Source organism: Nerophis ophidion, linkage group LG24 (genome assembly GCF_033978795.1).
Source record: "Nerophis ophidion isolate RoL-2023_Sa linkage group LG24, RoL_Noph_v1.0, whole genome shotgun sequence".
Classification (NCBI taxonomy): domain Eukaryota; kingdom Metazoa; phylum Chordata; class Actinopteri; order Syngnathiformes; family Syngnathidae; genus Nerophis; species Nerophis ophidion.
Window position 1 is genome coordinate 32,536,075 of NC_084634.1, and position 144,179 is coordinate 32,680,253.

The 144,179-nt window shown below is 39.2% G+C and overlaps 3 protein-coding genes across 4 annotated transcripts; all 3 read left to right on the plus strand.

Annotated features, from left to right (window-relative positions):
- Nucleotides 1-23,226: 23,226 nt before the first annotated feature.
- LOC133541911 (papilin-like) lies at nucleotides 23,227-47,315 on the plus strand. The gene is made up of 13 exons (XM_061885634.1): nucleotides 23,227-23,480; nucleotides 25,165-25,245; nucleotides 25,426-25,535; nucleotides 30,343-30,403; nucleotides 32,952-33,054; nucleotides 33,133-33,260; nucleotides 38,900-39,217; nucleotides 39,296-39,472; nucleotides 44,021-44,171; nucleotides 44,252-44,332; nucleotides 46,509-46,659; nucleotides 46,734-46,812; nucleotides 46,928-47,315. Exons 1-13 carry the CDS (start codon nucleotides 23,337-23,339, stop codon nucleotides 47,120-47,122), a joined length of 1,779 nt encoding a protein of 592 aa, XP_061741618.1. The 5' UTR covers nucleotides 23,227-23,336; the 3' UTR covers nucleotides 47,123-47,315.
- A 4,826-nt stretch (nucleotides 47,316-52,141) lies between these two features.
- Nucleotides 52,142-61,911, plus strand: LOC133541913 (enhancer of rudimentary homolog). The gene is made up of 4 exons (XM_061885636.1): nucleotides 52,142-52,297; nucleotides 52,560-52,647; nucleotides 56,345-56,465; nucleotides 60,247-61,911. The coding sequence occupies exons 1-4, from the start codon at nucleotides 52,295-52,297 to the stop codon at nucleotides 60,347-60,349; spliced, it is 315 nt and encodes a 104-aa protein (XP_061741620.1). The 5' UTR covers nucleotides 52,142-52,294; the 3' UTR covers nucleotides 60,350-61,911.
- Nucleotides 61,912-69,118: 7,207 nt separating this feature from the next.
- Nucleotides 69,119-119,400, plus strand: LOC133542404 (serine/threonine-protein phosphatase 4 regulatory subunit 3). Of its 2 annotated transcripts, none has more exons than XM_061886487.1 (15): nucleotides 69,119-70,105; nucleotides 70,196-70,251; nucleotides 83,364-83,462; nucleotides 90,314-90,931; nucleotides 95,925-96,002; nucleotides 96,084-96,200; nucleotides 99,497-99,613; nucleotides 106,955-107,086; nucleotides 107,259-107,361; nucleotides 107,450-107,608; nucleotides 107,690-107,859; nucleotides 109,070-109,212; nucleotides 111,094-111,278; nucleotides 111,575-111,786; nucleotides 118,251-119,400. In XM_061886487.1, exons 1-15 carry the CDS (start codon nucleotides 69,964-69,966, stop codon nucleotides 118,374-118,376), a joined length of 2,457 nt encoding a protein of 818 aa, XP_061742471.1. In that variant the 5' UTR covers nucleotides 69,119-69,963; the 3' UTR covers nucleotides 118,377-119,400. The 2 variants fall into 2 exon arrangements, with proteins under 2 accessions (XP_061742471.1, XP_061742472.1); XM_061886488.1 differs by having other exon boundaries at nucleotides 69,120-70,105; nucleotides 109,073-109,212.
- Nucleotides 119,401-144,179: the final 24,779 nt, after the last annotated feature.

Sequence of the window (144,179 nt, forward strand, 5' to 3'; positions counted from 1 at the left end):
GTAACACAGTGGTAAAAATGACACTGTACTAACTTTTTTGCAATGTGTTGCTTACATTAAAGGGGAACATTATCACCAGACCTATGTAAGCGTCAATATATACCTTGTTGGTGCAGAAAAAAAGACCATATATTTTTTTAACCGATTTCCGAACTCTAAATGGGTGAATTTTGCCGAATTAAACGCCTTTGTGTTTATCGCTCTGGAGGCGATGACGTCATAACGTGACATCGCCGAGGTAACACAGCCGCCGTTTTCATTTTCAACACATTGTAAACACCGGGTCTCAGCTCTGTTATTTTCCGTTTTTTCGACTATTTTTTGGAACCTTGGAGACATCATGCCTCGACGGTGTGTTGTCGGAGGGAGTAACAACACTAACAGGGAGGGATTCAAGTTGCACCACTGGCCCGAAGATGCGAAAGTGTCTGCCGCCAGACCCCCATTGAATGTACCAGAGTGTCTCCACATTTTACCGGCGATAACAGACATGGCACAGAGATGTATGGATAACCTGCAGATGCATTTGCAACGATAAAGTCAACGAAATCACAAAGGTGAGTTTTGTTGATGTTGACTTATGTGCTAATCAGACATATTTGGTCGCGGCGTGACTGCCAGCTAATCGATGCTAACATGCTACGCTAATCGATGCTAACATGCTATTTACCGGCGGTGCTAAAGCAGACATGGCACAGAGATGTATGGATAACCTGCAGATGCATTTGCAACTATATTACGTTTCCTTCCACCCACATTTAATGCGAAAAAAAAAACACTTACCAATCGACGGATTTAAGTTGCTCCAGTGTCACAAGATGCGAAAATCCTGATCGTTTGGTCCGCACATTTTACCGGCGATGCTAACGCAGCTATTCGGCCATGCTATGCCTATGAATAGCGTCAATAGCTTCAGTTTCTTCTTCAATACTTTCATACTCCAACCATCCGTTTCAATACATGCGTAATCCGTTGAATCGCTTAAGCCGCTGAAATCCGAGTCTGAATCCGAGCTAATGTCGCTATATCTTGTTGTGCTATTCGGCGTTGTTTGTTTACATTGGCAGCCCTGTATGACGTCACAGGGAAATGGATAGTCGCATCGCAAAAAGCGAAAATCTAGCACTTTAAAGCTTAATTTAGGGATATTCCAAGACCGGTAAAATTTTGAAAAAAACTTAAAATAATACAACAATCCACTGGGAACTGATTTTTACTGTTTTTAACCCTTTTGAAATTGTGATAATGTTCCCCTTTAAATTCTAAGTGAATGATTATTTGCAGAAAAAAAAATTAAATTTCTAAGTTCAAACATTAAATATCTTGCTGTCTATTAAATTGAATATAAGTTGAAAAGGATTTGCAAATCATTGTTTTCTGTTTTGTATTTACCAACTTCACTGGTTTTGGTGTTTTGTATTTAAACATTTTCAAGTCCAGCAATAAGTGCATTTAAACAACAATGTGTCCAAAATACCAGATGGAGTGTCCTAAATCTTGCAAGCACACTCAGTAGAGCTCTTGGTTCCTCCCCCCTCTGGAGGGACCTTCCTATTGAGGGCGCACAGGAGCAAACCGCCAGCTCATAACTCGCCCATTCTTCCCCTGACAGGGAGCTTCTCATACGCTCTCATTTGCTTGAGTAAATCACACTCTTTCTTGTTTTTTTTTTCCTCCCAGCTTAACTGGCAGTGATGACTGGATGTGCGACAGCCTTCAGTAGATATGAAGCAGATGTTTCTCCAGTGACATAAACAAATAGAAACGACGAGTTCAAAAGTGTCAGAAATCCGAACGTTTCATTTATTTCACTCTTCGAAAAGAGCTTCTTTCAAGACCGAGGGGCGCTTGTTGCAAGTTTGTTTTTGTTCAAGGCCCCACGAGTGAAACTGTTCTCCAACGCACCTCTGACACTCATCTGGACCACAACAATAGCCCCTTTTCTCCCTCCCCGCATCACGCTCGGCTGGGTGCCCTGAATACGAGTCCATGCCCTCTAAAACCCCACACGTTGATCTCACATGCACATGGTTGGACGTTAATGATGTCACCTTAGGCCTTCACTCAAATACTAAACCAAAATGATGTGAAACTAAACATTTTTGTAGATTAGGAACATTCTAACCTTGGAGACAGCTGCCTGCAATACAATACTGCATTATTAAAAGAGTACCATTATTATTAGGAGCAACACTGCCCTCGTGTGGACATTTTCTGGAAGTCAAACTCATTTTAGCTCATAATACCATTGGTTTCTTTTTTGTGTTACTTTGGCCAAAAATGGAACAAACACATTCCGAAAAATGTTACAATAAAAATATAGGAAAAAAAAAAACTACCGGTGAGCGGTAAGGTTTCGATCCATGAAGGAAAGAAGAAAGTAAATTAATGTTTAGAACTGATAACTGAAGTAATAGAAATACTTACATCATGTGTTTCATGGGCTTCACGGTGGCAGAGGGGTTAGTGCGTCTGCCTCACAATACGAAGGTCCTGCAGTCCTGGGTTCAAATCCAGGCTCGGGATCTTTCTGTGTGGAGTTTGCATGTTCTCCCCGTGAATGCGTGGGTTCCCTCCGGGTACTCCGGCTTCCTCCCACTTCCAAAGACATGCACCTGGGGATAGGTTGATTGGCAACACTAAATTGGCCCTAGTGTGTGAATGTGAGTGTGAATGTTGTCTGTCTATCTGTGTTGGCCCTGCGATGAGGTGGCGACTTGTCCAGGGTGTACCCCGCCTTCCGCCCGATTGTAGCTGAGATAGGCGCCAGCGCCCCCCGCGACCCCGAAAGGGAATAAGCGGTAGAAAATGGATGGATGGATGTGTTGCCTTCATTTTAACACTTATATAACACTTTTAATGTCATTTTGATAGTAAGGCTAATATAGACACTTACATCCTGTGTTGCTTTCATTATTAGACTTTTAAAGTAATTTTGATAGTAGGCTAATATAGCTAATATAGACACATCAAGTGTTGCCTTCATTGCAACACTTATATAAGACTTTTATAGTTATTTTGATAGTAAGGCTAATATAAACACTTACATCATGTGCTGCCTTCATTATAAGACTTTTTAAGTAATTTTGATAGTAGGCTGATATAGCTAATATAGACACTTACATCATGTGTTGCCTTCATTTTAACACTTATATAAGACGTTTAATGTCATTTTGATAGTAGGCTAATATAGCTAATATAGACACATCAAGTGTTGCCTTCATTGCAACACTTATATAAGACTTTTATAGTTATTTTGATAGTAAGGCTAATATAAACACTTACATCATGTGTTGCCTTCATTATTAGACTATTTAAGTAATTTTGATAGTAGGCTAATATAGCTAATATGGACACTTACATCATGTGCTGCCTTCATTATAAGACTTTTTAAGTAATTTTGATAGTAGGCTAATATAGCTAATATAAACACTTACATCATGTGTTGCCTTCATTATTAGACTTTTTAAGTAATTTTGATAGTAGGCTAATATAGCTACTATAGACACTTACATCATGTGTTGCCTTCATTTTAACACTTATATAAGACGTTTAATGTCATTTTGATAGTAGGCTAATATAGCTAATATAGACACATCAAGTGTTGCCTTCATTGCAACACTTATATAAGACTTTTATAGTTATTTTGATAGTAAGGCTAATATAAACACTTACATCATGTGTTGCCTTCATTATTAGACTATTTAAGTAATTTTGATAGTAGGCTAATATAGCTAATATGGACACTTACATCATGTGCTGCCTTCATTATAAGACTTTTTAAGTAATTTTGATAGTAGGCTAATATAGCTAATATAAACACTTACATCATGTGTTGCCTTCATTATTAGACTTTTTAAGTAATTTTGATAGTAGGCTAATATAACTACTATAGACACTTACATCATGTGTTGCCTTCATTATTAGACTTTTTAAGTAATTTTGATAGTAGGCTAATATAGCTACTATAGACACTTACATCATGTGTTGCCTTCATTATTAGACTTTTTAAGTAATTTTGATAGTAGGCTAATATAGCTAATATAGACACTTACATCATGTGTTGCCTTCATTATTAGACTTTTTAAGTAATTTTGATGGTAGGCTAATATAGCTACTATAGACACTTACATCTTGTGTTGCTTTCATTATTAGACTTTTAAAGTAATTTTGATAGTAGGCTAATATAGCTACTATAGACACTTACATCATGTGTTGCCTTCGTTATAACACTTATATAAGACTTTCAAAGTAATTTTGATAGTAGGCTTATATAACTAATATAGACACTTACAGCATGTGTTGCCTTCATTGCAACACTTATATAAGACTTTTATAGTTATTTTGATAGTAAGGCTAATATAAACACTTACATCATGTGTTGCCTTCATTATTAGACTATTTAAGTAATTTTGATAGTAGGCTAATATAGCTAATATGGACACTTACATCATGTGCTGCCTTCATTATAAGACTTTTTAAGTAATTTTGATAGTAGGCTAATATAGCTAATATAAACACTTACATCATGTGTTGCCTTCATTATTAGACTTTTTAAGTAATTTTGATAGTAGGCTAATATAGCTACTATAGACACTTACATCATGTGTTGCCTTCATTATTAGACTTTTTAAGTAATTTTGATAGTAGGCTAATATTGCTAATATAGACACTTACATCATGTGTTGCCTTCATTATTAGACTTTTTAAGTAATTTTGATGGTAGGCTAATATAGCTACTATAGACACTTACATCTTGTGTTGCTTTCATTATTAGACTTTCAAAGTAATTTTGATAGTAGGCTAATATAGCTAATATAGACACTTACATCATGTGTTGCCTTCGTTATAACACTTATATAAGACTTTCAAAGTCATTTTAATAGTAGGCTAATATAGCTAATATAGACACTTACATCATGGGCTGCCTTCATTATAAGACTTTTTAAGTAATTTTGATAGTAGGCTAATATAGCTACTATAGACACTTACATCATGTGTTGCCTTCATTATTAGACTTTTTAAGTAATTTTGATAGTAGGCTAATATAGCTACTATAGACACTTACATCATGTGTTGCCTTCATTATTAGACTTTTTAAGTAATTTTGATAGTAGGCTAATATAGCTAATATAGACACTTACATCATGTGTTGCCTTCATTATTAGACTTTTTAAGTAATTTTGATGGTAGGCTAATATAGCTACTATAGACACTTACATCTTGTGTTGCTTTCATTATTAGACTTTTAAAGTAATTTTGATAGTAGGCTAATATAGCTAATATAGACACTTACATCATGTGTTGCCTTCGTTATAACACTTATATAAGACTTTCAAAGTAATTTTGATAGTAGGCTTATATAACTAATATAGACACTTACAGCATGTGTTGCCTTCATTATAACACGTATATAAGACTTTCAAAGTCATTTTAATAGTAGGCTAATATAGCTAATATAGACACTTACATCATGGGCTGCCTTCATTATAAGACTTTTTAAGTAATTTTGATAGTAGGCTAATATAGCTAATATAGACATTTACATCATGTGTTGCCTTCATTATTAGACTTTTTAAGTAATTTTGATAGTAGGCTAATATAGCTACTATAGACACTTACATCCTGTGTTGCTTTCATTATTAGACTTTTAAAGTAATTTTGATAGTAGGCTAATTTAGCTAATATAGACACTAACATCATGTGTTGCCTTCATTATAACACTTATATAAGACTTTTAATGTCATTTTGATAGTAGGCTGATATAGCTAATATAGACACATCAAGTGTTGCCTTCATTGAAACACTTATATAAGACTTTTATAGTTATTTTGATAGTAAGGCTAATATAAACACTTACACCATGTGTTGCCTTCATTATTAGATTATTTAAGTAATTTTGATAGTAAGCTAATATAGCTAATATAGACACTTACATCATGTGCTGCATTCATTATAAGACTTTTTAAGTAATTTTGATAGTAGGCTAATATGGCTAATATAGACACTTACATCATGTGTTGCCTTCATTATTAGACTTTTTAAGTAATTTTGATAGTAGGCTAATATAGCTAATATAGACACTTACATCATGTGTTGCTTTCATTATAACACTTAGATAAGACTTTTAATGTCATTTTGATAGTAAGGCTAATATAGACACTTACATCATGTGTTGCCTTCATTATTAGACTATTTAAGTAATTTTGATAGTAGGCTAATATAGCTAATATAGACACTTACATCATGTGTTGCCCTCATTATAACACTTATATAAGACTTTTAATGTCATTTTGATAGTAGGCTAATATAGCTAATATAGACACTTACATCATGTGCTGCATTCATTATAAGACTTTTTAAGTAATTTTGATAGTAGGCTAATATGGCTAATATAGACACTTACAACCTGTGTTGCTTTCATTATTAGACTTTTGAAGTAATTTTGATAGTAGGCTAATTTAGCTAATATAGACACTTACATCATGTCTTGCCTTCATTATAACACTTATATAAGACTTTTATAGTTATTTTGATAGTAAGGCTAATATAGACACTTACATCATGTGCTGCATTCATTATAAGACTTTTTAAGTAATTTTGATAGTAGGCTAATATAGCTAATATAGACACTTACATCATGTGTTGCCTTCATTATTAGACTTTTTAAGTAATTTTGATGGTAGGCTAATATAGCTACTATAGACACTTACATCTTGTGTTGCTTTCATTATTAGACTTTTAAAGTAATTTTGATAGTAGGCTAATATAGCTAATATAGACACTTACATCATGTGTTGCCTTCGTTATAACACTTATATAAGACTTTCAAAGTAATTTTGATAGTAGGCTTATATAACTAATATAGACACTTACAGCATGTGTTGCCTTCATTATAACACGTATATAAGACTTTCAAAGTCATTTTAATAGTAGGCTAATATAGCTAATATAGACACTTACATCATGGGCTGCCTTCATTATAAGACTTTTTAAGTAATTTTGATAGTAGGCTAATATAGCTAATATAGACATTTACATCATGTGTTGCCTTCATTATTAGACTTTTTAAGTAATTTTGATAGTAGGCTAATATAGCTACTATAGACACTTACATCCTGTGTTGCTTTCATTATTAGACTTTTAAAGTAATTTTGATAGTAGGCTAATTTAGCTAATATAGACACTAACATCATGTGTTGCCTTCATTATAACACTTATATAAGACTTTTAATGTCATTTTGATAGTAGGCTGATATAGCTAATATAGACACATCAAGTGTTGCCTTCATTGAAACACTTATATAAGACTTTTATAGTTATTTTGATAGTAAGGCTAATATAAACACTTACACCATGTGTTGCCTTCATTATTAGATTATTTAAGTAATTTTGATAGTAAGCTAATATAGCTAATATAGACACTTACATCATGTGCTGCATTCATTATAAGACTTTTTAAGTAATTTTGATAGTAGGCTAATATGGCTAATATAGACACTTACATCATGTGTTGCCTTCATTATTAGACTTTTTAAGTAATTTTGATAGTAGGCTAATATAGCTAATATAGACACTTACATCATGTGTTGCTTTCATTATAACACTTAGATAAGACTTTTAATGTCATTTTGATAGTAAGGCTAATATAGACACTTACATCATGTGTTGCCTTCATTATTAGACTATTTAAGTAATTTTGATAGTAGGCTAATATAGCTAATATAGACACTTACATCATGTGTTGCCCTCATTATAACACTTATATAAGACTTTTAATGTCATTTTGATAGTAGGCTAATATAGCTAATATAGACACTTACATCATGTGCTGCATTCATTATAAGACTTTTTAAGTAATTTTGATAGTAGGCTAATATGGCTAATATAGACACTTACAACCTGTGTTGCTTTCATTATTAGACTTTTGAAGTAATTTTGATAGTAGGCTAATTTAGCTAATATAGACACTTACATCATGTCTTGCCTTCATTATAACACTTATATAAGACTTTTATAGTTATTTTGATAGTAAGGCTAATATAGACACTTACATCATGTGTTGCCGGGGGGGGGGGGGGGGGGGGGGGGTAACACATGATGTAAGTGTCTATATTAGCCTTACTATCAAAATAACTATAAAAGTCTTATATAAGTGTTATAATGAAGGCAAGACATGATGTAAGTGTCTATATTAGCTATATTAGCCTACTATCAAAATTACTTCAAAAGTCTAATAATGAAAGCAACACAGGTTGTAAGTGTCTATATTAGCCATATTAGCCTACTATCAAAATTACTCAAAAAGTCTTATAATGAATGCAGCACATGATGTAAGTGTCTATATTAGCTATATTAGCCTACTATCAAAATGACATCATGTGTTTGCGGGGGGGTGGGGGGGGTAGCACATGATGTAAGTGTCGCCTTCCGGCCGATTGCAGCTGAGATAGGCGCCAGCGCCCCCCGCGACCCCAAAAGGGAATAAGCGGTAGAAAATGGATGGATGGATCATGTGTTGCCTTCATTATTAGACTATTTAAGTAATTTTGATAGTAGGCTAATATAGCTAATATAGACACTTACATCATGTGCTGCCTTCATTATTAGACTATTTAAGTAATTTTGATAGTAGGCTAATATAGCTAATATAGACACTTACATCATGTGCTGCCTTCATTATAAGACTTTTTAAGTAATTTTGATAGTAGGCTAATACAGCTAATATAGACACTTACATCATGTGTTGCCTTCATTATTAGACTTTTTAAGTAATTTTGATAGTAGGCCAATATAGCTAATATAGACACTTACATCATGTGTTGCCTTCATTATTAGACTATTTAAGTAATTTTGATAGTAGGCTAATATAGCTAATATAGACACTTACATCATGTGCTGCCTTCATTATAAGACTTTTTAAGTAATTTTGATAGTAGGCTAATATAGCTAATATAGACACTTACATCATGTGTTGCCTTCATTATAACACTTATATAAGACTTTTAATGTCATTTTGATAGTAGGCTAATATAGCTAATATAGACACTTACATCATGTGCTGCCTTCATTATAAGACTTTTTAAGTAATTTTGATAGTAGGCTAATACAGCTAATATAGACACTTACATCATGTGTTGCCTTCATTATTAGACTTTTTAAGTAATTTTGATAGTAGGCCAATATAGCTAATATAGACACTTACATCATGTGTTGCCTTCATTATTAGACTATTTAAGTAATTTTGATAGTAGGCTAATATAGCTAATATAGACACTTACATCATGTGCTGCCTTCATTATAAGACTTTTTTAAGTAATTTTGATAGTAGGCTAATATAGCTAATATAGACACTTACATCATGTGTTGCCTTCATTATAACACTTATATAAGACTTTTAATGTCATTTTGATAGTAGGCTGATATAGCTAATATAGACACATCAAGTGTTGCCTTCATTGCAACACTTATATAAGACTTTTATAGTTATTTTGATAGTAAGGCTAATATAGACACTTACATCATGTGTTGCCTTCATTATTAGACTATTTAAGTAATTTTGATAGTAGGCTAATATAGCTAATATAGACACTTACATCATGTGCTGCCTTCATTATTAGACTTTTTAAGTAATTTTGATAGTAGGCTAATATAGCTAATATAGACACTTACATCATGTGTTGCCTTCATTATTAGACTTTTTAAGTAATTTTGATGGTAGGCTAATATAGCTAATATAGACACTTACATCATGTGTTGCCTTCATTATAACACTTATATAAGACTTTTAATGTCATTTTGATAGTAGGCTGATATAGTTAATATAGACACATCAAGTGTTGCCTTCATTTTAACACTTATATAAGACTTTTATAGTTATTTTGATAGTAAGGCTAATATAGAAACTTACATCATGTGTTGCCTTCATTATTAGACTATTTAGACGCTCGATATCTATTGCTTTCCTCCTCTCCAAGGTTCTTATAGTCATCATTGTCACCGACGTCCCACTGGGTGTGAGTTTTCCTTGCCCTTATGTGGGCCTACCGAGGATGTCGTAGTGGTTTGTGCAGCCCTTTGAGACACTAGTGATTTAGGGCTATATAAGTAAACATTGATTGATTGATTGATTGATTGATTGATTTAAGTAATTTTGATAGTAGGCTAATATAGCTAATATAGACACTTACATCATGTGTTGCCTTCATTATTAGACTTTTTAAGTAATTTTGATAGTAGGCTAATATAGCTACTATGGACACATCTTGTGTTGCTTTCATTATTAGACTTTTAAAGTAATTTTGATAGTAGGCTAATATAGCTAATATAGACACTTACATCATGTGTTGCCTTCATTATAACACTTATATAAGACTTTTAATGTCATTTTGATAGTAGGCTGATATAGCTAATATAGACACATCAAGTGTTGCCTTCATTGCAACACTTATATAAGACTTTTATAGTTATTTTGATAGTAAGGCTAATATAGACACTTACATCATGTGTTGCCTTCATTATTAGACTATTTAAGTAATTTTGATAGTAGGCTAATATAGCTACTATAGACACTTACACCCTGTGTTGCTTTCATTATTAGACTTTTAAAGTAATTTTGATAGTAGGCTAATATAGCTACTATAGTCACTTACATCATGTGTTGCCTTCATTACAACACTTATATAAGACTTTCAAAGTAATTTTGATAGTAGGCTTATATAACTAACATAGACACTTACAGTATGTGATGCCTTCATTATAGCACTTATACAGGACTTTTAAAGTAATTTTAATAGTAGGCTAATATAGATAATATAGACACTAACATCATGTGTTGACTTCATTGTAACACTTATATAAGAATTTTAAAGTAATTTTGATAGTAGGCTAATATAACTAACACAAACACTTATGTCATGTGTTGACTTCATTATAGCACATATTAGACTTTTAAAGTAATTTTGATAGTAGGCTAATATAACTAATATAAACACTTACATCATGTGTTGCCTTCATTATAACACTTATATTAGACTTTTTTAAAGTAATTTTGATAGTAGGCTAATATAGCTAATATAGACACTTACTTCATGTGTTGCCTTCATTATAACACTTATATTAGACTTTTAAAGTAATTTTGATAGTAGGGTAATATAACTAATATAAACACTTATGTCATGTGTTGACTTCATTATAACACTTATATAAGACTTTTAGAGTCATTTTGATAGTAGGTTAATATAGACACTTACATCATGTATTGACTTCATTACAGCACTTATATAAGAATTTTAAAGTAATTTTAATAGTAGGCTAATAGAGCTAACATAGACACTTAAATCGTTATTTCACTTCATTATAACACTTATATTAGACTTTTAAAGTAATTTTGATAGTAGGCTAATATAGCTAATATAGACACTTACATCTTGTGTTGCCTTCATTTTAACACTTAAATAAGACTTTTGAAGTAATTTTGATAGTAGGCTAATATAGACATTTACATCATGTGTTAACTTCATTATGACACTTATATAAGACTTTCAAAGTCATTTTGATAGTAGGCAAAGTTGTGATTCAAATTTGAAGGTAATAGTGCTCAATAAAATAGTCATAACAATAACAACTAGGGTGTAGCTGTCACAACACATTGCCTGCTTTAGAGCAGGGGTGTCAAACTCATTTTAGCTCAGGGGCCGCATGGAGGAAAATCCGTGCACATGCGGGCCAGACTATTAAAACTTTGGCCAAAAATAGAATAAAGACATTCTGAAAATATTACAGAAAAAATTACCAGCAGCGGGTAGAGTTTGGATCCATGAAGGAAAGAAGAAAGTGAATAAATGTTTATAACCGAATACATTAACATTAGCATAAAACATTGTTTTCTTTTTATGAATTAAGTAACATTTATGACAACATTTTTCCCCAAACACAATATAAAATGTTGAGATGAAACAGGATATGTTTGTTTTGTTTTTTAAACCGGTTACAAAAAAGTGGGACCCCCAAAAATTGACTGTGGGACCCCATTTTTATGACTTGATGGGGTCCCTGGGACCCCATTTTGAACATTCCTAGCGCCAACAATGATGGAGTCTTGAGTGTGCCATGAGTTGAACTATAATATCTAAGACTTGTTACTATATACACTACAAGACCTATTCCTCTCACATATTGTTCACAAATCCGTCTAAATCTGTGTTAGTGAGCATTTCTTCATCTCCACGATAATCCATCCCTCCTCACAGGTGTGACAAATCGAGATGCTGATTAAGCAGCATGATTATTGCACAGGTGTGCCTGAGGCTGACCACGTATAAGGCCGCCCTGAAATGTGCAGTTTGGAATGGAACATGCTGTCGTACACGCCGATCCACAGCATCCCATCCATGCTCCGTGGGAGACATGTCCGGTGAGTATGCTGGTCATCCAGCTTTCAGGAATTGTGTACTGATCCTTGCAACATGGGGCCGTGCATTGTCATGCTGTATGTAACATGAGGCGATGGTCTCGGGGGGATGGCACAACAGTGGGCCCCTGGATCTCGTCACGGTATCTCTGTCCGTTCAAAATGCCATCGATAAAATGTGTGTGTGTGTGCATGGTTTCTGCATTGCTGTTGTAATTACATGAAAATCCAAGTATTTGTATAAAACTATAAGTCAATAAAATATTCACTAATCAGTGTGTAAAGGATATCACCACATGGGCTCGGGAACACTTCAGAAAACCACTGTCAGTAACTACAGTTGGCCGCTACATCTGTAACTCAAGTTAAAACTCTACTATGCACAGCCTAAGCCATTTATCAACAACACCCAGAAACGCTGCCCGGCTTCGCTGGGCCTGATGCTGGATTGATGCAAAGTGGAAAAGTGTTCTGTGGTCTGACAAGTCCACATTTCAAATGTTTTTTTAGAAACTGGACGTCGTGTCCTCTGGGAAAGAACCATCCGGACAGTTCTCGGCACAAAGGTCAAAAGCCAGCATCTATGATGGTTTGGGGGTGGGTAATTCATCTACACATCTGTGAAGGCACCATTAATGCTGAAAGGTACATACAGGTTTTGGAGCGACATTTGTTGCCATCCAAGCAACGTTATCATGGACGCCCCTGCTTATTTCAGCAAAACAATGCCAAGCCGTGTGTTACAACAGCGTGGCTTCATAGTAAAAGAGTGCTGGTACTAGACTGGCCTCTCTGTAGTTCAGACCTGTCTCCCATTGAAAATGTGTGGCGCATTATGAAGCCTAAAATACCACAACAGAGACCCCGGACTGTTGAACAACTTAAGAATGGGAAATAATTCCACCTGAAAAGCTTCAAAAATTGGTCTCCTCAGTTCCCAAACGTTTACTGAGTGTTGTTAAAAGGAAAGGCCATGTAACATAGTGGTAAAAATACCCATGTGCCAACTTTTTTTGCAATGTGCTGCCATTAAATTCTAAGTTAATGATTATTTGCAACAACAAAAAAATGAAGTTTCTCAGTTGGAATTTTGTTCTTTGCAGTCTATTCAATTGAAAATAAGTTGAAAAGGATTTTCAAATCTTTGTAGTCTGTTTTTATTTACCATTTACACAAAGTGCCAACTTCACTGGTTTTGGGTTTTGTACATTTATTAAACCTCTTCGATAGTCACTAAATCATGTGTTTGTCTAAATATTGCAATTATCCTGTAAAATGAGTGTGAATGTTGTCTGTCTATCTGTGTTGGCCCTGCGATGAGGTGGCGACTTGTCCAGGGTGTACCCCGCCTTCCGCCCGATTGTAGCTGAGAAAGGCGCCAGCGCCCCCCGCGACCCCGAAAGGGAATAAGCGGTAGAAAATGGATGGATGGATGGATGATTTATATAAAACAACATATTTCAAAAAATATATATAGCTGGTTAACCAGAAGTTACTAAGAAAAGTTATTATCTTAATTATTATAAATGTAGTTATTATTATTACCATTATTATTGTTATTATTAGTTATAGGGTTTCTGCATTGCTAATTATATAAAAATACACTAAGTTAGTTTGTATGTTGGCATTGTTGGTCTGGACTCCAGGACGCAGGGACGGCAAGCAAAGTGCAGGTGGTGAAAAAAATATATAAATGAAGGTTATCATTTTGTTGTCGTTTATTTAAATGTTTAGGTTGTTGTTCAATTTATTTTTTTGTCTGTGTGCAGAATAGAATTGGGCGAGCTCCTGCAAGGTTCTGCACTTATCTCTAGTGTGCATGCTGCAACATCCTCACACTGACTGGAGAACTACAGAAACAAGTACGTATTTTGTTGCATCTTCGCCACGCTGTCTTTTCTGATAATAATAATAATAATAATGATAATAATTTGTGTACTTCTTTCATACTAGAACAGGTTAGTTTAGTTGTTTTGTTTTGTTTCCTCTAATTTGTAAAATGGTGTCAAACAAGTTAACAAAAAATGTATGTTTATAATAGAGTCATTGCTGCTTTAAATAAATATAATATTATTTTTTGTTTAAAAAAAAAGTTGTAAATGCTGTCTAAACAGCATTTGTGACTTTTTTATATTTTGAGATTATTGGCCTCCCTTCCAAAACAAGTTGGCCAGCGTTGATAAGAGGTTTGAAGTGGTGGAGTCCTTATCTTTGAAGCCATTTAAAGGGTAGGTGCGCGCATGCACAGGCTTTTTTTTCACATTTTCTATTCAGTTACTTTAAAAGGAGGCGATGGTAGCGGAGAAGACAATGAAAATTTGTGAGAGAATATTTTCACAAATTAAAGTGTATTCATGTCAACTTTAAAGTTGATTGATCTATTGCATTATTAATAAGTCAGTTGTTTTTCTTAAACATTTTTCATTGCATCTATTCCACATGTAAATATTTTCTAACCCGTAGGTCATTTTGGACACTTTTTTTGTTCGTTCTTGCTCTAAACACAAAACCAGTAAAGTTGTCAGGTTGTGTAAATGGTAAATAAAAACTGAATACAAACATGTGCAAATCCTTTTAAACTTATATTCAATTGAGTAGACTGCAAAGACAAGATATTTAATGTTTCAACTGAGAAATGTCATTGTTTTTTTTGCAAATAATCATCAACTTAGAATTTAATGGCAGCAACACATTAGCACAGGGGCATTTTTACCACTGTGTTACATAGCCTTTCCTTTTAACAACACTATTTCTGAAGCTTTTCATGTGTAATTCTTTCCCATTCTTTCTTGATGTACAGCTAACAGTCCGGGGTCTCTGTTGTGGTATTTTAGGCTTCATATTGTGCCACAAATTTTCAATGGGAGACAGGTCTAGACTACAGGCAGGCCAGTCTAGTACCCGCACTCTTTTACTACAAAGCTACGCTGTTGAAACACGTGCAGAATGTGGCTTGGCATCGTCTTGCTGAAATAAGCAGGGGCGTCCATGAAAAAGACGTTGCTTTGATGGCAACATATGTTGCTCCAAAACCTGTATGCACCTTTCAGCATTAATGGTCCCTTCACAGATGTGTAAGTTACCCATGCCTTGGGCACTAATGCACCCCCATACCATCACAGATGCTGCCTTTTGAGCTTTGCGCCCATAACAATCTGGATGGTTCTTTTTCCTCTTTGTTCCGGAGGACACCACATCCACATTTTCCAAAAACAATTCTGAAACGTGGACTCGTCAGAGCACAGAACACTTTTCCACTTTGCGTCAGTCTACCTTAGATGAGCTCGGGCCCAGCGAAGCCAGCGGCATTTGTGGGTGTTGTTGATAAATGGCTTTCGCTTTGCATAGTAGAGTTTTAACTAGCACTTAAAGGTGTAGCGACGAACTGCAGTTACTGACAGTAGGTTCCTGAAGTGTTCCTCAACCCATGTGGTGATATCCTTTACACACTGATTTTGTTTTTGGGATTAAGTACCGCCTGAGCCATCGAAAGTCACAGGCATTTAATGTTGTTTTTTAGCCTTGCTGCTTTTGTGCAGTGATTTCTCCAGATTCTTGGAAACTTTTGATGATATTACGGACCGTAGATGGTGAAATCCCTCAATTCCTTGCAATAGCTGGTTGGGAAATGTTGTTCTTAAACTGTTCGACAATTGGCTCATGTATTCGTTTACAAAGTGGTGACCGTTGCCCCATCCTTCTTTGTGCTGCTTTTATACCCAATCATGGCCCCCCACCTGTTCCCGATTAGCTTGTTCACCTGTGGGATCTTCCGAATAAGTGTTTGATGAGCATTCTTCAACTCTCTCAGTCTTTTTTGCCACTTGACACATGTTGCAGGCATCCATCTGCAAATGAGCTAACATTTGCAAAAAATAACAAAGCTTTCCAGTTTGAACGTTAACTATCTTGTCTTTGCGGTCTATTCAATTGAATATAAGTTGAAAAGGATTCGCAAATCATTGTGTTCTGTTTTTATTTACCGTTTACACAAAGTGCCAACTTCACTGGTTTTGGGTTTTGTACAAGGGGCCCCTAGGTTGGCACAAGGTTTAAATAACAATTGAGGGGCCGATGACTGGATAAAGTTCAAGTTAAAGTACCACTGATATATCCTCTGCATTTGACTCATCCCCTTGTTCCACCCCCTGGGAGGTGAGGGGAGCAGTGAGCAGCAGCTGTAGCCCCGCTCGGGAATCATTTCGGTGATCTAACCCCCCAATTCCAACCCTTGATGCTGAGTGCCAAGCAGAGAGGTAATGAGTCCCATTTTTACAGTCTTTGATATGATCTCAGAACTGGACAGTTGTGTTTTTCGGAAATGTCTAACTCAGATAAAAGTAGCAGAGCAAAAAAAAAATGAGGATACACAAGTCTGTTGTAGTGCACCCGAGTTTTAACTCGGCGTCACAGGGGTGGTTGCTAATCCGTCTGCGGTCATGGTTGTGGCGATCATGAGGAGGAGGGAAGGATCACATAATCTGACGTCCCGCCTGCTGCTCGCCTGAGCCGGCCACGGTCTGGGCAGGGGAGGGTGTCGCCAGGGATAGCGTCCCTAAACGGATTAGAGGAGCAGTGAGAGGGCACCTGGACGCACACCACACAAATTCTAGGGGATTAGTGAATTCTCTTCACCCTGTGCAAAGAGCCGGAGAATGACCCTCTTGTCTTGCAGAGCCTGAACCCAGGTATCAGTGCGCCATGGAGGAAGACTCGAAGCCAGAGCCAGAAGCGGGGCCCTCGGAGCCCAACCCCAGCCTGGAGGAGGCCGAGGCGGACGCTTTCGACGAAACGTTTGAGGGGACGAGCGGGAGTCTGAACGAGCTGATGAAGAGCATGGAGCTGCTGCTGTCGGACGTGGAGCAGCTGAGGAGTCAGTGCAGCAGCCAGGCCGGCGACCTGCTGAGCGCCGCCACGGAGCTGAAGGAGCAGCAGGACGAGCTGAAGGAAAGCTACATGGAGCTCTCCCGGGATATGCAGGAGATCATGGACGCCATGGAGGGCTTGTTCAGCACCAAGAGCGCCTTTGAAGCCAAAGAGCAGGAAGCGCAGAAACTCAGCAAGCAGTTCTGACGGGACACCAAGTCGGACTTTAGTAGGGTCTGGTCACACGTATATTCGGACCTCCGTGGCTTTGAAGTAGCAACAGGGACATTTTGGTTTTTGCTCAATTCTCCCTGAAATTGTATTTACTTTGCATGCCAAGCTATTAAAGAAGCTGATTAATGTCTGCCTGAACAAAAATAAGCTTGTAAAACTAACGATTCCACTAATATTATAGGCCTCTAAAGCAGGGGTGTCAAAGTCAAGGCCAAGGAATGATCTACAACCCCCGCCGAGGATGATATTTGTGAAGTGAATTATATTTATGTAGCGCTTATCTCTAGGATAGGATAGGATAGGTCTTTATTGTCATTGCACAAGTACAACGAAACTTTGTTTTCAGCACAAACCTGTTCAAGATTAGACAAACAGTGTACAGGGTTACAGAACAAGAACGCTGATGGGTCACCATAAAAGATGGGAAAAAGGTAAACGCTGGGGAAGGATAAGTAAAAAAATACAATCTAGACTGGAGCGGGGGAAAAAAACTCCATAGCAAAGCACATATAAATATTACAACATACATCTCGAGATATCTAGCAACAGAGGGAAGGTAGTTCAAAGTCATGGTGGTAGGCCGCAGCTCTCAGGCATCACCCCTATGGGATTTGCGTCGAGGGTGTTGGGTTGGGGTGGTGGGGGTGCGTATGTGTGGCGTATATTTTTTTGTGTGGATGTGTGTGTGAGCCCATGGTGTGTCTCTGTTCCGCGGCCTTGATGTATTGTCGGGTCGCTAGTCCAAAGTCAACAACAACAGGTGTGTGTCCATGAGAGACAAGAAGGGAGTTTGTTGTGTCTTCGCTGCAGTGTTCTTCAGGAGAGTCTCGAAGACAGGGACACAATCCAACTTAGAATGATTTGTATGCGAGTAAAAATAAAATTAGCTTTTCACTCTAAATTGTCTATGACTGGTCCTCAAACCTGCGGGGTAGACAGTCCGATGTAATCCACAGTTCTTCCCGCATCCTCCAATCATTTGTGGCAGCTTTGGGGTACTTTGAAGACCGCCAGCAACTTCCAATTTGTCGACAAACCAGAGCAACGCTTACTCCAATCAGCAGATGTCCTGTTGTCATAATTCCGAATAGGTGGATATCTTCACGTCCTCGACAGAAAAAGGTCGCCCAAGAGTCCGTCGTGTGTCCAGCAACAATCGCTTCGTCACGACAGCAGGTTCCCCGAAATCCAAGATCTCGTCAATTTTGTTGAAGCCAGTTAAATAGTTCCAATGTTTAGATTTGGAGAGCAGTGCAAAAAGAGGCAACAAGAAAGTTAAGACAAGACAAAGCAAAGAAGCAAGCAGGAGAGATAAGGGAGAGGAAAGGGGAGCGTTCGCCCTCCATGAGTGCCAGAGAGAAAGAAGTGAAACCCAATATCTAAGTTACATTTAAACCAGTGTGGGTGGCACTGGGAGCAGGTGGGTAAGATGTCTTGCCCAAGGACACAACGGCAGTGACTAGGAACGAACTCAGAACCCTCAAGTTGCTGGCACGGCCACTCCACCAACCAACCTATACCGCCCCATTTGATCAGTGTTGGCCCATGGAGTCATTAGAAATGGGGTCCCACAGTCAATTGTTGGGGTCCCACTTTTTTCTAAGCGCTTTCGAAACAAATGATAAATGTATGCATTATCCTGTTGTACCTCACATTCTATATTCTGTTTGGGAAAAAGGTTGTCATAAATGTTACTTGATTCATAAAAATACAAAAAAATACAAATAAAAAAACATTTTTATGCATATGTCAATTTATTCAGTTATAAACATTCATTCACTTTCTTCTTTCCTTCATGGATATTTTTTTGTAATATTTCCAAAATGGGTTTGTTCTATTTTTGGCCAAAGTAAGACAAAGAAAACAATCTGTTGCTGTGATTAAATGTAACATGTTTATGTTTAGGGACGGCGTGGCGCAGTGGCAGAGTGGCCGTGCGCAACCCGAGGGTCCCTGGTTCAATTCCCACCTAGTACCAACCTTGTCACGTCCGTTGTGTCCTTGAGCAAGACACTTCACCCTTGCTCCTGATGGGTGCTGGTTGGCGCCTTGCATGGCAGCTCCCTCCATCAGTGTGTGAATGTGTGTGTGAATGGGTAAATGTGGAAGTAGTGTCAAAGCGCTTTGAGTACCTTGAAGGTAGAAAAGCGCTATACAAGTACAACCCATTTATTTATGTGTGTATGGCATGGAGTTTTTTTCCCCACACCAGACTAGGCCCCCTTAGGATCCAGTCTAGATTGTATATTTTTATTCATCTTCTTCCCCAGCGTTTTACATTTTTCCCCACGTTTTATGCGGTGCCTCGTGGCGACCCATCAGAGTTCCTCTTCCGCAACCCTGTACACTGTTTGTTTGTCTAATCTTGAACGGGTTTGTGCTGAAAACATAGTTTCATTGTACTTGTTGCTGTTATGGTTACTGAGGGGAGATGACGACTCAGACACCAGAGAGTGGTAATACACAATGATTTATTTTATATATATATATACGTATATATAGATATATATATATATATATATATATATATATATATATATATATATATATATATATATATATATATATATATATATATATATTTATATATATATATATATATATATATATATATATATATATATATATATATATATTATATATATATATATATATATATATATTATATATATATATATATATTTATATATATATATATATATATTTATATATATATATATATATATATTTATATATATATATATATTTATATATATATATATATATATATTATACATATATATATTTATATATATATATATATATATATATATATATTTATATATATATATATATTTATATATATATATATATATATATATATATATATATATATATATATATATATATATATATATATATATATATATATATATATATATATGGCTTCATGGTGGCAGAGGGGTTAGTGCGTCTGCCTCACAATACGAAGGTCCTGCAGTCCTGGGTTCAAATCCAGGCTCGGGATCTTTCTGTGTGGAGTTTGCATGTTCTCCCCGTGAATGCGTGGGTTCCCTCCGGGTACTCCGGCTTCCTCCCACTTCCAAAGACATGCACCTGGGGATAGGTTGATTGGCAACACTAAAAATTGGCCCTAGTGTGTGAATGTGAGTGTGAATGTTGTCTGTATATGTGTTGGCCCTGTGATGAGGTGGCGACTTGTCCAGGGTGTACCCCGCCTTCCACCCGATTGTAGCTGAGATAGGCGCCAGCGCCCCCCGCGACCCCAAAAGGGAATAAGCGGTAGAAAATGGATGGATGGATGGATATATAATAAACAACACTCCTAAACCATAGAATGGTGTGTGTCAAAAAGCCAAGAGTGTGTATGGTGTAAGACTATGTGTATTTAACAGGAACGTTTTACTGTAAATGTTGGGGGTGGTGTTGGGAGTCGCAGTGATGTCCGACAAGGGCAAGGCAGGCAGAGTTGTCCAGGGGCGGAAGCGGGGTCGAGAGGCAGGAGAGAGTCGTCATAGTCCGGGGCAAGCGAGGAGTCGAGAACCAGGGAGCGCGAGGAAGACAGGGAAGATCCAGGAGCACACGACACACAGCGTGACTCGGAGATGCACACAGGGAAATGCGAAGTGAGAGAGGACACGGCCATCAAACACAGAGATCAGGACAGAGAGAAAACATAAAGGTGGGTATCGGTTTACGGTACAGAAGACTATATTCCGGCCCGTGATGGCAGGTTGAGCAGGCAGATCCCTCATTTAAGGCTGGTGCGCCGATTTCCGGTGAATGATTGCAGCTGGCGGCTGCTGCAGGGACGTGGGCATGTGCCGAAGTGCGGCAAGCAGAGCGCAAGGATGAGGGCGCCCCGACCGTGACAGTCGCAAAGACAATAAAGACCTATCCTATCCTAACCTAATCCAAAGTTGTCTTTATTTTTAAGTTATCATGCCACGATTTTACCATCACGGCCCACTTGGGAGTAGATTTTCCTCCACACGGCCCCCTAAGCTGAAATAAGATTGATGCTTTTTGTTGCTTAAAGAGCCTTCATTTACATTTGAGATCCTAATACTATACTTGATTAATTGCAAAAGGACACGCAGAACAATGCACGAATGAGTGCTCTACAGTCTGACACATGGGTGTCAAAGTCAAGGCCCGCCGGCCAGATTCGGAACTCGTGAATGAATGATCTACGGCCCCCGGGACGATATTTGATCAGTATTAGAGCCGGCCCGCTGCTGTTTTGAACGCACCAATACTCCAGATATTAGATGGATTAGATTAGATAGTACTTTATTTATTCCGTCAGGAGAGTTCCTTCAGGAAAATTACAATTTTCAGCATAATCCCATTCAAGATCAGACAAACATTAAAGGGGGACAGAACAGGATCGCTGACGGGTCTGCCGGCTTCCAGCGCCCCTTACAAAAAGAGATGAGATACAGGTAAACAAGGGGGGGAGAAAAAAATAGAAGATTAAAATAAAATAAAAAATAAAAAAAAATCGGTCTTAGCCTGGGCCCTGGAGAGGGGGTGCAGACTGAGGCCAAGGGAAAAAAATATAAAAATATAATATATTTTATAAAAATATAAAATATAAAAAAAAAAATAAAAAAAAAAATATATATATATATAGATATATATATATAATAAATAAAAAAAAATATATATATATATATATATATATATATATACATATATATATATGTATACCTCAAATATTCAACTCTGCTCTTTATTTATTTTTAAATATTGCTTGTTTTTTTTTTCCCCATTAAGTAATATATTTCCGACAAAAATTGAAGAAAAATTAAAGGATAAGTTAACCATTATATCAGTAGATAGATCTGAAGTTGTTCAAAGATTTTAAGTATTGAAAGGAAATATTATTTTTTTGCTGACTTACAACAATTTTATGAGTGAATCCCTCTTGGATTCTAGGAGTGAAATGAAGTGAATTATATTTATATAGCGCTTTTTCTCTAGTGACTCAAAGCGCTTTACATAGTGAAACCCAATATCTAAGTTACATTTAAACCCGTGTGGGTGGCACTGGGAGCAGGTGGGTAAAGTGTCTTGCCCAAGGACACAACGGCAGTGTCTAGGATGGCGGGAGCGGGGATCGAACCCGCAACCCTCAAGTTGCTGGCACGGCCGCTCTACCAACCGAGCTATACCGCCCCAGGAGTAAGTGTATATAGTCCATCTTAAGGTTGCAAAACAGTGGAATGGACTATATCCTGCTTATAACCAGCATCATATGCATTGGACATTTTGTGCTGTTTTCTTTCCGAAAAATGTGTAACCCTGCAAAAAAAACAAAAGACAAATGTCCACCGCAGAGGACGTTGGTTCTCAGGAATATAGAAAGACCTATGGCACAGAGTGTGTGTAGAGAACACTGGATATCAAAGTGCAGCATTGCTGTCAGTAACTACATATGGTCGCTACATCTGTAAGTTAAAACTCTACTATGCAAAGCCATAGCCATTTATCAACAACACCCAGAAACGCCGCCGGCTTCGCTGGGTTTGAGCTCATCTAAAATGGACTTATGCAAAGTGGAAAAGTGTTCTGCGGTCTGACGAGTCCACATTTCAAATTGTGTTTGGAAACTGTAGACGTCGTGTCCTTCCGGAACAAAGAGAAAAAGAACCATACCATATTGAACCATATTCTCATAGGCGCAAAGTTGAAAAGCCGGCTTCTGTGATGGTATGGGGCTGTGTTTCTTTCCAGAAATGTCTAACTCTGCAAAAAAAAAAAAAAAAGTCCACCGCAGAGGACGTCGGTTCTCAGGAATATAGAAAGAGGCGGTGTTCTAATGTATGGCTGGACTCTGACGCCTCATTGGCTGTGCTGTGCTGACAGAGTGTGTGCAGAGAGAACACTGCATGTCAGTGTGCGGCAGTACTCCTTCCACCAACACCGGGACTCAACATATTTCCTCGGCATTCTCATTGAAAAGGTAAGACTTATATCACACAGTATCGGCATACTTCTAGAAAATGAAAATGAACAAACGACTGAGAGAGTAGGTCAAGGCTTTCAACTTCACACTCTTTTAACTGTGTTACTATTAACCTAAAGGTCCCGTATAGATCTAAATTGTACTCCTATTGTTGTCCTATAGTTACTTTTTTCAATTAAAATGACTGAACCTGGGGATACTTTAGAAATGTGACACGTTAATAAAAGATTGTAATGTTTGCAGAAGTACAAACCCTGTTTCCGTATGAGTTGGGAAATTGTGTTAGATGTAAATATAAACGGAATACAATGATTTGCAAATCACTTTCAACCCATATTCAGTTAAATATGCTACAAAGACAACATATTTGATGTTCAAACTGGTAAAAAAAAATGTTTTTTGCAAATAATCATTAACTTTAGAATTTGATGCCAGCAACACGTGACAAAGAAGTTGGGAAAGGTGGCAATAATTACTGATAAAGTTGAGGAATGCTCATTAAAAACACTTATTTGGAACATCCCACAGGTGTGAAGACTAATTGGGAACAGGTGGGTGCCATGATTGGGTATGAAAACAGCTTTCCAGAAAATGCTCAGTCTTTCACAGGAAAGGATGGGGCGAGGTACACCCCTTTGTCCACAACTGCATGAGCAAATAGTCAAACAGTTTAAGAACAACGTTTCTCAAAGTGCAATTGCAAGACATTTAGGACTTTCAACATCTACGGTCCATTATATCATCAAAAGGTTCAGAGAATCTGGAGAAATGACTCCACGTAAGCGGCATGGCCAGAAACCAACATTGAATGACCGTGACCTTCGATCCCTCAGACGGCACTGTATCAAAAACCGACATCAATCTCTAAAGGATATCACCACATGGGCTCAGGAACACTCCAGAAAACCACTCTCACTAAATACAGTTTGTCGCTACATCTGCAAGTGCAAGTTAAAACTCTACTATAAAAAGCGAAATCCATTTATCAACAACATCCAGAAACGCCGCCAGCTTCTCTGTGCCGGAGATCATCTAAGATGGACTGATGCAAAGTGAAAAAGTGTTCTGTGGTCTGACGAGTCCACATTTCAAATTGTTTTTGGAACTATTGGACATGGTGTCATCCGGACCAAAGGGGAAGCAAACCATCCAGACTGTTATCGACCCAAAGTTCAAAAGCCAGCATCTGTGAGGGTATGGGGGTGCATTAGTGCCCGAGGCATGAGTAACTTACACATCTGTGAAGGCACCATTAATGCTGAAAGGTTCATACAGGTTTTGGAACAACATATGCTGCCCGACTGTTTAATGACTGAAGCTCTACATAAAACAAGAATGGGAAAAAATTCCACTTTCAAAGCTTCAACAATTAGTTTCCTCAGTTCCCAAACGTTTATTGAGTGTTGTTAAAAGAAAAGGTGATGTAACACAGTGGTGAACATGCCCTTTCCCAACTACTTTGGCACGTGTTGCAGCCATGAAATTCCAACTTAATTATTATTTGCAAAAAAAAAAGTTTATGAGTTTAAACATCAAATATCTTGTCTTTGTAGTGCATTCAATTGAATATGGGTTGAAAAAGGATTTGCAAATCATTGTATTCTGTTTTTATTTACCTCTAACACAATTTCCCCACTCATATGGAAACGGGGTTTGTATTTAATTCCTCTCCTTCCCATAGTTTCTGCAGTTGGCGATAGAAATGGACAAGCTGAAAGTCCTGGCGCTCCTACAGTTTCTGGCAATACCCACCGTCTGGACTGTGAGTCTCACATCTGGCAATGTTTCCTTAGGGTGCTCTCAACTTTCAGTACAGTATGTTCTATAATACTGATTTATGTGCAGCATATGGGGACTATCTTGTGGCAGAAGAATGCCGCACGCTAGTGTGAACATTACTGTGTAGGCTGACCAACTGACTTTGATGCCCTTGCACTTGCAGCAGACACAGCCCTCGTACGACCACTGGGGGGAGTTTGGCCCCTTTGGCCCCTGTAGCCGCTCTTGTGGCACTGGTGTGGCAATGAGAACCAGGAAATGCCTTACATCAAGGTAAGAACAGACTTTGTATTGTTCTTTGTATGAAATAAAAATCAAATGCAGGTACACCAGGAGTTTGGACGGGTGATCTTCAAAACTATTTTCACATTTTTAAGACCAGGGATCTCGGCAATTGTCTGAGACGTTATTTTGCAGCCCCCACCTTAATATGAAAGTCTAATGTTAGTGCGCCCCCTGAGTTTTATATGAATGGCGCCTGACAGCGTTGTGTTATTTGGCTCCAAAATGGCTCCTTCAACGTTCTGGGTTGCCTACCCCTGCATTAGTGGAAAAGTAGCAAATGAGTGGAAGCGACAGAGATGTTGCCACACATACAGGGGTTCTCTTACCTGCCTGGCTGCAGTTACACCGCGACACCAAATCGTTATTTGTAGAGTAGTTCGAACGAGTGAACGTACTGAACCGAATCACTTCATGAACTGATTTGTTCCTTTCTCAGTTCAGTTGCGCTCCATGCCGGTATGAGTGGAACCGGCGCATTCTGTGACTCACTGGACCCTCGACGTCGGCGAACGACGCAGCCAGCTATTCATCATGGGGGCGGGGGGAGGGACTGAGCAAACGATTCGTTCACCGCGGATTAACGACAGGAATCACTCAGTGAACGACAAGGCTCTCGCTCTCCGCTCTGCTTGCCCCAATGCCGCGAGTGATTTTAGTAGGCTATTACTATTTTTTTTTTATTTCCCACTTTTATTTATTTCTTATTTTCATTTCAGTGCAATAAAACATACTTAACAACCAAGTGAAGTGAAGTGAATTATATTTATATAGCGCTTTTTCTCTAGTCACTCAAAGCGCTTTACATAGTGAAACCCAATATCTAAGTTACATTCAAACCAGTGTGGGTGGCACTGGAAGCAGGTGGGTAAAGTGTCTTGCCCAAGGACACAACCTCAGTGATTAGGATGGCGGAAGCGGGAATCGAACCTGCAACCCTCAAGTTGCTGGCACGGCCACTTTATCAACCGAGCTAAACCACCCCAACCAAGACACAGAGTAACACTTTGTTCATTGGACAGGCCGGAAACGCACACACAGTGTTTTTAAAAGTAACAGAATCTCTACTACAGCTGCAATGTCTGTTTGCGAACGTCAAAGGGAGTCTGTCAGGGCAGAGAGCGATTCACGTCTGTCGCCCTCTGGCCCACAGAACTGTAGCTGAGTGATTCAGGTTCCCTTCACGAACCTACAAGAACTGACTGGTTGTCGCTGAGGACGTGATTCAGGTTTGCGCTGCACTCACTCACTCATTCAGAATCAGGACTCGCGAACCTACTGACACAGAGAACTTACTGTGTCGCGGAGGAGGACGTCACATTGAGGCTCTCGTTCAGTCACGGTGCATTGGGCATTCGCGAACCGACACACACCGAGATCTGCCGCTGGGGAAGCTGTTACTGACTGACTCATGATCAGAGGTGGGTAGTAACACGCTACATTTACTCCGTTACATTTACTTGAGTAACTTTTGGGATCAATTGTACTTCTACGAGTAGTTTTTAAGCAATTTACTTTTACTTTTACTTGAGTATATTTATAGAGAAGAAAGGCTACTTTTACTCCGTTCCATTTATCTACATTAAGCTTGCTAATCGCTACTTTTTTTTATCGATCTATTAATGTTTGTTTTGGTTAATGACAGTGCTTCAAAGTAGGGTATACGCATGCCTGCGTTTCACCAATCACATGCAGTCACTGGTGACCTTGGACCAATCAAACAGAGCCAGGCGGTCACATGACCGTGATACATAAAACCCGACTTAAACATGTTGACAAACTTATTCGGGTGTTACCATTTAGTGGTCAATTGTACGGAATATGTACTGTACTGTGCAATCTAATAATAAAAGTTTCAATCAATCAATCAAAAGTGTAAAGGAAAAAACACACTTTTTATTTCCACCGTACTTCCCGTCAAAAGCCTAAAGACTGATCGCACAGTTCCGGTCTTCACAATAAAAGCGCCGCTCCATCGCGCCTGCGCTAACAAAATAAGAGTCTCCGAAAGCCAGCGCAAACAAGCTAGCAAGCTACGGTGTTTGCCGCCAATGTATTTCTTGTAAAGTGTATGAAAACAAATATGGAAGCTGGACAGATAAGATGCCAAAAAACAACGACTTTCATGTGGTATTAGACAGAAAAGAGGAACTTTTTTTCTCCTCCGTTTGAAAACGTGGACGTCTGATTCCAATCAATGCAAGTCATCAGGATCAGGTAATACACCAACTTATATTCTTGTGTTCATGAAAGATAGGAATCTATATGTTAAACATGCATGTATATTCATTAAAACACCTTCAACATGTGAACAAAAACGGCAAAATAAATAAATATAAATTATATACTGTATATATAAATGTATGTATGTATATATATATATATATATGTATATGTCTTGATTGGATTATCCAGAGAATAGTGCTTGATACCGTGGTAGAGCGCAATATGTAGGTGTGGGAAAAATCACAAGACTACTTCATCTCTACAGAACTGTTTCATGAGGGGTTCCCTCAATCATCAGGAGATTTTAATGGAAGCATTCACATACAATGGTTCATATAGGGCACAGAGTGGGTGGGTACAGGCAGGCGTAGGGTGTGGTGATTGGCTCATGTGTTACCTAGGAGGTGTTTCCGTCTGTGGCGGCATGTTGAAATGATTTCACTGCGCTTGTTGAGGGATGATAGATCTGGATGATATATAATAAACAGTTTCTCTTTTAAGCATAGGTTGCATCTTTTATTACCACTGTTGTAAGGTGTGCTGGAGGCATCAGTCGTTTACCAAGCAAAGGTAACACGCAAGGACATTAACACATCCGACACGTACGTAGGATTAACCGAAGGAGCGTTCAAAACAAGATGGAATAATCACAACGCCTCCTTTAGAAACCAGACTTTGCGGAATTCTACAGAACTCAGCAAACACATTTGGAACCTCAAAGACAATAATGTTGAATATTCAATAACATGGCAAATTCTTGCATCCAGCACACCTTACGGTGAACACATTTTTTGAACGACTCAATTTAAGGAACTTATTGTAGTGATTCAATACAGTCAAAAGAACTGCCGATCCCATCACTATTGTAGAGATGTCCGATAATATTGGACTGCCGATATTATCGGCCAATAAATGCTTTAGAATGTATTATCAAAAATGATAGGTATCAGTTTCAAAAATTAAAATGTATGAATTTTGAAAACGCCGCTGTACGGAGTGGTACACGGACGTAGGGAGAAGAACAGAGCGCCAATAAACCTTAAAGGCACTGCCTGTGCGTGCCGGCACAGTCACGTAATATGAAAGTGAATGCAAGTCATACTTGGTCAACAGCCATACAGGTCACACAGAGGGTGGCCGTATAAACAACTTTAACACTGTTACAAATATGCGCCACACTGTGAACCCGCACGAAACAAGAATGACAAACACAATTCGGGAGAACATCCGCACCGTAACACAACATAAAAATGACAGAACAAATACCCAGAACCCTTTGCAGCACTAACTCTTCCGGGACGCTACAATATTTTATTTTCTTGCGGCCCAGCCTCACCCAGGCTCTGCATCCAGTGGCCCCCAGGTGAATTGAATTTGAGACTTAAGACCCTATTGTTGACCAAATGCTATTTTGTGTATATTAGTCTTAATATTGTACTTTACTTTATACTGAGTTCTACAAACCCTGTTCCCATATGAGTTGGGAAATTGTGTTAGATGTAAATATAAACGGAATACAATTATTTGCAAATCATTTTCAACCCATACTCAGTTGAATATGCTACAAAGACAACATATTTGATGTTCAAACTGATAAACGTTTTTTTTTTTTTTGCAAATAATCATTAACTTTAGAATTTGATGCCCGCAAAACGTGACAAAGAAGTTGGGAAAGGTGGCAATAAATACTGATAAAGTTGAGGAATGCTCATCAAACACTTATTTGGAACATCCCACAGGTGTGCAGGATAATTGGGAACAGGTGGGTGCCTTGATTGGGTATAAAAACAGCTTCCCAAAAAATGCTCAGTCTTCCACAAGAAAGGATGGGGTGAGGTACACCCCTTTGTCCACAACTGTGTGAGCAAATAGTCAAACAGTTTAGGAACAACGTTTCTCAAAGTGCAATTGCTAGAAATTTATGGATTTCAACATCTATGGTCCATTATATCATCAAAAGGTTCAGAGAATCTGGAGAAATGACTCCATGTAAGCGCCATGGCCGGAAACCAACATTGAGTGACCGTGACGTACGGTCCCTCAGACGGCATTGTTTCAAAAACCGACATCAATCTCTAAAGGATATCACCAGATGGGCTCAGGAACAATTCAGAAAACCGCTGTCACTAAATACAGTTCGTTGCTACATCTGTAAGTGTAAGTTAAAGCTCTACTATGCAAAGCGAAAGCCATTTATCAACAACACCCAGAAATGCCGCCGGCTTCTCTGGGCCCGAGATCATCTAAGATGGACTGATCCAAAGTGGAAAAGTGTTCTGTGGTCTGACGAGTCCACATTTCAAATTATTTTTGGAAATATTCGACATCTTTGCTGGCATGAAATTCTGAGTTAAATATTATTTGCAAAAAAAAAATAAAGTTTTTGAGTTTGAACATCAAATATCGTGTCTTTGTAGTGCATTCAACTGAATTTGGGTTGAAAAGGATTTGCAAATCATTGTATTCCGTTTATATTTACATCTAACACAATTTCCCGACTCATATGGAAAAAGGGTTTGTATATTTGCGCCTAACTTCAATAATGTTTGCTTGCTTTGTCTCTCTTTTTTAGGACAGATGGGGGTCATGACTGTGTTGGATCGTCCAAGTCCTTTCAGATCTGTAATACAAATGTAAATATGATATATTATATATATGTATGTATAACTATTTATGCCCTGGACGTTTGGCCGGGGGGTCATAAATAGTGCCTAGGGTCAGAATTTGTGAGTTTTAGGTGTAACTGTACAAAATGAGGTCCAGAGCCAGCCTAAAATGTTAGCATGCGCACAATAAAATGCTAACACTTCGATGGCATGCTAACTGTTAGCATGACTCACATTTCAAGTAACACATTTCATGTTGAAAAACTTATTGGGGTGTTACCATTTAGTGGTCAATTGTACGGAATATGTACTGTACTGTGCAATGTACTAAAAGTCTCAATCAATCAAACACGGCTGTAAGAGTTAGGAAATATATAAATATTAACATGCAAAATTATATGAAAAAGTTAGCATGCTTAAGTTGGCATGCTAACAGTTAACAAGTGTCACGTAAAAAAATATATGACTCTGGGGTAAATGTTTGCAAAACCAGCTCAAAAAGTTAGTATGCTGATTTTAGCATGTTAGCAAGCTAATGTTAGCATGCTATCAGTTAGCATGTGTCACATACCAAGTAATATGAATCAGGGGTAAATGGTTGCAAAACAAGGTAAAAAATTTAGCATGCTAGACAGCTAATGTTAGCATGCTATCAGCTAGCATGTGTCACACACTAAGTTATATGACTGTGTAAATAGAGGAAAAAAGTTAGCATGTTAATGTTAGTATGCAAGCATGCTAACATTGGCATACGAGCAGCTAAGAAATGTCACATACCAAGTTATATAACAATATATAACAATAACAAAAGCTCAATTACAGCTCATTGTAATACCTATTCTGTGTTATGTGTTTTATGTTGCACGATTGCACCAAGAAAAATTCCTAGTTTGTGAACTCGTTCTCAAACAATGGCAGTAAAAAACTATTCTAATTCTGATATGACTCTAAGGGAAACGCATGCATACAGTTAGCATGTTTCAAACACCAAGCTAGATGTCTATAAGGTGTATGGCTGCGAAATTAGACAAAAAAAGTGTAAAATTTGCTCAAAAAAAGTTAGCACTTAGATGTTAGCACGCTAACATTAGCACGCTGACAGTTAACATGTGTTTCATTCCAAGTTATATGGCTCTAAGGTGTATGGCTGCGGAATTACACAAAGAGAGTGTAATATTAGCTGGAAACGTTGTAATGCTAATGTTAGCATGCTAGCATGCAAGCTTTTTACCTTTTGAATTCCTTCCTCTTCTTTCCTGAAAATTTAAATCAATGTTCAAGTATTTTTTTTCTTTATTGTAAAGAATAATAAATACATTTTAATTTAATTTTTCATTATAGCTGCTGTTGTGAAATATTTCTTCAAACTTATTATGATTAAAATTCCCCAAAATTATTCTGGCAAATCTAGAAAATATGTAGAATCAAATTTAAATTTTATTTCAAAGTATTTTGGATTTCTTTTAATATTTTTTTTCTGGAAAATCTAGAACAAATTATAATTTGTCTTTGTTAGAAATATAGCTTGGTCCAATTTGTTATATATTCTAACAAAGTGCAGATTGGATTTTAACCTATTTAAAACATGTCATCAAAATTCTAAAATTAATCTTAATCAGGAAAAATTACTAATGATGTTCCATAAATTATTTTTTTTAGTTTTTCAAAAAGATTCGAATTAGCTAGTTTTTGTCTTCATATTTTTTGGTTGAATTTTGAATTTTAAAGAGTCGAAATTGAAGATAAACTATGTTTCAAAATTTTATTTTCATTTTTTTTCCTGTTTTCTCCTCTTTTAAACCGTTCAATTAAGTGTTTTTTTTAATCATTTATTCTCTACAAAAAACCTTCCGTAAAAGGAAAAAAAAAATGACAGACAGAAATACCCATTGTTTTATATATAGATGTATTTATTAAAGGTAAATTGAGCAAATTGGCTATTTCTAGCGATTTGGTTAGTGCGTCTGCCTCACAATACGAAGTTCCTGCAGTCCTGGGTTCAAATCCAGGCTCGGGATCTTTTTGTGTGGAGTTTACATGTTCTCCCCGTGAATGCGTGGGTTCCCTCCGGGTACTCCGGCTTCCTCCCACTTCCAAAGACATGCACCTGGGGATAGGTTGATTGGCAACACTAAAATGGTCCCTAGTGTGTGAATGTGAGTGTGAATGTTGTCTGTCTATCTGTGTTGGCCCTGCGATGAGGTGGCGACTTGTCCAGGGTGTACCCCGCCTTCCGCCCGATTGTAGCTGAGATAGGCGCCAGCGCCCCCCGCGACCCCAAAAGGGAATAAGCGGTAGAAAAATGGATGGATGGATGGATATTTAAGTGTGTATCAAACTGGTTGGTAGCCCCTTTGCATTAATCAGTACCCAAAAAGTATCTCTTGGTTTCAAAAATGTTGATGATTGCTAACATGGCATTCATTGCTGTAGCAGTCAATGGGCGCTTGCATTGCAGCAAAAATACGATTTTAAAATGACCTACCTCAAATAAACAAACTGATATAAACAACTGTTTTCTGTTATAGGAATGTCAAAAATTGACTAAATGAATCCTTTTTTTTCCACATGACAGGAATGTCCAGTGGGTTCCAGGGACTTTAGAGAGGAGCAATGCTCCCAATTTGACCGAATGGACTTCCAAGGCAGACATCACACATGGGTGTCATATTACGCAGGTATGATACCTAATACTGCAAACTCTGTGACTACTGGACACAGGCGGCTTTAGGTGGGTTCTGCTCTGTTCTGTCCAGCCAACCCTTGTGAACTGACCTGTGTCACTCGAGAAGAGAACATTGTTTACCGTCACTGGCCCAAAGTACAGGATGGAACCCTGTGCCATCTGGGACGCAGTGACATCTGTGTGGACGGCGTCTGTAGGGTAAGGCAATTGTGTCAATCTAATGTCAACTTTATGAATTCGGGGTTGTTTTCTCTGGTTTACAAAACCCAAAACCAGGGAAGTTGGCACGTTGTGTAAATGGGAAATCAATCAATCAATCAATCAATCGATGATTATTTACATAGCCCTAAATCACTAGTGTCTCAAAGGGCTGCACAAACCACAACGACATCCTCGGGAGAGCCCACATAAGGGCAAGGAAAACTCACACCTAGTGGGTCGCCGGTGACAATGATGACTGTGAGAAAACCTTGGAGAGGACCGCACATGTTGGCAACCCCCTCCCCTCTAGGGGAACCGAAAGCAATGGATGTCGAGCGTGTCTAACATGATGCTGTGAAAGTTCAATCCATAGTGGGTCCAACACAACCGTGAGAGTCCAGTCCAAAGTGTATCCAACCCAGCAGAGAGAGTCCCGTCCACAGTGGAGCCAGCAGGAAACCACCCCAAGCGGAGGCGGATCAGCAGCGCAGGGATGTCCCCAGCCGATACACAGGCGAGCGGTCCATCCTGGGTCCAGGCTCTGGATTAGCGTTCCATCCTGGGTCCCGACTCAGGACAGACAGCACCTCATCCATTGCCACTGGACCGGACCCCTCCAGTGGGACAGAGGAGAAAAAGAAAAGAAACGGCAGATCAACTGGTCTAAAAAGGGAGTCTATTTAAAGGCTAGAGTATACAAATGAGTTTTAAGGTGAGACTTAAATGCTTCTACTGAGGTAGCATCTCAAACTGTTACCGGGAGGGCATTCCAGAGTACTGGAGCCCGAACGGAAAACGCTCTATAGCCCGCATACTTTTTTGGGCTTTGGGAATCACTAATAAGCCGGAGTCCTTTGAACGCAGATTTCTTGCCGGGACATATGGTACAATACAATCGGCAAGATAGGATGGAGCTAGACCGTGTAGTATTTTATACGTAAGTAGTAAAACCTTAAAGTCACATCTTAAGTGCACAGGAAGCCAGTGCAGGTGAGCCAGTACAGGCGTAATGTGATCAAACTTTCTTGTTCTTGTCAAAAGTCTAGCAGCCGCATTTTGTACCAACTGTAATCTTTTAATGCTAGACATGGGGAGACCCGAAAAATAAATAAATAAAAACAGAATACAATGACTTGCAAATCCTTTTCAACTTAAGACAAGATACGTTCGAAATGGTAAACGTTGTTATTTTTTGCAAATATGAGCTTATTTGGAATTTGATGCCTGCAGCATGTTTAAAACTAAGACTGAGATAGTTGAGCAATGCTCATCAAACACTTATTTGGAGCATCCCAAGGGCTAATTAGGAGCAGGTGGGTGCCAAAATTAGGTATAAAAGCCTCTTCCATGAAATGCTCAGTCATTAACAAACAAGGATGGGGCTAGGTCACCAATTTGTGAATAAATGCGCTAGCAAATTGTTTAAGAACAACATTTCTCAACCAGCTATTGCAAGGAATTTAGGGATTTCACCATCTACGGTCCGTAATATCATCAAGAGGTCAGAGAATCTGGAGAAATCCCTGCACATTGGCAGCAAGACTGAAAACCAACATTGAACGCCTGTGACCTTCGATTCCTCAGGCGGTACTGCATCAAAAAGTGAAAATCAGTGTGTATAGGATATCACCACATGGGCTAAAGAACACTTTCCGAAAACCACTGTCAGTAACTACAGTTCGTCGCTAAGTCTGTAAGTCAGGGTTGTCAAACTAATTTTAGATCCGGGGCCACATGGACAAAAATTTACTCCTAATTGGGCCAAACTAGTAAAATCCCGGCACAATAACTTACAAATAAAGACAACTTCAGATTTGTTTCTTTGTTTGAAAATACAGCAGGCAAAAATGTACTAATCATAATGTTGTTTGATTTTTTTACACCCACATGTTGCGGTTAATCATTTATTTGTCGTTTATATTTTCTTAATAATTTATGTGATGATGTTCATCAGTCAACTCATTGGTGTCAATCAAAATAAAAATATATATAGTATATATCAAAATCAAATTACAGGTTGTTATTTATGTAGTTTGATCATTTTCCTCGACTGATGTACTAACATCATGTGGTTTATTTTGTACACATGTAGCATAATTTACAAAGATACCAAGAATTGCTATTGTGACATCTAGTGGACACATTTAGAACAGCTGTTTCTTTCATTCAAAAATTTCAGGTTAATTTTTATACTTCGCAAACTTATCCCGCGGGCCGGATAAAACCTGTTGGCAGGCCTGATCCGGCCCTCGGGCCGTACGTGGGACACCCCTGCTGTAAGTGCAAGTTAAAACTCTACTATTCAAAGCCAAAGCCATTTATCAACAACACCCAGAAACACCGCCGGCTTTGCTCGGCTCAAGCTCATCTAAGATGGACTGGTGAAAAGTGGAAAAGTGTTCTGTGGTCTGAAAAGACCACATTTCACTTTGTTTTTGGAAACTGTGGACATCGTGTCCTCCGGACCAAAGAGGAAAAGAACCATCCGGACTGTTTTAGGCGCAAAGATGTTCTGGGTATGACATTAAAGTGCATCCGGCAGTGGAGGCTCCTCTATGGGGTCTTGGGGCACAAGGAAGTTAACCCCTTTACTACTGTTACCCCAGGTGGCCCTTGGCAAAGGCTTAGTACCTGACTGCCCCCTAGCCAGGGATACGGTAAAGACCTTAACGACGGAGCAGGCAGAAGACGGTAGATGTAAGAACTACCACAACGGTCGCAATGGTGGAAGAAGGCACCCCCACATTTATGTGGGCCCAGTTATAGGGAAATAGCAACCCAAGACCTCAACGGTGGAAAAGGCGGAGGATGATTGGTAACCCTGTGGAGCCTCACAACGGCCTGGATGGCGGATGAAGGCTGCAGCAGAAAAAGGTCTCCAGTCGTTTTGAACTCCATGCCACTGGACCCTTGCCCGGATTTGCCAAGAATCGTGTGGTGACTGTCTGTGCACCATTCTCCTCACGTTAAACAAAGTCACGCACATGCATCCTCCACAAGGGGGACACACCCCTACCAGGAGGATCGTCATACTCGCTTCGAGTGACCGCCGTAGTTCAAAAGCCAGCATCTGTGATGGTATGGGGGTGTATTAGTGCCCAAGGCATGGGTAACTTACACATCTGTGAAGGCACCATTAATGCTGAACGGTACATACAGGTTTTGGAACAACATATGTTGTCATCCAAGTAAAATCTTTTTCATGGAAGCCCCTGCTTATTTCCGCAAGACAATGCCAAGCCACGTGAGTGTGTGTACTAGACTGGCCTGCCTGTAGTCCAGACTTGTCTCCCATTGAAAATGTGTGGCACAATATCCATCCATCCATCCATTTTATACGGCTTATTCCCTTTGGGGTGGCGGGTGGGGGGGGGGGGGGGGGGGCATGGGGCTGGTGCCTTTCTCAGCTACAATCGGGCGGAAGGCGGTGTACACCCTAGACAAGTCGCCACCTCATCGCAGGGCTAATGTGGCGCGATATGAAGCCTGAAATACCACAACGGAGACCTTGGACTGTTGAACAACTTAAGCTGTTGGGACAGTATAGCTCGGTTGGTAGAGCGGCGGTGCCAGCAACTTGAGGATTGCAGGTTCGATCCCCGCTTCTGCCATCCTAGTCACTGCCGTTGTGTCCTTGGGCAAGACACTTTACCCACCTGCTCCCAGTGCCCCCCACACTGGTTTAAATGTAACTTAGATATTGGGTTTCATTATGTAAAAGCGCTTTGAGTCCCTAGAGAAAAAGCCCTATATAAATGTAATTCACTTCACTGCACTTCACTGTGCATCAAGCAAGAACGGGAAAGGAATTCCACCTGAAAAGCTTCAAAAATTGGTCTCCTTAGTTCCCAAACGTTTATTAAGTGTTGTTAAAAGGAAAGGCCATGTAACTCAGTGGTCAAAATGCCCCCATGCCAATTTGTTTGCAACTTTTTCTAAGTCAATGATTATTTGACTATTAATTATTTAATTATTATTATTATTATTATTTAATTATTATTTATTTGTCAATTATTATTTTCAATCATAAGAAGAAGTGCCTATTTTTTAACTAACACATCTATGAAGCAAGTTATACAATCCCTTGTATTGTCACATATGGACTACTGCCCAGCAATCTGGTCTAATGCATCTAAACAAGATCTAAATAAAATCCAGCTTACCCAAAACAGAGCTGCCAGACTAGCTCTCCATTGCTCATTTAGGACCGGCATTGAGATCATGCATCATGAATTGTCATGGATGAAAGTTGATGAAAGACTGGCTTGTGGTTTGATTCTATTTTTTAAAAAACATCTATACATACCATAAACCCTCATATCTTTATTCTCAGCTCTTGCTTGCCAGTGACAGTCACAACTACGGTACCAGGCTAGCCCAAAGAGGTGCTCTCACCCGTCTTGAACCCAAAAGTGATGTTTTGAAAAACACTGTAGTGTATCGGGCAATCACTTACTGGAATAGACTTCCACAATATCTGCTATCAATCACCAGCATAGTGGGCTTTAAGAATAAACTAAAAGGAGAAGTATTGCGTAAAGAGATTATTTTAGATTGTACCTAATGTCATGACTGTTTTTATTGACTATTGAGTATTTTTATTGATTATGGGATAAGCAGCAGGGGCTTCACGGTGGCAGAGGGGTTAGTGCGTCTGCCTCACAATACGAAGTTCCTGCAGTCCTGGGTTCAAATCCAGGCTCGGGATCTTTCTGTGTGGAGTTTGCATGTTCTCCCCGTGAATGCGTGGGTTCCCTCCGGGTACTCCGGCTTCCTCCCACTTCCAAATACATGCACCTGGGGATAGGTTGATTGGCAACACTAAATTGGCCCTAGTGTGTGAATGTGAGTGTGAATGTTGTCTGTCTATCTGTGTTGGCCCTGCGATGAGGTGGTAACTTGTCCAGGGTGTTCCCCGCCTTCCGCCCGATTGTAGCTGAGATAGGCGCCAGCGCGCCCCGCGACCCCGAAAGGGAATAAGCGGTAGAAAATGGATGGATGATACTTTTTCGTCACTTATTGTTTGTCTTTGGTACACTAATGTGTATATTTTAGGCCATTGGTTCTTTGTTTTATTTTTGCAGAAATGTATACTGTATATCTATTTTTATATTGCTATTTTTATCTTTGGTATGAAAATTATTATGTAACAACATGTATTAGTATTTTTTGGTTCTTTGTTGTTGCTATTTTTGTATTATGACAATTTATTATTGGATCATGTTGTACTGCATTTTAATCGTTTGTTCTGTGGTTGTGTGATGTTTTTTGCCTGGATCCCAGGAAGAATAGGCTCCACTGCGGTGTAGACTAATGGGGATCCTTAATAAACTAATTTGCAAACAAAAATGAAGTTTCTCAGTTCGAACATTAAATGTATTGTCTTTGCAGTCTCTTCAATTAAGTGGAATAAGTTGAAAAGGATTTGCAAATCATTGTATTCTGTTTTTATTTACAATTTACACAAAGTGCCAACTTCACTGGTTTTGGGTTTTGTATTTTTTTTTTTTACAGCAACAGAAATATATTTAGAACATGGTTTGATAGGAAAGGATTTTCTTTTATTATTATTTCTTTTAGCAGAGATTTCCTGTGATTTAAAGAGACAGTAGCACTTTGACTATTATTTGTTGCAGGTAGTAAGCCAAGGAGTGATTTTGGGCATGGAAGACGACACTCATCCCGATCATTCCCCTGCCACTGATGCCGTCGCCCCCCAGCCGAGGGAGACCCAATCATACGTTTACAAAACCGGCGCCTACGCTGAGTGCTCCGCCACCTGCGGCGGAGGAATGCAGTATCGCAAGGTGGAATGCTGGCTTCAGGACCCGGCGAGCCCCCGTATGGTAGACGAAACCCAGTGTATCACGCAGGGCCTGCTGAGGCCCCAGTGCCAGCAGGTGTGCAACATGCACCCGTGTGATGCCAAGTACACCGTCTCCAGCTTTGGTCCGGTGTGTATCTTTCAAATGCAATACATTGGTGAACTGTACTTGAAGCAAAGAATCATGATGGACTGTATCGTGATTTAGTGCTCAGTGACTTGTGGAGAGGGCCAGCAGACAAGAGAAGTGATATGCGAGGGTCTAGGAGGGGAACGCTTGGTTGACGAGGCCTGCATCAACCTCCAAAGACCTCCCTCGGTCCAGACCTGCAGGAGAAGAGTCTGCCACACACACATCACCTGGCATGTTTCCACCTACGGACTGGTAATTACAGCATTTCAATACTATGGAAATCCTTTAAAAAACAGAGGGGTGACTAGGTTTAAAACACAGGGAAATATTTAACTCCCTAATAATAATATTAATATAATCATAAGAATAGTGAGGTTATATTATGATTTGTATTATTTGTATTGTATCTATTTTTTGAAACACTAATACAAAACCTCACAATAATGTCTGAATACTAAAAATGTTATGACAGACCGCCTTAAAAAACGAAATAGAATTTAACTTTTTTTTTTTATTGAATGAGAGACCCAGAATGTACATGAAAATAAAGAATGTGGGATTTACAATATTATCTATGAACAATAAAACACTAAATATTGAGAACATATCAACGTCACACCCCTTCTCCATCGACATATTTTACATTTAAGCGAAATGCAACAAAAATGCAACAAACACAGCAAAATATGAAGGCGAAGGGTAAAAAAAACCCATCTACTATCTGATATATGTGATATATCACTAAGCTTTAGAACTTTGTTGTAAAAATCTCCTTCCGCGTCTGTCCCTGACACCCTCATTTCAGGCTGACACTCTGTGGAAACGCTTGCCACCCACACTCGTCTGAGCTGCTGTGACCTAGATTACCATAGTAACTAGTATATCAGGCCTGGGTGATTATTTTGCCTCGGGAGGGCCAAATTTAGAGAAAAAAATTTGTCTGGGGGCCGGTATACCTATTTTTAGGAACACTAATACAAAACCTCAAAATAATGTCTGAATACTAAAAACGTTATGACAGACCGCCTTAAAAAACAGAATGGAATTCTAATTTTTTTTTTATTGAATGAGACACCCAGAATGTACATGAAAATAAAGAAATTGGGATTTACAATATTATCTAAGAACGATAAAACACTGAATATTGACAATATATAAATATGTAAACCTATGTAAAAGCGCTTTGAGTCACTAGAGAAATGCAACAATAATGCAACAAACACAGCAAAATATGAACGCGAAGGGTAAAAAAAACCCCATCTACTATCTGATACATCTGATATATCACTAAACTTTAGAACTTTGTTGTAAAAATCTCCTTCCACGTCTGTCCCTGACACCCACATTTCAGGCTGACACTCTGTGGAAACGCTCCCCACCCCACACTCGTCTGAGCTGCTGTGACCTAGATTACCATAGTAACTAGTATATCAGGCCTGGGCAATTATTTTGCCTCGGGTGCCAAATTTTGAGAAAAAACTGTGTCTGGGGGTCGGTATACCTATTTTTAGGAACACTAATACAAAAACTCACAATAATGTCTGAATGCTAAAAACGTTATCACAGACCGCCTTAAAAAAACGGAATGGAATTTTTAATTTTTTTTATTGAATGAGACACCCAGAATGTACATGAAAATAAAGAATGTGGGATTTACAATATTATCTATGAACAATAAAACACTAAATATTGACAACATATCAACGTCACACCCCTTCTCCATCGACATATTTTACATTTAAGGGAAATGCAACAAAAATGCAACAAACACAGCAAAATATGAAGGCGAAGGGTAAAAAAAACCCATCTACTATCTGATACATCTGATATATCACTAAGCTTTAGAACTTTGTTGTAAAAATCTCCTTCCGCATCTGTCCCTGACACCCACATTTCAGGCTGACACTCTGTGGAAACGTTCCCCACCCACACTCGTCTGAGCTGCTGTGACCTAGATTACCATAGTAACTAGTATATCAGGCCTGGGTGATTATTTTGCCTTGGGAGGGCCAAATTTAGAGAAGCAACTGTGTCTGGGGGTCGGTATATCTATTTTTCGGAACACTAAAAAAAACCTCACAATAATGTCTGAATACAAAAAACGTTATGACAGACCGCCTTAAAAAACGGAATGGAAATGTACATTTTTTTTTATTGAATGACACACCCAGAATGTCGATGAAAATAAAGAATGTGGGATTTACAATATTATCTATGAACGATAAAACACTGAATATTGACAATATATGAATATATAAACCTCTCCGTCCACATATTTTACATTTAAGCGAAATGCAACAAAAATGCAACAAACACAGCAAAATATGAACGCGAAGGGTAAAAAAAACCCTTCTACTATCTGATATATCTGATATATCACAAAGCTTTACAACTTTGTTGTAAAAATCTCCTTCCACGTCTGTCCCTGACACCCACATTTCAGGCTGACACTCTGTGGAAACGCTCCCCACCCACACTCGTCTGAGCTGCTGTGACCTAGATTACCATAGTAACTAGTATATCAGGCCTGGGTAATTATTTTGCCTCGTTGTGCCAAATTTTGAAAAAAAAAATGTGTTTGGGGGTCGGAACCCCTCACGATAATGTCTGATTGAGAGGAAAAAAAGTTAGGACCGACCACCTTAAAAAAAGCAATGGAATTTTACATTTTTTTTACTGAATGAGATACCCAAAATGTACATGAAAATAAAGAATGTGGGATTTACAATATTAACTATGAACGATAAAACACTGAATATTAACAACATATGAACTTCGCTCCTCTTTTACTTCTCAAATCAACTCCTCCATAGACAATTTTTAGAATTAAGCAAAACACAGCAACGATTTTATATATATACAGGTATATATATAGGGAAGCACGGTGGAGAGGGGTTAGAGTGTCTGTCTCACAATACGAAGGTCCTGAGTAGTCCAGGGTTCAATCCCGGGGTCGGGATCTTTCTTTGTGGGGTTTGCATGTCCTCCCCAGGACTGCTTGGGTTCCCTCCGGGTACTCCGGCTTCCTCCCACTTCCAAAGACATGCACCTGGGGATAGCTTGATTGGCAACACTAAATTGGCCCTAGTGTGTAAATGTGAGTGTGAATGTTGTCTGTCTATCTGTGTTGGCCCTGTGATGAGGTGGCGACTTGTCCAGGGTGTACCCCGCCTTCCGCCCGATTGTAGCTGAGATAGGCACCAGCACTCCCCAAGACCCCAAAGGGAATATATATATATATATATATATATATATATATATATATATATATATATATATATATATATATATATATATATATATATTAGGGCTGGGCAACGATTAAAAATTTTAATCGAAGTTAATCGCACTATTTCTCCGATTAATCGCGATTAACTGCATTGTATACGCAAAGCCCAATAATGAATTCAAAAGTAGTGTGTAGCGCACCTTTATTGGAATATTCTCCCACATGAAAAAAAGTGCCAAAACATTTGTTGTGCAAACACAATTTAAATCAGTCCTTGTCAAACAGTTGCAGTTAAATAGCATATTTTATGAAAATCAACTCAAAAAATGTAAATACAAACATTTAAGCTTATTACTACCACTGCCAGGGTATTTAAGTTATCCTGTTTGTTATGGAAAATAAATATAATCTACATACAAATCTCTGAGCCACAATCATAACATCTGAACAAGCAATTTCTGAGGTAATAGCAGAATTTTTTTTTTTTATCAGGGTCTTATATTTAAAAAACCTATATTATAGGTAGTGGGCTGTTTTAGGGAATTTTTGATCAAATTATCCGTAGTAGCAATATTAATAATGTTGTGTTTATTCTGCGTAGTGCACTTAAAATAATTATGACCATATCTAGGAATTGATATGATGGGAATTTCCCGATTGTTTGCTTGGTGCTTTGATAAACTGAACGCATATACATGGTACTATATTGTGATGTTATGAGCCTGGGAATAAAAGAACTACCCTACCCAGCATGCAACAGGAGTGACGAGCATGCGCGGTAGCCCGGTATAGGTTGTGTGTCGCCATGACGGCATCTTGTATGTTGTGATATGCACGCTCTGAAAGCAAACGTTAAGAACTCAGCCAACACGCCTCGTCTGCATTATTCATAAATAGACAAACAACACATACACTCCGCTGCTGGATGTAGCCGGCAAAGTATTCCCATGCTAGCTAGCCGGTCTAGCAAGAACGCATCATTCAGCCCAAAACGGCCCGATCTATCCACATCCAGAATTGTCTGGCGGTCGTAAGTGATCCCGGAGTGACCACGCTGTAAGCCAGCCGTGAATTTTGCAGAATTGTCCGGTATTTTTGCCAACTGTTCCGTCTTTACCAAGAGCCCATCGACGCCGGGCGACGCCATCTTGTTAAGAAAAGGCGTTAACAAAATAAAAGCATGTAAACAACATACGCAAATGTGCGATAAAATAATTTTCGGCGTTAATAGATTGATGAGTTAACGCGTAATTAACGCATTAATTTGCCCACCCCTAATATATATATATATATACATATACACACACATATATATATATATATATATATATATATACAGTAAAGTATATACCTACAAGATGTTTACATAGTTTTAGTGCATGTAAACATACCAAGTGTTTGGGGTGGCAACGTTGGTTTTAGGGCGGGATGGGGAGGCCTTTAGGAGTCCCAGGATGTGGTGCTACGCCTCTGGACACTGATTCAATATAACAAAGAAAAAAAAAACACTTGACATGACATGATAACAAATGACAATGCATCTTGCCGTTCATGAACGTGTCATTTTGCAGTGCACTCGCAGTTGCGGCGGCGGTGTGAGGGAGAGGCAGCTGGGCTGCTTTGACGCCAATCTGAAGCCACAACCGGTGGTCAGGTGCGGGATCATGAGGAAACCCGCAACTGTGGAGCGATGCAACACGCAGCCCTGCTATGAAGCTCAGGGTGAGGCAACTCCACATCTGTGGCGTACTTCTTCAATGTGATTGTATTAAAAGCACTCAGCGGATATTTCCCCTCTGTAGGAGTACCGAGTCTGCAGGATCCGGGGGCGCATGAAAGCACCATGACCGGATTTGTACCGTATGTTCATGAGGAGCCTTCAGGTTTGTAGATTATACAGAACCAGTGAAGTTGGCACGTTGTGTAAATAGTACATAAAAACAGAATATAATGATTTGCAAATTATTTTCAACCTATATTCAATTGAATTCAAAGCAAAGACAAGACACTAATAAACTATGTTATTATTTCCTAATATTAGCTCATTAGGAATGTGATGCCTGCAACATGTTTTAAAAAAGCTGGGACAAGTGGCAAAAGAGACTGAGAAAGTTGAGGAATGCTCAACAAACACTTATTTGGAACAGGTTAATTGAGAACAGGTGGGTGCCATGATTGGGTGTAAAAGCACCTTCCATGAAATGCTCAGCCATTCACAAACAAAGATGGGATGAAGGTCACCACTTTGTGAACAAATGCGTGAGAAAATTGTTTGAGAACAACATTTCTCAACGAGCTATTGCAAGGAATTTAGGGATTTCGCCATCTATGGTCCGTGATATGATCTGGGGAATTCACTGCACATAGGTAGTAAGGCTGAAAACCAACATTGAATGCCCGTGACCTTGGAACCGTCAGGAGGTACTGCATCAAAAAGCGAGTGTGTAAAGGATATCACCACATGGGCTCAGAAACACTTCAGCAAACCACTGTCAGTAATTACAGTTTGTTGCTACATCTGTAAGTGCAAGTTAAAACTCTACTATGCAAAGCGAAATCCATTTATCAACAACATCCAGAAACGCCCCCGGCTTCTCTGTGACGGAGATCATCTGAGATGGACTGATGCAAAGTTGTTTTTGGAAACTGTGGACGTGGTGTCCCCTGGACCAAAGAGGAAAATAACCATCCGGACTGTTATAGGCACAATGATCAAAAGCCAGCATCTGTGATGGTATGGGGGTGTATTAGTGCCCAGGGCATGGGTAACGTACACATCTGTGAAGGCACCATTATTGCTGAAAGGTCCATACTGGTTTTGGAGCAACGCATGTTGCCATCCAAGCGACGTCTTTTTCATTGACGCCCCTGCTTATTTCAGCAATTAAATTCTAAGTTATTGATTATTTGCAGAACAAAATTGCTTGTCTTTACAGTGTATCAAATTGAATATATTTAAAAAAGGATTTGCAAATCATTGATTTCTGTTTTTATTCCCGATTTACACAACGTGCCAACGTCACTGGTTTTGGGTTTTGTATAACTGAAGGATTAAAATGAAAGAAAAACATATTCAAACCTTTACAAACACCTTGAAATGGTCGACCACAGAGCTGTTTATAAACCTGATTCAACTTATTCAATGATGTTAATGCGCATACTTGCCAACCCTCCCGGATTTTCCGGGAGACTCCCAAAATTCAGCGCCTCTCCCGAAAACCTCCCGGAAGAAATTTTCTCCTGAAAATCTCCTGAAATCCAGCGGAGCTGGAGGCCACGCCCCCTCCAGCTCCATGCGGACTTGAGTAGGGACAGCCTGTTTTCACGTCCGCTTTCCCACTATATAAACAGCTTGCCTTCCCAATCACGTTACAACATCTACGGATTTTAATAAAAAACTGCACACACAAGGAGACGAAGCAGAAGAATGAGGAAGTTACAGCCATGGCGACGCCGTCTGTAATAGAGTGATTCTATGTTGTCTGTTGCCATCTCCTGGTGAATGTTGGCTATAGCGTTATGGGGTGGCTTTTTGATTGGCCAACGATTTATGTGGTGTTGCGCACCTGACGGCAAGTGACTCTCGCCAGTACGCAAATGGCACTACAAAGGTTACTCAAATAGTGAAAGGTAAGTGTTGTTGTTGTTTTTTTAGTAACCAGCAAGCACAGTACAGTTAGTAGAACAACTGTGTTTTTATTACTCTGTATTTGATTGGTGCCGTCTGAAATTTAACTATTTATTTTATTTATATATATAATAATATAAATATATATAGCTAGAATTCACTGAAAGTCTAGTATTTCATACATATATATATATACATACATTTATATATATATATATGAACATATATACATATGAAATATATATGAAATCCTCGAGTTGGTGAATTGTAGATGTACAGTATATATATTCCTCCCCTCTTAACCACGCGCTGCCCCAACCATGCCTCGACCACGACCCCCACCCCCTACCTCCCGAAATCGGAGGTCTCAAGGTTGGCAAGTATGTTGATGCGTCATTATTTGTATATGTCTCTGCATGTTGATGTTCTAGCTTCCAGACCAAGCCCTGACAGTGATGCCAACCCAGGAGTAGTTACTCCTGACTGTCACCAGTCTACTTTTGGCTGCTGCCCTGATGGCCATACCTCTGCCACTGGACCCAGAAACGGGGGTTGTTCCCGAGCTGACTGTGTTAACACCAGGTAACAATTGTTTGTTTCTTTTTAAAAACTGTTGAAAGATGTATTGGCTAAGTTAAAGTACCTTCCAATCGTAGATACGGATGTTGTTTGGATGAGGTTACACCTGCTCAAGGATTTGGAAGAGCCGGATGTCCCGAATACCAGACTATTGTGGTAGGAAATGGCCTATTTAAATTGCAATGTTCCAAGTGCTGCTGAAAAACAGGAAATCACCATCATCTCTTGCAAAAGTTGAATCGGATCTTCTTCATTTACCTTTGCACTCCAGATCCCGGCAGATCCAACCCCTCCACCTGCACGGACTGTGTGCTCCCTACCCCGCGACCCGGGGCCATGTGACACCTGGAAGAGACGGTTTTATTACAACACAAGCAGCGGCAAATGTACAGAGTTTTGGTTCGGAGGCTGCCAAGGCAACGCTAATAACTTTTTTTCTCTTGCAGCCTGTCAAAGTCAGTGTTAGGTCTGCGGGCTACACCCCTAAAACGCCCCCAAACATAAATGACAATTAGGCAATATAATATGTAGGTGTCTATGACTTTTTCATTTTGTAACTGGCATATTCACAGCTCCTGGTTGTGTTTATGTTCATTGTTTACAATTTTGGCATGTCGGTCACTGTCATTTGTGTAGTGTTGTTTGTGCAATTCAATAAAAACAATGTGATTACCCATTTTTAAATGGTAATGTCCCTCTGTAATGTGACACTGGTTTAAGTCCAGTAAAAATATTGAAACTGACATTCTTCATCCCTATGCGGATTAATTATACTGCACATATTGCAAAGTCAACACTTCAATATTTAACTACTCATGTGTATGTCTGGTCTTGTCACCCCCTCCCGAGCAGAAGGGCGACACGGAAGTGCGGCTGGATCAAAAGAGGCGTCGGAGAACAAAAAGTTGCTTTATTACAAGCGAGCGTCATTATACAGGACTGCAGTACCTAGAGGAGGTCAAGTCAAAAATATTAGGCACTCCTAACTTGAAGAAACCAAACCAACAGTTTTATATTCATCCCTCCTGTCTCAGTGTGTGTGTGCTAAGTCAGGAAAGCACATCCTGACTGGCTTATTAGTGATTCCTAAAGCCCCAAAAAAGTCTGCGGGCTATAGAGCGTTTTCCGTTCGGGCTCCAGTACTCTGGAATGCCCTCCCGGTAACAGTTCGAGATGCTACCTCAGTAGAAGCATTTAAGTCTCACCTTGAAACTCATTTGTATACTCTAGCCTTTAAATAGAACTCCTTTATAGACCAGTTGATCTGCCGCTTCTTTTCTTTTTCTCCTATGTCTGCCCCCTCCCTTGTGGAGGGGGTCCAGTCCGATGACCATGGATGAAGTACTGGCTGTCCAGAGTCGAGACCCAGGATGGACCGCTCGTCGGGACCCAGGATGGACCGCTGGTCTGTGTATCGGTTGGGGACATCTCTACGCTGCTGATCCGTCTCCGCTTGGGATGGTCTCCTGTGGACGGGACTCTCGCTGCTGTCTTGGATCCGCTTTGAACTGAACTCTCGCAGCTGTGTTGGAGCCACTATGGATTGAACTTTCACAGTATCATGTTAGACCCGCTCGACATCCATTGCTTTCGGTCCCCTAGAGGGAGGGGGGGGGGGTTGCACACATTTGAGGTCCTCTCCAAGGTTTCTCATAGTCATCATTGTCACTGGCATCCCACTGGGTGTGAATTCTCCCTCCCCACTGGGTGTGAGTTTTCCTTGCCCTTTTGTGGGTTCTTCCGAGGATGTCGTAGTCGTAATGGTTTGTACAGTCCTTCGAGACATTTGTGATTTAAGGCTATATAAATAAACATTGATTGATTGATTGAAAAGGAAATCTTAGTGTGTAAGTGTCTGAAAAACAAAGGCTTGAAGTCATAACTTAAATGTTGACGTTGAGCCAGACAGGTAGTCTCTTCTCAAGGATAGGGCTACCACTTTTGCATTCCGAAGTCCCAACTAGGGCCTCTTTCCTACAAGAAGTGATCCAATCCACCTGCGAAAATCGAAACTAAGGGGCCTTATCTTATTATGTGTTCAAACTGAATTACCACTGTTTACTTAAACTTGGTAGCGCATGTGTCATGATGAATAAGCCAAACGTTTTGAAAGTAGAAATGTTTGAATAGGATAAAAAATGCAATGTCAGAAGAAATTGCTTGTGAATGCTGAAAAGCCACAGCCCACCCAATATTCTAACAGTTAGCATGCTACCCCGGTAGGGACAAGTAACAAGAAATTTGACTAAATATGGCTAACATGCTAACAGTAAGCATGCGTCAAGTACCAACATATGTGACTCTGAGGTGTATACCTGCAAAATTATCCATGAAGCTAGCGTGCTAACGGTTAGCATATGTCAAGCATCAAAACATATGATTGTGAGGTGTATATCAGCAAAATAATTCAAAAATCTAATATGCTAATATTGGCATGCTAACAAATTACAGGTGACAAGTATTTAACATTTCAGGGGGGTCACCCACATCTGCGGTCCTCTCCAATGTTTTTCATAGTCATTCACATTGACATCCCACTGGGTTGTGAGTTTTTCCTTGCCCTATGTGGGCTCTGAACCGAAGATGTCATGGTGGCTTGTGCAGCCCTTTGAGACACTTGAGATTTAGGGCTATATAAATCAACATTGATTGATTGATTGATTGATTGATTGATTGATTGATTGATTGATTGATTGATTGATTGATTGATTGATTGAAATACCAACATTTTTACTCTTGAGTGTATATCTGAAAACATAGTTTTTGTTATTGTGCTAGCAATTATCTAACATTAGCAAGGAACACGTTGGCTTTTGAACTGTTTGAATCGGTTGAGAAATGTGGAAAATTTAGAAATTACAAACACCAAAACCACTGAAGTTGGCACCTTATGTCAACTGTAAATAAAACACAATACAATGATTTGCTAATCCTTTTCAACTTATATTAGAATTGAATAGACAGCAAAAACCAGATACTTAACGTTCAAATTGGAAAACTTTGTTTGTTTGTTTTTTTGCAAATATTAGCTCATTTGGAATTTAATGCCTGAATCATGTTTCAAAAAAAGCTGGCAAAAGTGGCAAACAAGACTGAGAAAGTTGAGCAATGTTCATCAAACACCTTTTTGGAACATCCCACAGGTGAACAGGCTAATTGGGAACAGGTGGGTGCCATGATTGGGTATAAAAGCAGTCTCCATGAAATGCTCAGTCATTCACAAACAAGGATGGGGTGAGGGTCACCACTTTGTGAACAAGTGCGTGAGCAAATCGTTTAAGAAAAACATTTATCAACCAGCTATTACAAGGAATTTAGGGATTCGGTCCGCAATATTATCAAAAGGTTCAGAGAATATGGAGAACTTACTGCACGTAAGCAGCAAGGCTGAAAACCAACATTGAATGCTCTTGACCTTCGATCCCTCAGACGGTATTGCATCAAAAACTGACATTAGGGTGTAAAGGATATCACCACATGGGCTCAGTAACACTTGAAAAAAACACTGTCAGTAACGACAGTTCATCGCTACATCTGTAAGTACAAGTTAAAACTCTACTATGCAAAGCCAAAGCCATTTATCAACAACACCCAGAAACGCCGCCGGTTTCGCTAGGCCTGAGCTCATCTAAAATGGACTGATGCAAAGTGTAAAAAACTGTGGATGTTGTGTCCTCCGGAACAAAGAGGAAAAGACCCATTCGGATTTTTATAGGCGCAAAATTGAAAATCCAACATCTGTGATGGTATGGGGGTGTATTAATGCCCAAGGCATGGGTAACTTACACATCTGTGAAGGCACCATTATTAAATTAAATTCTGAGTTAATGATTATTTGCAAAAAAAAGACATACCATTAAATATCTTGTCTTTGCAGTCAATTCAATTGAATATAAGTTGAAAATGATTTGCAAATTATTGTATTCTGTTTTTATTTATGAATTACACAATGTGCCAACTTCACTGGTTTTGGGTTTTGTAGAAAAATTGACAACGCATTTTAAATGGGATGAAATGTCTCGAGAGATGTGGAATTCCTAGACCAGGGGTCACCCACCTTTTTGAAACCAAGAGCTACTTCTTGGGTACTGATTAATGCGAAGGGCTACCAGTTTGATACACATGTAATAAATTGCCAGAAATAGCCACTTTGCTAAATTTACCTTTAAAAAATAAATCGATATATATATAAAAATGAGTATTTCTGTCTGTCATTCCGTCGTACATTTTTTTTTCCTTTTACGGAAGGTTTTTTGGTAGAGAATAAATGATTTAAAAAAAACACTTCATTGAACGGTTTAAAAGTGGAGAAAACACGAAAAAATAAAAATTTAATTTTGAAACATAATTTATTTTCAATTTCGACTCTTTAAAATGTTAAGTTAAACCGAAAAAAAGAAAAGAAAAACTATTTAATTCGAATCTTTTTAGAAAAATTACAAAAATAATTTATGGAACTTTATTAGTAATTTTTCCTGTTTAGGATTCATTTTAGAATTTTGATGACATGTTTTAAAAATAGGTTAAAATCCAATCTGCACTTTTTTTGAAAATATAACAAATTGGACCAAGCCATATTTCTAACAAAGACAAATCATTATTTCTTCTAGATTTTCCAGAACAAAAATTGTAAAAAAAAATTCAAAAGACTTTGAAATAGGATTTAAATTTGATTCTACAGATTTTCTTGATTTGCCAGAATAATTTTTTTGAATTTTAATCATAAATTTGAAGAAATATTTCTCAAATATTCTTAGTCGAAAAAACAGAAGCTAAAATGAAGAATTAAATTAAGATTTATTTGTTATTCTTTACAATAAAAAAAATGTATTTACTTGAACATTGATTTAAATTGTCAGGAAAGAAGAGGAAATAATTTAAAAGGTAAAAAGGTATATGTGTTTAAAAATCCTAAAATCATTTTTAAGGTTGAATTTTTTCTCAAAATTTGTTTTTCTGAAAGTTATAAGAAGCAAAGTAAAAAAAATAATGAATTTATTTAAACAAGTGAAGACCAAGTCTTTAAAATATTTTCTTGGATTTTCAAATTCTATTTGATTTTTGTCTCTCTTAGAATCAAAAATAACAAGCAAAGCGAGACCAGCTTGCGAGTAAATAAATAACATTTTAAAAATAGAGGCAGCTCACTGGTAAGTGCTGCTATTTGAGCTATTTTTAGAACAGGTCAGCGGGCGACTCGTCTGGTCCTTACGGGCTACCTGGTGCCCGCGGGCACCGCGTTGGTGACCCCTGTTCTAGATGTTTTTGGAAATTTCGGGGTACAATGGTAGCGCATGTGTCATGAAAAAGCCGAACGTTTTGAAAGTCGAATGGTTTGAATTGGATGAAAAATGTGTGAGAAGGAATTAATAATTAGAATACTATTTAGCATTCACACAACGAATTATTTTTACATTCACTCAATTAACTGAATGCCGGTTTCAATTTTCTTTGTTTTGAAATAAACCTTTATTTTGAAGCACTTTAATCTCACTACCGGAAATGTACACATTTCACTTCCGTTGGCTATTTTAGCGTAGCTAGTTGCTACGACGCAAGGGGAATTGTTCAACTTCGAGTTGTGTTTCCGCCGACTTCTTCTAGCCGAATAAACCACCGCGTCAGGATTCGCACAAATATGGTGAGCGGGTCTGTTATTTTTGACGTGAAGACGTAAATCTGCGGCTACTGTTGACGAGCCACTGTTGCTAGGTTAAGAAGCTAGCAGGCTAACTCGGTCCAACGAGCTGTGCTTAATTGAAATGTGTCCTCTATATACATTTAATATATTGAATTATAAATGTGTCTTATATATATACTTTTAGTATATTGAATATTAAAAATGCTATGTATCTCTTTAAAATTTACATGTCTCGCCCATTGACATTTTATCGTTCCTGCAGTCGCACACTATCCTTTTGGTTCAGCCGACCAAGAGACCCGAAGGCCGGACGTATGCAGACTACGAGTCGGTGAATGAATGCATGGAAGGTAGTAGCCCAAATCACTGCTTAAAGGCCTCCTGAAATGAGATTTTCTTATTCAAAAGGGGATAGCAGGTCCAATCTATGTGTCATACTTGATCATTTCGCGATATTGGCATATTTTTGCTGAAAGGATTTAGTAGAGAACATCGACGATAAAGTTCGCAACTTTTGGTCGCTAATAAAAAAGCCTTGCCTGTACCGGAAGTAGCAGACGATGTGCGCTTGACGTCATGGCATGGGTGTCAAACTCTGGCCCGTGCGCTGTGTGATTTAAGTTGGCCCTTGAGGCAATAATGAATTAAAAATAGAGCTGGCCCGCCGGTATTATACAGTGGCGGTGCCGCTGTATCACCGTATTCAACGCTAATTTTCATACTTGCCAACCCTCCCGATTTTTCCAGGAGAATCCCGAATTTCAGTGCCCCCACCGGAAATCTCCCGGGGCAACCATTCTCCCGAATTTCCACCCGGACAACAATATTGGGGGCGTGCCTTAAAGGTACTAATTTTAGCATCCTCTACAACCTGTCGTCACGTCCGCTTTTCCTTCATACAAACAGCGTGCCGGCCCAGTCATGTAATAAATGCGGCTTCTACACACACACAAGTGAATGCAAACGCGTACTTGGTCAACAGCCATACAGGTCACACTGAGGGTGGCCATATAAACAACTTTAACACTGTTACACCACACTGTGAACCCACACCAAACAAGAATGACGAACACATTTCGGGAGAACATCCGCACCGTAACACAACATAAACACAACAGAACAAATACCCAGAACCTCTTGCAGCATTAACTCCTCCGGGACGCTATAATATACACCCCCGCTACCAACAAAACTCGATTTTGCATGTCACTATAAAGTTATATAAGCCTTGCTTGTTCAATATTCAATGCAAAACTTGTTTGGGTCCCTACTAAAATGTTAAGTTGTTCAACTTTGGCCCGCGGTTTTGTTCAGTTTAGCATTTTGGCCCACTCTGTATTTGAGTTTGACACCACTGCGCCACGGGTTGTAGGGCTCCTCACATCTGAACATTGTTTATAATCATGGCCACCAGCAGCAAGAGCGATTTGGACCGAGAAAGCCACGATTTCCCCATTAATTTGAGCGAGGATGAAAGATTTGTGGATGAGGATAGTCAGAGTGAAGGACTTGAAGAAAAAGAAAAAAAAAGACGAGGGCAGTGGGAGCGATTCAGATGTTATTAGACACATTTACTAGGATAATTCTGGAAAATCCCTTATCCTAAATCCTGTTATCAAGATGAATGGTGTCACTTTAGAAGTAGTAGACAATTTTATATACCTAGGCTCGACAATCGGCAATAAACTCTCGCTTGATGTTGAACTTGACAGGAGGCTTGGAAAGGCAAATACTATCATGGCTAAACTAGCAAAACGAGTATGGGAAAACAACGCTCTTACTCAACATACAAAGATCCGAGTTTATCAGGATTGCGTTCTCAGCACTGTACTCTACGGAAGCGAGACCTGGACTACTTACATGAGACAAGAGCGTCGACTTAACGCTTTCCAAATGCGGTGCATCAAACATATCCTCAGTATTAGTTGGCAGCTCTATATTCCACACAGTGTCATTCTTCAGCGGGCTAATATCCATAGATCGAACTCTCTTCTTAGCCAGCGCCGTCTTCGATGGCTGGAACATGTTCGACGGATGGAGGACGGACGGACAACTAGCTGCTGGTTCCAGACGTGTTGGTCGTCCCTCCCTCCGGTTCAAGGACGCATGCAATAGAGATCGGAAGGCGTGTAATATTCCTCTAGACAGCTGGGAGACACAGGCGGAGAACCGAAATGTCTGGCGTCATGCGGTTGGACGGGGTATTGCAGAGGCTGATTTGAGGAGAGGCCAGCTCGCAGAGCAGAAGAGAGACAGGAGGAAACGTACTGCAAATACCATTGCACAGCAACAGCGGGACGAAGTCTCTACACATGTTTGTCCAAAGTGCAACAGGGACTGTCACTCATGAATTGGGTTGTACAGCCATGCTAGGTGTTGTCAACAAACCTGAATGTACTGTATCAACAAAACATCAAGTTAAAATGTGAAAATTATAATTATATAAGGGTGTTGTATAATTACAACACTCATTAAAATTGAAAAGATAATACAAATATCCATCCATCCATCCATCCATCTTCCGCTTATCCGAGGTAGGGTCGCGGGGGCAGCAGCCTAAGCAGGGAAGCCCAGACTTCCCTCTCCCCAGCCACTTCGTCTAGCTCTTCCCGGGGGATCCCGAGGCGTTCCCAGGCCAGCCGGGAGACATAGTCTTCCCAACGTTTCCTGGGTCTTCCCCGTGGCCTCTTACCGGTTGGACGTGCCCTAAACAGCTCACTCGGGAAGCGTTCGGGTGGCATCCTGACCAGATGCCCGAACCACCTCATCTGGCTCCTCTCGATGTGGAGGAGCAGCGGCTTTACTTTGAGTTCCTCCCGGATGACAGAGCTTCTCACCCTGTCTCTAAGGGAGAACCCCGCCACACGGCGGAGGAAACTAATTTCGGCCGCTTGTACCCGTGATCTTATCCTTTCGGTCATGACCCAAAGCTCATGACCATAGGTGAGGATGGGAACGTAGATCGACCAGTAAATTGAGAGCTTTGTCTTCAGGCTCAGCTCCTTCTTCACCACAACGGATGATACAAATAATTTACTAAAATAGGATGACAAAACTATTTAAATAAAAAAACAATAAACTGTTAATAATAATTAAAGACACAACTATTTACATAAAAAAAACAATAAACTGTTAATAATAATTAAACTACCATTACAAAATAAAAAAATTAAATAATTAAATTAAACATCAAATCGAAATAAGTGTCTGACACAAGCGTAAATTAGCATGGTCATCTGTGACTAAGCTGCCAAAGAAGATACCAGGGTAATTCTGGAAAATCCCTTATCTGCTTATTGTGTTTCTAGTGTTTTAGTGAGATTATAAAGTCATACCTGAAAGTCAGTGTCTCTCCCATGGAGGAGCCAAGAAAGTCGCAGCTGCCTCTTTGACAGCTGCAGGAAGAACGACACAAGCTCCGCTCATGTTTACGGTAAGAGCCGACTTATTACCACAATTTTCTCACCGAAACCTTCCGGTTGACATGTGGTAGAGAAACATGTTCGCTTGACCGCTCTGTTCCATATTAAAGCTTCACAACAAACAAAGAAACACCGGCTGTGTTTGTGTTGCTACAGCCGGCCAAAATACACCGCTTTCCACCAACAGCATTTTTCTTTGTAGTATCCATTATTAATTAAACAAACTGCAAAATATTCAGCAACACAGATGTCCAGAATACTGTGTAATTATGTGATTAAATCGGACGACTTTTAGCCGTGCGTGGTGCTGGGATAAAATGTCTGCTACAACCAATAACGTCAAAAGCACGCGTCATCATTCTGCGACGTTTTCAACAGGACACTTCGCAGGAAATTTAAAATTGCAATTTAGTAAACTAAAAAGGCCGTATTGGCATGTTTTGCAATGTTAAGATTTCATTATTGATGTATAAACTATCAGACTACGTGGTCTGTAGTAGTGGGTTTCAGTAGGCCTTTAAGCTCTCCAACATTACTAAGATATCCTTTTATTTTGCTTGCATCCTGTGTGATTTTGATGGCATTGTCAGTTGACATAAGTTTTCAATTATTCTACCTCATCCAGGTGTGTGCAAAATGTATGAAGAACATTTGAAGAGGATGAATCCAAACAGCCCGTCCATCACATACGATATTAGTCAGTTGTTTGACTTTATTGACGACCTGGCAGATCTCAGCTGTCTTGTGTAAGTGCCACACGACTAAAGTAGGTATGTGACAAAAAAAAAAGAAATGAAACCGTTGCAAAAACTGGGGGCTAAGCTTTCTAATGGTACTTATACAAATCAATCGCTTCTTTTTACTGGATTATCCAGTAAGACGATACAGAAATGTATGACCTACATTTTGGAACGCTAACCTCAAAACATCATGGCACCCTTATTTGTCAAAAATGCATTAGATTAAAAGTACCGTATTTTTCCGACCATAAGGCGCACTCTCGATGAACTGCTTTATTCAGGTCTATTTTCATACACAAGGCCAGTGGTGGGTAGTAACGCGCTACATTTACTCCGTTACATCTACTTGAGTAACTTGGGATAAATTGTACTTCTAATGCAACATACTTTTACTTTTACTTGAGTATATTTATAGAGAAGAAACGCTACTTTTACTCCGCTCCATTTATCTACATTCAACTCGCTCAGGATTTTTATCGATCTGTTAATGCACGGTTTTGTTTGTTTGTTTGTCAAATAGACCTTCAAAGTAGGATCTAACACATGCCTGTGTTTCACCAATCAAATATAGTCACTGGTGACGTTTGACTCCGTTTCACCAATCAAACAGAGCCAGGCGGTCACATGAATAAGTGCACACTTTTTTTTTATAAACCTTTATTCATAAACATTTGAAAATAATAATCAAAGTCAGTACAAAAACAGTATAAAAACCGTACAAAACAGCGCCAGGGGGTTGTAAATTCAGAATAACTAAAATAGAAAAAAAATATATAAAATAAACAAAGTGCTAAGCCATAGGCTCACTCAATCTCAGTAAAAAACTTAAATTTGGATCACAGCATCATCGTTTTCACAGCTTTTTGGTTGTTAGAAGTAGAGTGTTTTAATGTAGAGTTCTAAATCTTTTTTAAAGGCACAAAAAACAGGTCGGGTATTGAAAAACTGACATTTATGAATTTAAAACTAAGCCAATAGTATAATGAGGTTGCAAAGGTAAATTTCATTTTCAAATTTTTTTTCAATACAGTGTAAAACCAAATATATATTATTTAATATATATCATTGTTGTAGTTGCTTAAGAGATATTCCTGGCTCTGAATTTGTTAGTTGCTATTTTTGTGTTTTTGTGAATTACTTGTTGTTGTTATCATTAAACGAACAGGTTACTCATCAGTTACTCAGTACTTGAGTAGTTTTTTCACAAAATACTTTTTACTTTTAGATAGATAGATAGTACTTTATTGATTCCTTCAGGAAAATTAAAATTCCAGCAGCAGTGTACAGTGTTGAGATCAATTTAAAAAAAAAAAAGTAAAAAGTAAGTAATGGGGGTTTAAATGGAAACAAAATAGAGAAATATTACAATAAGAATAAAAAATAAAAAGCAACAATGGGAATAAAATAACAGTAATATAAGAATATATCAAGACAAAGTAGGCAGTTGTGACCATGTTATGAAAACGTATTGCACTGTTATTGTTTTGCATCCCCTGTCATCCTAGTACTCCAAGTATATAATTGAGTGACTACTCCTTACTTTTACTTTAGTAATATATCTTTCAAGTAACAGTACTCTTACTTGAGTACAATTTCTGGCTACTCTACCCAGAAATTGGCATTAAAGGGGTCATATTATGATTTTGTTTTGTACATTTAAAACCTTGTGGTCTACATGACATGTATTGGTGGTCGTATTCTGGAAATGTTGCATAGATATAGTTTTATAGACCGTTTTCAAGTCTAAGATTTTGTCATTTTGTGGGCAGGTCTTATTTGCGTGGCTCCACTTCAACCGCATCTTCATCTTTTGTTGTCGTTTTTAGCGCTTCCATAGCGAGACTACTGACCGATGAAGTTCAAACTAGGGTTGTACGGTATACTGGTATTAGTATAGTACCGCGATACTAATGAATTATTTTCAGTACAAAACAGTCTCTGAAATGTACCGGTCCCGCAACCCTCCTCCCGCGCCCGCGTCGACATTGCTGGTTTTACGAGCAGTGGAGCATGTTCGGCGGAACACAATCACAGAGTACTTATAAGCAGACACCGTGTGTAGACAGAAAAGGGAGAATGGGCGCATTTTGGCATAAAAACTAACAATAAAGGTGAAGTTATAACACTGAAACGCCCCACCGGACAAATAAAGTACGTGTCTTACAAGTATCATCCCTGCAGGATGACAAATAGCTAAACATGCTTCACTACACACCGTAGCTTACCAGTATCAAAATGTAAACAAACGCAATGAGTGGATGTTTTAGGAAAACAAAAAGATTTTAAGTGCGCCTTATAATCTGAAAAATACTGTAAATGGATTAGTTGAGTCAGTAACCCAAAGAAAATTACTTAATAAAATAAAAAACTTAATTGATTCATTTTTAATTAAATTATGTAACGACAGTATAATGAACAGAAAAATAGCTCTAACTTCAATATTTCCTGGAAGTTTTTAATGGCATTTTAAAGCAAATAATTATGCATTAGTATGGGACTATCTGACAGAAGTCGTGTTTTTTTTTTTTCTTGATGAAATGTTACACAAATGTTTGTTTTGTTTGTCCGAGGCAGAGCGGCGCCGGCAGCTATAATGGCCACACCAGCCTCACAAAAGCATTTTCAGGACGCTCAAAAACCATCATCGGGTTTTCGTAGTTGAGGATTATTCGTACAAATACGTAAACAAAAGTCTAAAACTATAAGTATAAAAACTAAAACTTACCACTGAGTATGGTTATTTTGTTCGCGTGTTGATATATTCCACTTCTTCAAATTACACCTGTAAATTTCCACTTCCACTGCGTCATGAACCCCTGTACTTTTCAATTGTTTAAAAAAAAAACAATGATTTGCATTCCAAACTGCCTCGTACTAAACGGTCACAAGCCGCCGCTGCGAAGGACTTAAGTACCGTATTTTCCGGACTATAGGTCACACTTAAAATCGTTTTTTTCCCTTAGAACTCGACAGTGTGCCTAATCTATAGAATAATTCTGGTTTTGCTTACTGACCTTAGTACATGGTAAAATAAGTGTGACCAGTAGATGGCAGTCAAATATAAGAGATATGTGTAGACTGCACTATGATGGCAATATGATTTAATAAGTAAAGAACACTAAAATTGTATATGCTCCATTGAAAATAAGAACATTACACAGGGCGCTCAAAAATGTATCAAAATGTTTTGGTACGACTTTGGTAAGCTAAGTAGCCGCACTGCTTAATGGATTGTCGGCACATTAAATTAACGAGTATTATTATGGTGTGTGTGTGTGTGTGTGTGTGTGTGTGTGTGTGTGTGTGTGTGTGTGTGTGTGTGTGTGTGTGTGTGTATATATAAGGTCAGACATATTATCTGGCGTTTTGTTTCGCAATATTCACGTCCTTGCACGCTACACCGCTAAAACAAAGATGAAGGTGCCGAAGGTGAGCCATTTATATAAGACCACCAACAAAACTGCGCATCCTAAAGCGGCTTGAAGATGATCTGTAAAACATAATCTATGCAACATTTTGACCAAAGAACCACCATTACGTGTTATGTGGACCGCAAGGAAGTGTTTTGAATTTAGAAGGAAAAAAATATGACTCCTTTGAAGCGCCCTGTAATCCATATATATGAAAAAAGATTAAAAATAGACCATTCGTTGGCAGTGCGCCTTATAATCCCGTGCGCCCTATGGTCCGGAAAATACGGTAGGTTAGCAGCTGATTGTCACATACCTAATTAAAGCACCAATTTGCTTGTGTATTGTTTCAATTAATTGCTCTTTTTGTTGTAAAGTTACAGAGCTGACACCCAGACATACCAGCCGTATAACAAAGACTGGATCAAGGAGAAGATTTATGTCCTGCTGAGGCGTCAAGCTCAGCAAGCAGGGAAGTAGAAAGAAGTCTTATCGCTTTTGTCCTTCTACACACATCTGAAAAGGGTATATTGTGTAAAACATTTACATTTCAGTTATTTTCTGAGATATGTGTAATGGGACAACGGAGTACGGTAAAGTGAGGATGCCCATATTTTATATTGGGGAAGGTTTAGGTTGTAAGGCACACGTTTGTTACCAGATACATTTTGAAAATAGACTTCTTTTAGCAAAATGAAAACATTTTACCTTCCTTTTTCTCTGTCATCTGTCCTCATTTTAACGAAAGCCAATAAATGTGTTGTCATTTACTGTATACCGTATTTTCTGGACCACTAGCCGCCCTGTTATGTAGGCCACGCTCACCTAATTTTTTGATTATTTGTTTTTCCGTATATTAACCGCACCGGACACACAGTGCAGGTCGAACGTTAGGACACACCTTCTCATTTCAATGTGTTTTCTTTATTTTCATGATTATTAACATTGTAGATTGTCACTGAAGGCATCAAAACCATAACACCTGTGAAGTGAAAACCTTTTCAGGTGACTACCTCTTGAAGTTCATCGAGAGAATGCCAAGAGTATGCAAAGCCGTAATCAAAGCAAAAGGTGGCTATTTTGAAGAAACTAGCATATAACACGTTTTTAGTTGTTTCACCTTTTTTTGTTAAATACATAACTCCACATGTGTTCATTCATAGTTTTAATGGCTTCAGTGACCATCTACAATGTAAATAGTCATGAAAATAAAGAAAACGCATTGAATGAGGAGACGGTGTGTCCAAAATTTTGGCCTGTACTGTATTTAAACCTTTATGTTGTGAAATGATATTTACATAGAAAGATTTTGTGTTTATTTACATACATTAATTCCAGCGCACAGCCACCGTTGCTGCTCACTGCTCCCCTCAACTCCCAGGGAGAGAGTAATTTCGCCACACATACCGTGTGTGTGTGACTATCAGTGGTACTTTAACTTTATACCGTAATTGTTTCCAAACGGTGCCTGTAACATAGCAGTCCAACGCTTGATCAAACAGTACAGAAAAGTTATGGATGTCTTTATTCGTTCTTTATGGGATGAATAAGATTGTCCTTTTATTAATAGGGTCTGGTACGTTTCTTCTTCCGTGTACATTACTTTGTGAACACATTTGAGTTTGAACAGTTTCTTTAAGTGTATCATTTTAGTTTGATTGCCATTCCGTAATAAACCATAGATCAGCCGCACATTTGTATAAACCACAAGGTTCAAAGTTTGGGGGGGGGGGGACTATTAGCTTTTAGTCCAGAAAATACGGTAAATTAATTTAATAATCATGTGCAGATAGAATATGGTTAATGTCAACAAACTGACCATGACCTCTCACAATTACATGTGTCCCATACATCCATTTTCTATACCACTTGGCCTTTTTAGGGTCACATCTGAGCTGGAGCCTTTTACAATGTTACTCTGACTTGCAGTGGTTACTTTATTTGTGCTTAATGCTGTTGTTGTCTACCATTTGTTTTACTGTCTGTTATTTCAAGGAAATGGCAACAACAGCTTGTTTCCTAATAAAGTTTTGGTATCAAGACTGTCCTTTCATTCTTTACCACACAACTTTGAAGTTGTCAGGGCATTCACTCGATCGCAACTCGACTGTTCGGTTTGTCTTAGAAGACATTCCGCCTTCATCAATTCATGCTCAAGATTGGTCAGATCTGGTCTAGTAGCCGCTGCCAAAACCCCAACAATTTGTGCTTCAACTCAAGGATGTTTCCACCCTATTGTAGTGAAAAAAGAACAATTGTTGAGATGCAAAAGAGTAACCCTACTGTGTTGGAATATAAATAGTGTTTTTTTTGGCACCAGCTACTAGACTAAATATGACCAATCTAAGTCTTTAAGCATGAATTCATGATGCCTACTCTGATGAGATGCAAAAACGTCTTCTCAGACAAACCAAACAGTCCAATTGCGATGGATTGAATGCCCTGAAAATACAATGAGCTGAATGAATGAGAACATCCATAGACTATTTTAAACTTAATTTATTTCTAGTTTTTAAACTAGCAATATGCAAATATTATTTTGCTCAAGGATGTTTTTTCACCGTATAAAAATAATGCAAATATTTACATAAAATGTAAATACAACTGGTTGAAAAAAGTTTGTTTGTTGTTGGATTTTATTGTACTGTACTAATTTTAATCCATGATGCATAATGAAATTACTCCTAGTTCATAAAAAAAAAACATTAAATCTACCTCAGTGGTTTTCAAACGGTCTGGTAGTAGAGCCATATAATCACTTGATTAAAGTAACTGTTTTATTTCCCAATATTCAAACAGTGTTACTGTTCAATACTGAGTGTAATGATACAGTGACCAACACTATTACATGTCCACAATACCACAGATACTTACTGCATTTAGGTCTCTTTTCCACAGACAAACACATACTTGTGTCCTTAAAAACGCAGACTATTGCAAACGCTGTTCCAAAACTACGTGTACACTGCACACACGGAGACTTGGGATGACTGTCATTTTCAAAGCTCAACATGTTTGAACGTAAAATTACTGCCCTTTTTACTCAACGTTAATAAAAAAGACATATCAAAATGGGCTTTGCGACAATGACATTCAGCTGATTAGGATACGATCGCTGTCGAATATGTGGATGGAGATCGTTAAAACCGTGGATATGTGTTTTTGAAACGATGTCCACACAAGCACGGATGGTTTCAAAAAACTTAATACGCTGGGTTAAAACGATCCTCATCCACACAGGTGCAGATTCAAAACTGTCTCAGTCTACGCACAAACACATACACCTGCTGTCATCCACATTTTGTCTAATCAGAAGCCTGGAAAAGAAGCCACAGCTGACTTGCTAGCATTACACCTCTGTTAATATCATGTTTATTTTGATATACTAGACATGTTTTGATTTACACAGGAACATTATGAATCTTTCTTAATGTATAAAGCATGCATATGTGCCTGTGCTGCTGAAACGCAACACTTGCGGAATAATATGTTTAATCAGCAACGTGGTGATTAATTACAAGTCCAATGAAGTGTAAATTATTTATAAAATCAGTGCATACTACCAAGGAGCCAAGGAAACCTGAATAGTTACATGTAAGTGCCTAAAGCGCACAGACTTGTGGAATTGGAAAGCATTTATTTATCGATATTGTGATGGATTAAATGTGCAATGACGTGTATATTGTCTTTAACATCTATACACACTTGCAAGGAGGAAGCTACATCATGTTTTTTTTTAGTCGCTCGGTCGCTTTACATGGTCACAAAGTACCAGAGTTGAAAAACAAGTTGCCTCTATATTGAAGCTATTATCATATTTATTTGATTTATGACACCTAAAGACTTCCAAAGTTTGTGAATAAAAAGATATGATCAAAATAGTATCAATCTCAAGGAGATTCCCGAGCCATTTTGAGAAATATTGAAGAAGCCAGACGTCATCGCAGATCCCTTCCCCACCAACAACAATGCAAATCGTGCGGACTTTGTGAGAGCCAACAACGATTACTTTGGGCAAAATTATGATCCAGAACCTTATATTCTTGATCGTCAATATAAGGAGGATGAGCTACAAGTTTTAGAAGCTCTGCTAAACAAATCCAGTTTTAGGGAAAAACTATAGCTTCATGTAGCAGTATTGCTAAGTGATAAACAAGAAATACAAACTACAAACATAATAAAGTGATAGCTTACTGTACAATGTCTGCTCTCACTTTGATATCAAATGATAGGATGTCAATGAACAATTAATCATGATGCACACTAAAGGTTAAAAAGGAAGTCTTCCTGCAGACACTGTCTTCGGTTGTGCATGCTTGTCTCCATCTACAAATGGACATTGAATGTTACAGATGAACAGCTTCTAGAATTCAACGCTAAATCCTCCTATAAACCGGTAATGGCGATAAATGGCTACTTCGCTGTCTGTATCATTGCGTCGCTAAGAAATGGTTTGTTTGCATTAGCGCTTATAACCTCGCTAAAATTTGGTTAATACTCAAGATAATTTGGAATGTTATTTAGGGATTTGTGGGCAAAATAGAGAGCCACCATTGACTACATTGTTAGCGGACTTTTTATGTATTTATTTATTTACGACTTAGAATGCATAAGAAAAAAAATGTGTTATATAATTGTTGGGTATTTCCAGTATGAATATGGTCAGAGTGCAGAAGCGTTCCCATTGTGACGTCAATCTCCGAAAATAGCCGAAAGTATTTGGAGTGGAATATTTGAAACGGCTGACTGAATCAGTGATGTTTAAACTGTGTTTTTACCTACATTGCGGATTATAAATATGATTGTATATGGTTTAATGGATACAATGAAACAATTAAGCATATCAAGTCAACATGTTTTTCCACTCCACTGGTAAAAGTTGGTGGAACTCTTCACCTTGGCCAGCGTTTGCAATAGTATGCGTTTGCGTGTGGACAAGAAGCCTAAACGGTAAACACAGAGATGAGTATGCAATTAAGTATCCGTGTTCGTTTGGACATGACCGAAAACGTCTGCCTTGTTTTTAATGAATACTTAAGGCCTAGTACGCTACTGCATTTTAATGTCGCTCATTATGGAGGTAAATGGCGAGCCAAGTTTTTTCGTGGGTTGTACTTGGTAAAAAAAGTTAATCAACCACTGATATACCTCATTATTACGAAATAGTTACTAAAAAAACAGTACTTTACACGTAATAGTCACTTTCATCATGCACTGTCCCTTTAAATGTGGCGGGCTGTCCTGTTGTTGGTGTGCAGGAAACCCCGTACTGACTGTTGGGGCCCAAGATGGCTGAATACTCACGAGGGGACTAATAATTCTAATAACATTACTAATATTTGGTTAATAGAGTTTCGTTGGCGGGTATTGGGTGGTTCTTTAGAGGGATTTGTGGGAAAAATAGAGAGCCCCCATTGACTACGTTGTTGGCGGACTTTTTATGTATTTATTTATTTACGACTTAGAATGCATCAGAAAAATACCAAAACAGCTGACTGACATTAGTGCTGGCGCATAATTTTGATGCGTCTTGTTTTTCTTCTTCTTCTTCATTGTAGAGTGTAAATCTCAGCATATTTATGTTCAAACATACAGTAATCCCTCTTATAGTGTGTTGAAAGCCAGCAAGGCAGTGTTGTTGAGATTTGGAAACGACAGCACACAACTGTGACGTCATCAGAAGAGTACGAGTCACCGTTTTGAGCTGCGTACACTCATTTGCTAACTCTTGTTTGCAAATGTCTGTTTTTAAGGACAAGAGTACGCGTTTGCATGTAGACAAGAAGCCTAAACTGTAAACACAGAGATAAGTATGCATTTATTAAGTATCTGTGTTTGTGTGGACATGGCCTACAACCTTGTTTTTAATGAATACTTAAGGTCTACTAAGCTACTGCATTCTACTGTAGGTCATTATGGAAGTAATTGGAGAGGCAAGTTTTTTCTTGGGTGGTACTTAATAAAAAGTACAACAACCACTGATCTACCTTATTGTTGTGAAATAGTTACTTATAAAAGCAGTACTTTAAACGTAATAAAGTCACTTCCGTCATGCACTGTCTCTTTAAATGTGGCGGGCTGTCCTGTTGTTGGTGTGCAGGAAACCCCGTACAGACTGTTGGGGCCCATACTCATATTGGACTAATAATTCTAATAAAAACAACATTGCTAATCTGTGGTTGATATTCAGGTCACGGTATGTATAAAGAGTATTGTTGGCGGGTTTTAGGTGGTTATTTGAGGGATTTGTGGGCAAAATAGAGAGCTTCCATTGACTACATTGTTAGCGGACTTTTTATGTATTTATTTATTTACCACTTAGAATGCGTCAGAAAAATACCAAATACAGCTGACTGGCATTAGAACCGGCGCATAATTTTGATAAGTATTTATTTTTTAATTCAATGTATAGTGAAAATATCAGCATGTTTATATTCAAACATACATTAAGTCCTCTTGTAGTGTGTTGAAAGCCAGCAAGGCAGTGTTGTTGAGATTTGGAAATGACAGCGCACAACCGTGACGTCATCAGAACAGTACGAGTCTCCGTTTTGAGCTGTATACACGTATTTGCAAACTCTGGTTTGCAAAAGTCTGTGTTTTTAAGGACAATACTATGCATTTGCTTGTGGATAAGAAGCATAAACTGTAAACTCAGAGAAAAGTATGCGTTTATTAAGTATCCATTTTCGTGTGGAGATGGCCTAAAACCTTGTTTTTAATGAATACTTACGGCCTACTACGCTACTGTATTCTAATGTAAGTCATTATGGAAGTAATTGGACAGGCACGTTTTTTCTTAGTGAAAAAAGTATGACAACCACTGATCTACCTCATTATTATGAAATAGTTACTAAAAAAAGCAGTACTTTAAACGTAATAAAGTGACTTCCGTCATGCACTGTCTCTTTAAATGTGGCGGGCTGCCCTGTTGTTGGTGTGCAGGAAACCCCGTACTGACTGTTGGGGCCCAAGATGGCTGAATACTCATAGGGGACTAATAATTCTAATAGAAACAACATCGTTAATATTTTGTTAATATTCAGGTCACGATATGTATAAAGAGTATTGTTAGTGGCTTTTAGGTGGTTATTTGAGGGATTTGTGAGCAAAATAGAGAGCTCCCATTGACTACATTGTTAGCGGACTTTTTATGTATTTATTTATTTACCACTTAGAATGCGTCAGAAAAATACCAAATACAGCTGACTGGCATTAGCACCGGCGCATAATTTTGATAAGTATTTATTTTTTAATTCAATGTATAGTGAAAATATCAGCATGTTTATATTCAAACATACATTAAGTCCTCTTGTAGTGTGTTGAAAGCCAGAAAGACAGTGTTGTTGAGATTTGGATATGACAGCGCACAACCGTGACGTCATCAGAAGAGTATGAGTTTCTGTTTTGAGCTGTGTACTCTCATTTGAAAACTCTGGTTTACAAAAGTCTGTGTTTTTAAGGACAATACTATGCGTTTGCTTGTGGACAAGAAGCCTTAACTGTAAACACAGAGAAAAGTATGCTGCCCTGTTGTTGGTGTGCAGGAAACCCCGTACAGACTGTTGGCGCCCATACTCATATGGGACTAATAATTCTAATAAAAACAACATTGCTAATCTGTGGTTGATATTCAGGTCAAAGAGTGTATGTATAAAGAGTATTGTTGGCGGGTTTTAGGTGGTTATTTGAGGGATTTGTGGGCAAAATAGAGAGCTCCCATTGACTACATTGTTAGCGGACTTTTTATGTATTTATTTATTTACCACTTAGAATGCGTCAGAAAAATACCAAAAAAGCTGACTGGCATTAGCACTGGCGTATCATTCTGATGCGTCTTTTTTTTTTTTTAATGTAGAGTGAAAATATCAGCATGTTTACTTTGAAACGTACATTAAGTCCTCTTATAGTGTGTTGAAAGCCAGCAAGGCAGTGTTGTTGAGATTTGGAAATGACAGCGCACAACCGTGACGTCATCAGAACAGTACGAGTCTCCGTTTTGAGCTGTATACACGTATTTGCAAACTCTGGTTTGCAAAAGTCTGTGTTTTTAAGGACAATAAAAACTTATCCACAAGCAAATGCTTATCCACAAGCATTTGCTTGTGGGTTAGAAGCATAAACTGTAAACTCAGAGAAAAGTATGCGTTTATTAAGTATCCATGTTCGTGTGGACATGGCCTACAACCTTGTTTTTAATGAATACTTAAGGCCTACTACGCTACTGTATTCTAATGTAAGTCATTATGGAAGTAATTGGAGAGGCACGTTTTTTCTTAGTGAAAAAAGTATGACAACCACTGATCTACCTCATTATTATGAAATAGTTACTAAAAAAAGCAGTACTTTAAACGTAATAAAGTGACTTCCGTCATGCACTGTCTCTTTAAATGTGGCGGGCTGCCCTGTTGTTGGTGTGCAGGAAACCCCGTACAGACTGTTGGGGCCCAAGATGGCTGAATACTCACAGGGGACTAATAATTCTAATAGAAACAACATCGTTAATATTCAGGTCACGATATGTATAAAGAGTATTGTTAGTGGCTTTTAGGTGGTTACTTGAGGGATTTGTGAGCAAAATAGAGAGCTCCCATTGACTACATTGTTAGCGGACTTTTTATGTATTTATTTATTTACCACTTAGAATGCGTCAGAAAAATACCAAATACAGCTGACTGGCATTAGCACCGGCGTATCATTTTGATGCATCTTTTTTCTTTTAATGTAGAGTGAAAATATCAGCATGTTTACTTTGAAACGTACATTAAGTCCTCTTATAGTGTGTTGAAAGCCAGCAAGGTAGTGTTGTTGAGATTTGGAAATGACAGTGCACAACCGTGACATCATCAGAACAGTACGAGTCTCCGTTTTGAGCTGTATACACGTATTTGCAAACTCTGGTTTGCAAAAGTCTGTGTTTTTAAGGACAATACTATGCATTTGCTTGTGGATAAGAAGCGTAAACTGTAAACTCAGAGAAAAGTATGCGTTTATTAAGTATCCATGTTCGTGTGGACATGGCCTAAAACCTTGTTTTTAATGAATACTTAAGGCCTACTACACTACTGTATTCTAATGTAAGTCATTATGGAAGTAATTGGAGAGGCACGTTTTTTCTTAGTGAAAAAAGTATGACAACCACTGATCTACCTCATTATTATGAAATAGTTACTAAAAAAAGCAGTACTTTAAACGTAATAAAGTGACTTCCGTCATGCACTGTCTCTTTAAATGTGGCGGGCTGCCCTGTTGTTGGTGTGCAGGAAACCCCGTACTGACTGTTGGGGCCCAAGATGGCTGAATACTCACGGGGGGACTGTTAGCAAATAACCGAGCAAGACATCGGTAATGAATGACAAATAGCAATACGGTGTAAAGCAAACGCTTTATGTAAATTTTACAACAACGAGCTTGTTGGTTTGCATTGTTTTCGGGAATGTATAACAGTACGGAGAGAGTTTCCTCTCTGCGGCCCCGAGCCAGAACATGGCGGAACACATTGGGGAGAAATAGCGGCTAACGCTAAGTTAGCCGGCCTGCTATCCAGCCATATTTCCCAACACTGGTCCGGATTAAAACCAAACGCCTGCAAATGTGAAACGATGTTTTTGGCGCGTTGCTGTGGTTATTTGGCCTTAAAACGGGTAAGGTACGAAGCCCTGGTGTCTGGGTTACGCGAAGGCACGTCAACGCGTTAGCGCTGCCAGCTAACGTCCACCAGAGTGTATCGACGTCTATATCTTAAGGATTCCAACTATCGACAAATCAATAAATGTGCGTTTTGTTAATGTAGCAAGTGTGTAAACACAAGCCCCTTTATGGTGCAACTCCTTGTTTTGATGTTCGACTACCTCTTCAAGGTGGCTTCGGAGTGCGCGGTCTTCTCTTTGAAGTTTTCTCGCTAACATTGTGATAATATAGCGTAAATATATTAGTTGGAAGCGGAAGCTGGACGTTCGCTTGGTGGTCGGCTTGACCCAAGCCCGCAACGTTTTTGGACCGCGATTGAAAGTCGTGGCGTCACTAAGGTGAGGTGCACCAGCCTGGACGGGTGTTTGGGGAGGGGGGGGGACCGGTCGCAAGCACCTGTCAGGATGACGGACACTCGCCGACGAGTCAAAGTCTACACCCTCAACGAGGACAGACAGTGGGACGACCGCGGCACAGGACACGTCTCGTCGGGGTATGTGGACCAGCTGAAAGGCACGTCTCTCCTGGTGCGGGCGGAGAGTGATGGTAAGCGCCTTGTACTTGCGCCAAAATGTGCAACACTGTGGTCCCCATCATCAAATGACCAATACTGAACTTGTCTCTGTCACTGCCAAGGTTCCTTACTACTGGAGTCCAAAATAAACACAAATACTGCGTACCAGAAACAGCAGGTCAGTGCTTTTTTTTTTGTTACCATGAATTGATTTACGGCAGGGGTGTCCAAAGTGCGGCCCGCAGCTACATTCTGGAAATGCCATTGCAAAAATACAAAAGAACATTACCCTGAATTGATTAAGAGGGGTTAGTGCGTCTGCCTCACAATACGAAGTTCCTGCAGTCCTGGGTTCAAATCCAGGCTCGGGATCTTTCTGTGTGGAGTTTGCATGTTCTCCCCGTGAGTGCGTGGGTTCCCTCCGGGTACTCCGGCTTCCTCCCACTTCCAAAGACATGCACCTGGGGATAGGTTAATTGGCCCTAGTGTTTGAATGTGAGTGTGAATGTTGTCTGTCTATCTGTGTTGGCCCTGCGATGAGGTGGCGACTTGTCCAGGGTGTACCCCGCCTTCCGCCCGATTGTAGCTGAGATAGGCGCCAGCGCCCCCCCGCGACCCCAAAAGGGAATAAGCGGTAGAAAATGGATGGATGGATGATTAACGTGGACCCTGACTTAAACAAGTAGAAAAACGTATTCGGGTGTTACCATTTAGTGGTCAATTGTACGGAATATGTACTGAACTGTGCAATCTACTAATAAAAATATCAATCAATCAATCAAAAAATTAAAAATATTGGAATGAGGTGAAAAAGTTGCAATGTTGACACAAAGCTGCCATGCAGGCTGTTTTATTTTCTTTTGTCTTTATTTTACCATGGAAAAACCATCTTTACCATGAATTGATTAAAGGCCTACTGAAATGAGATTTTCTTATTCAAACGGGAATAGCAGGTCCATTCTATGTGTCATACTTGATCATTTCGCGATATTGCCATATTTTTTAGATTTAGTAGAGAACATCGACGATAAAGTTCGCAACTTTTGGTCGCTAATAAAAAAGCCTTGCCTTTACCGGAAGTAGCTGACGATGACGTCACCGGTGTGAGGGCTCCTCACATTGTTTATAATGTGAGCCTCTAGCAGCAAGTGCTATTCGGACCGAGGAAGCGACAATTTCCCCATTAATTTGAACAAGGATGAAAGATTCGTGGATGAGGAAATTTATAGATAGATAGTACTTTATTGATTCCTTCAGGAGAGTTCCTTCAGGAAAATTACAATTCCAGCAGCAGTGTACAGAGTTGAGATCAATTTAAAAAAAAAAGTAAATAATGCGGGTTTAAATGGAAACAAAATAGAGAATTATTACAATAAGAATAAAAAATAAAAAGCAACAATGGGAATAAAAATATAACAGTAAAATAAGAATATAACAAGAGAAAGTAGGCAGTAGTGACCATGTTATGAAAACGTATTGCACTGTTATTGTTTTGCATCCCCTGTCTTCCTTGTACCCTCCGCCCCAGAGAGGAGTTGTACAGTCTAATGGCGTGTGGGACAAAGGAGTTTTTTGAGTCTATTAGTCCTGCACTTGGGATGAAGCAGTCTAGCACTGAACAGGCTCCTCTGGCTACTGATAACGCTATGCAGAGGGTGACTGGCATCATCCAGGATGCTCACTAGTTTGTCCACAGTCCTCTTCTCTGCTACCGTCACCAATGAGTCCAGTTTCATTCCGATTGTAGAACCGGCCCGCCTGATCAGTTTCTCAAGTCTGGAGCTGTCTTCCTTAGATGTACTGCCCCCCCAGCACACTACCATGTAGAACAGAACACTGGCAACCACAGACTGGTAGTACATCCACAATAGTTTTTTTTGCAGATGTTGAAGGAATGCAGCCTCCTGAGAAAGTATAGCCTGCTCTGTAAAGTAAAGGACTAGAAAAAATAAATAAAAGATAAAGTTAAAAAAACAAAGGCGATTGCATTGGGAGCGATTCAGATGTTTTTGGACACATTTACTAGGATAATTCTGGGAAATTCCTTATCGTTGTATTGTTTTGCTAGTGTTTTAGTGAGTTAAATAGTACCTCATAGTTGCACGGGTGTGTCCACGGACGGGTGTGTTGACGCCAGTCTCTGAGGGAAGTCATGGCAGCAGGACAGAAGCTCCGCTGATCTTCGGTGAGAGGCGACTTTTTACCACAATTTTCTCACCAAAACCTGCCGGTTGACAAGTGGTCGGGAACCATGTTCGCTTGATCGCTCTGATCCACAGTAAAGCTTCACCTCTGGGAATTTTAAACAAGGAAACACTGTGTTTGTGTGGCTAAAGGCTAAAGCTTCCCACCTCCATCTTTCTACTTTGCCTTCTCCATTATTAATTGAACTAGTTTCAAAAGATTTAGCAACACAGATGTCCAAAATACTTTGTAATTGCGCGATGAAAAGAGACGACTTTTAGCCGCAAGTGATGCTGAGCTATTATGTCCCCTCCAACCAACGTCACAAACGCGTCGTCATACGCGTCACCATTCCGCAACGTTTTCAACAGGAAACTCCGCTGGAAATTTAAAATTGCAATTTAGTAAACTAAACCGGCCGTATTGGCATGTGTTGCAATGTTAATATTTCATCATTGATATATAAACTATCAGACTGTGTGGTCGGTAGTAGTGGGTTTCAGTAGGCCTTTAACGTGGACCCCGACTTAAACAAGTTGTAAAACTTATTTGGGTATTACCATTCAGTGGTCAATTGTATGGAATATGTACTGTTCTGTGCAATCTACTAAATACAAGTTTCAATCAGTCTATGATTTATTTTTTTGCCATTGCTCAAAAAAAAAAAATTATGACATAAAAAATCCATGTTATAATGAATTATTTTCAAAGCTCCAATTAGTTCAAATATTTCATTTTAAAATGTTTTATGTGGTAAATATTGCATATATTTTGTAGTTGCCATGTAAAAACATAAACGTTTTCTTTGACAGAAGAGCATAAAACAAACAATCATAGTTTAAACATAAAATTGATATAAAGTTGATCTCGTAACTTAAGTGTTGAAAGTTAAAAAAGAAAAAAAACTAAAATGTATCACTTTATGAGTGGGGCACCTTTTGGATCCCAAATATATTTAGTGGTATTTTAATTATCTTTTCACTGTGATTACTCAAAAAAATTAAAGAATTCAAATCAATGGTGTCCTGCATTATTGATCTTTTAGGGCTCTAAATACCGTATTTTTCTGACTATAAGTTGTAGTTTTGTTCATAGTTTGGCCGGGAGTGCGACTTATACTCTGGAGTGAGTTATGTGTGAAATTATTAACACATTACCGTAAAATATCAAATATTATTTATTTATAATTCTGGGAAATTCCTTATCTTTCTATTGTGTTGCTAGTGTTTTAGTGAGATTAAATCGTACCTGATAGTCGAAAGGGTGTGTCCACGGGTGTCTTGACGCCAGTCTCTGAGGGAAGTCGACGGCAGCTGCATGGACGGCGCAAGCTCAGCTGATCTCCGGTAAGAGGCGACTTTTTACCACAATTTTCTCACCGAAACCTGCCGGTTGACAAGTGGTCGGGAACCATGTTCGCTTGACCGCTCTGATCCATAGCAAAGCTTCACCTCCGGGAGTTTTACACAAGGAAACACCGTGTTTGTGTGGCTAAAGGCTAAAGCTTCCCACCTCCATCTTTCTACTTTGACTTCTCCATTATTAATTGAACAAATTGCTAAAGAATCAGCAACAAAGATGTCCAGAATACTGTGTAATTGCGCGATGAAAAGAGACGACTTTTAGCCGCAAATGGTGCTGTGCTAATATCTCCCCTGCAAACCGGGATGTCGCGCGCACGCGTCATCATTCCGCGACGTTTTCAACAAGAAACGCCGCGGGAAATTTCAAATTGTAATTTAGTAAACTAAACCGGTCAGACTGCGTGGTCGTTAGTAGTGGGTTTCAGTTGGCCTTTAAATCTCTAGATCAACATTAAGTCAATCTGTCAATATGATGTTTTTAAAGATTTAAGTTGTATACTCCTTTTGTTAAAGAAAACCATGTGTTTTTTGTGGAAAAAACAAACAAAATATGCAATATTTTCACCCAATTAAATTTTTACGAAAATGTTTGAGATTATATAATAATTGGAGCCGTAAAACGGTCAACAACTCATAACAACATTGATTTTAATTCACTGTTATTTTTTGTGCAATGACACTTAAAAACAAAACACACTGATCCAAAAGGCTCCTACTCATTAAAGTGTTAAAAAATAAATAATATTTTTTTTTTTTACTGTTTACTTTTAACACAATGGTCTCGAGATCAACTTCAGATCTATTCGTCAATTATAAGTTTTTTTGTAGTTTATTTTTTTTGTTTGTTTTAAGGCCCTTCTTTAAAAAAACATCTTTGTTTTTTTATATGGCAAGCACAAATTGGGGACGGCGTGGCGCAGTGGGAGAATGGCCGTGCGCAACCCGAGGGTCCCTGGTTCAAATCCCACCTAGTACCAACCTCGTTACGTCCGTTGTGTCCTGAGCAAGACACTTCACCCTTGCTCCTGATGGGTACTGGTTGGCGCCTTACATGGCAGCTCCCTCCATCAGTGTGTGAATGTGTGTGTGAATGGGTAAATGTGGAAGTAGTGTCAAAGCGCTTTGAGTACCTTGAAGGTAGAAAAGCGCTATAAAAGTACAACCCATTTATCATTTATTTAATGTGACGAAATTGGAGCCTTGAATTGGTCAATAATTCATAATTGATTTTGATTCACTATTTTTTTTTTTTTTTTAAAGAAACAGCCTGCATGGCAGCTTTGTGTTATTAGAGTAAACATTGCAACATTTTCTTGTTACATTTCACCTGTTTGCTATTTTATACCACTTTTTATGTTTTAATTTTTTTCCATTGTCTTTTTAAAATGTGCCGTGGGGCCGTTAAAAAATGACCTGCGGGCCGCAAATGGCCCCCACTGGTCTACACACACTTATCATTTTATCCATCCATCCATCCATTTTCTGCCGCTTATTCCCTTTTGGGGTGGCGGGGGCGCTGGCGGCTATCCTATCGCAGGGCCAACACAGATAGACAGACAACATTCACACTCACATTCAAACACTAGGGCCAATTTAGTGTTGCCAATCAACCTATTCCTTTTATTGTCATTCAAATTTGAACTTTACAGTACAGATAAGAACAACATTTTGTTGCATTAGCTCATGGTAGTGCAGGATAAAAGAGTAATAAGGTGCACATATATAAATAAATAGATTACTAATCCATTGGACTTTTTCATATACATCCACGTTTATGGATGTATGTTATATTGTCTCTCCCTATATATATGGGCTCTCCCTTAGAGATAGGGTGAGATGCTGTGCCATCCATGGGGAGCTCAAAGTAAAGCCGCTGCGAGAGGAGCCAGATGAGGTGGTACGGGCATCTGGTCAAGATGCCACCCGAACGCCTCCCTAGGGAGGTGTTTAGGGCATGTCTGACCAGTAGGAGGCCATGGGGAAGACCCAGGACAAGTTGGGAAGACTATGCCTCCCGGCTGGCCTGCGAACGCCTCGGGATCCCCCGGGAAGAGCTGGGCGAAGTGGCTGGGGGGAGGAAAGTCTGGGCTTCCCTGCTTAGACTGCTGTCCCCGCGACCCGACCTCGGATATGCGGGAGAAGATGGATGGATGGATGTTATATTGTCTTTATATCCCAGTGAGTTAATCCATTTTTGGAGGGAATTGAGGGCATTATTTTAATGCGTTCAAGAGTCTTACGGCCTGAGGGAAGAAGCTGTTACTGAACCTGGAGGTTCTGCTACGGTGGCTGCGGAACATCTTTTTAAAATCCAGCAGTGCCTGAAAAAAAGTGGCAATAGCTGACTTGGCGGCATTATTGTGCTTATTTTGATCAACTTTAGACGTACAATGACATGTACATTACCCTAAAAACCAGCCTGCATATACACAGAGCCCTGAGAACATTATTAAAGAGCGATTGTACACCTGTGCTGCCGAAACCCAACACTCATAGAATTACATGTTCAGCCACATGGTGGCTAACATAGATTTCAAAATTTTTCTGGAGGGGAATGCCCCCAGACCCCCTAGCACCGTGTGCACTTGGGTGCGGCCGCTATGCGGCTTTCCTCAAAGCTGTGTTTTAGGATTAAAACATTTTCAGATGATTTTGTAAATCTTCATTCCATCCCTGCTTACCACCACCAGGTGTGAATGAGTGATGGGTTCCCACTTCTCTGTGAGCGCTTTGAATATCTAATAGAAAAGTGCGATATAAATCTAATCCATTATTATTATTATTAAAAGGAAATGATTTATATAATAACATTTACCAAATTGTTTATAAAAAGTCAGGTTTTGCCTATAATGTCCAACAGTCAGAAAGTTGTTCTCTCAGTAAATGATGAATTCATGAGGTTCAGGTGATTCCTTTTGGTGCACTTCATCTGCAAATAATATTCAAACCCCTTTTCATATGTTTAGGGAAAATGTGTTAGATGTAAATATAAACGGAAATACAATGATTTGCAAATCATTTTCAACCCATATTCAATTGAATATGCTACAAAGACAACATATTTGATGTTTAAACTTATAAACTTTTTTTTGTGTGCAAATAATTATTAACATTAGAATTTGATGTCAGCAACCCGTGAAAAAGAAGTTGGGAAATGTGTCAATAGATACTGATAAAGTTGAGGAATGCTCATCAAACACTTATATGGAACATCCCACAGGTGTGCAGGCTAATTGGGAACAGATGGGTGCCATGATAGGGTATAAAAACAGCTTCCCATAACGGGGTTAGGTACACCCCTTTGTCCACAACTGCATGAGCAAATAGTCACACAGTTTAAGATCAACGTTTCTCAAAGTGCTACTGCTAGAAATGAAGGGATTTCAACATCTACGGTCCATAATATCATCAAAAGGTTCAGGGAATCTGGAGAAATCACTCCACGTAAATGGCATGGCCGGAAACCAACATTGAATGACCGTGACCTTCGATCCCTCAGACGGCGCTGTATCAAAAACTGATATCAATTTCTAAAGGATATCACCACATGGGCTCAGTAAAACTTCAGAAAACCACTGTCATTAAATACAGTTAGTCCCTACATCTGAAAGTGCAAGTTAAAGCTCTATTATGCAAAGCGAAAGCCATTTATCAACAACCTCCAGAAACGCTGCCGGCTTCTCCGTACCCGAGATCATCTAAGATGGACTGATGCAAAGTGGAAAAGTGTTCTGTGGTCTGACGAGTCCACATTTTTAATTCTTTTTGGAAATATTCGACATTGTGTCATCCGGACCAAAGGGGAAGCGAACCATCCAGACTGTTATCGATGCAAAGTTCAAAAGCCAGAATCTGTCATGGTATGGGGGTGTATTAGTGGCCGAGGCATGGGTAACTTAAACATCTGTGAAGGCCCCATTAATGCTGAAAGGTACACACAGGTTTTGGAACAAAATATGCTGCCATCTAAGCCCTGTCTTTTTCATGGATGCCCCTGCTTGTTTCACCAAGACAATGCCAAGCCAGGCCCTGCGATGATAGGGCGACTTGTCCAGGTTGTACCTCGCCTTCCGCCCGATTGTAGCTGAGATAGGCACCAGGGCCACCCGCGACCTCAAAAGGGAATAACCGGTAGGAAATGGATGGATGGAATGCCAAGCCACATTCAGCACGTGTTACAACAGCGTGGCTTCGTAAAAAAAGAGTGCTGGTACTTTCCTGGCCTGCCTGCAGTCCAGACCTGTCTCCCATCGAAAATTTGTGGTGCATTATGAAGCGTAAAATACGACAGCAGAGACCTCGGACTGTTGAACGACAGAAGCTCTACATAAATCAAGAATGGGAAAGAATTCCACGTTCAAAGCTTCAACAATTAGTTTCCTCAGTTCCTAAACATTTATTGAGTGTAGTTAAAAGAAAAGATGATGTAACACAGTGGTGAACATGCCCTTTCCCAACTACTTTGGCACGTGTTGCAGCCATTAAATTGTAAATTAATTATTTACAAAAAAAAATAAAGTTTGAGTTTGAACCGCAAATATCTTGTTTTTGTAGTGCATTCAATAGAATATGGGTTGAAAAGGATTTGCAAATCATTGTATTCCGTTTATATTTACATGTAACACAATTTCCCAACTCATATGGAAACGGGGTTTGTGTAAAGAATACATGTCAGTGTTTATCTCACGCCAACAACACAGCATATATCTGCTTTAGTGTTAGCGTTAGCATTCTGTTCCCTCAGGTTGAGGCTAAGAACTACACAAATGGAATGTCACTGACTACTTTTACAACATGTAATAAAGTAAATAATTAATATTTTGTCATTTATCTTCGTTCCCCTCGTGTACTGCTCCTTTTTTCCCATATTTATCGAATGAAGTCAGAGTAGTTAGCAGCCTAGCTCCCTGCTTTGAGTCCGTCCACATCTCGTAGCTTCGTGTATCGAAATGAAGTTTGTAAAAATAATAAGCAGCAGCAATAAACTTGTATATAATTTAATGACTATGGGACTGCAAGATAGTTCCACTGATCAGTGTTCTTCAGCACAAAGATGCCCCACAAAATTTCCTGCATTCCAAAAGCTACTTTCAATCTTCTTTCTCTCCGTTGTCAAGTTTGTTGTAATAGAAATGCACAAGATAAATACAAGTCACGGTGTATATTCCATTGGCGGTCGTTTGCTTGAAAGACAAGTTGTAGGAACACCCCCGTCTGTGTTCAACCAATCAGCGTTCGACAGCACAACCCGCCCCCGAAAATATTCCTGGTTTTCCCACCTTGCTAGTAGGAACTCTGAAAGGTTCCGAAATAACTACATCCAGCGGGTTGGTTTTTGGTGGAAACGCAGGGGAATTTTTTTTTACCTGGTTAAGTGGGGAAGTTCCTGAAAAAGTTACTACTTTAAAAAATGTTTCTTTGAAATCTACAGTTATATTTTGACAAAGACGGGGAAAAACATGCATACTTGTAAACGGCGCGTGCAACAGCAACAAAAAAAACATGGCGGTAGAAGCAAAGTTAAATCATGAAATGCAACCTGACCTGAGCAAAAATGATGCATGTTTATCCGGGAGTGTCTTGATACCAATGACCCAGCCACACATATGTTGTGGACCTTTATGTTTTCCAAGTTTTCATCTGTTTTGTTGTGTCGTCACAAGATAGTTTGACATGTCTGGGAACACGACCAACGGATAATCCTTAATATCACTCAACAAATCTTGTTTTGATAATGTATAGGGATGTATTGCATTGCATAGTTTGATGTTTTGCTCGTATCTGCTTTTTGCAGGAGGATCTAGGCCTCTTGTGTACTCCGATAGTTCGCGCGCTGCTTGCAGCGCAACAGCCAACTTGGCTTGGTTGACCACCACGGTTTTTCACTCCGGGGAAGAAGTCACGTCACAAAGTACGAGCAATTGGTTGTGTTCAGTCTCGTGACTTTTGAACTTAACTTTACAGAAAGTGGGGGAAGTGGGACGGACCGCCAAACCATCATGGTGATTGTGCAGCAGCAGCGTACAAACTATCTCAGTAGCTTGGGTTTTAGACCTTACCATTCAACTCAGATACGAGCTGAAAAAATCTACCTACAGTATGCAATAGGATTATCCGTCGGTCGCATTCTCAGATATGTTGAACTATCTGGTGCTCCATACATCAGTCTACACGGCAAAACAGAGGAAAGCTTGGAAAAGCATGGAGACCTACAACTTCTTTGTGTGTGACTAGGTCAAGGAATTTGGTGTCAAGACTCTCCCGGATAAATCACGCATAGTTAATGCTCGGGTAAGCAACATCATTTAATATAACCTGCAAAGACCTGCAAATGATATGTGTCAATAAAGTACTTAATGTTTTCTCACTAATTGTAATTTTTTTTTTTTTTCATTTTGACAGAAAAAATATATGTACTGCTTGAAATTGCAATCCTTTTAAACTTTATTGGTATCCATTATTGCTACACATATTAGTATATTATCATACCTTTCAAACATGTTTTGTCTAAATAAAAATACTTAATTTTACAGCAAATTTCCCATCAAATGGATAAAAATGACATTAAATTTTACGTTGTTCTTTACAGCATGTTACTGTAAATTGAAAAAAACGACTACTGTTTTTTGCGTTAAAATTCTGTTGACTGAGCTGCAAGATTTTGACTGTAAAATCAGCGGTTGTTGTTTTTAGCTGTGTATTACTGTAAATGGAAAGACTGTACATTTGTTTTTATGGCAGAAAAACTGGCAGCTAAGTTGTCGCACTAAAAAAATATCTTGTACTGTTTTTCCATTAAAAATAGAATGTTGTAAAAACCAATTTAGTAGTAAAATTCTAGCAATTAAGCTGCCAGCTTTTCCCGTAACCCCCCCCCCCAAAAAAAAACAGTGTTACTGTTTTTACATTTACCGTAAAATGTGACAAATAAAAAAAACACTATTTTACAATAACATTTTGTAAACGTAAATGTTTTTCATGCAAAATTTACAGTCTACTTAAAACAACTTATATAATTAATAATGAAATCCAGAGGCAAATTCATACATTGTTCTCTGTTTCAAGCGGCCCTCTGATGGCAGCCATAACTGCCATGTGGTATGAAAACTAGTTTGACATCCCTGCACTAATACTTTGGAAGCATGGGAAATTTTTATTCAAGAAACGCAAAATTCCGCCCAGAACCCTACGACCACAGACTCTTGCTGGCCCCTAGATTACCTGCTAGATAAAGTTACCTGGCAATACCGTATGTTTTTTCTGCTCCGGCATTGCCGATGACTGACAGCATCCCAGGTTTGCTGGAGCATGTATGGCCTCTCAATTAGAGGTGGGGGAAATGATTTGGATTCGCAATACGGACATGGAGGATTATAAAATCCATTAGGAAATGTCAATAATTGAAAATCGATTTAGTTATTTTGAATAAATTAATGCAGACAGTTCTAAAATTTGTCTGACTGCTGCAAGCCACATCACCGAGAGATCCGACCAGCTCCTTTTAGTTTAGTTAACTTATGTTCCAGTTTTGCACACATTTTCATTAAGTGAATATGAGAATCAATTTAACCGTTTCTTTTTACAAATGTGCAGGTTTTTTTTTTAAGTTGCAAGTGATAAACACTTATTTAGTAAAAGAAAAAGAAATGTAAAACAGCTTCAATACATATAAATTATAGATGCATCCTAAATCAATTTTTAGCTTCCGAAAAGTAGTCGTAATCTAATTCCCACCTCGACCCTCAATGGTGTTGGCCTCTCGCTTCCTAAATTCCATAGCCTCCTTCATCCATCTCTTGTATTTGTTTGTGAGGAAATTACTTTTCTTAGGCTGCAACTTGTGTTTCCGTAGGTCGGTGCGTCACCGTAATTAGCTCCGCTGTCACTTCCGTTGTCGGTTGCCTCTTTTGTGGTTGAGTTATGGCTTTGTCATTGTCTTGTGCCGTCTGTCTGTTGTGGTTTTTGCAATTGTGCTGTAGCTGACAGTTTACGTGTTGCAATTTATATTATTTTTTGGCATTTGTTAGGACCTTTCTCTATCACCGTAGCTAGCTGCCATTCTTTCTTTGATGACGCCAGAGACGGGCAGACAGACTTAACGTTTGCTGTCCTTATTATTAAAAGTGCTAAATGTCATATAATGTATGCTGTTCTTAAGTCGAATGTTTTCCATTTTCTTGTATCGATAAAACGGTCTTGAATCGATACCTCTCCTCCGGAAGGCCAACTTGCCAAACACAGATCAATGTACAAACCCCGTTTCCATATGAGTTGGGAAATTGTGTTAGATGTAAATATAAACGGAATACAATGATTTGCAAATCCTTTTCAACCCATATTCAATTGAATATGCTACAAAGACAACTTATTTGATGTTCAAACTGATAAACATTTTTTTTTTCTAAATAATCATTAACTTTAGCAACCTGTGACAAAGAAGTTGGGAATAAATAAATACTGACGAAGATGAGGAATGCTCATCAAACACTTTAATTGGAACATCCCACAGGTGGCTCATTCTTTCGCAAGAAAGGATGGGGCGAGGTACACCCCTTTGTCCACAACTGCGTGAGCAAATAGTCAAACAGTTTAAGAACAACAACAATTTGGGGGTTTCAACATTTATGGTTCATAATATCATCAAAAGGTTCAGAGAATCTGGAAAAATCACTCATTTTTTCAGCCAAGGCACATTTTTTTATTGAAAAAATCCGGAGGCACACCACTAGCAGATGTCATTAAAAAGATTAAACTCAGCAGCAGTAAAAAGTCGTTGTCGCAATTGTTGGATATGACTTTAAACAATAACCATCCATGCATCACTACAGCTTTTTTCTCAAAGTATGTTTACTGTCACGACTTCTCCCCTCACTCCGTGACTTATTTTAAATTTTTTTGCTGTTTTCCTCTGTAGTGTGTTAGTTCTTGTATTGCGCTCCTAGTTTGGTAGCTTTTCCTGTTTTGTTGGTGTTTTCCTGTAGCAGTTTCATGTCTTCCTTTGAGCGCTATTCCCCGCTTCTGCTTTGTTTTAGCAATCAAGAAAATTTCGGTTGTTTTCATCCTTCTTTGTGTGGACATTGTTGATCGTCATGTCATGTTTGGATGTACTTTGTGGACGCCGTCTCTGCTCCACACGCTGTAAGTCTTTGCTGTCGTCCCGCATTCTGTTTTGGTTTACTCTGTGGCCAGTTCAGTTTCAGTTTCGGTCTGCAGAGCCTTCCCTAAGATTCAATGCCTTTTCTTAGGGGCACTTTCCTTTTGTTTAGTTTTACCTTTTCACCTGCATACTGCCTGCTGCTGTCGTCTGTATTACACGGTTACTGTGCCGAGCACTCGACCGTACCGCCACTCATCAACGGCACATTATTTGCAGACTATAATTACTTGTTTGCAAAAAATACTTTTACCCCAAATAGATGAAATTACATAATCTCCCACGGCACACCAGACTGTTTCTCACGGCACACACCTGCAGCACTGTGGTTGAAAAACGCTGGTCTAATCTATCCATCCATCCATCCATTTCCTACCGCTTATTCCCTTTTGGGGAAGCGGGGGGCGCTGGCGCCTATCTCAGCTACAATCGGGCGGAAGGCGGGGTACACCCTGGACAAGTCGCCATCTAATTTAAGGAATATAAATCGATATCTTAATTGTTACACCTCTGCTTTTTATCTTGCTCAAGTGCAGTGGGCATACTGGGGACTTTATATTGATGCATTTTTTGCTGGTTCTTTCACAGGATACGCTCATCGTGTGGTCAGAGGCCGAAAACTATGACTTGGCCCTCAGTTTCCAGGAGAAAGCCGGTTGCGATGAGATCTGGGAGAAAATTTGCCAGGTGACTGTGCATCTTTGCTTTTTTGCTGTTTTCCACCCTTGTGTGCTGTGGTGTGTAGGGCATTAATGGCAGGCTAACACAATATATATCCAACAATAACAGTACAGTGGTTACAATAACAGTGGTACCCACTGGACTGGACTGTAAGGCTATGTTTAACATACCTGCTTTGTGTTTCACCAGGAAAGTGCAGTGGTACCTTCCTGTACTTCCTGTAACGCCCAAAATAACTATATAGGGATGTCCAAATCAATATATTTGGGCCTCTGATATGATTTTTTTGGCTTCAGATTTCGAGTTCCGATCCGATAGTTTGGCAAAAGATAATAGAAGTAAAATTGTTTTATAGAAAATAGCTAAAGTATACACATTAACACATTTTTATGACTCTTATTTTACCAAATTAGATTTTTGATAGCATTGTTGACAATCACGCTATGTATTACATTTGTGGTATTTAATGTTTTATAAATAACATACCTAATTTACTCATTGGGGGATAAAAAAAATTCTATGCTATCCTAAAATAAAGTGGCTAATGCACAATCACTTAATATAAGCAACAACTACTATTGGCTTCCATTGGGTGTGTGTGTGTGTGTGTGTGTGTGTGTGTGTGTGTGTGTGTGTGTGTGTGTGTGTGTGTAGCATGCTTGTTAATTATTTTCTTGTAAGCCAGGGGTGTCAAACTCAAATACAAATTGGGCCAAAATTTTAAACTGAACAAAGCCTCGGGCCAAGGTTGAACAAATTTACCTTTTAATAGGGACCCAAAGAAGTTTTCCATTGAATATTGAACGAGCAAGGCTTGTATAACTTTATAGTGACATGCAAAATCGATTTTCAAATATTGTAGCATCCCGAAAGAGTTAGTGCTGCAAGGGCTTCTGGGTATTTGTTCTGTTGTGTTTATGTTGTGTTACGGTGCTGATGTTCTCCCTAAATGTGGTTGTCATTCTTGTTTGGTGTGGGTTCACAGTGTGGCGCATATTTCTAACAGTGTTAAAGTTGTTTATACGGCCACCCTCAGTGTGACCTGTATGGCAGTTGACCAAGTATGCGTTGCATTCACTTGTTTGTGTGTAAAGTCCGCATATAGTATGTGACTGGGCCGACACAATGTTTGTATGGAGAAAAAGTGGACGGGATGACAGGTTGTAGAGGACGTTGAATGCAGTGCCTTTAAGGCACGTCCCCAATGATGTTGTTTGGGTGGAAATCGAGACAAATTCGGGAGAATGGTTGCCCCGGGTGATTTTCGGCAAGGTCACTGAAATTCGTGAGTCTCCTGGGAAAATCGGGAGGGTTGGTAAGTACGAGTATATGCGGTGTTATAATACCGGCGGGCCAGCTCTAATGTTAATTTGATGTTGCCTCAAGGGCCAAATTAAATTACACGGTGGGCCAAATTTTGCCCGCTGGCCAGAGTTTGACGCCCATGCTGTAAGCTATCATTTTATTATGTCCGTAGTTTGTACTTCTTGTTTAGCACTTGGCAATACTGCTACATGATGCTATAGTTTTTCACTAAAACTGGATTTGTTTAGCAGATCTTCTAAAACTTGTCGCTCATCCGCCTTATATTCACGATCAACAATATAAGGTTCTGGATCATAATTTTGCTTAAAGTAATCGTTGGCTCTCACAAAGTCTGCACAATTTGCATTTTTTTGGTGAGGGAAGGGATCTGCGGTCGCACATCACACGATGACGTTTCTGGCTTCCTCTAGCTTCCAAAATAGCTTGGGAATCTTCATGATACTATTTTGGTCATATCTGTTTGTTTGCAAACTTTGGAAGTCTTAAGGTGTTATACATCAGATATATATGATAATATAGAGGCAACTTGTTTTTTCCACTCTACTCTACTGGCACTTTCAGAGGTCATGTTTAAATCTCAGCAGCAGTATGAAAATAATTGACCTTTAACAATAGTGTTTTTTATAGGTAAACAATATTATAGGACATACACACAGATTTTAGCCAGGAACACCTACCTGCCAACTGCTTCATGCATCTGTGTGAAAAGGTGTTTTCTGAAAGTTACTTAAAAAAATTAAAAAAAGTAAATTGTAGTTACTCGGTAGTTTACTACATTTTTTATTAAATTACTAACACATTTACTCTTTAGTACATGTAATTAATAACTAGGGAAATTGATTAATGTTCTACTTAAAAAATAAACTTCAAATATCTGGTATAATGCAGTTAGGTAAGTTTTTGTGTGCGTGCATGACATTTGATGTCAGGCAGTAAACTCTGTAGTCTAGTTTAAGCTGTTTTTGTTAGCTTAGCAGGCTAGCAGCGGCAGTTTGTCGGCTCTTGGGCAGCTCTTTTGAATCTTTCACTGGTTTGTGTTGCCTCTGCTTGATAAATAGATTGAATGTACTTCCATGACTGTATGCTCTTGTCAACACACTGGGTATTGTTAGGATGGCCAGTTTGTCACTTCAATCACTGATTTGTTGTTTAATATTCCCTGCGATCCTTAAAGTTACTACTGGGTAGTGCAGTTTGTGTCAAATGGTGGCTAAAAAAAATGTTGTCTTTTCCTGGCCAGTTCCTTCAATTAAGACAGGTGTCAAATTCAAGGCATTATTGTATTTGGCCCTCAAAAGCCTGTAAATAATATGCGTCATTAAAGTACTTTATATTTTCTTACTAAATGTATGTTTTTTCCATTAAAAAAAATGCATGTACGCAATTCAGTTACATTTTTCTTAAACATAAATATTATATTGTAACAAATATATGATCATATATTCAAACAATGTTTTTGTTCAACTTTTTATCTGCTTGACTTATAATTTCAAAGCAAATTATTCATCAAATTGTCCAATTTAATAAATAGATTTTACAGCAACTTAATGAAATTCACTGTGGTTTTACAGAATTTTACTGTACATGAAAGAACAGTTCCACTGGTTTTGGACCATAAAATGCTGGCAACTAAGCTGCCAGTTTTTTACTGTAAAAAAACGGTGGTGCTGTTTTGCTGGTCACAATAGTACACTGTAATATGCTGAAAAAAACACTGTACATTTTTACGGTAACATTTTTGCAACTGATCTGTCTTTTTTTTTTTTTTTTTTTTTTACTGTAAAATCTACCCCCTTTTTTACATTGTTGTACATAAAAAAACTAATCATCAAATGCATATGCAATTGTGTAGTAATATAATTCACTGTTAGAAGTGGCCCTCTGAGGGCAAACATAACTGTGATATGGCTCTCAATTAAAACAAGTTTGACACCCCTGAATTATGATCTAGTTTAATCAGTGTTGTATGAGCTAGAAGGAGCAGCATGACTCCCCTCTGTGCAATGTGGGGGTAGAGTGGGTTCGGGGAATACACACAGCTCTTAGCGCTAGTGATCAATCATTTGGTTATGGTTGAAATTAATTTTTTTTTAAATGCTATAAAATTGGCGAACATTTTTGGATTGATTTATTTCCTTGACCAAAATGTGATAAAGGGTTGAAATCCCTTTTTGCACGTGTGACAGTTTTATTCATGTCGCACGGTCTATTTTTAGACCTATTAGATTTTTAGGTCTATTTTTTTGCATGTGCGAGTAAATTTGTGACAGCGTACAACACTGAACTCTTGATAATATTGTTAATTTTAAAAAGTGATATTGATGTAAATGAGGATGGGGAAACTTGCAGGAATTGTTTTTGCATGCTAAGCATACAAAATCAAAGAAATTACATAATTTCATACATCCGAAACTGATTTTTTTACTTTTCCCGGAAATGTTCACAATGGTCTTTATCCTGCACATTTAAGTTAGCTTTATTTTATAGTTTATCGGCACATTCATCCTCTTAATTTCACCCTGCGTAGTTCTTGATAATCATCTGCTTTGTACTTTGGAGTCATTTTCCAAAGTTGATGGTATTTGAACAATTTCTTTGCAAATTAGTGACGGTTGTCTCCATTTTTTTGACAATATTGTGATTCTTCACCAAAACAAAGAAAACAACATAGTCTAATATATTGTCATTGGTTGTTTACAGAATTGGGATACCAAGTAGCCATTGCATTGATTGCTGATTTTAGTGTACTATTACTATCTTGAGAAAGATAATGAATGATATCGATAATTGCCACCATCCATAATAGTGTATATCCCCAACGCTAGAAATTTTGCCGTATTTTACAGATCATAGGGCACACCGGTTTATAAGGCTCACTGCCGATGAGAGGGTCTAGTCAGGTCTATTTTCATACAAAAGGTGCATTAAGGCGCATTAAAGGGGTCATATATTTAAAAAAAAAATTGTAAATATCAAACACTTTCTTGTGGTCTACATAACATGTAATGGTGGTTCTTTGTTCAAAATGTTGCATGGATTAGGTTTTACAGATCATCTTCAAGCCGCTTTCTGACAGTCGCTCCAGGATGCTTTTCTCTGTCATCTTTGTTGTAGCGGTGTAGCGTGGAAGGAAGGGAGCGAACTGTTTTAATGACTTTCAGACTTTACTTCAATTAAGGCTGGGCGATATACTGGATATATCGCGGGTTTGTCTCTGTGCAATATAGAAAATGACTATCGTGATATTCGAGTATACATTCTCACACAGTTGCTTGTAGCTGCGGGCATTACACTGCATGCGTTTCCCACTCTTTCTTGTTTCTCCTTCTGACATTGACTTAAACCAAGGGCACCTTCTTACAAACGTCACATACTATCACGTGTGCAACGTCACACGCTCCCGTGGAGCAGAGATGTAGCGACATGGTAGCGTTAGCTCAACTTAGCTGTGATGTTAACTGTGAGGTGCGGGTGGTAATACAAGAGAAAGAAGGTGCGAATCTGTTAACAAATGGAGGAAGAATTAATTACCAAGAAAAACAGCACGGGATCCATCGTCCGGCGGTGGTTTGGCTTCAAGCGGGAATATGTTCAACATTTATGCGACAAAAGCTAATATGTTGCATCATTTGAAAAGTCACCCGCTAAAGAATAAAGATTGCTTGAAACTCTGCATCAACATCTCCGGCCGGTGCCACACCAACAAAATGCCGAAGCAACCATTTCCACATCAACACTGTATGGAAAAAAAAATTCAACAACTAGAGGAGATTACGTCATTGGAAACCTATTATGCAGTTCATTTTTATTTGACAGTTATTGAAATATCTTGTGTGACATCATGCACAAAAGTGCACTGTATTTGTTTTTAACTATTGTAGTGGCATTCTGTAAAAAAGTACACTTTAATTTAGTGTTGTTTTGATATGTCATCTCGGTGACATCATTCACTAAAGTGCACTTATAGCTTGTTTTAAAATGTCTCTGACAATCTTGTACTATCGGTTTTGGAAATTACATGAATGTTTGTGCCACTGTTTAATAACTGTTTAATAAATACCCTTAGTAAATTGACTTAGTTCTAATTTCCCTCTCTGCATGAAAGTTTAAAATGAACATATATTAATGCAGTATGAACAAGAATGTTTTAATGTAGACACATAGAATCATCATACTGCTGTGATTATATGCATCAAGTGTTCATTCAAGGCTAAGGCAAAATATCAGGATATACTGTATATCGTGTATGGTGACATGGCCTAAAAATATGAAGATATTAATAAAAGGCCATATCACCCAGTCCTAACTTCAATCAATAACAGAGCAACATCTTCTCATCCTTGGCTCACTAGTGCAACAACGCAGGAAATGTGTCCCATGAAAAAACGTCCGACCGGAACTCTCTAATAACTAAAGTTCTTTGGGTGAATAATGTAAACTCATTACACAAGTATGTTTAAGTGCTTCCATGGCGAGTTAACTGACAGATAATTTTAATTTTCCTGAAGGAACTCTCCTGACGGAATAAATAAAGTACTATCTAATCTAATCTATCTAGATATAAGAACTTTACACTACTTTATATTAGTAATGGCAACAGCAGAGGATGAATGTCCCATAACAAGAAGATATAGAGTACAAAGAGAATCTTATTGACTACGGTTTCAGCACAGACTACAAAGGCGGACCCGCTTAAATTTTCAGGTCCTATATAGATCCCAAATACAGATCAGCAGGTATCAGAAGGTAAGAACGTTGCTTTTGCATAATATCGCGAAACAAAACGCCAGATAATGTCTTCCCTTATACACACCATGGGTTATACTTGTATAGCACTTTTCTACTTTCAAGGTACTAAAAGTGCTTTGACATTATTTCCACATTCGCCCATGCACACATGTTCACACACTAATGGCGGGAGTTGCCATGCAAGGCGCTAACCATGACCCATCAGGAGCAAGGGTGAAGTGTCTTGCTCAAGGGCACAACGAACTTGACGAGGTTGGTAGAAGCTGAGGATCAAACCAGGAACCCCCAGGTTGCTGGCACGGCCACTATCCCAACCTCGCCACTCCAGCCCTGTAATAATAATACTCGTATGTTGAAGCACAGTACAATCCATCAAGCGGTGTGGCTTCATAGCTTACTAAAGTTGTACTAAAACATTTTGATAGATTTTTGAGCACCGTGTGGAATGTTCTATATTTTCAATGGAACATATCAAATTTTTGTGTTGTTTACTTGAGTCATATTGCAGTCTACACGCATCTCTTAAGTGTGACTGCCTTGTGCAGTCACATTTATCATTTCACCATGTACCAAATAAAATAGATTTGAGGTCGGTAAGTACAACCAAAAGTATTACAGACATTAGGTTATAAGGCGCACCTTCGAGTTTTGAGAAAATGAAATAATTTTTAGTGCGCCTTATAATCCCAAAAATAAGATAATACAGTAGTTGTCACATATACTGTATATAGAGCTTTTCCAGGTAATCAGACATTCACCAATGATTTTGCTTTATTGTCAAGGTGCAAGGAAAGGACCCATCAGTGGACATCACTCAAGATGTAGTGGACGAGTTAGAAGAGGAGCGCTTCGATGACATGGCTTCGCCTGGTCTAGAGCTGCCTCCATGTGAACTGAGCCGGCTAGAGGACTTGGCGGAGCTGGTTGCCTCCTCGCTCCCGTCGCAATTGCGGCGAGAGAAACTGGCGCTGGCCGTGGAAAACGAGGGCTACATCCGCAAGCTCCTTGAGCTTTTCCGCTTGTGTGAGGACTTGGAGAACCAGGAAGGACTGCACCATCTGTATGAAATCATCAAAGGAATTTTTCTACTCAATCGCACCGCCCTCTTCGAGGTCATGTTCTCAGACGAGTGCATCATGGACGTCATCGGTTGTTTGGAGTTTGACCCAGCGCTCCCGCAACCGCGGCGGCACCGGGAGTTTCTCACGAAAACGGCCCGCTTTAAGGAGGTGATTCCCATCTCGGACCCTGAACTGCGTCTGAAAATACACCAGACCTATAGGGTGCAGTACATTCAGGACATGGTTCTGCCGACTCCCTCTGTTTTTGAGGAGAACATGCTGTCCACTCTGCACTCCTTCATCTTCTTCAACAAGGTGGAGATTGTGGGCATGCTTCAGGTGAGGTTGGATGACATATTCAATCAATTCTTCCCCTGAAAGGTTTGTGTGGGTTTTTGTTTTAAGCAAAGCATACTGAAAAGGTGGCATTAAAAAAACAAAACAAAGAAACATGTAAAACATACTGAATATTACTAGTCCTAATCTAATGCGGACCGTCAGTTTATTAACCTTTTTTAATGGGTCTTATTTTTTTTAATCCACATTAAAACACTTCCTTGTGGTTAACATAACATGAATGGTGGTGCTTTGGGCAAAACTTTGCATAAATCTTGTTTTACAGACCATCTTCAAGTCAATTTCTGACTTTCTCTTCAGAATGCGCCGTTTTTTGTGAACCACCCCATCAGCCATGTTATATTATTTTGCGCTTCCATAGAACTCGAAGCTATTTTTTTAAGTAGAAATGACAACAACGGAAGATTTTCGCATATATGGAGGTTAAATTGTCTTTTATGAAAGCTTTTTGTTGACACTGAATTTTTTACTGGTTATATTGCGTTTGAAGTTTGTGAGCTGAATGGTTTTGACATAAAATTATGCTGACAATTTTTAAAAAGTGAAATGCTTGCTTAAAAATTAGTTGTAAAAAATTCCGTGCTGAAAAACTCAGTGCAAAACAGTTCACTCAAGACCCAGTTCCGGTAAATTCAGACTAAAGCAGTCGATCCCGTCTCAGAACCAGCCAACAAACAAGGTGTCAAGTTTGAAGTCACGTGACATGGGTCTGACAAATAAGCATGTTTTTATGAACATTTTAAACAATGATTGTTGCTGTACATTAGTGAACAAATCCTAAAATTCCGCAAAAAAGGATAAAAGTTGGTCACTCAATGGTACAAACACTCACACAATAATGGCTGATACCAATATTTTGGTACCGGTACCAACATGTATTTTGATAACTTTCAATACTTTTCTAAATAAAGGAGACCACAAAAAAATGGCATTATTGGCTTTACAGTAAACATATGTTTATTATTGCAATCGTAAAACAATTTTGTCCTTATATAAAATAGTGAACATACTAGACAACTTGTCTTTTATGAGTAAGCAAGCAAACAAAGGCTACTAGTAAATGTGCTGACGTATGCAGTAACATATTGTGTAATATATCATTCTATTATTTTGTCAAAATTATACAGGAGAAGCTGTAAAAATGGATTAATAATCCACTTGTTCATTTACTGTTAATATCTGCTTATTTTCCGTTTCCAACATGTTCTATCTACACTTCTGTTAAAATGTAATAATCACTACATATTCTGTTGTTTACTTTACATTACTTTTGGATGATACCAAGTAGTTACAGGTTCATACATTGGTCACATTCAAAGTCCTCAAGTCTCCAGGGACATATTTACTTAGTCTTTAAACCAGTAGTTCTTAACCTTGTTGGAGGTACCGAACCCCACCAGTTTTATATGCGCATTCACCGAACCCTTCTAAAGTGAAAAATATTTAATCTTTTTTTTCAAATTCAAGACAAAGTTATTTATTTTTGGTTACAGTTTAGTATGGGGAACATATTCTAAGTAACAAAGACTTAATTTTGAGTTTTTTGGAAACTAGGGGAACATATTCTAAGTAACAAAGACTTAATTCAGAGTTATTTGGTTAGGGTCAGGGTTAGAGGGTTTGGGTTATAATAGGGCCATGCCGAATAAGGCATTAATAAGTACTTAATGACTAGTTAAGAGCCAATATGTTACAAATTTGCATGTTAGAAAGCAACTAATTAATGGTGAATATGTTCCCCATACTAAAGTGTGACAATGTTTTTTTTTTAACTTGTGTACAAAATGAACCGTGCATGAACATCGCCTTATTCAGACAACAAAACCAACACAGTGCATGAACTTACAACAAATTACTCACCTGCAAATCCTTCATCTGTTGCCGTATCCGTAATACGCCGATAGGGAGAAGTTTTTATTCATACGATGAGTCGGGTGTGTTTTGACCTCCGCCGAACCCCAGAGGCCGACTCACCGAACATTTAGGGTTCGATCGAACCACTGCTTGAAACATAATATGCATTTTAAATAAAGGAAAAAATATTTTGTGATGATAAAGAATATCAATGTAATTATAGTAGTACCGACTAGATACGCTATTGTACTTGATAGCATTAGAGTGGATGTTAGGTGTAGATCCACCCATAGCATTTGTTTACATTCAGGCGTGCGAGCTTTTGGTAGCGGCAACGCCAGTGAGCTAATGTATCCTCCTACGGTGTGTAGTGAAGCATGTTTATCTATTCCTCGTCCTACATGGATGATACTTGTAAGAAACTTCCTTTATTTGTCGCCATGGAGGCGACGATTAGTGATTTAGAAGTGGCTATAACACTGCCGACTGTAATAACGATACACATCAACCTCCATAGCATGCATGAGCATGTATGAGCAAGTCTGCCCCACAACAACAGGACAGGGGACAAATAGGGAACTTGTTGACTACAACTTTGAACTACAACTGAAGAAAAAGGGCAGACTCACTTTGGGGATATGGAGATATCCACTGACATAACCAAGACTAGTACCGTCACTAAAGTCTCAAATTCCAAATGTCTCGTTTGGAGCAAGTTCAGAAAAAGGCATAATTGTTTGTTTTTTTCGGCACTAATGGGAATCCCCAATACACAAAAACAGGTACCAGCAAGTAAGCAAGTTAGTTTTTGCATTATACGGCCCCTTTAAGTAGACTGTGTTGCTTGTTCTGTGTAATCTTGTTTTTTTTTAGGATCGTGTTACCTTTTGTGTGCAAACACCGCAAATGTGGGGTTGTTGCCATAGAGACTTGGAAGTGTTTGGTTAACCAGTCATGCTGAAATGGTAAAATACTGAAATGTGTGCTGTTGTCTCTTTGGGGACTTCCAGAAGTTGACTGCAATTTTCCCTCAGCATTTAGCGTGAAGTTGTCTAAAAGACCAAATCAGTATTTACTTAGAGTACCTGTTGCTATGTTTGAAATCTACAGTATTATTGATAATGACAGAAAAAAATACTCAAGCTACCAGGAAAATAGACAAAATAATCGGACAATGTTTTTTTAAACTCCTTATTACAAATGGACGCAATACTTTTTTTGTTGTTTTAATATACAGTACAGGCCAAAAGTGTGGACACGTTTCCTCATTCAATGCCTTTTATTTTCATGACTATTTACATTGTAGATTGTCCCTGGGATGAGGCCACGCCGGATAGTCGAACCTCGGATTCAGGAGGAACAGTGTGGTTTTCGTCCTGGTCGTGAAACTGGACCAGCTCTATACTCTCGGCAGGGTCCTTGAGTGTGCATGGGAGTTTGCCCAACCAGTCTACATATGCTTTGTGGACTTGGAGAAGGCATTCGACCGTGTATCCTGGGAAGTCCTGTGGGGAGTGCTCAGAGAGTATGGGGTAACGGACTGTCTTATTGTGGCGGTCCGCTCCATGTATGATCAGTGTCAGAGCTTGGTCCGCATCACCGGCAGTAAGTCAGACACGTTTCCAGTGAGGGTTTTACCCCGCCAAGGCTGCCCTTTGTCACCGATTCTGTTTATAACTTTTATAGACAGAATTTCTAGGCGCAGTCAGGGCGCTGAGGCCGATATCTGGTTTGGTGGCTGCAGGATTAGATCTCTGCTATTTGCAGATGATGTGGTCCTGGTGGCTTCATCTCGCCAAGATCTTCAACTCTCACTGGATCGGTTCGCAACCGAGTGTAAAGCGACTGGGATGAGAATCAGCACCTCTAAGTCCGAGTCCATGGTTCTCGCCGGAAAAGGGTAGAGTCCCATCTCCGGGTCTGGGTTGAGATCTTGCCCCAAGTGGAGGAGTTCAAGTACCTCGGAGTCTTGTTCACGAGTGAGGAAAGAGTGGATCGTGAGATCGACAGGCGGATCGGTGCAGCGTCTTCAGTAATGCAGACGCTGTATCGATCTGTTGTGGTGAAGAAGGAGCTGAGCCTGAAGGCAAAGCTCTCAATTTCCGGGTCTATCTACGTTCCCATCCTCACCTATGGTCATGAGCTTTGGGTCATGACCGAAAGGACAAGATCACGGGTACAAGCGGCCGAAATTAGTTTCCTCCGCCGGGTGGCGGGGCTCTCCCTTAGAGATAGGGTGAGAAGCTCTGCCATCTGGGAGGAGCTCAAAGTAAAGCCGCTGCTCCTCCACTTCGAGAGGAGCCAGATGAGGTGGTTTGGGCATCTAGCCTGGATGCCACCCGAACACTTCCCTAGGGAGGTGTTTAGGGCACGTCCGACCGGTAGGAGGCCACGGGGAAGGCCCAGGACGCGTTGGGAAGACTATCTCTCACGGCTGGCCTGGGAACGCCTCGGGATCCCCCGGGAGAAGCTGGACGAAGTGGCTGGGGAGAGGGAAGTCTGGGCTTCCCCGCTTAGGCTGCTGCCCCCGCCACCCAACCTTAAATAAGCAGAAGAAGATGGATGGATTTTCCTTGAAGGCATCAAAACTATGAATGAACACATGTGGAGTTATGTATTTAACAAGAAAAAAGGTGAAATAACTGAAAACATATTTTATATTCTAGTTTCTTCAAAATAGCCACCCTTTGCTCTGATTACTGCTTTTCACACTATTGGCATTCTCTCCATGAGCTTCAAGAGGTAGTCACCTGAAATGTTTTTCACTTCACAGGTGTGCTTGAGGCTCATCAAGAGAATGCCAAGAGTGTGCAAACCCGTAATCAGATCAAAGGGTGGCTGTTTTGAAGAAACTAGAATATAAAACCATGTTTTCAGTTATTTCACCTTTTTTTGTTGACTGAATAAACCCACATGTGTTCATTCATAGTTTTGATGCCTTAAGGGACAATCTAAATACTCGTGAAAATAATGAAAACACATTGAATGAGGAGGTGTGTCCAAACGTTTGGCCTGTACTGTATCATTGGTTCTCCTGAAACTTAACGTTTTTTGTATTTTTTAATGTATTTTAGATCTATTTGATAAATGGCGCTCACATTTTCTTTTTTATGGGATTCAGGACGACGAAAAGTTCCTGACCGATCTTTTTGCACAGCTAACAGACGAGGCTACAGATGACGACAAAAGACATGAACTGGTATTGCATCGGTTTTCTTTCAATTAAAGCAAACGTGTAAAGGGTGAGAAGTTGAACATGTGCATGCCTTTCCCACTACAGGTTAACTTCTTGAAGGAATTTTGCGCGTTCTCACAAACATTACAACCTCAAAACAGAGATGCCTTCTTCAAGACACTGTCAAACATGGGGATTCTACCTGCACTAGAGGTCATATTGGTGAGTAGAGACTTTTATTGATTTTTTTAACCTTCCTCTTGTGTTAGCTTTCTGTTACCATCTCTTATGTTAACGGGTCGGTTTTGACCCATGTCTTAAATCAGCTGTAAAATACACTAAAAACAATTATCTATCATCCAATTTGTTTCTCATCTCTTGGTTACCTCGTTAGGTTTCCTTATCCATGAAAATATGGGTTTTAATATTTTTGGTGTGGGCTATTGGGCCTTTTTTTTGTCAGTATACCCCTTGATTTCAATTGAAAAAAATGGTAAAACGAACCTCAAGAGAATCCTATAAATAAAAAAAAGGTTGTTGTGTTACCTGACCATTACTGAGGGGTATTAGAACACATCTCTTGAATAAATTTGTTTGATTTATTTTTTCATTTTAATAATTTTAACTATAGTAACATCTATGGTGTGCACTCTGCAAGTCAACAACTCTATACTGAATTGACCTCAAATGTCTGGACATGCCCGTCTTTGTTTGTTTTTGTACAGGATAACAAGGTAAAATGAGAATCCCCTAAAGCTCACATGATTGGGAGAGGAGCTGGCCGTCAGTGTGTTCAGTTTTGGCACTACTTATTGCTTTATAGTCTTATTTTTATAACTGGGTCGAAACCGACCCTAACAACACCAAGGTCATAATTTCAACCAGAGCATTTTATAATTTAGTGAAACAAAAAAAACAAGTTTTATTTTGTTGAAATAGAGGTTCCTGACAAAGTCAAAAAGCCTTGATGCATAAAAATAAATGTATGTGGTTCTTTTATGCATTTAAAAACTAAAACGGGTCGGTGCCGACCCTAACACAAGACAAAGGTTAAACAAAAAGAAATTAGATTGTGTAATGTGCTTTACATCCTAAATGCCAAGAGGCATATTGTTAGTTTTTTTGTCTTGATTTAAAGGGGAACTGCACTTTTTTGGAATTTTACCTATCATTTACAATCTTTATGAGACAAGAAGCCAAAAGTTTTTTGTTATTTTAGCATTCTAATTTGTAGTGATCGTAATGACTGGCCAGCAATTAGAGCAATTCATTCTGCCCCAAAATTACTTTGAAATTGCATCCAACAACTGCCAACGATACTTAATTTACGTTCTGTAACCTGTATAACAACAAAGCTGTTGTTATTGTAAGAGCCAACAGTCAGGAACTGTATCTAGTAGTGTTGTTTCGATATCAATATTTTGGTGCTGTTATCCAAAACATTTTTGACACTTCTCGGTACTTTACAATACTTTTCAAAATAAAACTACCACAAAAAATGGCATTATTTGCTTTATTTTAACAAAAAATCTTGCAGTGCATTAAACATTTGTTTCTTATTGCAATGTTGTCCTTAATTGAAATAGTGAACATACAAGTCAACTTTTCTAGTGAACATACAAGTCACCTTTTCTTTTATTAGTAAGCTAACAGGCTCCTAATTTAGCTGCTGACGAATGCAGTAACATATTGTCATTTTGCATTCTATTATTTTGTCAACATTATAAAGGACAAGCTGTAAAAATGGATCATTATTTGTACTAGTTCATTTACTGTTAATATCGGGTTATTTTCCATTTCAAACATGTTCTATCTACACTTCTGTTAAAATTTAATAATCACTTATTTTTCTGTTTGGATACTTTACATTAGTTTTGGATGATACCAAAAATTCGGGTATCAATCCGATACCAAGTCGTTACAGGATCATACATTGGTCAATTTCAAAGTCCTCATGTGTCCAGGGAAGTATTTCTTGAGTGTATAAACATGATATGAATTATAAATATATATATATGTATTTTGTTATGCTAAAAAAAAAAAATATGTTATCATAGTATCGACTAGTTACGCTCCTGTACTTGGTATCATTACAGTAGATGTCAGGTGTAGATCCACCCATGGCGTTGGTTCACATTGTGACGCCGGTGAGCGACGTTGTGCAGTGAAGCATGTTTAGCTATTCCTCGTCCTGCAGGGATGATACTTGTGAGAAACTTACTTTATTTGTTGCCACAGAGGCGAGGATTAGTGATTTAGAAGTAGCTAAAACACTGCCGACTGCGGCTTGATTTTAGCCGCTAGCTAGCTAGCCATGTCTTAAAGCACCTCTTCCTGAGAGTGTTTCAGTGTTATAACTTCACTTCAAAATATGTCCTTTCTCCCTTTTCTGTCTACACACTGTGTCTACTTGTAAGTACTCTGTGATTGTGCGCTGCCGAACATGCTCATCTGCTCGCAAAACCAGCAATCTAATGACAGGAGACCGGGGGTGTGGATGACCGATACTTTTTAGAGGCGATATAGTATCGAATATGATTCATTAGTATTACCGGTACATCTTACAACCCTTGTATCTAGCATAGCAAAACACATTGCCTTGTGACAGAATGCTACTTTTTTAGCTGTAGTTAAATTAACTCCTCTGTCAGCAGCAGAATGGCTTTTGAATTTTGAAATAAACAATCACATTGCAGTATCTGTAAAGTGGTAGCCCACATCTAATGTTTTGTTGGTACACAATTAGCTCGACAGTGTATGTAACTGTATTTACAGACATGACGTGTTGCATATATAATGATCGATATTATAGTGACTCACTCGATGGACTGCTTGGTCAAGCTGATGTTTTTTACCAGTTGAATTTTAGGTAAGCACGCCATTTATTTAAAGTTCCACATTTGCAGCATTATGTTACTCATTCTTTCGGCTTCCGTCTACACCAATTTTTCGCACTCTCTTAGTGCTCACTTCTATAACCAGCAGTTCATCCTCAGTATACTCAAGTTCAAAAAGAGTAAATCCTCATTTGTTCAAAAATAGCCGTATTCGTCGTCTATTACCAAATCTGCCGTGATTAGAACACACAAGCGTTTGTTTTTGAAAATATGAACATATGAGTGTTCGTACTTTCGGAAACACACGCTTGCAACGGAAGTGTGTTGCTATGGGAACAGAAATAAATGCGCTGAGTAAATGAGCTCCATTGATGCTCAAAATGACCAAAATATGGTAAACATTATACATGTTACATATTGTTACGATCGTGTCTGTTACTATTTTACGTACACTTGCTGAATGTGTATATACAATGTTGATGGAGAGTTTTAAACTCTACAACAGTGACTCCCAATAGCCGCATTTTGCAAGCATTTTAATCTTCTGTAGAATCTTATTTAAAAAAAAAAAAGACGTGTTAATGTCATATTTGTGATCAATAGGAAAAAATCCAAATAAAAGTGCAGTTCCTCTTTAACAATTCCTAATTTATTTAAAACGACCCTCTTCTTGTGAAACAGGGAATGGATGATGTCCAAGTGCGCGGGGCTGCCACAGATATCTTCTCTTATCTGGTGGAGTACAACCCTTCCATGGTACGAGAGTTTGTCATGCAGGAGCCTCAGCAAAATGACGACGTGAGTACTTAGAGAATGCAACTTCCTGTCAGTTCTATGTGCAGTTATATGTAATTGTTCAAACTACAGTGGAACCTCCAAGATTCTGTCCCTCCACTTTTTTTCCCACCGTTACATGGTCAAATTGTTGTCATTGTAAAACTTTTAGAAACATTTTTAGTTTCATTTTAACACTGCAAGTGTAAAAATAACCTAACATCTTTTGTGATGTGTAGGACTGTCATTGACGAAGGATTCTCTTCGTCGAGTCTGATTCGTTAGATTTCGTCAACTATCAGTCGCATAAATGGCGTTCTTTTAAAAATAAATAAACATGAATTGAAATGTTGTAGTGTAGAGGTGCCAAGGTCGTTTTCATTGAGGGCCACATTGCAGTTATGTTTGGCCCAATAGGGCCGCTTTTATCAGTGTTATTACACAATTTGTTAACGCGTTTTATTAATAGATTTAAAAAAAAATTCAATTTGATAAAAATATGGTAAATTTGTAAATGGAAAAACATTACTGCTTTTTATGTTTGAAAAAGACAGCTCAGTTGCTAGAATTTTACTGTATTTTTTTTTTTTTACTATAAATAAAAAAAAACTGCAATTTTACAGTAAGATGTTGGCACCTGAGCTGCCTGTATTTTTTTTCACTGCAAATGAACAACTGTAGATTTTTCGTACTGTAAATGCCAAAACGGCACCACAGTTTTTTAAAGTAAAGAAAGTACCCGCATTTCAGTCTGGCCGCTCTGAAAACACTCTGTGGAAACGCTCCCCACCCACACAGCAAGTTGCCTCTTCTGAGCTGCTGTGAATTAGATTACCATAGTAACTAATTAGATTACCATAGTAACTAGTATATCATGACAAAGTGCAGATTCCAACCATTGAAATACTTAACATAGTTCAAGACTTACGGTCATTAGAAAACATCACTGTACATTATAATGGCAGCTACATTTTCCATTTTAAAGATCTAAAAAAAAAAATTGGGAATCTTTAGTGGGCTAGATTGAAAAGCTTGATGGGCTGCATGTGACCCTTTGTGCCTTAATTTGCCCAGGTCTAGTTTATATTGTTGTTAACTATACCTCTGCATAACATTGTAAGCTTATTAACTTTAAAGGAAACAACCCACCAGTCTTTCATCGTCTCCCATTGTGGTTACAGTGAAGCCAAGTGCTTCTTACGCTTCATCATACAAACGCCGTTTCCATATGAGTTGGGAAATTGTGTTAGATGTAAATATAAACGCAATACAATGATTTGCAAATCATTTTCAACCCATATTCAAAAAAAAAAAAGTCGAATGCTCATTTGTTTTTTTTATTCTTCATTGTTTTCATTTTGTTATAATAGCCGTTAAGGCTATAGCACTGTATTGGATCATGCTTGCTCTTGTTTGTTTTTTTTGTTTTTTTTGCATATTTGAAATAAAAATATATCAATCAATCAATCAAAAACCCATATTCAGTTGAATATGCTACAAAGACAACATATTTGATGTTCAAACTGATAAACATTTTTTTTTTGCAAATAATCATTAACTTTAGAATTTGATGCCAGCAACACATGACAAAGAAGTTGGGAAAGGTGGCAATAAATACTGATAAAGTTGAGGAATGCTCATCAAACACTTATGTAGAACATCCCGCAGGCTAGTTGGCGCAGTGGCCGTGCGCAACCTGAGGGTCCCTGGTTCAAATCCCACCTAGCAACAACCTCGTCACGTCTGTTTTGTCCTGAGCAAGACACTTCACCCTTGCTCCTGATGGGTGCTGGTTGGCGCCTTGCATGGCAGCTCCCTCCATCAGTGTGTGAATGTGTGTGTGAATGGGTAAATGTAGAAGTAGTGTCAAAGCGCTTTGAGTACCTTGAAGGTAGAAAAGCGCTATACAAGTACAACCCGTTTATCATTTATTTATTTATAGTTGGGTACCATGATTGGGTATAAAAGCAGCAAGCACAAGGAAGGGGCTAGGGTCACCACTTTGTAAGCTAATAGTCGAACAGGTTTAGAACATTTCTCAACGAGCTATTGCAAGGGATTTAGGGATTTTACCATCTACAGTCCGTAAAATCATCAAAAAGTTCAGAGAATCTGGAGAAATCACTGCACGTAAGCGATGATATTACGGACTTTTGATCCCTCAGGTGGTACTGCATCAAAAACCGACATCAGTGTGTAAAGGATATCACCACATGGACTCAGTAACACTTCATAAAACCACTGGCAGTAACTACAATTGGTCGCTACATCTGTAAGTGCAAGTTAAAACTCTACTATGCCAAGTTAAACCCATTTATCAACAATATCCTGAAACGGCGCTGGCTTGGCTGGGCCCGAGCTCCCCTAAGATGGACTAATGCAAAGTGGAAAGGTGTTCTGTGGTCTGACGAGTTCAGATTTCAAATTATATTTGGAAACAGAGGACGTGGTGTCCTCCAGAACAAAGAGGAAAATAACCATTCGGATTGTTATAGGCGCAAAGTTCAAAAGCCAGCATCTGTGATGGTATGGGGGTGTATTAGTGCCCAAGGCATGGGTAACTTACACATCTGTGAAGGCTCCATTAATGCTGAAAGGCACCATTAATGCTGAAAGGCACCATTAATGCTGAAAGGTACCATTAATGCTGAAAGGTAAATACAGGTTTTTGAGCAACATATGTTGTCATCCAAGCAACGTTATCATGGATGCCCCTGCTTGTTTTCAGCAAGACAAGTGTTACAACAGCGTGGTTTCGGGAAAAAAAAGAGTGCGGGTACTTTCCGCCTGCAGTCCAGACCTGTCTCCCATCGAAAATGTGTGACGCATTATGAAGCGTAAAATACCACAGCGGAGATCCCGGACTGTTGAACGACTGAAGCTCTACATAAAACAAGAATGGGAAAAATTCCACTTTCAAAGCTTCAACAATTAGTTTCCTCAGTTCCCAAACGTTTATTGCGTGTCGTTAAAAGATAAGGTGATGTAACACAGTGGTGAACATGCCCTTTCCCAACTACTTTGGCACGTGTTGCAGCCATGAAATTTTAAGTTATTATTTGCAAAACAAAATAAAGTTTATGAGTTTGAACATCAAATATCTTGTCTTTGAAGTGCATTCAATTGAATATGGGTTGAAAATGATTAGCAAATCATTGTATTCCGTTTATATTTACATCTAACACAATTTCCCAACTCATATGGAAACGGGGTTTGTATTTTGTTACGGCAAAAAAAAACAATTGTCACCGGCGTGGCCTGCCCTACTATGTGAAGACTGCCTTAATTAAACATCAGTGGTGTTCAATGTTGCAATAAAAAACAGCTGATAATTAAACACAGTGCTACCTACAGTTTTGTACACCCCATTTTTTAGAGAATAGGTTTTTCACAAACATTCGCGCAAAAAATGTGCACCAGTTTTTGTGTACTGTATACTAGGGCTGAGCGATCTATCGAGTTTGTAAGATATAATTATATATTTTTAAACAAGTTATGAAAAAAGAAAATATCGATATTTATTTCTCGTTAAAATGACCAAACACTGCTTATTAGTTGTGTTCCTTGTTCTCCCCCGCATCTCACTCCCTCTCAACACTTTATGGGCTACCAAACCCCTCACCTTCCTCCTTCCAAAACGTGCTTGCACATACAAGAGCAATACAAGAACATCCATGATTGGTTGGTTGTTTACAATGATGAGTCACGATTGGTTGAAATTAGGTCAAAACATTAGTGACAGGCCAATAAGAGGCAAGATAGGGCGAGTCATGGAATCAGGAAGGGAAATCACAACAGGCATCCCAAATGAAGAGAGTGTCGTAGAAGAGAAGAAGGAAAATTCAAGCGGGCGATTTATATATTAAACAAACTAGTGGAAGATGGCCATGGGATTCTCTTCTTTAGATTTTTATTTTAGCGATGTGGACGACGTTCAGGAAACCAACAGTGCGTCTACTTTGCTACATATGGACAAATGTATGCATCTGGATAAAACATTAATTTGAGTTGTTTACCATGTAAGCCCAAATCAAAACTGTTCTCGAGTTACCAGAAATGCTGCCAAAAAAGTCAAGTCACGTACTTGCTGCTGACCTGAACCATGTGTTACAGTCCATTACATCGTCGACTGGGAATTAAAAAGGGACTCCCTGCAAATATATTTTTTGAGTTTGATGCATGTTGTATTATTTGCACAGTTATGTTGCTTATTTCACATAGAACAACTATTTTTCCCATTTTATTTGTGTTATGTAATTCCGTTTTTTTTTCTGTGCTGTTAATACCCATCTTGACTAACTGGGTTAATAAAAGTGCCACTGACCGTTTACAGTACAGTTGTCATTCACTTCAATTTCACTGATTTTCGCTCAAAATGAATATCGTTATATTTATACTTTCACCGGAATATATATCGAATATCGAGTTTAATTAAAAATATATCAAGATACACTTTTTCGTCCATATCGCCCAGTTCTACTTTATACCAGGGTTGCCATAGACTAGTCAACGTTTTAGTGGTTCTACTCTGAGTGGGATTCGACTATCAACCTCGCAGTTGAATCAGCAGTCATTAAACCCCCTTGAGTACCTCTGCGTAGAGCAGATGTGTTGGGAACATGTTCCTAGATGAGGGAGGTGGTGCACGTCTGGACACGTCAACGTCAGACACGGAGCTTGCCGTGCCAGCGCACACCTTTATCGGGACAGAGTCGGAAGTTGGACACGGCGCCTCAGCTCGGGCAGGAAGCCTCACTTTTTGCTTCTCTCTGGCAACTTTAACGATCTTTCCGCAGGTTCACTTCTGGAAAGCTAGTTCGGACTTACTTCCTAGATAGACAAGTTTGAATATATTTTCGGCACTGCGTGAGATATGATGCTGACCTTACTAAAGGACCTCACAAAACCATCCAATCTCTATCATGTTTATTTGTTTGAGACTTTTTCTTTGAGGTGAAAATGAGACCCATTTTTTGTTCTCTAATGAAAGATTGTAATTATTTCATAGACTTTTTGTTGTTGTTGTTTTTTGATTTTTGAGACTCACATTGTATAATTTCTGACACCTGGTGACAGGTGAACAGTACTACACACTTCACAATTGCTTAAAAAAAACAAATGATGCTATAGATCTATTAACAATGGGCAAAAAACCTAATAAATCAGATTTGACTCTAAAAATCATTATTCAAAGATAGCTCTACCGTTTAGTATTGTTGAAGGGAACTTCCCTTTTTCGTTTACAATCATTATGAAAGACAAGACAAAATGTTTTTTTGTTTTTTTTGCATTCTAGGCTCATTCTTGGTGGCTCACAATGCAATTAATTCTACCTCTAAATCACTTTAAAAATGCATTGAAAAACTGTCACAAATACTTAATTTACGTTCCGTAACCTGTACAATAACCAAACTGTAGCGACATTGTTATTGTAAGAGCGGACACTGAGGAACTCTTTTTTTTTTTTTTTTAATTGTAGTAACACATCGGTGGACTTCGGTATTAGCCGTAAAAGCTAACTACGGCAAGAGATAAGCTAGCTTGTAGGACAGGGGTCGGCAACCCAAAATGTTGAAAGAGCCATATTGGACCAAAAATCCAAAAACAAATCTGTCTGGAGCCGCAAAAAGTTAAAATCCATATTACATACGGATAGTGTGTCATGAGATATACATTGAATTATGAGGACTTAAAGGAAACTAAATGAGCTCAAATATACCAATAAATGAGGCATAATGATGCAATAGGTACATAAAGCTAGCCTAAATAGCATGTTAGCATTGATTAGCTTGCAGTCATGCAGTGACCAAATATGTCTGATTAGCACACTCCACACAAGTCAATAACTTCAACAAAATTTTTAAGTTTTAAGTTTGGCGGACAAAATGAGACAGAAAAAGAAGTGGCATAAAAAACGTCCTAGAAAGTCGGAAAAAGTTATGCATGTAAACAAACTAAGGTGAGTTTGAGGACCGCCAAAATTAGTACGACAAAACGGCGCTCGCCAAATACTCGAATCAGTGAAGCATGTTTAATATTAACAGTGCGCTTTATAGCAATTACGGAGGTTTATGTCATGTCAGTCCTCTTATAGAAACCAAATTAAAACAAAAAATATGTTTTTTCCCCTCATCATTTCCATTTTCATATATTTTTGAAAAAGCTCCAGAGAGCCATTAGGGCGGCGCTAGAGAGCCGCATGCGGCCTCCGGAGCCGCGGGTTGCCGACCCCTGTTCTAGGACAAGACAAAACACGTTTCAGTTTGTAATGCACAACACTGCAACAAGACACCAATTTGTACAGACTGAAAAACATGAACAATCATTTTACAGTAGCTGTAGCCCTCATTTCTTGTTTTGTTTGTACACGGCCAGCCAGACAGCATATGCACTGTTTTAATAGCACGCATGACGTGCTATGTGTATCATGATTAATTTAAAGTGACTAACTCAATGTACACTTGTCTTATTGGTCCGGCTGGCCGGGAACGTTTTTTTCTATTTAGTTTAGGGTAAGCATGCCATTTATGTTGAAATAGCTTGTCTCTAAATTCCACATTTGCAGCTTCAAGTAGCTTTTAGCTCACTATCGACTTTCGTCTGCTCAAATGTTTAACCCTTTTGTTCGTGATGGCTTCTAGAATCAGCAGTTCATCCTCCATTCATTCAGCATCAAAAAGATAAGGTTCTAAATCCTCATTTGTCCTTGTTGATTGTTCCAAAATCTGCCATGTTTGGAACACAGACAAGCGTTTTGTATCCGGAAGTAGGAATACACGGTTGTTGCTGGAAGTCTGATGTGCGCTGCTATGGAAACGGAAATCATTGCACAGAAGAAGCCAGTTATTGATTATAATGGTCAAAATAGCTTCAATATTAAACATAATACATATTGTTATATACTGTTACTACATTTTATATACAAAACATTGATGGGAGGGTTTTGAAGTTAGACTGTGATTCTTATTAGCCGCATCTTCCAAGTGTTTTTTATCATCTTTAAATTCCTAAAAAAAGACGTGTTTGATTGATTGATTGATTAAAACTTTTATTAGTAGATTGCACAGTTCAGTAAATATTCTGTACAATTGACCACTAAATGGTAACACCCGAATACGTTTTTCAACTTGTTTAAGTTGGGGTCCACGTTAATCAATTCATGGTAATTCATGGTAATTCAGTGTGTTCTTGTCTTTCATAATGATTGTGAATGATAAGCAAAATTTCCCCCCAAAAATAGTCTAAAACAGATTAATTGTTTTAATATGATTCAGCCTTTGTCATACTTTTTGGAGCAGAAACGGAGGTCCCACTGTATGAAATGATGACACAACTAATTTAAAAATCAATGTTTTGGCCTTTTAGGACATCCTTCTGATCAACCTCATCATAGAACACATGATCTGTGACACAGACCCAGAGTTAGGGGGGGCGGTGCAACTGATGGGTTTGCTCCGAACTCTGGTGGACCCAGAAAACATGCTTGCTACCGCAAATGTGAGTTTGCATGCTACACAACCGCATTTGGTTTGGCACACATTTCTGTGTATTTTGTTTGAGTCTTGCGTCGTAACTCCAGACTGAAAATTACATGTCTTCTGGGGTTGTTGTCTCATTATACTCACTTAGTGACTGTTGGTTACATCACATCGTCTTATTCTCTTTCCAGAAAACAGAAAAGACTGAGTTCCTCAGTTTCTTTTACAAACACTGTATGCATGTCCTGTCAGCTCCACTACTGGCCAACACCACAGAGGAAAAGCCCAGCAAAGGTATTGCATGTCTGGAGGAGTGTGGGCAGGTCAGATATGTATTTGTGTTAAATCAACAGCTAAACAAACTCATTCTCCCTTCCCTTAGATGATTTCCAGACCTCACAGTTATTAGCCCTCATTTTGGAACTGCTGACATTCTGTGTCGAGCATCACACCTATCACATCAAGAACTACATCATCAACAAGGATATTCTCAGGAGGGTACTGGTACTCACTGCCTCTCAGCATGCTTTTCTGGCACTATGTGAGTTTTGAGCTCCGACAACATAACACTCCAATGTAGTTGGCCTTTTCTTGTTCTCAAATTCGGTTCCTGTGTCACCAGGTGCCCTGCGCTTCATGCGGAGAATTATCGGCTTGAAGGACGAGTTCTACAACCGCTACATTATGAGAAACTTTCTATTTGAGCCTGTCGTTAAGGCTTTTCTCAAAAATGGCTCGCGCTACAATCTCATGAACTCGGCCATCATTGAGATGTTTGAGTATGTCCGTGTGGTGAGTATTTTTCTATATCTGTTATCTTTTGTATTTCTTGGTGTGAGAAAACCAAAAGGTCACAACGAAACTCACCTGCAAAGCTTTTGTTCACAGCTATAGCCCTTTATGTAATGTTTATATACCATTAGGGATGTAACCACTAACCGGTTTTACTACTAATCGTGATTAAAATCACAGTGATCATTTCATCGCAAAGATTCCACTACACAACCGAGTGTTGAAATTATCAATACTCGCTATAAACAGACATTACGCTGCTTGTTATTTTCAGCACAACCTGCACAGAAGGTTTGTTGTAACTGAAATACACAAGAAATAAGAAATTAATAAGTTGTCTTGAGTTCTCAAAATGGCGGTTCTGTGTTCAAAAAATAAGTTTTAGGAACGCCCCCAACTTTGTTTAACCAATCAGCGTTCGACAGCACAGCCTGCCCCCAATACCTCGCTGGCAAAAAGTAGACCCAGGTAGTTTTTGGTGGAAACACATTGTAAACTATCTGTAAAAGTTATTGCGGTGGAAAAGGGCCTAAGGTTGGCCATAATGTAGTTCACGTGGAGTCTGCGAATCCTGCAAAGCTCAAATTTACTGCCATGCTGAATCTGCTCTGCGCACTGGTGTCTCACAAGACCCTGATAGGCATGTATTTTTTACGTAGACCCACAAATCCTCAATCCACCAGTCTGCATTTTGCTACTACAGCATATTATAAAACCAACTTCAGGCCAATGATGAATTAAATGTTTTCCACTACTCACTTTTGAGACATTTTCAGACATTTGATGTGCTCAATCTCTGACTGGCAGCATTCAACACTTTGTTCGGAGCTGCCAATAGGTAGCAAGTAATCCCAAAGCCACACCCATCCTGTGTACGTTCGAGTCTGTGAGAACCTTAACTCAAATTCCATCACAGTCATTTGTAACCAGAGGACCACCAGTACTATCACATGCCTAACAAGCTGTACACCTAAATGAAGACTGATTACTTAAATGCAATGCAAACACACTTTCATTGATGCATATTAATGATTTTGGTGTTCTTCCCTCCCTGTCCTTGTGTTTCTTACTTATCCCCCCCCCCCCCCCCCCCACACACACACACACACATACCTCCTTATGCACATCATTATCCTGCACTCCAAACTTTGTGTCTTCCTCCCTTTCCAACCTTCCCTGCCCTCCCCTCTTGTCTCTCCATTTTCCCTAGGAGGATGTAAAATCTCTCACTGCTCATATAATAGAGAATTACTGGAAGGCTCTGGAAGATGTGGACTATGTCCAGACTTTCAAGGGCCTCAAGCTGCGATATGAACAGCAGCGTGAGAGGCAAGATAACCCTAAACTGGACAGGTGAGTTATTCCTAGTACACGATATGGTGTAGTACGGCTTCCAGTTAGCATCTTTGTGTCACGTACGGTATATTTACTGTAATAGGGATGGAAAAAATGTCAACCAGATTGCTGAGGCTGTTGCATTTTATTAAATACAATATTTTCAGAACAATTTACTTTTATAGTGTTTGACTACCATGCAATAAGGGCTGGGCGAATAAACAATATTTATAAATATTGCTAAATAACTTTTCTTTATAATAATAATGATAAGATACAATTTTGGTAGCAATAATTATTCCACATTCTAAAAAAAAACAAGACTAACCTACTAATGATGACTCATAAACACAAAGTTTCAAAACCCCAAACTAGTGAAGTTGGCATGTTGTGTAAATCGGAAATATAAACAGAATTCAATGATTTGCAAATCATTTTCAGCCTATATTCAATTGAATACACTGTGAAAGACAAGATACCTAGCGTTTGAACTGATAAACGTTATTTTTTGCAAATATTAACTCATTTAGAATTTGAGGCCTGCAGCATGTTTCACAAAAGCTGCCACAAGTGGCAAAAAAACCTGAGAAAGTTGAGGAATGCTCCTCAACCACTTATTTGGAACATCCCACAGGTGAACATGCTAATCAGGAACAGGTGGGTGCCATGATTGGGTATAAAAACAGCTTCCATGAAATGCTCAGTTATTCACAATCAAGGATGGGGCAAGGGTTACCAAATTGTCAACAAATGCTTGAGCATGTTGTCCAACAGTTTCAGAACAACACTTCTCAACGAGCTATTGCAAGGAATTTAGGGATTTCACCATCTATGGTCTGCAATGTCATCAAAAGGTTCAGAAAATCTGCAGAAATCACTGCACGTAAGCGGCAATGTCTGTGACCTTCGATCCCTCAGGCGGTACTGCATCAAAAAGCGACATCAGTTTGTAAAGGATATCACCACATGGTCTCAGGAACACTTCAGAAAACACAGTCAGTAACTACAGTTTGTCACTACATCTGTAGGTGAAAGTTAAAACTCTACTATGCAAAGCGAAAAATAAACTTAATAAACTGACATTTAATAAACTTAAAAAAATGTCAGAAGTGTGTTTATGGTATAAATGTTGTGTTGTTTTTAGTGTAGACGATGCTGATTTTTCCAAGCCTAACGTTCATCTATCTATCGTACGATTTATGGAGAAATCGTGTCATTTCCAGATGTTTTCTCCAACATACACCACAGGCCAAAAGTTTGGACACACCCTCTTATTCAATCTGTTTTCTTTATTTTCATGACTATTTACATTGTAGATGATCACTGAATGCATCAAAACTATGAATGAACACATGTGGAGTTATGTACTTAACAAAAAAAGGTGAAATAACTGAATACATGTTTTATATTCCAGTTTCTTTAAAATAGCCCCCCTTTGCTATGATTACTTCTTTGCACACTCCTGGCATTCTCTCAATGAACTTCAAGAGGCAGTCACCTGAAATGGTTTTTACTTCACAGGTGTCATAGTTTCGATGCCTTCAGTGACAATCTACAATCTAAATAGTAATGAAAGTAAAGAAAACCCATTGAATGAGAAGGTGTGTCTAAACGTTTGGTCTGTACTGTAGATTTTTGGCCATATTAGCCATAGCCAAATTCCCTCCACACTGTTGAGTGCATTGGGCAGCATTTAGCCATATTGATGTTGACTGATATGAAAAAGTATTGTGATCTGTTTTCCCATGTTGCCTCGCTCTACTCACACCCATTCAGTATTGAAATAAGACATTACGAATCTCTTAACAAAGCTTGTTGTTAATTAGTTCAATAAATACCTCCACGATACTGTTACAAACCATCTACAATGGGTGTTTTGTTATTATCATCATTCATTAGCATGCGCTCCATCCTGAGAAACCACCGCTTCCGTCGGGACGCACGGACACTGGAGGACGAAGAGGAGATGTGGTTCAACACGGACGAAGAAGACATTGAAGATGGCGAGGCTGTGGTATCTGACAAGGCGAAGAATGAGGAAGACCTCATGGAACCTATAAGCAAGTTCATGGAGAGAAAGAAATGTAAGTTATATTTTTTTTTACTTTTTTTAAAGGCAGTGAGACTTCCAGTATTGGCGTCTTCATTCATGCTTAAACAATACACAAGCCTCTAGCTCGGTGGCAGTAATGCTTAAAATGATGAACAGGCTGACCAGGAAATACAAAAGTGTACACTGCCCTTGAGAATATGTATCGTACGAAAAGAGTGTTTAATGGACTCTATGCTTGACATTTGGAATTTTGGATACCGTCCTAAAAGGTCTTGTAAGCTGTGAAGGATTTCCTAAGAAGCATCATTTGTCTTTCTGTGCCTGTAGTGAAAGACACAGACGACAAGGACGTTCTGGGCAAGTCAAGCTTGTCAGGCAGGCAGAACCCCAGCTTCAAGCTCTCCTTTTCTGGCTCCACCAAAACTAGTCTGTCAAGTCCTCCTTCATCCACCTCCTTGAATCCCGGTTCTCCCGGTTCACCTGAGCCTCCTGTCTCAGCGACACGGAACTCACCTCCTACCCCAGCAGTAACCACAAAGGTAGGTCAAACTCTATTTTCAAACTATTTATTTTATTTCACACAAAAAGAATAAGAATAAAACATACCTGCACGCATCCACACTCAGCAGTATTGACAATATCAAACATTGCACTGCATTGAGGGTTGAACAAAAAAGCCATTGTAGAATAACTACAATTCTATATGTTGTATTCTAAGATAAAATAATATAAAATATATTTTAAAATGTATATAAATTTAAGATATAAAAAATAAAACAAACATAACAGTAGTATTAATAATGAGTTTTGCAATTAATGAAATAAAAAATAAAAGAATAAAAGTCAAGAACCTAAGAGTTTAAAATGATTAGAACAAAGCCTGATTAAAAAGGTTGGCCTTTTATTGTTTTATTTTATTTATTTTTTCCTAGTATCAGTCCTTAGGCTCTTCAGCAGGCTGTTCCACAGGTGGGGTCTGTTGTAGCTGAATGCCGGCTCACCGTGTGTCTTTCTTTTGGTATTGATAAAGATAAAGGGCTGGTTCCAGAGGACCTTCGGATCTGTGAGAGTTGATATCTCAAAAACAGGTCAGATAGATAAGAAAGTACAAGGCCATTAAGGCATTTAAAAATGGTGCAATATATCTCCAACCTCTGGTCCTTGGCAGAATGCGTGCTGCTGAGTTGTGTAATAATTGTTGATTTTTAATACAGGGGAACCTTGATTTACTAACTTAGTTGGTTCTTGAATAGGGTTCGTAAAGTTTGTATAGTTAAGCAAATTCTTCCGTTAGAAACATTTTTAATATGATTTTTGAGTTAGAGCCTTGACAATGTCCCTATTTTAGTGAAGATGGGGGTGTGGAAAGCCTTCAAAAGCAGGAAGTGAAGTGTGTTCATGGTCGATGAGAGGAATTATTTTTTGACTTTTCCTGAAAAATGTCATTAAAATATTTCCAATAAATATTTGAGTTATTTTGCTAACAGACAGAGGCGAAAAACATAACGTCTTTGACAGAGGTAAGACAGTCTGCTTTCTTCAAAGCAATACTTTCGCCTTGAGCGTTTTCAAGGCGACACAGAGCCAGCCGGTCACGTGGCACAGCACGGAGGTCATCACCCCAAAAAAATGTCCAACTCTAGAAATATGAGGAAACTGAAGAACTACTTGATGAATCGTCAATCCATCAATCTATTTTTTCATCGTTTGTGTCCAGGTACACTCAAGCGAAAAGCAGTATACAACCTTGACAAGTCGCCTCCTCATAAACTGTCACCCAGAAAATATATTTGTAGCCAGCAAAGCCAAACATCACTTTGTGAGATATTTACATTATTAAAAGTAAAGTTGTTAGTTGACTTTTCGGAGAAACGGTATTTTCCAAACTGTTTTAAACGTGTCCACTGTGGAGGACACTGCTTCTTAGAAAGTAAAAGCTGAAAGACACTAAAGTGAGCGTTATTGTTTTACACCGGATGTTTACATTATAACTTTAAAGACATGTTTATTTTTAATATTTGCTTGAAACAGTGGATGTCCCCTGCATAATGCTTTGCACATAAAAATACATGTATGTACAAACCCCGTTTCCATATGAATTGGGAAATTGTGTTCGATGTAACAATAAACGGAATACAATGATTTGCAAATCCTTTTCAACCCATATTCAGTTGAATATGCTACAATGCTACAAACACAACATATTTGATGTTAAAACTGATAAACATTTTTTTTTTTTTTGCAAATCATTGTATTCCGTTTATATTTACATGTAACACAATTTCTCAACTCATATGGAAATGAGGTTTGTAGTAGGGTTGTATAGTATCGCGGTACTAATGAATCAAAAACGGTACTATAGTCTGTTTGAAAAGTACCTGCTCCCGGGCATGGTTTTACAAGCAGAAGAGCAAGTTTGGCAGCACACAATCACAGATTACTTACAAGCAGACAGTGTGTTGACAGAAAAGGCAGAACGGACGCATTATGGCCTAAAAACTAAAGTTGAACACTGACACGCCCTTAGGAAGAGGTGCTTTAAGACATGGCTAGCTAGTTAGTGACAAATGTTCATCTGCAGTCAGCAGTGTTTTAGCTTCTTCTAAATCACTAATCCTCGCTTCCATGGCGACAAATAAAGTAAGTTTCTTACAAGTATCATCCCTGTAGGGTGACGAATAGCTAAACATCCGGCGTCACAATGTAAAAAAATGCCGTGGGTGGATTTACACCTGACATCCACTGTAATGATACAAAGTACAATAGTGTATCTAGTCGATACTACTATGATTACATCAATATTTTTTATTGTCACAAAATCTTTTTTCGTTTTTTTTTTAATTCATATTATATTCATAGAATCAGGAAATACTTTGCTGGACACATGAGAACTTAAATTATGACCACTGTATGATCCTGTAACTACTTCGTATTGGATCAATACCTAAATTTTTGGTATCATCCCAAACTAATTTTAAGTATCAAACAGAAGAATAAGTGATTATTACATTTTAACAGAAGTGTAGATAGAACATGTTGAAGCAGAAAATATAAAGATATTAACAATAACTGAACAAGTTGATTAAAAATATTTTTTTACAGCTTGTCCTTCATAATTTTGAAAAAATACGAGAATGATAAATGACACAATATGTTACTGCATATGTCAGCAGACTAAAAAGTAGTCTTTGTTTACTTACTAATAAAAGACAAGTTGTCTAGTATTAACTATTTTATTTAAGGACAAACTTGGTCTTCGATTGCAATAGGAAACATATGTTTAATGTACCCTAAGATTTTTTTGTTAAAATAAAGCCAATAATGCCATTTTTGTGGTCTATTATTTAAAAAAGTATCAAAATACATTTTGGTACCGCGACCAAAATATTGGTATCGGGACAACCCTAATTTTCTAGTAATAAATACGATTAGAACATTTTAGCCTTATGTTTATCTTCAGTGACATTTAGCGGACATACACCACAATCGTTTTTCACTGGCGAGTCGCGAAGCTCTCTGTTTTTCCTGTGTGCGGTCTCGCGAAGTCGCTTGCCACCCATCGAAACAAAAATTGTGAATGACTAAAGAGGGCTCACTGCCCTAAGTGAATTATCCTGTATCATAAACATGCTCAGGTGCTAAGAACGAAGAGACCTCTTTCCCTGTTTGAAGTGAAAAAAACTTTATCCCCTAGCGGTTACATAACCTCACCAATTAGATTACTGTTTTTTCCAAACCATAGGGTGTAAGGTGCGCTGCCGATTAGCGGGTCTAGTCAGGTCTATTTTCATATATAAGGCACATTAGAGGGGTCATACTATTTTATTTTTCTTGGAAATGTAAAACACTTCCTTGTGGTCTACAGAACATGTAGTGGTGGTTCTTTAGTCTAAATGTTGCATATATTAGGTTTTACAGATCATCTTCAAGTCGCTTTAGGATGCGCCGTTTTGTGGGCGGTTTTATTTACGTCGCTCACCTTCGACAGCGTCTTCTCCCCGTCATCTTTGTTGTAGTGGTATAGCGTGCACAGGAGTGGGAAAAGTGTCAAAAGATGGAGCTAAATGTTTTAATGACATTCAGACTTTAATCAATAACGGAGCAGCATCTCCTCATCTGGAAACAAAGACAACGCCGGAAATGTGTCCAGTGAAAAAATGTCCGACCGGAACTCTGTAATAACTAAAGTTCCTTGGGTAAATAATGTAAACTCAATACACAGGTATGTTTTAGGTCTCTCATGGCGAGTTCACTGACAGATATAAGTAAGAACTTTACATTACCTTATATTAGAAAGGGCAACAGCAGAGGATGAATGTCCCATAACAAGAAGAGAGAGGGAAAAAAAAGAAGCTATTGAGGACGTTGTCGTCACAGACTACAAAGGCGGAAGCGTGCAAATTTTCAAGACTTATGCAGTTCCCAAATACAGATAAGCAGGTACCAGAAGGTAAGAAAAGTTGATTTTGTATAATTTTGTGAAAAAAAACGTCAGATGATTTGTCTTACCTTACACACAATAATAATACTCGTATGTTGAAGCACAGTACATTCCATCAAGCGGTGCGGCTTCATAGCTTACCAAATTCATACTAAAACATTTTGATAGATTTTTGAGCGCTGTGTGTTGTGTTCTATATTTTCAATGGAACATATACAATTTTGGTGTTGTTTACTGGAGTCGTATTGCAGTCTACACGTCTCTCGTATGTGTGACTGCCATCTACTGGTCACACTTACAAATACACCATGTACCAAATAAAATAGCTTCAAGGACAGTAAGCACAACCAAAATTTGTCCGTACATTAGGTTATAGGGAGAGTTTTGAGAAAATAAAAAGATTTTAAGTGCGCCTTTTAGTCGGCAAAAATACGGTATTTGTGCAGCCCTAATGTAAAGATTGAAGAATGGGACCTAAAATTGAGCCTTTGTTAACCCCAGTTGTGTCAGTAGAATTGACTGAGGTTGGATTATAGAGACCACAGTTTGCCTCTGTGCAATATAGAAAATGACTATCGTGATATTCGAGTATACCTTCTCACGCAGTTGCTTTTAGCTACGGGCATTACACCTCAGGCTTTTCTCAATCTTTCTTGTCTCTCCTTCTCACAGAGACATAAAACAAGCGCACCTTCCTACACATGTCACTTATGTCGTGCTTGCAACGTCATACGCTCTTGCGGAGCAGAAAGGTAGCGACATGGATGACGTTAGCAGTGGTGCGAGTAGTAATACGAGACAAAGAGGTTGCGAATCTGATAACAAATGAAGGAAGAAGAATACATTCCGAAGAAAAACAGCACAGGGTCTATCGTCTCGCAGTGGTTTGGCTTCAAGTGGGAATTTCCAGATCAACATTGTATGAAACAAAATAGTCAACAGAAGATAACGTCCGCAGGAACCTACCACATAGCGAAGGATATACACTATTGGATTTCCTTTTATACGTCTAATTTTTATTTGACTGTTATTGAAATATCTTGTGTGACATCATGCACAGAAGTGCACTTTATTTGTTTTAAAATATTGTAGTGGCGTTCTGTACAAAAAGTGCACTTTGAGTGTTTTTTTGATATGTCATCTTAGTGACATCATGCACAAAAGTGCACTAATAGCTTGTTTTAGAATGTCTCTGACTATCTTGCACTTATTTTTTGGAAATGACATGAATGTTTGTGCCACTGCTTAATAAGTGTTTCATAAATTCAGTTTTGGTAAATTTACTTAGTTGTGATTTCCCTCTCTGCATTAAAGTTTAAAATCAACATATACCGTATTTTTGGGATTATAAATCGCTCCGGAGTATAGGTCGCACAGGCCGAAAATGCATAATAAAGAAGGAAAAAAACATATACGTCGCACTGGAATATAAGTCGCATTTTTGGGGGAAATTGATTTGAGAAAATCTAACATCTTTATAATAAATAAAGAATAGTGAACAACAGGCTGAATAAGTGTACGTTATATGACGCATAAATAACCAACTGAGAAGGTGCCTGGTATGTTAACGTAACATATTACGGTAAGAGTCATTCAAATAACTATAACGTATAGAACATGCTATACGTTTACCAAACAATCGGTCACTCCTAATCGATAAATCCCATGAAATCTTCCTCGATGTCGCTTCTAAACACCTCTGTCAACTCCAAAAGTATGCGCCGCTTCCTCTTGTCGTTTTCTGCTGCGTATTTCACTACGTCCAGCTTGTAATCTGCAGTACATGATTTCCTTTTCGGTCCAATTTTTGTTCAGCCCTTCTCAGTTTTTATAAGCTACCGCCAACTATGAAATGATTAATTTTAATAGCTAAGGCAGTAGCATATAGCATATAGCAGTTAGAGTTCCATTACCCTCCCTCGCCAAATTCTTATTGGTTGACGTGTGTGTGACGATTGCTGACATTTTCTTGGTCTCTTCCGTGAATGAGATAAATAATATTATTTGATATTGTGTAATCTGCGGTACATGTATCCTTTTCACTGCCATTTTTGTTCAGCCCTTCTCAGTTTTTTATAAGTTACCGCCAACGATGAAATGATCCATTTTAATAGCTACGGCAGTAGCATATAGCAGTTAGCATTCCATGACCCACAATGCACTTCTGCCATGACCCTCCCCCGCCGAATTTTTATTGGTTGACGTGTATGTGACGATTGCTGATATTTTCTTCGTCTCTTCCGCGAATGAGATAAATAATATTAGTTGATATTTTACAGTAATGTGTTAATGATTTCACATATAAGTCGCTCCGGAGTATATGTCGCACCCCCAAACCATGAAAAAAACTGCGACTTGTTGTCTGAAAAATACGGTATTAATGCAGTATGAACAACATGTTTTAATGTAGACACATAGAATCATCATACTGGTGTGATTATATGCATCAAGTGTTAATTCAAGGCTAAGGCAAAATATCGAGACAATCGTGTATTGAGATATTAATAAAGGGCTGTATCGCCCAGGCCTATAATTAAACATTAAGTACTTGGTCATTTGCAGGGAGGATTAGTGGGACTGGTGGACTATCCCGATGATGATGATGACGAGGAAGAGGAGGAGGAGGAAGAAGGAGAGAGTAAAGATGACCCTCTGCCACCTTCAAAAAAATCCAAGCTGAACTCCTAAAGATGCGCCGCGGTCTCTGTTTGTGCTCCACTCAGACAGTTTCTGAACACGGGAATGATCTAACTTGTAAACACACGGAACGAATGAGAGCCACACACTGCTGGTGGTCACAAGAGGAGACGGACTGGAACAGATAAGGGGAAACACGCCTCGTCCTCGTCAGAGCAGCCCAACTCAAACAAGTGCCAATCAGGAGGCCAGACTAAGAGAGGACAACACAGGTGAGGGTCAAGTCAAGGGGGCGGGAACAGTCACACTTAGGTTTGTCAATGGTCTCCAACCTGACCCAGAGGTCTCACCATGGTAAAGAAACTGATACAAAACAAACATGTATATGCAGACAGAAATCCCAGGAGATTGTGGACTCGGATCATGATCCGTTTGTCTCCCCGCCGCCCCCACTCAGGGAAGGACATCAGTTGCCCAAATGGTTCAGCCAATTCACACTCACACACTCATCCCTTTTATAATCTCTCCAGAATCTTCTTTTCTTCCTCTCCTTATCTGTTTTTCTTTTTTTTAAGTTAGCATGCACGACCCGGTAGGAGGCAGCGTGTGGCACAGAGAGCCGTCTTTGTTGTATTCTGATGATGTCATCAGTGTTGTCAGTACTCAGTGGACATTATTTCTCCCAAAAGGAGGGAGCAAACAAAAAGCCAGCAGTTTTCTCTCTTCGTTTCATTTTCTTGCTCTGATTTGTCCCGCAAAACCATTCTCCGGTTTGTTTTTGTAAATTATGACGACAACAAAAGAGTTCCTGCCTTTAAATGTTCAGGATGTTTTCAGTCACACTTGAACAGGTTTTTAAAAGACCTCAGTAGGTGAGCTACTTTTACCATTTTTGCCCTTTGAAACTGCAGATTTTTTGGAGAAATTTGTAATCCCGTCTTGATTAAAGATTGAGTGGAATTCTAGATGTGATGTATTTTGTCATATCTTCTCATTTTTTTCTTTTTTTCTTTTACATGAGTGTACACTTAGTTGTTCAGAATACTTGGGACCATTAAAATGATCTTTGCTTTAAGGTGTCTTACTACCGTTTGTCTTCAAGTGCTTCCTTGTGGGTTGTACCTACTTTAGGTCTGGGAATGACACCATGCTTGCACCCGGGTTCAGTTCAAAACATTTTTTTCAGCATACTCTTTAAAAACAGTATCTGTAAAGTCTTACGTTTTTTTTAAATCCTACAATTTGTATTTAAGGCCTTAAAATGTCTATAATTTTCCTTAAATCTCAGAAAAGTTAAAAAAAATAGATTTCTGTGACCCTTGATTAAAATATGCCTTAACTAAAGTCTTCCCTTGAGATGTTTTGATTCTTGAGGACGTTATAACTTATAGCGTCCTCAAAAATCATAGCCTATAACTTAAATACAAAAGGGAACTAAAGTAAGTTACCTGTCCTACCTGGCCGGAATTAATCGCGCACCTCCTAGTGTGCTGTTCCGGCTCAACATAGCAGAGAAGAAAACTGAACGAAAGCCCGCAGCAAAGCCGGATTATATGCGTAAAATGGGTAAGTGCAAGTTGAACGATTTATGAACAATCAATTTAATGCATGGTTGATACCGGTGGATGGAAACGTTCTTCAACCCCTGTTAGAGAACCAGCTTTTTGTTAAAGTTGAGAATTGCGCTTTCCATGCGTCATCAGTTAGGCTTAATTGTGGAGAAGGGTAAACTTAGGGCGTACCCAGCCAAGACTCAGGCTGTGGTGAGTTGGCCCACTCCCACGTCAAGGAAATTGCTACGATTCTTTGGGTTTGCTACATTTTGTCATTATATCTGCAACTTCAGTGAACTCGTTGAACCCTTAACTACACTTATATGAAATAAGCAGCCGGCTGTGTGGGGCCTGGAGACGGGGCACACTTTTTCTAGACCTAAATCCTGGTTTACCTCTGCTCCTGTTCTTGTGCATCCTAAACGCTTTATGCCCTCTTTTGTTGATGGAGATACTTCTGCTCTTCCAGAAGTCAACCTCTGATCAAAAACTGCACAGCTGTGCCTTCATTTCACGTCGATTGACCTCCAGCAGAGAGGAACCACGATATCGGTAACAGGGAGCTGCTGGCTTTACAGGAGTGGAGGGACTGGCTAGACGGTGCAATCCATCCTTTCACGGTGTATACGGACCATGAGAACTTGGCGTACATCAGCTCTACACAGTGTCTCAACTCTCACCAGGCGCAATGGGCTTTGTTCTTGACAAGGTTCTCAAACCCTCACTTATCACCCTGGATCACTAAACAGCAAGCCAGATGCCTTATCCACGATGCCCCCCCCCCAATTAAGGACTCTATAGGCGCAAGGACTGGCCCAGGCGATGCCTTTTCGTGCCAAAGGTCCTCGTTCTGAAGTCCTCAAGTGGCCCCACAAGTCCAAAGTGTCCTGCCATCGCACAGCTTTTTTGTTGGCTCAACGTTTCTGGTGGTCTCCCTTCCGCGCAGACACCAAGAGGTTTGTGTCTGCATGCACTGTCTGTGCCAGGAACAAGTCGTCTCACCGTCCCCCAGCGGGCCTGCTTCAACCGCTTCTGGTCCCTTCCCGCCCATGGTCTCACATAGGCCTGGTCTTTGCAACGGGCCATACGTCCTCCGAGGGCCACACAGTCATACTTACAGTTGACAGATTTTCCAAGTCTGCCCACTTCATTCCTCTACCTGAAAACTCCCCTCTTGACTGTAGACTGCTAACCTGTCGGTAATCCATATGTGTTTCGTCTCCATGGCATAACGTCTGACCTAGTATCTGACAGAATTCCGCAGTTTTCCTCGGCTGTGTGTTTAGGCCTTTTTGCAAGTCCCTGGGAGCTACGGCGAGCCTATCGTCAGGAAACCACCACCAATCTAACGGTCAGACTGAGCGCGTCAACTAGGACTTGGTGATACGATCTGTGTGTGCCACCAGCACCCAGTGTCCTGGTCGTCTAACCTCCCCTGGGTGGAATATGCCCACACGTTAGACTGTTCCGCTACAGGCCGCTCCCCGTTCCATGCTGCCTACGGTTTTCAACCGCCCGCCTTCCCCTGCCAGAAGAAGCAATCCTCCCTACCCGCTATGGCAGCCCAACTCTGCTCTGTCTGGCAAGAGACACGAGCGTGGCTGGCCAACTCCGCTGTGTCTGGCAAGAGACACAAGCGGCTGAAAGCCACCGGATTCAGGCTCCTGCCTATGTTCCTGGCTAGAAGATCTGGTTGTGTGCCCAGGACATGCCCCTGGCGGCCAGTTCTAGGACGTTCAGCCCTCGTTGTGTGGGTCCCTTTGAAGTTGAGAGGATTTTCAATCCTGCAGCAGTCAGGCTCACACTCCTGGGGTCTCTCAAAATTCACCCCGTCTTCCATGTGACTCTCCTAAAGCCTGTAATCTCCCGTGACCCACTCTTCCTTCTCAGCTGGTTGATGGCCATCCCACTTACTTGATCAGGAGCACACTGGATATCAGAAGAAGGGGCAGGGGTTACCAGTACCTGGTCGACTGGGAGGGCCATGCTCCCGAGGGGCACTCATGGGTATCTCGAGCACTCATTATCAATCCCTCCCTCCTGTCTGACTTTTACCAAGAGTTTCCCAATAAGCCAGGTAAGCCGCCATGGGGGCGTCTGATAAGGAGGTGGATAGTGTCACACTTTGCATGTCACTGACTTCCCGGTATCCTTATTTGCTGTTGCTAATGTCCTTAAGAACCTTTTGCAAGTATCCTCTGTAGTGATTAGAAGCTTTATTTATTAACCCCTTGGCTTTGCCAAGTTTCTCCTGGTGTTTCCTTTTGCCATCTGTAGAGTATTACCTGGAGTATTTGTGTCTCAACAGACATTAAAGACTTGTTTTGACTGCACTCACGGCTCTTCCCTGCATCGTGGGTTCAACTTAACACTGACTCTAAACACAGCCTTGGTCCAAAATGGAAATTTGTCCTTAAAATTCCACACAATGGTCGTTTTGTCGAATCCTCTTTGCAGCACCTCCTCTCAAGCTCCAATAGGTTGAATGCGAAGCATTGCTTTCACCCAGGATGTACATTGGCTGCATTCATCTCAAGTCTAGTCAGTGACCAAGAACAGAAGGACAACCATCCACCAGTCAGACCTGTATGGTATAGTGGCCAGACGGAAGCCATTTTTTAATAAAAAGTTTGCCAACATCAGAATCAGAATAGTTTTTATTGCCATTGTTTTAGAACGGGTTCACAAACTAGGAATTGTTCTTGGTGCAATCGTGCAGCATAAAACTCATAACACAGAGTAGGTAATAAAAAGAGCTGTGATTGAGCTATCAGATCTTGTTACTGTTAATGTGCCTGATGGCCGAAGGGAAAAAACTGTCTAGGTGGCGGGAGGTGTGGGTCTGGATGGACCGTAGTCTCCTGCTTGAAGGGAGAGGGGAGAATAGTTTGTCTCCAGGGTCAGAAGAGTCAGCTGTGATCCGACCAACACGCCTTCTGGTCCCTGAGGAGAACAGGTCCTGGAGTGATGGGAGCTTGCGGCCAATCACCTTCCCAACAGCACTTACGATGCGCTGCAGTCTATGCTTATCCTGGACTGTGGCGCCGGGGAACCACACGGTGATGGAGGAGGTGAAGATGGACTCGATGATGGCTGAGTTAAACTGCACCAGCATCTCGGTCAGCACCTTAGGTTTCCTCAGCTGCCGCAGGAAGTACATCCTCTGCTGGACCTTCTTAATGAGGGAGCTGATTGTCAGCTCCCACTCGAGGTCCTGGGGGATGGTGGTGCCCAAGAAACGGAAGTAGGCCACAATGGAGACGGGGGTGGGAGAGTCAATCAGGGTGAGGGGGCATGGTAGGGCTGTGACTTTCCTGAAGTCTGTCCATGATCATCTACACTGTTTTCTGGGCGTTCAGCTCCAGGTTGTTGAGGCTGCACCAGGATGCCAGCCAGTCCACATCTGTCCTGTAGGCAGACTCGTCGCCATCTAAGATGAAAAATGCACCTTAAGGACTCTGACAATTAGAAACCAAATTCTCTAGTCTGATGAGAGAAAGATTGAACTCTTTGGCGTGAATGCCAGGCGTCATGTTTGGAGAAAACCAGGTGGCAACCCAATATCTAAGTTACATTTCGAACTAGTGTGGGGGGCAATGGGAGCAGGTGGGTAAAGTAAAGTCTTGGCAGTGATTAGGATGGCAGAAGCATTGATCGAACCAAGAACCCTTTACCGACCAAGCTATACCGCCCCAGCGACAGGAACTGGGAGGCTAGTCAGGATAGATAGAAATACGAATGCAGAAATGTACAGAGACATCTCTTCCAACTTAATGGAGTTTGAGAGTCACTGCAAATATGTACCAAGCTTGTGGCGTCGTATTCAAAAATACTTGAGGCTGTAATTTCTGCCGAAGGTGTAATAAAATATTGAGCAAAGACTGTGAATACTTAGTTGGTGCATGGGAATTTTAGTTTATTTCTCATAAATGTGCATGGTTTTTTTTTACATTGTCATGGCTGTCTGTGTAATTTTTAAGACAAAAATAATTTATTCCATTTTGGAATGAGGCTATAAATACTTTTCTGATGCACTGTACATAACTAAGATGTTGCTGTAGTTTGTTTACTTCAGATTCAACTTCTTTAGTTCTACTAGTGGTGTTCCTCAAGGTTCCATCTTAGGTCCTCTCTTTTTCACCAGGCTGGTGGCCCAATTGGGTTCAGTTCCAAAAAAAAATCCTAATTTCTGCAGAAGATTCCTAGAAACACTTAAGTGTGGTCATAGAGATGATCTTTGATTAGGTCCTTAAAAACAGCAGAGCACTCCTGTAACTCTGGAAAAATAGACTAAAATCGAATGTCTACTGCAGTGGACGTTTGTTCTGTGAAAATATACAAAAGAAGAATAATAGTGGAAGGAGAAGTCCTGCTCCTTGGGCCTTAGCCTTCCTAAACCAGTGAAGTTGGTACGTTGTGTAATTCATAAATAAAAACAGAATACAACAATTTGCAAATCATTTTCAACGTATATTCAGTTGAATTGACTGCAAAGACAAGATACTTAAAGTTCCAACTGATAAACTTAGTTTTTTTTTGCAAAAAATCATTAACTTAGAATTTAATGGCAGCAACACATTGCAAAAAAGTTGGCACAGAGACATTTTTACCACTGTGTTACGTGGCCTTTCCTTTTAACAACACTCCGTAAACGTTTGGGATCTGACGAGAGCAATTTTTGAAGCTTTTCAGGTGGAATTATTTCCCATTTTTGCTTGATGTACAGCTTAGGTTGTTCAACAGTCCGGGGTCTGCCTTGTGGTATTTTAGGCGTCATAATGCGCCACACATTCTCAATGGGAGACAGGTCTGGACCACAGGCAGGCCAGTCTAGTACCCGCACTCTTTAACTATGGGGCCACACTATTCTAACACGTGGGTTGGCATTGTCTTGCTGATATAAGCAGGGGCGTCCACGATAACGTTGCTTGAATGGTAATATATGTTGCTCCAAAACCTGTATGTACCTTTCAGCATTAATGGTGCCTTCATAGATGTGTAAGTTACCCATGCCTCGGGCACTAACACACACCCATACCATCACAGATGCTGCCTTATGAACTTTGCGCCTATAAAAGTCCGGATGGTTCGTTTCCTCTTTGGTCCGTAGGACACGACGTCCCCAGTTTCCAAAAAACAATTTGTAATCTGTACTCGTCAGACTACAGAACACTTTTCCACTTTGCATCAGTCCATCTTCGCTGAGCTCAGTCCCAGCAAAGCTTTTCACCGTTTCTGGGTGTTGTTGATAAATGTCTTTCGCTTTGCATAGTAGGGTTTTAACTTTCTCTTACAGATGTAGCGACCAACTATAGTTACTGACAGTGGTTTTCTGAAGTGTTCCTGAGGCCATGTGGTGATATCCCTTACACACTGATGTTGCTTTTTGATGAAGTACAGCCTAAGGGATCAAAGATCTGTAATGCCATCGCTTATGTGCAGTGATTTCTGAACCTTTTGATAATATTACGGACCGTAGATGGTGAAATCCCCAAACTCCTTGCAATAGCACGTTGGGAAATGTTGTTCTTAAACTATTGGACACTTTTCTCACGCATTTGTTCACAAAGTGGTGACCCTCGCCCCATCCTTGTTTGTGAATGGCTGAGCATTTCATGGAAGCTGCTTTTATACCCAATCATGGCACCCACCTGTTCCCAATTAGCCTGTTCACCTGCGGGATGTTCCAAATAAGTGTTTGATGAGCATTCCTCAATGTTGTCAGTCTTTTTTGCCACTTGTGCCATCTTTTTTGAAACATGTCGCAGGCATCAAACGCCAATTGAGCTAATATTTGCAATAAAAAACAAAGTTTCCCAGTTGGAATGATAAATATCTTGCCTTTGCTGTCTATTCAATTGAATATAAGTTGAAAAGGATTTGCAAATCTTTGTATTTTATTTTTATTTACCATTTACACAACGTGCCAACTTCATATAGCAGGGGTCAGCAACCTTTTTGAAACCAAAAGCTACTTCCTGGGTACTGATTAATGCAAAGGGCTACCAGTTTGATACACACTTAAATAAATAGCCAATTTGCTAAATTTACCTTTTAATGAATACATCTATTTATATATTTAAAAAAAAAAAGGGTATTTCAGTCTGTCATTCCGTCGTACATTTTTTTTCCTTTTTACGGAAGTATAAATGATGAAAAAAATGCTTAACTGAACACTTTAAAAGAGGAGAAAACAGGGGGGAAAAATTAAAATTAAATTTTGAAAGATAATTTGTCTTTAATTTCGACTCTTTAAAATTCAAAATTCTACCGAAAAACTAGCTAATTTGAATCTTTTTGAAAAAAAATCAAAAAAGAATTTATGGAACATCATTAGTAATTTTTCCTGATTAAGACTAATTTTAGAATTTTGATGACATGTTTTAAAAAGGTTAAAATCCAATCTGCACTTTGTTAGAATAAATAACAAATTGGACCAAGCTATATTTCTAACAAAGACAAATCATTATTTCTTCTAGATTTTTCAGAACAAAAATTTAAAATACATTCAAAAGACTTTGAAATAAGATTTAAATTTGATTCTACAGATTTTCTAGATTTGCCAGAATATTTTTTTTGAATTTTAATCATAAGATTGAAAAAATATTTCACAAATATTTTTTGTCAAAAAAACAGAAGCCAAAATTAAGAATTAAATGTATTTATTATTCTATACAATAATAAAAAAAAATAATAACTTGAACATTGATTTAAATTGTCAGGAAAGAGGAGGAAGGAAGTATTAAAAATCCTAAAATCATTGTTAAGATTGTATTTTTTTCTCTAAAATTGTCTTTCTGAAAGTTATGAGAAGCAAAGTAAAACAATAAATGAATTTATTCAAGACCAAGTCTTTCAAATATTTTCTTGGATTTTTCAAATTCTATTAGAGTTTTGTCTCTCTTAGAATTAAAAATGTTGAGCAAAGCGAGAACAGCCTGCGAGTAAATAAATAAAATTTTTAAAAAATAGAGGCAGCTCACTGGTAAGTGCTGCTATTTGAGCTATTTTTAGAACAGACTCATCTGGTCCTTACCAGGTTGGTGTCCCCTGCTCTATAAGTTCATTTCCCAGTCAGGATGAATGTCCGCGTGATATTATTGTTTTTATTATAACATTTGCTATTTTATTTTCCGTATTCAATATTTTTGCACACAAATTCTGGCCTTTGAACAAGCTGCCAATAAACAAGTCTGGCTGCAAGGTGCACTCCACGTCCACTAGAGGGCAGACTTGGCCTTACAGTCAATGGGACAGTTTGTAGCTGTTGTGTTGTTCTGCATTGCATTGACAGCAGTTGTGTAATGTCATGCATGCACAAAACACAACACAACTCCATCCAAATGTAGTAACCAAGACTTTTAACTGCTGTGTAGTCCTGATGATGTCTCAACACTTTTCAGCGTCTTTTTGCCACAACAGACGGTTCCACCACGGCACATTCATTAAAACCCCACTGAGGAGGATCAGGCGCACGCCTATTAAGGTCCCCTTTCACATGAAAGCCATCTTTAGACAAAAAGCGGCCCCTCGCCACTACCGTTGTGTGTGATCTTCCTCCTTCGCCGCTGCCAGGACGCCGCAGCCCCGCCTGTACGTCTGCCAGGATGGAGACTTTGCTGCTGGTCCTGTGAAGCATCTTTGGACAGTTCTTGTTGATTGGACCTGCTCCAGAATCATCGTCCCTCTCTTTGTAGATATTTACATATATTGAACTAAATATTGTTACTTAAACCTTTTTTTTTTTTTTTTTATATTCTGACTTTTACCTTTTCAACCCCCACACCAAATACTAGGGAAGTACCAGTAGTTAATTAAAATGGGGATTTATTTATTTAATTCATGCGGTAATTAGTTATAGTGGTGGTGAAAAAAAAGGGGTGTAAAGCTAAAAGTCACACAAATAAAATAAAAAAGTTGAAATTAAAGATTTCTTTTTAAGTACCAATAGTTAAAATGAGGGGAAAAGTCACAAAATGAGTAAAAAAAAAAAAAAAAAATTGAGTTGGGGGGGCAAGTACCAGTAGTGAATTAAAATGTGGATTTATTTATGTTATTCATGCAGTAATTAGTTGTAATTAGGGTAAAAAAACAAAAAAAAAGTGGTGGAAAAGTAAAAGTCACATTTGAAAAAAATAAGTTTAAATTGAAAAAATAAAAAAGTACCAGTAGTACAAGAAAAGTCACAAAATAAGTTTAAAAAAAAGAAAAAAAAAGGCAGATTTAAATAAATAATTTTTAGTTTTGTGGGAAAAGTACAAGTAGTTAATAAAAATGGGGATTTATTTAATGAATTCATGCAGTAATTAGTTATAATGGGTGTTAAAAAAACAATGGTGGAAAATTAAAAGTCACATAAGACAAAAAATAAAAGTTAAAATTAAAGATTTTTTTTTAAGTACAAGTAGTTAAGGTTGAGGGGTCACAAAATAAGTTAAAAAAAAAGACAGAATTAAATCAAGTTGACATTCCATCCATCCATTTTCTACCTTTAAAGAAAAACAACATTAAGTACCAGTAGTATGAGAAAAGTCACAAAATAAGTAAAAATAAAAAGGCAAAATTACTTTTTTTTCTTCTGTGAAAAGAGTACCAGTAGTTAATAAAAATGGGGATTTATTTATTTTAATTCATGCAGTAATTAGTTATAATGGCGGTAGAAAAAAAAAACAATGGTGGAAAATTAAAAAAAATAAAAATTTAAAGATTGTTTTTTCTTTTAGTACCAGTAGTTAGTTAAAATGGGGGTTGGGGGGAGTCACAAAATAAATAAAAAAATACAAAAAAAAACAGAATTAAATTTTTAAGATGAAATTAAAGAAACAACAAAAAAATATATAAGTACCAGTATTACAAGAAAAGTCACAAAACACGTGTTAACTAAATATTGTGACTCAAACCTTATTTTTTTCTTATGTTCTGACTTTTACCTTTTCAACCCCCACACTAAATACTAAGGAAGTACTAGTAGTTAATTAGAATGGGGATTTATTTATATAATTCCTCCAGGAATTAGTTATAGTGGTGGTGGGAAAAAAAAGTGGTGTAAAGCTAAAAGTCACATAAATAAAAAATAAGTTAGTTAAAATGGGGGGGGGGTCACAAAATAGGTATAAAAAAAGGCAGAATTAAATAAATTGGGTTTGAGGGTAAGTACCAGTAGTTAACTAAAATGGGGATTTATTAATTTAATTAATTCAGTAATTAGTTGCAATTGGGGTAAAAAAAAAAAAAAAAAAGTGGTGGAAAAGTAAAAGTCACATAAGAAAAAAATAAGTTTAAATTGAAAAACGAAAAAAAAAAAAGTACCAGTAGTACAAGAAAAGTCAGGAAATAAGTAAAAAAAAAAAAAAAGGCAGATTTAAAGAAATCATTTTTATTTGTGTGGAAAAAGTACAAGTAGTTCATAAAATGGGGATTTATTTAACGAATTCATGCGGTAATTAGTTACAGTGGGGGTAAAACAAGTGGTGGAAAGATAAAAATCACACAAGAAAAAAATAAATTGAAATTAAAGAAAAAAACGTATTTAATACAATTACCAGTAGTTAAGTAAAATGGGGGAAAGGTCTCAGAATAAGTGGAAAAAGACTAAATTAAATACATTTTATTTTATTTATTTATTTTTTTAAGTACTAGTAGGGAGGTATTTCTTTAATTCATGCAGTAATTAGTTATACTGGGGGTAAAAAAATGGTGAAAATGTAAAAGTCACATAATGAGAGAATATTACAATATCCTGTTATATCAGTTAGCAAGGGTCTTACTTAATGCTTGGTTTATAATCAATTAATAAATTAAAAATACTGAATGAAACCATTTGCTAAGTGTTTCCATGTTAAACTCGATTACTTTTACTAACTGGGGTTCTTTATTGAACTTAGAGCCAATCACCAGTTCACGCAGACAAGTACCCATTTGAGCAAAAAAAAAACTCACTAATTGGGAACGACTCGTTCATAAATCACCCATCAGGATATTTAAATAGCTTAATAAGCGAACCAAACACTTTTAAATGTCTTTAATTCATGCATTAATTCATTATAATGGTTGTAAAAATGTGGTGGAAAGGTAAAAGTCACTTAATAAGAACAAAAGTTGAAATTAACGGAACAAAAAAGTTTTTAAAGTCCCAGTAGTTAGTTTAAATGGTTGAAAATGTTACAAAATAAGTAAAAAAAAAAAATAAAAAAAAAGGCAATATTAAAGAAATATTTTTTTGGGGGGGGGAATGGAAAATTTGAAGAAATTAAATTTAGATTTAAATAAGATTATTTGATTTGTAAAGTATCAGTAGTTAATTAAATGGGGTATTTATTTTTTAAATTCATGCAGTAATAAGTTACAATGGAAGTAAAACAAGTGGAGGAAAGGTAAAAATCACATTAAAAAAAAGTTGATTTTAAAGAAAACAATATATTTAATAAAAGTACCAGATGTTAGTTAAAATGGGGGAAAAGTCACAAAATAAGTTTTAAAAGAAAATACAAATTAAAGACAAGGTTTTTTTATTTTTTAAAGTAACAGTACTTGATTTAAATTGGGATTGATTTATTTAATTTATGCTGTAATTAGTTATACTGGGAGTAAAATGTAAAAATCACATTAAAAAAAGTTGAAATGAAAGAAAACAATATATTTAATAAAAGTACCAGTAGTTAGTTAAAATTGGGAAGAAGTCACAAAATTAATAAAAAAAAAGACAAAATTAAATAATTTTTTAAAATTGTTTTAATTTTTTTTAAGTACCAGTAGTTAATTAAAATGGGGATTTATTTCTTTAATTCATGCAGTAATTAGTTACAACGGGAGTAAAACAAGTGAAGGATAGGTAAAAAATAAAATAAATAAAAAAGTTGAAATTAAAGAAAACAATATTTTTTATTAAAAGTACCAGAAGTTAGTTAAAATGGGGGAATAGTCACAAAATAAGCTTTTAATAAAAGACAAAATTAAAGAAAACGTTTTTTTTTATTTTTTTTAGAGTATGTGTAGTTAATAAAAATTGGGATTTAATTCTTTAAATCATGCAGTAATTAGTTAAACAGGGAGTAAAACAAGTCGAGGAAATGTAAAAATCACATTAGAAAACGTTGAAATTAAGTTATTTAATTTATGCAGTTCTGTAATTCACTGTAGCAATTCAATGAGACTTCACTGCCATCGGACCATTTATTATTTAATAATTTATGCAGTCTCCTCTCTGAGCTGCTACCTTACCGTGGTAGAGGAGTTTGCGTGTCCCAATGATCCTAGGAGCTATGTTGTCTGGGGGCTTTCATGCCCCCTGGTAGGGTCTCCCAAGACAAACAGGTCCTAGGTGAGTGATCAGACAAAGAGCAGCTCAAAGACTTCTATGGAATTACAACAAAATGAACCCAGATTTCCCTCACCCGGACGTGGGTCACCGGGGCCCCGCTCTGGAGCCAGGCCCGGAGTTGGGGCACGATGGCGAGCGCCTGGTGGCCGGGCCTGTCCCCATGGGGCCCGGCCGGGTACAGCCCGAAGAGGCAACGTGGGTCATCCCTCCAATGGGCTCACCACTCATAGGAGGGTCCATAGAGGTCGGGTGCATTGTGAGGTGGGCGACAGCCAAAGGCAGGGCACTTGGCGGTCCGATCCTCGGCTACAGAAGCTAGCTCTTGGCACGTGGAACGTCACCTCACTGGGGGGGGAGGGGCCTGAGCTAGTGCGCGAGGTAGAGAAGTTCCGGCTGGATATAGTCGGACTCACCTCGACGCACAGCAAGGGCTCTGGAACCAGTTCTCTCGAGAGGGACTGGACCCTCTTCCACTCTGGCGTTGCCGGCAGTGAGAGGCGACGGGCTGGGGTGGCAATTCTGGTTGCCCCCCGGCTCAAAGCCTGCACGTTTGAGTTCAACCCAGTGGACGAGAGGGTAGCTTCCCTTCGCCTTCGGGTGGGGGGACGGGTCCGGACTGTTGTTTGTGCTTACGCACCAAACAGCAGTTCAGAGTACCCACCCTTTTTGGGTACACTCGAGGGAGTACTGGAAAGTGCTCCTCCGGGTGATTCCCTTGTCCTACTGGGAGACTTCAACGCTCATGTTGGCAAAGACAGGGATACCTGGAGAGGCGTGATTGGGAAGAATGGCCGCCCGGATCTAAACCCGAGTGGTGTTTTGTTATTGGACTTTTGTGCTCGTCACGGATTGTCCATAACAAACACCATGTTCAAACATAAGGGTGTCCATATGTGCACTTGGCACCAGGACACCCTAGGCCGCAGTTCCATGATCGACTTTGTAGTTGTGTCATCGGATTTGCGGCCTCATCTTTTGGACACTCGGGTGAAGAGAGGGGCGGAACTTTCTACAGATCACCACCTGGTGGTGAGTTGGCTGCGATGGTGGGGGAGGATGCCGGACAGACCTGGCAGGCCCAAGCGCATTGTGAGGGTCTGCTGGGAACGTCTGGCAGAGTCTCCTGTCAGAGAGAGTTTCAATTCACACCTCCGGGAGAACTTTGAACATGTCACGAGGGAGGTGCGGGACATTGAGTCCGAGTGGACCATGTTTCGAACCTCTATTGTCGAGGCGGCTGATTGGAGCTGTGGCCGCAAGGTTGTTGGTGCCTGTCGTGGCGGTAATCCCAGAACCCGTTGGTGGACACCAGCAGTGAGGGATGCCGTCAAGCTGAAGAAGGAGTCCTATCGGGTTCTTTTGGCTCATAGGACTCCGGAGGCAGTGGACGGGTACCGACGGGCCAAGCGGTGTGCAGCTTTAGCGGTCGCGGAGGCAAAAACTCGGACATGGGAAGAGTTCGGGGAAGCCATGGAAAACGACTTCCGGACGGCTTCGAAGCGATTCTGGACCACCATACGGCGCCTCAGGAAGGGGAAGCAGTGCACTATCAACACCGTGTATGGTGCGGATGGTGTTCTGCTGACTTCGACTGCGGATGTTGTGGATAGGTGGAGGGAATACTTCGAAGACCTCCTCAATCCCACCAACACGTCTTTCTTTGAGGAAGCGGTGCCTGGGGAATCTGTAGTGGACTCTCCTATTTCTGGGCCTGAGGTCGCTGAGGTAGTTAAAAAGCTCCTCGGCGGCAAGGCCCCGGGGGTGGATGAGATCCGCCCGGAGTTCCTTAAGGCTCTGGATGCTGTGGGGCTGTCTTGGTTGACAAGACTCTGCAGCATCGCGTGGACATCGGGGGCGGTACCTCTGGATTGGCAGACCGGGGTGGTGGTCCCTCTCTTTAAGAAGGGGGACCGGAGGGTGTGTTCCAACTATCGTGGGATCACACTCCTCAGCCTTCCCGGTAAGGTTTATTCAGGTGTACTGGAGAGGAGGCTTCGCCGGATAGTCGAACCTCGGATTCAGGGGGAACAGTGTGGTTTTCGTCCTGGTCGTGAAACTGTGGACCAGCTCTATACTCTCGGCAGGGTTCTTGAGGGTGCATGGGAGTTTGCCCAACCAGTCTACATGTGCTTTGTAGACTTGGAGAAGGCATTCGACCGTGTCCCTCGGGAAGTCCTGTGGGGAGTGCTCAGAGAGTATGGGGTATCGGAATGTCTTATTGTGGCGGTCCGCTCCCTGTATGATCAGTGTCAGAGCTTGGTCCGCATTGCCGGCAGTAAGTCGGACACGTTTCCAGTGAGGGTTGGACTCCGCCAAGGCTGTCCTTTGTCACCCATTCTGTTCATAACTTTTATGGACAGAATTTCTAGGCGCAGTCAAGGCGTTGAGGGGTTCCGGTTTGGTGGCCACGGGATTAGGTCTCTGCTTTTTGCAGATGATGTAGTCCTGATGGCTTCATCTGGCCGGGATCTTCAGCTCTCACTGGATCGGTTCGCAGCCGAGTGTGAAGCGACCGGAATGAGAATCAGCACCTCCAAGTCCGAGTCCATGGTTCTCGCCCGGAAAAGGGTGGAGTGCCATCTCCGGGTTGGGGAGGATACCCTGCCCCAAGTGGAGGAGTTCAAGTACCTAGGAGTCTTGTTCACGAGTGGGGGAAGAGTGGATCGTGAGATCGACAGGCGCGGTGCGGCGTCTTCAGTAATGCGGACGTTGTATCGATCCGTTGTGGTGAAGAAGGAGCTGAGCCGGAAGGCAAAGCTCTCAATTTACCGGTCGATCTACGTTCCCATCCTCACCTATGGTCATGAGCTTTGGGTCATGACCGAAAGGATAAGATCACGGGTACAAGCGGCCGAAATGAGTTTCCTCCACCGTGTGGCGGGGCTCTCCCTTAGAGATAGGGTGAGAAGCTCTGCCATCCGGGAGGGACTCAACGTAAAGCCGCTGCTCCTTCACATCGAGAGGAGCCAGATGAGGTGGTTCGGGCATCTGGTCAGGATGCCACCCGAACGCCTCCCTAGGGAGGTGTTTAGGGCACGTCCAACCGGTAGGAGGCCACGGGGAAGACCCAGGACACGTTGGGAAGACTATGTCTCCCGGCTGGCCTGGGAACGCCTCGGGATCCCCCGGGAAGAGCTAGACGAAGTGGCTGGAGATAGGGAAGTCTGGGCTTCCCTGCTTAGGCTGCTGCCCCCGCGACCCGACCTCGGATAAGCGGAAGATGATGGATGGATGGATGGATAGTTAGTTAAAATGGGGGAAAAGTCACAAAATGAATTAAAAAAAAAGACAAAATTAAATAATTTTTAAAAATTGTTTTTATTTTTACCAGTAGTTAATTCAAATGGGGGTTTATTTCTTTAATTCGTGCAGTAATTAGTTACAATGGGAGTAAAACAAGTGGTGGAAAGGTGAAAATCACATTAAAAAAAATAAATTAAATAAAACAATATATTTAATAAAAGTACCAGTAGTTAGTTAAAATGGGGGAAAATTCACAAAATGAATTAAAAAAAAAAAGACAAAATTAAAGACTTTTTTTTAATTTTTTTAAGTACCAGTAGTTAATTAAAATTGGGATTAATTAATTTAGTTTATGCAGTGATTAGTTACAATGGGAGTAAAACAAGTGGAGGAAAGGTAAAAAGGAAAAAAAAAATGAAATGAAAGAAAACGATATATTTAATAAAAGTACCAGATTTTAGTTAAAATAGGGGAAATGTCACAAAATAAGTTTAAAAAAACCCAAAATTAAAGATTATCAAAACACGAATTGGTATGTCAGACTTAGCCCTGTCTTGGTTTAACTCTTATCTTACTGATAGGATGCAGTGTGTCTCCCATAACAATGTGACCTCGGACTACGTTAAGGTAACGTGTGGAGTTCCCCAGGGTTCGGTCCTTGGCCCTGCACTCTTCAGCATCTACATGCTACCGCTAGGTGACATCATACGCAAATACGGTGTTAGCTTTCACTGTTATGCTGATGACACCCAACTCTACATGCCCCTAAAGCTGACCAACACGCCGGATTGTAGTCAGCTGGAGGCGTGTCTTAATGAAATTAAACAATGGATGTCCGCTAACTTTTTGCAACTCAACGCCAAAAAAACGGAAATGCTGATTATCGGTCCTGCTAGACACCGAACTCTATTTAATAATACAACTCTAACATTTGACAACCAAACAATTAAACAAGGCGACACGGTAAAGAATCTGGGTGTTATCTTCGACCCAACTCTCTCCTTTGAGGCACACATTAAAAGCGTTACTAAAACGGCCTTCTTTCATCTCCGTAATATCGCTAAAATTCGCTCCATTCTGTCCACTAAAGACGCTGAGATCATTATCCATGCGTTTGTTACGTCTCGCCTCGACTACTGTAACGTATTATTTTCGGGTCTCCCCATGTCTAGCATTAAAAGATTACAGTTGGTACAAAATGCGGCTGCTAGACTTTTGACAAGAACAAGAAAGTTTGATCACATTACGCCTGTACTGGCTCACCTGCACTGGCTTCCTGTGCACTTAAGATGTGACTTTAAGGTTTTACTACTTACGTATAAAATACTACACGGTCTAGCTCCATCCTATCTTGCCGATTGTATTGTACCGTATGTCCCGGCAAGAAATCTGCGTTCAAAGGACTCCGGCTTATTAGTGATTCCCAAAGCCCAAAAAAAGTCTGCGGGCTATAGAGCATTTTCCGTTCGGGCTCCAGTACTCTGGAATGCCCTCCCGGTAACAGTTCGAGATGCCACCTCAGTAGAAGCATTTAAGTCTCACCTTAAAACTCATTTGTATACTCTAGCCTTTAAATAGACTCCCTTTTTAGACCAGTTGATCTGCCGTTTCTTTTCTTTTTTCTTCTATGTCCCACTCTCCCGTGTGGAGGGGGTCCGGTCCGATCCGGTGGCCATGTACTGCTCGCCTGTGTATCGGCTGGGGACATCTCTGCGCTGCTGGTCCGCCTACGCTTGGGATGGTTTCCTGCTGGCTCCGCTGTGAACGGGACTCTAGCTGCTGTGTCTTGGATCCTCTTTGGACTGGACTCTCGCGACTGTGTTGTATCCATTGTGGATTGAACTTTCACAGTATCATGTTAGACCCGCTCGACATCCATTGCTTTCCTCCTCTCTAAGGTTCTCATAGTCATCATTGTCACCGACGTCCCACTGGGTCATTATTGTCACCAATGTCCCACTGGGTGTGAGTTTTCCTACCGAGGATGTCGTGGTGGTTTGTGCAGCCCTTTGAGACACTAGTGATTTAGGGCTATATAAGTAAACATTGATTGATTGATTGATTGATTGATTGATTCTTTTTTTTAAGTTCCAGTAGTTAGTTAAAATTGGGATTTATTTATTTAATTCATGCAGTAATAAGTTACAATGGGAGTAAAACAAGTGGTGGAAAGGTGAAAATCACATTAAAAAAATAAATTAAAGAAAACAATATATTTAATAAAAGTACCAGTAGTTAGTTAAAATGGGGGAAAATTCACAAAAGGAATAAAAAAAAGACAAAATTAAATAATTTTAAAAAATTGTTTTTATTTTTTTTTAAGTACCATTAGTTAATTCAAATGGGGGTTTATTTCTTTAATTCGTGCAGTAATTAGTTACAATGGGAGTAAAACAAGTGGTGGAAAGGTGAAAATCACATTAAAAAAATAAATTAAATAAAACAATATATTTAATAAAAGTACCAGTAGTTAGTTAAAATGGGGGAAAATTCACAAAATGAATAAAAAAAAAAAAAGGACAAAATTAAAGAAAATGTTTTTTTTATTTTTCAAAGTACCAGTAGTTAATTAAAATTGGGATTAATTAATTTAATTTATGCAGTGATTAGTTACAATGGGAGTAAAACAAGTGGAGGAAAGGTAAAAATCCCCAGTTCACGCAGACGAGTACCCATTTGACCAAACATCTCGAACAATAATGAACAACTTGTTCATGAATCGCCCATCGCTAGTTCAGGTCATTAAAATATCTTAATCAGCTCCAACACCACAGGTGCGAACCAAACACTTTTAAATGTTTTTTTTCCACCAGCCGTTTGATCGGATATAATACTTAAAAGTGTGCATGATAATAAATAGTATTGTAATCCTGGATATGAGGTCGGAAATCTAGCAGCCACCGTGTCGTCTGCAGCCCGGGCCGAGGTTATGTCAACACCGGCCCCAAGTCTACCTTCACGGCCCCCCAACCAGGCCGCACAATGGCTTGTGTTCCCCGGCACAAAGTGCTCTCTGTGCAGGCTGGAGTTCCCCGGGCCTCCGTGGAGGTGTTCACCCGAGCACGCCCGCCACGCTGCGTCATCAATCACCCCCGCCCTGGTCGTCCCTCAGGCGGAGGTATGGACGTGGCAGGCCCGGCCACCATCGACGGCGACCGCCGGTGTCCGCGGGTCATCGACGCATCGCTCGGCCCGTGAAAAGTCACATCTGGTGTGGATTAAAGACGAGGTGAGATACAGTCACGCACCGGAGAACACTACTATTTCTGTCCCCCGTGGTGGTTAACTACTTTGACGTCATATTTCCAGTAGCAAAATGGTCTCATCTCCAACTAGAAGCACCTCAGAAAACACTTGGCATCCATAATGACCCACAGTAGCATAGGAGGGCCAAGTAGTCATTAAAAACAAGGCAGATCTAGCATAATATTGTGAGAGTCCAGTCCATAGTGGATCTAACATAATAGATTGAGAGTCCAGTCCATAGTGGATCTGACATAATAGTGTGGGAGTCCAGTCCATAGTGGATCTGACATAATAGTGTGAGAGTCCAGTCCATAGTGGATCGGACATAATAGTGTGAGAGTCCAGTCCATAGTGGATCTAACATAATAGTGTGAGAGTCCAGTCCATAGTGGATCTGACATAATAGTGTGAGAGTCAGTCCATAGTGGATCTGACATAATAGTGTGAGAGTCCAGTCCATAGTGGATCTGACATAATAGTGTGGGAGTCCAGTCCATAGTGGATCTGACATATTAGTGTGAGAGTCCAGTCCATAGTGGATCTAGCATAATAGTGTGCAAGTTCAGTCCATTGTGGATCTAACATAATAGTGAGAGTCCAGACCATAGTGGATCTAACATAATAGTGTGAGAGTCCAGTCTATAGTGGATCTAACATAATAGTGTGACAGTCCAGTCCATAGTGGATCTAACATAATAGTGTGCAAGGCCAGTCCATAGTGGATCTAACATAATAGTGTGAGAGTCCAGTCCATAGTGGATCTAACATAATAGTGTGCGAGTCCAGTCCATAGTGGATCTAACATAATAGTGTGAGAGTCCAGTCCATAGTGGATCTAACATAATAGTGTGAGAGTCCAGTTCATAGTGGATCTAACATAATCGGGTGAGAGTCCAGTCCATAGTGGATCTAACATAATAGTGTGAGAGTCCAGTCCATAGTGGATCTGACAAAATAGTGTGAGAGTCCAGTCCATAGTGGATCTGACATAAGAGTGTGAGAGTCCAGTCCATAGTGGATCTAACATAATAGTGTGCAAGTCCAGTCCATAGTGGATCTAACATAATAGTGTGAGTCGAGTCCATGGTGGATCTAACATAATAGTGTGAGTCCAGTCCATAGTGGATTCAACATAATAGTGTGAGAGTCCAGTCCATAGTGGATCTGACATAATAGTGTGAGAGTCCAGTCCATAGTGGATCTAACATAATAGTGTGAGAGTCCAGTCCATAGTGGATCTAACATAATAGTGTGCAAATCCAGTCCATAGTGGATCTAACATAATAGTGTGAGTCCAGTCCATAGTGGATCTGACATAATAGTGTGAGAGTCCAGTCCATAGTGGATCTGACATAATAGTGTGAGAGTCCAGTCCATAGTGGATCTGACATATTAGTGTGAGAGTCCATCCCATAGTGGATCTAACATAATAGTGTGAGAGTCCAGTCCATAGTGGATCTGACATAATAGTGTGAGAGTCAGTCCATAGTGGATCTGACATAATAGTGTGAGAGTCCAGTCCATAGTGGATCTGACATAATAGTGTGGGAGTCCAGTCCATAGTGGATCTGACATATTAGTGTGAGAGTCCAGTCCATAGTGGATCTAGCATAATAGTGTGCAAGTTCAGTCCATTGTGGATCTAACATAATAATGAGAGTCCAGACCATAGTGGATCTAACATAATAGTGTGAGAGTCCAGTCTATAGTGGATTTAACATAATAGTGTGACAGTCCAGTCCATAGTGGATCTAACATAATAGTGTGCAAGGCCAGTCCATAGTGGATCTAACATAATAGTGTGAGAGTCCAGTCCATAGTGGATCTAACATAATAGTGTGCGAGTCCAGTCCATAGTGGATCTAACATAATAGTGTGAGAGTCCAGTCCATAGTGGATCTAACATAATAGTGTGAGAGTCCAGTTCATAGTGGATCTAACATAATCGGGTGAGAGTCCAGTCCATAGTGGATCTAACATAATAGTGTGAGAGTCCAGTCCATAGTGGATCTGACAAAATAGTGTGAGAGTCCAGTCCATAGTGGATCTGACATAAGAGTGTGAGAGTCCAGTCCATAGTGGATCTAACATAATAGTGTGCAAGTCCAGTCCATTGTGGATCTAACATAATAGTGAGAGTCCAGACCATAGTGGATCTAACATAATAGTGTGAGAGTCCAGTCTATAGTGGATCTAACATAATAGTGTGACAGTCCAGTCCATAGTGGATCTAACATAATAGTGTGCAAGGCCAGTCCATAGTGGATCTAACATAATAGTGTGAGAGTCCAGTCCATAGTGGATCTAACATAATAGTGTGCGAGTCCAGTCCATAGTGGATCTAACATAATAGTGTGAGAGTCCAGTCCATAGTGGATCTAACATAATAGTGTGAGAGTCCAGTTCATAGTGGATCTAACATAATCGGGTGAGAGTCCAGTCCATAGTGGATCTGACAAAATAGTGTGAGAGTCCAGTCCATAGTGGATCTGACATAAGAGTGTGAGAGTCCAGTCCATAGTGGATCTAACATAATAGTGTGCAAGTCCAGTCCATAGTGGATCTAACATAATAGTGTGCAAGTCCAGTCCATAGTGGATCTAACATAATAGTGTGAGTCGAGTCCATGGTGGATCTAACATAATAGTGTGAGTCCAGTCCATAGGGGATTCAACATAATAGTGTGAGAGTCCAGTCCATAGTGGATCTGACATAATAGTGTGAGAGTCCAGTCCATAGTGGATCTAACATAATAGTGTGAGAGTCCAGTCCATAGTGGATCTAACATAATAGTGTGCAAGTCCAGTCCATAGTGGATCTAACATAATAGTGTGAGAGTGCAGTCCATAGTGGATCTGACATAATAGTGTGAGAGTCCAGTCCATAGTGGATCTGACATAATAGTGTGAGAGTCCAGTCCATAGTGGATCTGACATATTAGTGTGAGAGTCCATCCCATAGTGGATCTAGCATAATAGTGTGCAAGGCCAGTCCATAGTGGATCTAACATAATAGTGTGCGAGTCCAGTCCATAGTGGATCTAACATAATAGTGAGAGTCCAGTCCATAGTGGATCTAACATAATAGTGTGAGAGTCCAGTCTATAGTGGATCTAACATAATAGTGTGAGAGTCCAGTCCATATTGGATCTAACATAATATTGTGAGTCGAGTCCATAGTGGATCTAACATAATAGTGTGAGAGTCCAGTCTATAGTGGATCTAACATAATAGTGTGAGTCGAGTCCATAGTGGATCTAACATAATAGTGTGAGAGTCCCGTCCATTTTGGATCTAACATAAAAGTGTGAGAGTCCAGTCCATAGTGGATCCGACATAATAGTGTGAGAGTCCAGTCTATAGTGGATCTAACATAATAGTGTGCGAGTCCAGTCCATAGTGGATCTAACATAATAGTGTGAGAGTCCAGTCCATAGTGGATCTAACAAAATAGTGTGAGAGTCCAGTCCGTAGTGGATATGACATAATAGTGCGAGTCCAGTCCATAGTGGATCTAACTTAATAGTGTGAGCGTCCAGTCCATAGTGGATCTAACTTAATAGTGTGAGAGTCCAGTCCATAGTGGACCTAGCATAATAGTGAGAGTCCAGTCCATAGTGGATCTGACATAATAGTGTGAGTCGAGTCCATAATGGATCTAACATAATAAAGTGAGTAGAGTCCATAGTGGATCTAACATAATGGTGTGAGAGTCCAGTCTATAGTGGATCTAACATAATAGTGTGAGAGTCCAGTCCTTAGTTTATCTAACATAATAGTTTGAGAGTCCAGTCCATAATGGATCTAACATAATAGTGTGAGAGTCCAGTCCTTAGTTTATCTAACATAATAGTTTGAGAGTCCAGTCCATAATGGATCTAACATAATAGTGTGAGAGTCCAGTCCATAGTGGATCTAACAAAATAGTGTGAGAGTCCAGTCCGTAGTGGATCTGACATAATAGTGTGAGTCGAGTCCATAGTGGATCTAACATAATAAAGTGAGTCGAGTCCATAGTAGACTAACATAATAGTGTGCGAGTCCAGTCCATAGTGGATCTAACTTAATAGTGTGAGCGTCCAGTCCATAATGGATCTAACATAATAGTGTGAGAGTCCAGTCCATAGTGGATCTAACTTAATAGTGTGAGCATCCAGTCCATAATGGATCTAACTTAATAGTGTGAGAGTCCAGTCCATAGTGGACCTAGCATAATAGTGAGAGTCCAGTCCATAGTGTATTTAACATAATAGTGTGAGTCCAGTCCATAGTGGATCTGACATAATAGTGTGAGTCGAGTCCATAATGGATCTAACATAATAAAGTGAGTCGAGTCCATAGTGGATCTAACATAATAGTGTGAGAGTCCAGTCCGTAGTGAATCTAGCATAATAGTGTGCGAGTCCAGTCCATAGTGGATCTGACATAATAGTGTGAGAGTCCAGTCCATAGTGGATCTGACATATTAGTGTGAGAGTCCATCCCATAGTGGATCTAACATAATAGTGTGAGAGTCCAGTCCATAGTGGATCTGACATATTAGTGTGAGAGTCCATCCCATAGTGGATCTGACATAATAGTGTGAGAGTCAGTCCATAGTGGATCTGACATAATAGTGTGAGAGTCCAGTCCATAGTGGATCTGACATAATAGTGTGGGAGTCCAGTCCATAGTGGATCTGACATATTAGTGTGAGAGTCCAGTCCATAGTGGATCTAGCATAATAGTGTGCAAGTTCAGTCCATTGTGGATCTAACATAATAATGAGAGTCCAGACCATAGTGGATCTAACATAATAGTGTGAGAGTCCAGTCTATAGTGGATCTAACATAATAGTGTGACAGTCCAGTCCATAGTGGATCTAACATAATAGTGTGCAAGGCCAGTCCATAGTGGATCTAACATAATAGTGTGAGAGTCCAGTCCATAGTGGATCTAACATAATAGTGTGCGAGTCCAGTCCATAGTGGATCTAACATAATAGTGTGAGAGTCCAGTCCATAGTGGATCTAACATAATAGTGTGAGAGTCCAGTTCATAGTGGATCTAACATAATCGGGTGAGAGTCCAGTCCATAGTGGATCTAACATAATAGTGTGAGAGTCCAGTCCATAGTGGATCTGACAAAATAGTGTGAGAGTCCAGTCCATAGTGGATCTGACATAAGAGTGTGAGAGTCCAGTCCATAGTGGATCTAACATAATAGTGTGCAAGTCCAGTCCATTGTGGATCTAACATAATAGTGAGAGTCCAGACCATAGTGGATCTAACATAATAGTGTGAGAGTCCAGTCTATAGTGGATCTAACATAATAGTGTGACAGTCCAGTCCATAGTGGATCTAACATAATAGTGTGCAAGGCCAGTCCATAGTGGATCTAACATAATAGTGTGAGAGTCCAGTCCATAGTGGATCTAACATAATAGTGTGCGAGTCCAGTCCATAGTGGATCTAACATAATAGTGTGAGAGTCCAGTCCATAGTGGATCTAACATAATAGTGTGAGAGTCCAGTTCATAGTGGATCTAACATAATCGGGTGAGAGTCCAGTCCATAGTGGATCTGACAAAATAGTGTGAGAGTCCAGTCCATAGTGGATCTGACATAATAGTGTGCAAGTCCAGTCCATAGTGGATCTAACATAATAGTGTGCAAGTCCAGTCCATAGTGGATCTAACATAATAGTGTGAGTCGAGTCCATGGTGGATCTAACATAATAGTGTGAGTCCAGTCCATAGGGGATTCAACATAATAGTGTGAGAGTCCAGTCCATAGTGGATCTGACATAATAGTGTGAGAGTCCAGTCCATAGTGGATCTAACATAATAGTGTGAGAGTCCAGTCCATAGTGGATCTAACATAATAGTGTGCAAGTCCAGTCCATAGTGGATCTAACATAATAGTGTGAGAGTCCAGTCCATAGTGGATCTGACATAATAGTGTGAGAGTCCAGTCCATAGTGGATCTGACATAATAGTGTGAGAGTCCAGTCCATAGTGGATCTGACATATTAGTGTGAGAGTCCATCCCATAGTGGATCTAGCATAATAGTGTGCAAGGCCAGTCCATAGTGGATCTAACATAATAGTGTGCGAGTCCAGTCCATAGTGGATCTAACATAATAGTGAGAGTCCAGTCCATAGTGGATCTAACATAATAGTGTGAGAGTCCAGTCTATAGTGGATCTAACATAATAGTGTGAGAGTCCAGTCCATATTGGATCTAACATAATATTGTGAGTCGAGTCCATAGTGGATCTAACATAATAGTGTGAGAGTCCAGTCTATAGTGGATCTAACATAATAGTGTGAGTCGAGTCCATAGTGGATCTAACATAATAGTGTGAGAGTCCCGTCCATTTTGGATCTAACATAAAAGTGTGAGAGTCCAGTCCATAGTGGATCCGACATAATAGTGTGAGAGTCCAGTCTATAGTGGATCTAACATAATAGTGTGCGAGTCCAGTCCATAGTGGATCTAACATAATAGTGTG

Coding starts and splice junctions, on each gene's coding strand:
- LOC133542404 (XM_061886487.1), top strand. CDS start 69,964: ATGACGGACACTCGCCGACGAGTCAAAGTCTACACCCTCAACGAGGAC. Junction 83,463..90,313: donor TCTGGGAGAAAATTTGCCAG/GTGACTGTGCAT, acceptor TTTATTGTCAAG/GTGCAAGGAAAGGACCCATC. Junction 96,003..96,083: donor ACGACAAAAGACATGAACTG/GTATTGCATCGG, acceptor TTCCCACTACAG/GTTAACTTCTTGAAGGAATT.
- LOC133541913 (XM_061885636.1), top strand. Junction 52,648..56,344: donor GGTGAATGAATGCATGGAAG/GTAGTAGCCCAA, acceptor TACCTCATCCAG/GTGTGTGCAAAATGTATGAA. Junction 56,466..60,246: donor GCAGATCTCAGCTGTCTTGT/GTAAGTGCCACA, acceptor TTTGTTGTAAAG/TTACAGAGCTGACACCCAGA.
- LOC133541911 (XM_061885634.1), top strand. CDS start 23,337: ATGTATGGCTGGACTCTGACGCCTCATTGGCTGTGCTGTGCTGACAGA. Junction 33,055..33,132: donor ATGGGTGTCATATTACGCAG/GTATGATACCTA, acceptor TGTTCTGTCCAG/CCAACCCTTGTGAACTGACC. Junction 44,172..44,251: donor GCCCTGCTATGAAGCTCAGG/GTGAGGCAACTC, acceptor TCCCCTCTGTAG/GAGTACCGAGTCTGCAGGAT.